At 49.6% G+C, this 137596-nt stretch overlaps 4 protein-coding genes and 1 non-coding gene across 11 annotated transcripts; 3 read left to right on the plus strand and 2 right to left on the minus strand.

Moving 5' to 3' along the window:
• Positions 1–4556: 4556 nt before the first annotated feature.
• On the plus strand, positions 4557–17142 carry U2AF1 (U2 small nuclear RNA auxiliary factor 1). 2 transcript variants are annotated; one of them, XM_061167498.1, is made up of 8 exons: positions 4557–4695; positions 8191–8278; positions 11501–11567; positions 14827–14876; positions 15025–15123; positions 15636–15769; positions 15850–15942; positions 16865–17142. In XM_061167498.1, the coding sequence occupies exons 1-8, from the start codon at positions 4652–4654 to the stop codon at positions 17001–17003; spliced, it is 714 nt and encodes a 237-aa protein (XP_061023481.1). In that variant the 5' UTR covers positions 4557–4651; the 3' UTR covers positions 17004–17142. The 2 variants fall into 2 exon arrangements, with proteins under 2 accessions (XP_061023481.1, XP_061023480.1); XM_061167497.1 differs by lacking the exon at positions 11501–11567 and adding an exon at positions 10616–10682 and having other exon boundaries at positions 4611–4695.
• A 20612-nt stretch (positions 17143–37754) lies between these two features.
• Positions 37755–40717, minus strand: LOC133074105 (proline-rich protein 2-like). Its single transcript, XM_061168048.1, has 5 exons — positions 40703–40717; positions 39335–39441; positions 39019–39140; positions 38388–38469; positions 37755–38187 (listed from the first exon to the last, which is right to left on the minus strand). Exons 1-5 carry the CDS (start codon positions 40715–40717, stop codon positions 37755–37757), a joined length of 759 nt encoding a protein of 252 aa, XP_061024031.1.
• Positions 38060–60877, plus strand: CBS (cystathionine beta-synthase). 4 transcript variants are annotated; one of them, XM_061167502.1, is made up of 17 exons: positions 39213–39359; positions 41561–41783; positions 45695–45801; positions 47758–47892; positions 48403–48482; positions 48578–48712; positions 49225–49294; positions 50648–50739; positions 51482–51607; positions 52213–52297; positions 52599–52704; positions 54485–54562; positions 54730–54864; positions 55688–55796; positions 58147–58231; positions 58587–58628; positions 60044–60877. In XM_061167502.1, exons 2-17 carry the CDS (start codon positions 41569–41571, stop codon positions 60199–60201), a joined length of 1758 nt encoding a protein of 585 aa, XP_061023485.1. In that variant the 5' UTR covers positions 39213–39359; positions 41561–41568; the 3' UTR covers positions 60202–60877. The 4 variants fall into 4 exon arrangements, with proteins under 4 accessions (XP_061023483.1, XP_061023482.1, XP_061023485.1 ...); XM_061167500.1 differs by lacking the exons at positions 39213–39359; positions 60044–60877 and adding an exon at positions 38060–38179 and having other exon boundaries at positions 58587–59984; XM_061167499.1 differs by lacking the exon at positions 60044–60877 and having other exon boundaries at positions 39210–39359; positions 58587–59985.
• Positions 50203–50416, plus strand: LOC133074339 (small nucleolar RNA U3). Its single transcript, XR_009697174.1, has one exon. It is a non-coding gene; the product is annotated as a small nucleolar RNA U3 (small nucleolar RNA).
• Positions 60878–75306: 14429 nt separating the features above from the next.
• On the minus strand, positions 75307–120099 carry PKNOX1 (PBX/knotted 1 homeobox 1). 3 transcript variants are annotated; one of them, XM_061167504.1, is made up of 12 exons: positions 119970–120099; positions 102219–102287; positions 101174–101280; positions 98641–98768; positions 96470–96641; positions 94598–94768; positions 89727–89823; positions 88645–88742; positions 84973–85101; positions 81241–81317; positions 78982–79154; positions 75307–78300 (listed from the first exon to the last, which is right to left on the minus strand). In XM_061167504.1, the coding sequence occupies exons 3-12, from the start codon at positions 101222–101224 to the stop codon at positions 78092–78094; spliced, it is 1305 nt and encodes a 434-aa protein (XP_061023487.1). In that variant the 5' UTR covers positions 101225–101280; positions 102219–102287; positions 119970–120099; the 3' UTR covers positions 75307–78091. The 3 variants fall into 3 exon arrangements, with proteins under 3 accessions (XP_061023487.1, XP_061023486.1, XP_061023488.1); XM_061167503.1 differs by having other exon boundaries at positions 89727–89826; XM_061167505.1 differs by lacking the exons at positions 101174–101280; positions 102219–102287; positions 119970–120099 and adding an exon at positions 100332–100438 and having other exon boundaries at positions 89727–89826.
• Positions 120100–137596: the final 17497 nt, after the last annotated feature.

The raw sequence follows: 137596 nt of genomic DNA on the forward strand, positions 1-137596 counted from the left end.
ACAGAGGATGAGATGGTTGGATGGCATCACCGACTCAATGGCCATGGGTTTGGGTGGACTCGGGGAGTTGGTGATGGACAGGGAGGCCTGGCATGCTGCTGTTCATGGGGTCGCAAAGAGTCGGACACAACTGAGCGACTGAACTGAACAATTAAGGTAATTATTGATATGTAGGATTCTATTACCATTTTAATTGGTTTGGGTTTATTTTCTGTAGGTCTTTTCCTTCTCTTGTGTTTCCTACCTAGAGAAGTTTCTTTAGCATTTGTTGTAAAGCTGGTTTGGTGGTGCTGAATTCTTTTAATTTTTGCTTGTCTGCAAAGCTTCTGATTTCTCCATCAAATGTGAAGGAGAATCTTCCTGGGTAGAGTGTTCTTAGTTGTATATTCCTCCCTTTCATCACTTTAAATATATCATGCCATTCCCTTCTGCCTTGTAGTTTCTGTTGAGAAATCAGCTGATAGCCTGATGGGTGTTCCCTTATATGTTGTTATTTCTCTCTTGTTGATTTTAATATTTTATCTTTGTCTTTAATTTTTATGTTTGATTACTATGTGTCTTGGTGTGTTCCTCCTTGGGTTTATCCTGCTTGGGACTCTCTGTGCTTCCTGGACTTGGTTGACTATTTTCTTTCCCATGTCAGAGAAGTTTTCAGCTATTATCTCTTCACATATTTTCTCAGGTCCTTTCTCTCTTTTCTCCTTCTTCTGGGACCCATACAATGTGAATGTTGGTGCATTTAATGTTGTCCCAGAGGTCTCTTATGCTGTCTTCATTTCTCTTCATTCTTTTTTATATATTCTGTTCTGCAGCAGTGATTTCCACCAGTCTGTCCTCCAGGTCATTCATCTGTTCTTCTGTCTCTATTATTCTGCTATTGATTCCTTCTAGTGTATTATTCATCTCCGTTCTTTAGTTCTTGCAGGTCTTTGGTAAACGTATCTTGCATCTTCTCCATTGTTTTCCCAAGATTCTGGATCATCCTCACTATCATTATTCTGAATTCTTTTTCTGGAAGGTTAACTATCTCCACTTCATTTAGTTGTTTTTCTGAGGTTTTATCTTGTTCCTTCTTCTGTGACATAACTTTCTGCTTTTACATCATAATAGATTTTCTGTAATAGGGTTTTTGTCTTAGCCACTGTGGGACTGTGCTTCTTGCTTCTTCTGCCTGCCCTCTGATGGATGAAGATAAGAGGCTTGTGCAAGCTTCCCAAGGACTGGCTGGGGGTAAAACTGGGTTTTGCTCTGGTGAGCAGGGCCTTGCTCAGTAAAACTTTAATCCAATTATCTGCTGATGGGTGGGGTTGCACTCCCTTCTTGCTGGGGTCTATGATAGAGTTAATGGTGACCTCCAAGAGGGTTTATACCAAGGGGGACCTTCCTGGCCTGCTGCTGCCAGTTTCCCTGTCCCTGTGGTGAGCCTCTGCCAACCCACACCGCCACAGGAGACCCTCCAACACTAGCAGGTAGTTCTGGTTCAGTTGCCTGTGGGGTCACTGCTCATTTTCTCTGGGTCTTCAGTTCAGTTCAGTCTCTCAGTCATGTCCGACTCTTTGAGATCCCATGGACTGCAGCACTTCAGGCTTCCCTGTCCTTCACCAACTCCCAGAGCTTGCTCAAACTCATGCCCATCGAGTTGGTGATGCCATTCAATCATCTCATCCTCTGTCCTCCCCTTCTCCTGCCTTCAATCTTTCTGTATCTTGGTGTGCACGAGATTTTGTTTGTGCCCTCCAAGACTGGAGTCTGTTTCCCCCAGTCCTGTGGAATTCCTATAATCAATTTCCACTAGACTTCAAGGCCAGATTCCCAGGGGATTCCCAGTCTCTCTGTCAGATCCCCAGGCTGGAAAGCCTGACATGGGGTTCAGAACCTTCACAATGAAAGGGGAACCCAAGTTCTTGTTCGTGGAGCCAAAGAATGGAATCCACGAACCTGCAAACACTCACAGTAGCAAGTGAATAGGATTTATTAAAGAGGAGGACAGTACAAAGCTCTCAGCATAGACACTGAGAGGGGGTAAAGGGCCTCTTAGAAGGTGGGGATTACAGTAGTTTTTTATTTTTACCAGTATTAATTTGTACATTTTGGGTTGGCTATGGCTCCTGTCCTTAAAATACATCATTTTTAACCAATCAGTTTAAAGGTCAAGATGCTTAACATCTTTATGGCTTCTCTTGATCCTCAGATTAAGTCTACACCCTTTTTCTTGTCCCCTGGACATTTTACAATGGACCAGATGTATGGACTTAAGATTATTGATCACCACCTTATTTTTCCCTCCAACATATAGAACAGAAGTTAATTACTGCTCTTCCCCGGATCTTACGGGCTTCCCTCATAGCTCAGTTGGTAAAGAATCTGCCTGCAATGCAGGTGACCCGGGTTTGATCCCTGGGTTGGGAAGATCCCCTGGAGAAAGGAATGGCAACCCACTCCAGTATTCTTGTCTGGAGAATTCCACGGAGAGAGAAACCTGGTAGGCTACAGTTCATGTGGTTGCAGAATCAGACAGGACTAAACAACTAACACTTTCACTCACTCAAGTTTACTTAAGAAACAATCAATACAAGAGACACACACTGTCTCCCTGAGAGTAGGAAATAAGTCTCCCCTGTAAAAGGGGCAACCCTGCACCTGGAGGCAGAAGGATTCTTATCACCAAAGATGGGAAATTTGGGGACATGAAGCTTATATAAGCAAACCTTTCTACTTCTTTAACTGGGCACCCCAAACTTAAGTCTATCAATTCCTTACAAAATCACGGCTTGTCTCAAAAAATAAAAGCTGCCTGCTTTGCCCACTTCTTGCTGTGCTTACTTGCTCAGTTGTGTCTGACTCTTTTGCGACCCCGTGAGCTGCAGCCTGCCAGGCTCCTCGGTCCATGGAATTCTTCAGGCAAGAATACCGGAGTAGGTTGCCATTCCTTTCTCCAGGGGATCTTCCCATCCCAGGGATCAAACTCCAGTCTCCTGCATTGCAAGCAGATTCTTTACCCTCTGAGCCACCAGGGAAGCCCTTGTGCACTTCTTAGGTCCCATTTCTATGGGGCCTCCATGTGCATGAATTAGTTAAGTTTCTTCTTTTCCTGGTAATCTACCTTGAGTCAGTTTTACTATTAGTCCAGCCACCAGAACCCAAGAGGGTTGAGGGGTTATTTCACCTCCCCTAAAGTACAAATAGCATCAGAGCCCCCGCTATGACACCCACCAACCAAAAAAGCAGTTATCAAACTGTGTTCAGAGGGAACCGAGTCCTCCTCACACCTGCTTTGAGGGCTATACAAGCACCTGATTATCATTGTTACCTTCACTCTCAAATGTGCTCCATACCACATTTTAACACAGTAGACACTGCCAAAGCATTTCTGCCAGGATAAAACTCATTTCTGTGCAGGCTTCTTCCCAGGATAAAACTTTTTGTGGCATTCTCTGGTTATGAACTTGAGACTGCAGACCTGGGTGGACAAATAAACCAGGTGTGCGTTTGCCCCAAATGCAAAACGATACCTGCAAAACTGTCAGTAGAGGCGAGACCGGCTCATCCCATGGGCCCATCAACAGGGGACTGGTTAGCCACACAGCGGAGCTCTGGGGAGCCATCAAAGTAGTCAGGACTGCGACCACAGTCCTATGGAGCCATCTGTGGGATGGACCGTTAGGTGAAAAAAGAGAACGAGGAGGAAACAGTGGGTTAAAAGGAGGTGCCTCAAAAAAAAAAAGAACAAAAAACAGGATGAAATAGGAGCACCGGAGGTGGGTAGCTCTGGGTGAAAGGACCCAGCGTCCACGCAGATCTCTAACTCTCCTCGGCCCCCAGCCGGGCCCCTCCCCGCAGCGGCCCCTGCATTTGGCTTCTCCGTGGTCTTCAGGGTTTCTATGCCTGGCATTGCTGGACGTCCCTAAACCGGTCCTAAGCCCGACACCCCTCACCCCCGCCACCCCACCCCCACCCCCCGCTCCGCTCCGTCTTGAGGGCCAGTGAGCCCGGCCCGAAGACGTGCGCTCTGCCTTCCCGGCATCGGAGCCTCTCCGAACCCCCCGGGCTTTCCCAGGGCCGGGTCCAGGCGGTGCACCTCCGGACCGGGGAGCCGGGGAGCTCCGACTCAGCTCCCCGAACAAGAGGAAGCTGAAGAACGCGTCTTCCCAGAGGAAGTGTTCGGTGGGGATCCCCCAGGGAAAGTGCGGGGAGGGGGGTCTCGCCCCGCTTACAGCCCGCGGAAACCCCCACGCGGGACAGGCGTGCTCAGGGTCCGGGCCCAGGGACTGCGTGGAAAAGCCCCTCGGCGGCTGCCTCCTCCAAAGCCGCACTTTGAGGGCTTGGCTTCTCTGGCCACTGCGGAAAGCCGGTGGAGGTCGCGGGGCCCCAGCCGAGGGCGCTAGGAGCGTTGGCGCGGGCCCGGAGAACGTAACGAGAGCCGGGAGGTGGCGCTGGCGGGCGGCGCGCCGGCTCCACTACCGCCAGGGGAGCGCCTCCCGCGCGCGCCAAGCCCCGCCCATGCGCAGACAGCGCCTCTCCTGATTGGGCAGCGCCGCCACGCTGGTGGGGCGGAACGAGCGTCGTCGCGTCCGGGTGACGTCTCCGGCGGGCGTCGGGCGGGGTCGTCGGCGTCGGCAGCGGTGTCGGCGGTGGCGGCGGCGGGTGGGAAATGGCGGAGTACTTGGCCTCCATCTTCGGCACCGAGAAAGACAAGTAAGTGAGATCCGGCCGCAGGGGTTCCGGGCTGGGGAGGCGGGTGGCGCGCGGAGGAGCTCGGCGGCGGGGCCCGGGCGGCAGCGGGAGGCCCGGCGGGGGGAGGGGCGGGGTGCCCTTCCGGCCTCGGGAGCTGCGCGCCGCCGCGTGCGCCCTGGCAGGCGGGCGATGGGCCGGGCGGGCGCCGGGCTTCCGCTCGGGCAGAGCGGCTTCTCCCGCCGGGGCTCCTTGGCTGCCCACCTACAGGCGACCCGTGCCCCCGGCTCTCGGAAGCCGACTCGAGTTGTGCTGAAGTTGTCAACGTCAACGATTCTCCCAAGTTTGATCTTTTAATGTCGAGTCGGGCAAGCTGTAGTATAGACTCGCCCGCGTTAAATCGTTAGATAATTGAAGTTCCTGTTAGGGTTTTAGGTGCTTAACAAACCTCTTGTGTGAGTTAAGCGATCATCGAATAGATCATAAGGACATTTGTTGTGAAACAGTATTTTGGAGATGACTTGTTAACTAACCGTGAAAGACAGTCTGCTTTTAAAATACTTTCAGGTGCAATTCCAATATAAGAATAAGATGGGTGAGTTTTTAGGTTGCATACCTTCCGTAATCAGTTGTTAGGTTGAGAGTAAAAAATATAATTTTGGCTTTGCCAGGTGTTAACTTGGGAGGATAATACTTGAAAACCTTAAGATTGAGCTGGATGTATTCTTCCAATAAATGGTTAGCATCTTGGTGTTCTTCAGGGCTGTACAGGGTCTATGTGAATATTTTTTTAACAATAAACTCATAAATTTGCAATAGCTAATGTTTTGATACAACTTTGTAAAAAACTTTAAATTGTTTCTGTTTTCCAGGATGCAGTGTATCTTGTAAAATGTCTTCTTTTACACATTGTAGAGTCTCCTGTGTTGTTTGGAAGAGGGGGTTATGTTTTTTCCTAGCAAAACTCACAAGACAGTCATCAGTCATATTCACCCCAGAAACACTTACTGGGTGCTCAAGGCCAGTGTCTGGGGACTCAGAAATGGGTAAAATTTGGATCTTGTTCTCAAGGAGCAAGGGGTGCTTGTCATGCAAAGGATAACTGAGTTAAAATGAATTGAAATGCATTAAGTGTTGTGGAAGAGAGGCATGCCCTGAGTGCTGTGGCCCCAGAGGCAGCAGCTTGGGAAACAGGATCTTGAACAGATCAGCCAGCTCTGCTGGACAAAGAGGCTTCTCAGGTTTGCTGAAGAGCATGCAGTGTCTATTTCACTCATGAGCTTATATCAGTGTGGGCCATGACTTATGTCTCGCAAAGTTTTTATTTCCCTCCTTCTTGTAAAAAGCTGTATAAGGTGATGTCCTCATTGTTATTCTGTGAGGACAGAGGTTTATTCCTGCCATAAATAACTCCATTTCATCTGTTAGAGTTGTATTATAAAAGTCACAGCTGTAATTTAGGAAACTTTATTATTTAATCTAGGCTTCTCATTTCAGGGAGATTTTATGGAGTTTTAATTTCTGGGAAACAGCTCAAAATTTTCAGCTGAAAAATGATTCCTGCTAACTTTTTTTTTTTTAATTTAATTTGAACTGAAAGTAAAATGTACATCTAGCAATTAAAAATATTTAGCCAATTACACATTTGAGGTTTTAGACATTTTCTAAATCTAAGAATGGATTAACCTTTCTAATATCTTCTCTCAAATAGTACGCCACGTCTTTATTTTAATATCTTTTCATTGTATTGCAGTAGTCCAATGAGCCTACTGGAAAAGTTTTGACTAACAGATTAAATTCAGTGATTAACTGTCCATTGTGAAATGAGAGTCATTTCTGATAGTACAGCAGCAAGGATTGTTTTAATTATATGGAATAGTTGGGTGTTAATGGTTGAGACAGGGGTTTTTGTCAATTCTGAGATAGTCTTAAACTATTTTCAAGTGACTTTCTCAAGATGTAACATGACGTACTCAAGTGTATTAGTAATCATTTTTCTCTCCTCATAAATTTAAGACTTTTCCATTTTTATTGCTTCCTGATAATAAATAAATGGCTAGTTGATTTCATGGGCCATCAAATTTCACTGAGGCCCTTTAATCTTAACTGAATGTGAAAGTTGCTCAGTCGTGCCCAACAGTGGGTAGCCCTTCCCTTCTCCAGGTGATCTTCCCAACCTAGGGATTGAACCCAGGTCTCCCGCGTTGGCAACTGTGAATGGTCCTTGCTAAAATAATTGAATGTACAGGGTAACTTTCCGACCTCTGCAAGTCTGAGTTTTAATGGGACACATCTAGTAAGGTTGCGTAACTCACCACAGATCTGCTCAGCGACCATGCATTGCTGTCATGGTGGCTGGATTGCTAGTTTTGATTTTATCCGCATCATCCAAGTATTGGAGCATATTGAGAGACAACCTCGTGTAGTTCTTACAGGCAGAGTGGGTGCCCCAGTAGCTTGTTCTCAGTGTATTGAAACTGGGGAGGATTGTTTACTTCAGACCTCTTTTTGGAAATCTTCTGTTGGTCTGGTGTCTTGGGTGGGGGAACCTGGACTCTGTATTTATTGAGATGATAGTGACTGCATGTGATGAGCACACAGTATACTCAATTCTGGCTCTTGGAACAGTGCCAGGGTTGGCATTTTCCTCAGTTTACAGAGACCCGGACAGGTGGGGGTGACTGGCCCAAACCCAAGCAGAGTCAAGGTCCTGACCCCTCACCAGACTGCTGGTGTCCTCAAGAGAGGAGTTCATCATGGAAGGAAAAGAAGCAGATAGGTTTTGAGTTAAATATAGTTTTAGACTAACTTACATTCAGTTTAAGAGAAAACAGTGGAGCAGAGAAGTATTGAATATAATTGAACCTTTGAACCACATGGAGGTTGGGGTGCCAGCCCTCTGCACAGTCAGTAATCCAATCCCAGTTTATTTAACCTCCAGTCAGCCCTTCGTGTCTGCTGTTCTGAATCCTGCAATTCATCCAACCACGGGTCCTGTAGTACTGCAGGATTTAATACCTGAAAAATCTGAATAGAAGTTGTTTAAGGATCAACCGTACTTGAAAGTGAAGGGGATTTGAATGAGGAGGAAATCAGGTTAGAATAGAGTGCCATGTTTGAAGAGGGGCAAATTGAAGCTAAGTAAACCAGAGTTTGCCAGGGTACGGCAGTGGTAAAGAATCTGCCTGCATGCAGGAGACGCAAGGTTTGTTCCCTGGGTCAGGAAGCTCTTCTGGAGGAGGGCATGGCAGCTCCCTCCAGGATTCTTGCCTGGAGAATTCCATGGACAAGAGTGTGGCGGGCTGCTGTCCATGGGATTGCAGAGAGGTGGACATAACTGATCAGATGGGCAGGCAGACCTGAAATATGAGAAAGTACCTATTACCAAGAAAAACAACGTGCCTAGGTCTTTGTGAAGTAAAAGAAAATTAGTGTGGTGGCATTTGTCGTGTTGATGACATATTTCCATCTATTTGATGTCTTTCCAGCAAAATAATCAGTTCTCGTTTTCCCTTACAGAGTCAACTGTTCATTTTATTTCAAAATTGGAGCATGTCGTCATGGAGACAGATGCTCTCGGTTGCACAATAAACCGACCTTTAGCCAGGTTTGTTTGTTTTTCCTTTTTTTTCTGTTTTCATGTAAATTGTCGAGACTTCATGTACTTTACAGAGGCAGTTAGTAATTTCCATTTGTTAATAATAAGCAGGATTTTTTTTTCCCTCTAGTTTTATTTTTCTATTTGTGTTCATAAATGTGTTTTGTTTAAATGAGAATGAGGCAGGTGAACCGCCCCAGCAGAAGGTCTGAGAGCACCATTCCCTGTTTTTGTCAGTAGAGAAACTTGTTGGCTGTGACTGGTTTTCACTGCCTTCCCACCTTCCCTGCCTCTAATAGACGTGGGTCGGGAGGGGCAGCCAGGCCAGCGCTGACCTTGCCTCTTCTCCAGGCTGACAGATGTAGAGGTGGGCAGGGCCCCCTTGGAGGAGACTGCCATGCTCTGCACAGGGGGGCTTTCCAGTACTACTGGGCATGTCCCCTTAAGACCCCAGCCAAGGACACAGCCAGTTGTATCATGTTATAAAAACATGAAAAATGAAAGTTAACCTTGAAAGGTGGGCGCTTCCCTTCAGGTTAATAGCCAGTCTGTAAAGTTAATTGGGAGAAGCCAGTTAATTGAAAGATTGGGCTTAGCTCTATTGGAAGTTTAGTCAAAAATTGTGATTTTTTGATCGTTTCTCTTCGGCCAATTGAAGAAAAGTCAGGGGTTTACACCCTTTGAGTGATCCGGTGAATTTAAGGGAGAAGGCACCTCCGAGAGGAACAGAAACCTTCTGCCCATGTTCACCTGAACATTTGGAATTTGAAAAAGATCTAGACTTCAGTCTTTCTAGACTTGAGGGCTCTTGAGCTCCTTCACATGGCCCGTGAAGTCCAAATGTGCAGCCTCTGCACCAGTGGATATAATGTTTACGAAAGCCAGCCTGGTGGTGTAAGAGAAAGACAGTGTTTTCTAATTTAATTGCTTTGAGCATGTCTCTTTTGAAATTCAGAATATTGGAGATTTGCTTTACATTTTCTTTTTTTCTTTAAGTGCTTCCATTTGTGAACTAAGTCTCCCCCACTAGGCCAGTGGCCATGATTCCATAAAGTTTGGTGGGAGTCAGCTGTATGTGTTAACTTGAACATCTTGGTTTGATTCATTTGGTTGGTTTCAGGTAATCCTGACCGCCTCTGGTTTTAATGGAACTGCATTACTCCCTTTAAGTGTCGTTTTATTAAACGGTCACTGCTGCGTGACCTGGGTGAGATCTAACAGGAATTTCCTGGGCTTCGTGTAGCTGTCCATCAGACTTGTCACGCTCAGGTGGTTTTAGTTAAAAACCTAGTGTGGTTGGCTTTGGGGAACAGCCAAGGCCTGAGATAGGCCATCAGTGACTTGAGGGAGAGGCCAGGCCAGAGGACGAGGCTGTGCTGTGTGGCTGGTGGTCATCCTCCCAAGTAGGTTTCCCAGAGCAGATGTTTGACTGGGGGGCTCTCTCATGACCACTCCCCTTGAACACTCAGCTACAAGTGGAACAGGCCAGTTTTATAAAACCAGTTACAAAACTGCTTTGGATACATGTTGAGACTGAATATTTATTTTCCTAAATTGTGCGGTTTATTGGTTCAGCTTGTAAATCTCTAACATAATGTCAGTGTGGGTTTCTTTTTAAGCTTCTTACAGTGATGTGGACATTAAGATTCATGTAATGTGCTAGCCTACTAACTTAAACATGGTTTGTTTTTTCAGACAACTTGATTTTAAGAAGAACGGTACAATGTAAGGTTTCAAGTCTGCCTGATCCAGTTTAAAGCACAAGGGCTAAAAGGATTTTTTTCCCTTAAAAGAAGGATCGGAAAAGAGCAAATGTTTTAAGCTATTGTATTATGTAAACAGAGATCCCACCAAGAAAATGTAAATGTGCTAGATGCCTCTGAGAGTTAGGAAACCCATTCGTGTGCCTGTTTCCTACGAGATCAAGAGAGCTTGATGGACTGCATATGCTTGAGTTACACATTTGGTTTTAAAAACAATTTCATATGGGGAATATGATTATAACATGAATTTTTTTACATCATAGTGTCTGCTAGCTTGAAGCATAAAAAATGTTAGTGTTCTATTGCATTAAAACACTTCAATAACATGGGCCTACTCAGAATAACAATTTCTTCTTGGTTGCTGGCTGACTTGACCTAAGTCACTTGACCGAAGTCACCGCTCAAACTCTGTTTTCATAATATGATGGTTTGGGTGTACTCTTCAGAAGACAAGTGTCTGACTTGCAGGAAGCAAACAAACAGCAGGCGTCGAGCCTTTTGCAAACAAGTTGTCTCTTTGCAATTGTCTGATATATGCACAGCAGCCAGTAGAATTCCCCTTTTTATTTTTTTTTCCCCGCAGACCATCTTGATTCAAAACATCTATCGTAATCCCCAAAACAGTGCACAGACGGCTGACGGCTCACACTGTAAGTCCCACAGTTGGAGAAGTTTTTTTAAGACAATGGTGTTAAAGAGCCCACTCTTAATTGAGACAAACCATGTTGGCTTCTGAGCTGCTGACATAGAGCTGTTGCAAACAGGACACGGTGCCGGAGGTCCTTGGCATTCACAGTAGGAACTTGATACTTGGCTGAGGTCAGCAGGCTGGCCGGGGAGGTCGCTGGCCAGGCCTCTCCCGCCCTGGATGTTTGTTAGCGAGAGGGGTCCGGCCCTGTAACAGCCGAACGTCACCAGCCAGTTATTGGTTTTAACAGTGGCTGAACCCCTGGCAATTATTAAGTTCTTTCTGTGAAATCAAAAACCTTAGGAATATGTAGGAATCAATAAGGTAAGTTGCCCAGTAAGTGTGGGTTTTATTTCACCATTACGATTTTTCCTCTAGGGAGTGGAGATTTCATGATATGTAATTATTGTATTTCTCTAGTCAGTTTATACAGGCACACTTCTTTCTCAGTTGTTCATTAAGTTTCCTGTTACAAGAATGGTTTTGGTGGTAGCCTACCGACTTGTCTGCATTCTTAACTGGATTGGAACTTTGAAGTGGTGAATTCTTCTAGTCTGTGACAGAAATACAATACTAGCATATCATGGGATCTCTGTTACACTGAAGTGTTAGGGTGCTCCAGGACAGCCATCAGCTGAGAGAAAACATCACTGCTTCAAAAGAAAATAACTTGCTCTTTTTTCAGCACTGAGTCTTGACTGAAGCGATCGCCACAGGAAACCGGTTAAGTGTTTACATTTAATTTTCCATAATATAAAGTTGTTGCGTTTTGTATTTCAGACCATTGCCCTCTTGAACATTTACCGTAACCCTCAAAACTCTTCCCAGTCTGCTGACGGTTTGCGCTGTAAGTTCATACAAGTTCCTTCCCTGGTTCCCTGGGCTTGCGCGTCAGAGCTCAGTGCCGGCTGCACCTGGTCTGCCGCTGTAGTGTCGAGGACCACCTTCCACGGAGGGGTCAGAGCTTGTGTCCCCCTGAGCCCGTGGGAGCCTCTGCTGGAGGTTTAATTGTGCCCACTTAGGAAGGAGCGAGTGCCTAGAGAGGGTGCCCTTCCCAAGAGCACGGAGCTGCTGCTCTCCTGGGACCTTGGCCGTCACCCGGGAGAATGTGTGTCCGCTTAAATGTGGGCTCACGTTTTACCCGCTTAAAGTGAAAGTCGCTCTAACTTTAAAAAGTTCTGAATTTTTTTTTCAGATATTATTTCTTACTAGAGTTTTTTTCCCTTAAACTCCATTTGAATGGAGATCATGCTTTTCACTGTGAGAGCGTTGTCCTGAGTGTGACCCCAGTAGGGCCTTCCTGGTTGCACTGACCTTCAACACCAGTCCTGTGTGGACTCTGATTTCATCAGATATTTTACGTAGGTGTCTCCTGCATTGGGGAAATAAAGGATACTTGGCAGAGAATAGCTCTGGAGTGGGCATTCAGTGGACATTACTCCTTTATGTACCGGGGAATGCTAAAGTCAAGTCATGGATGTGGTATTGATGGGTAGTTTTTAGGGAACAGTAGAAATAACTGTTGAACTCCAGAGTAAATGTAGTCATTTGAGGATAAACTGAAACAAACATCCTGGACTCGTGTTAAATTCTGAGGGTCCAGACCAAAGGGTAGGTGCTTCTCATTCACCAGTTTGTTTTAAAGCTGTTTTAAAAAAAAAATAGATCACAGAATAACACCACGAAGTACCTTTGGTGGCCACATGCCTGGATCAGATACACCCTTGGCCCAGAGCCCCTCAGTTTGTAGGGTGACCTGCGGTGGGTGAAACGGTCCTGGCAGCCGCCACCTCCCTGAGCTGGTCCAGACTGGGAGGCCTTCCGGTTCTGTGCTGTGGTGCGTGGCACCCACGTCCAGGGGGACCGGACTGGTGCGCTTTTCCTGCCAAGACGCTAAATGTTTTTCGATGCTAATACTGACCTGATAAGAGAATTTCTTTCCTTGAATCTGATGGTAGCAGGACTTGGTAGCCCTTGGTGTATTGTTTTTTTTAAAGAAACAAGATCAATGGGTGAAAGAAACTGTTGCCGTTTGGATGGTTAAGTCATTTTGTAACAGCTCTACCCTGGGGTAGAAGTGAATGAGAAGTAGGGGACTGAGTAACGACAGTGGATCGTTCTTTGCCCTGTTTGTTTTCTGGGGGGTTCGCATGCTTTATTGACAGAAGGATGTTGTATTAGTTCTCTGTGTGTGTATTTGTGATTCACAGGACTCTTGTTTTGCATATGCTACAAAATAAAAGTTTAGCTGTACTAAATGCTACAGTTCTGGAGTCCAGATTGTATCAATACAAATTAAATGCAATTCTGATTATACAGTTTAGCTACTAAGTTCATCACTACTGGCTCTTTTTAATATAACTTTGTATCTGCAGAAAAATAAACTTTCTATGCTTGGATTAAGCTTAAATATGAATCCCAGTTTAAGAATGTTTCTTTAAGAAAACTGGGTACTTGCAAGTTGTATTTAAAATATACTGAGTTGTGTTAATACTTTAGTTGAATAGCTTTTTTAATCACTCACCTACCTCTGCCTTTCAGGTCATTTTGATTGACTCAGAAAATTTTAACCAGAGTATAGGAGATAAAATATGCCCACTAGGAAGCATTTTAAAACATGAACTTTATATAAGTTATTAAAATACAGTATTCTGTTTCTGTGGTAACAGAATAGAAATACCAGTCCCATGAATACAGCCAATAGTTTAATGGCCACCAAAACGTGATTCTCGGTATTGCTAAGACTTTGACTGTGTGACTGATTTCTCTCTTCTCATTTTCCTAATATGGAGAAGGAAATTAATTTTAAACATTAAAATTTGCCCTTTGGAATGGGCTTCTCTTGACTGGCTTTTCTGTTGTTTAGACTTTGGTTTCTACTCAGGGAAGGAGATACACTCATTGTAACTTTTAAATCAAGACGAGCTGTCTGGAGTGGCGTCACCGCACTTGTTCACTGAGCTCTCTTCTGTAAAGTGAGCTGGGTTCCTGGAAGTTCAAAAACAACTAAGAAGCAGGGACACACACACCCACCCACCACCACCCCCAATGGCTAGAAAGGGAACTTAAATCATTGCCAGAATCAAAAGATTGAAGTTAGTTTTTACCTTTAGAGGGAAACAGTTTTCAGAGAGCTAGGGCATTGTGGACAGAGCCCATGGCCACAGCCTAGAGCCCTTGGTGGGGGCCCAGGGGAGGCCGCCAGTCCCAGAGGATTCCTTTGAAAGGTGGCTATTAACAACAGGCTGTCCGTGCCTTGAAGCTACTGCCAGTCTGGCTGTGTTGGGAATATCAGCTTACTGACACTCCAGCTTTCTGCTTCCTCAGATTTAGGTTCAGAGAGTGTCAGAGTTTGAATGGTAGAATGTAATGAGGATGGGATGTGAATTTGCTAAATCTGTCCACAGAATGGACAAGAGTTCACTTAGTACATGTGAATTATGAAGAATAAACTTGATGAAAACAGTTTGACATTTAAAATAATGCTTTCTTCAACAAAAACCTGTAAGTTTCCCTTTATGCAAAAGAGGGCACTCAGATTACTACGATTGAACTTTGTCATTGTCCTTCTCAGTCTTCACTTTCCATCATTTGAGTTTTAATCGCATCAGAAAGAATAACATTCCATGTAGCTGATAATTGGTAAAAGAAGCGAGTAGGGAGCGTAGATTTTAATCATCTCCCCTGCCTGATTGCCACCTTTCATTTTAACCTAAGAATGGGAAGGGGAAAAGTCAGTGATTACTTGGCCTCTATCTTAAATCTAAAAAGGAAGAGAATTTTCAATTTAAAAATTTCTTTTGAGAGTCAACCTTTTCCTCATGCTTTCTGAAAATTTTGGCCCTTTGATGCTGATGAAAACTTGTCATGATTTTAATATTTTAATAGCCAGAACTGAGGTGGTCATAAGGGGCTTTTAAAATCTCACCACACTTTAAAACTTTAACAAGTGGCTGTGTGATGCACTGTCTTCAGTCTCCAGTAGAGTGCAGCTCTGTTTTCTCTCTAGATGAGCTGATGTGTGTTACGTAGCAGTTTGAGTTTAAGCACAGAGCTCTGGCGGTCACAGTTCCCGGCTCTAACCAGCAAGCTCTCTTTGTTCACAGGCGCTGTGAGCGATGTCGAGATGCAAGAACATTATGATGAGTTCTTTGAGGTGAGCTAGTGACTGAACCCTGTAGACCTGTTCACCCACTGTATGGGGATTGGGACTTTACTCCATTAATAAGAATACATACTCATGAGTTCTGTTCTGTTCCTTTTTCATCTATATTGTGATCCTCTAACCCCTGTTCCCCCCTTAGGAGGTTTTCACAGAAATGGAGGAGAAGTATGGGGAGGTGGAGGAGATGAACGTCTGTGACAACCTCGGAGACCACCTTGTGGGGAACGTGTATGTCAAGGTAGGACTGAGGCGGCAGTTAGGGCCGAGGAGTGAGGAGTGCCTGCCTCACCTTAGCTCACAACCCTGAGAGAACAGCCCTGCTCAGACCAGGCTGGAGCCTTAACGCCCTGACCAGCCCTCGTTGGCCGTGGCTCCAGTCTGGCAGCTGGCATGTGGGTTCTGGGAGGATGGGTGTCTTAGACTGTTGGTTAGTGGTTGTGGGACTGTGGAGGAGAAACTGAATTATATGTTTGGTTTTTTTTTCCTTTTTTTTTTTTAAACTTTTCTTGCCTGCATAAATCATGACATTTGTCCTTTTAACCAGTTGAATTTGAAAACCAAGGTAGCATGCATGGCATGATCTTGGACGGTTGTAAAAGTAAGTCATCGTTAATAAAGGATGGTCCAGTTTTTAAATTGCTCTCTCGCATTATGCCACCCGTGTGAGCACGTGATACGTATTTGAATCAGTTACTGAAGATACTTGTTACTGAAGCGTGGGTGGTGAGCGGTTCTGCTTTGTCTCTTCAGTTTCGCCGTGAAGAAGACGCAGAAAAGGCTGTGATTGACTTGAACAACCGCTGGTTTAATGGCCAGCCGATCCACGCCGAGCTCTCCCCCGTGACCGACTTCAGAGAAGCCTGCTGCCGCCAGTACGAGATGGGGTAGGTGCGGGCCGGCCCAGGGGGAGTGGGCAGGAGAGGCGGGGTTGTGTACCCAGCGTGACCGTTCTCTTCTCCTGCAGGGAGTGCACGCGGGGTGGCTTCTGCAACTTCATGCACCTGAAGCCCATCTCCCGGGAGCTGCGACGGGAGCTGTATGGGCGCCGGCGTAAGAAGTGAGTACTTCTGGGCAGGCTCAGCCCTGGGCCTTCTCTTCAGAAGGCTCTGCTGGGAATGTAGTGTACACTGTGGGATGTAAAAGGCACTCTGAGGGACATTCCACACACATCTTCCTGCTTGTCAGGTAGAGGTCAGACCTTAGTAACAGGGACCCATCAGGCGGGTGACCATTTAAAAGTAGATTTGTTTGCACAAGATCTTATTCTGTCCGCTACATGTCCGAACTTCTTTTTCCGTTGGGGTTTCTTGGGTTTTCTTGGTTTGGGCAGGTCTGTAGCCGGGCGGGGGGGGGGGGGGGGGGGGGGGCGGGGCACTGTCCTGTGAACCAGAGACAGTCAGGCACAGTCTCATGGCCAGTCCCAGTGCTCAGCTGCAGGTGGGTGCTTTTCTCAGAAGCAGAGAGAAGGCCAGAGTGGCAGTGTAACAGTCAGTCTTCCCGCTCAGATTGTGTTCTGGCCCCAGAGGGGTTCTTATCCCTCTCCTGTTAAACATAGGTTTGCAAATTCACCATTGGTGGTCATTTTATTGTCAGCAGAAAAGTGTAGGAGAGAAAGAACCCAATTCTCCCTTCCCCACGGTGGGCTGGTGGGCCCGTTGCTGAGCCGAGAACATCTGAGAGGCTTGGCTCAGGTGGGATGGTATGCGTGCCCCTTCCATTCTGGGTATTGGCTCCCCTGGCCACTTGAGTTGGCTCCACAGGAGAAGGGGGAGAAGGTGTCGTTCCTCTTCGGTCCCCAGCTGCCCGTTTTTAGCCCAGGCACTTGAATGTCTGAAATCAGGGCACGTGGCACAGTGTCACCTGTGGCTCAGGCGGCAGCGTTTCTCCCTTTGTCAAGTGTCACCGGTGCGACGAGCCGCCGTACTAGGCTGCGTGCTGTGGTTTGGGTGCCACGGTTTGTTTCTTGTCCTCTGTTGCAGGCATAGGTCGCGGTCCCGCTCCCGGGAGCGTCGCTCTCGGTCCCGAGACCGCGGTCGCGGCGGCGGAGGTGGCGGTGGCGGAGGACGGGAGCGCGACAGGAGGCGGTCGAGAGACCGGGAACGGTCTGGGCGATTCTGAGCCATGCCATTTTTACCGTATGTCTGCTAGAAAGTGTTGTAGTTGATTGACCAAACCAGTTCATAATGGGAATTTTTTTTAAAAAACAACAAAAAAAAACAAAGATGGGTTTCTGAATAAAATTTGTAGTGATACAGTGTTCTTGTGTGACTTATTCCTTGTGCACAGTCCATTTTAAATCTTTGCCTTCACATCATGAGGTGACATACCTTGAGGTGACGGTATTCCACCAGTCACTCTTGATATAAATGACAGATTTTTAAACTTAGGGAATGAAATAAAACACCTCCCAGGAAAGTCTTGGGAGAAAAAGTCAGACTTGTTTCTCGTTACCTTCATGTTAACAAATGGTCTTCTCTTCTGAAGCTGTTAGTAGGCTGGGGTAGAAGCTGCCAGCAGTGCCGGCTCTTAGAACAGGGCCACTTCTCGGAGAAGATGCAGTCTGTGGCCCCTGCAGGGGTCGGCTCTCACATCGTGAGCTTTAGTGCTGCTCCCAGAGCCACCTTGTGTCCCTGAGACTTGGGGGCATGTAACACGGGGCGTGCCCAGGCCCTCGCATTCCCGTTTCACCCTGTCAGGAGCAAGACCACCAGGGTAACAGGAGCACAGCCCTGCCGTCCCATCCGCCTCTGCAGAGCCTTTGTGTCTGCTGTCCCCTTCCCAGACCTTGGTCATTGACGATGAGGGCAGTGTAACTCACTGTAGCCATGGACTTGTTCCAGGTTCCTGCCATGGCCACACCTCTGCTAGGGGCACAGAGTTTGTAAGAGAAAGTCTTAAGCCAAAGACCGACCAAAACATGGCTCTGGGTGGTCATCTCAGGGCAGCACACCGCGTCCCTGTGCTTGTCCATGGCAGTCCTCCAGGCACTCGCACGCATGCCGCTCGGTGACAGGAGTTCAGGGGTGTCCCGTCTGATCCCCTCAGATCCTATTCATGGGAGGTCTGCCAGGAAATACGCTACTTCAATCAGTTTGCTTCATCAATTTTTATTTGATTGTAAAACGATTTTAGTGGCAGATAGTTTTGTTCAAGTTTGCTGTCTTGAAATGACTATTTTTTTCATAATAGTAGAGGATTTTGGATAAATTAGTGGCACTTTGACTAGGTAGTCTAGGAAGTTTTAAGTCATCTTAATTTTTCTTACTTCTAAAAAAGTAAACACCAGTACTTCAGAGCTTCTTACTGAGTTTGGTCAGAGTTGTAGAAATACTGCCATTGCCACTCCACCTGAAAGAGGGAATGTGGTAGAGTTTAACTTGTGTTAACTTTGAGTCCCCTTTTGTTGTGAAAGGAAATAAATGTAAGCGAAAATTCCACCCACAGTGTCTTGAAAATGTCACTGAAGTGAGAACTTACTAAGTAAAAGAAAAAGAGGCCTGCTGCCCGCCCTCCACACCCTAGTGCAAGTCACATGAGGGGCAGTTTGGGCCTGAAGCTGCCCCCACATGTTGCTGCCGGTTTTGGCGTGTTCAGGACCCAGTCGAAAGAGACGCTCAGTAGAGAAGCCTGAAAGCAGGATGGGTCCCAGGTCCAAGGGGATTTTCATTTAAAGAAAACAGCCATTTGAAATAACTGATGTATTAATAGTGCATTAGATCTGATAGAGTACCTGAAGAATGGACGGAGGTTTGTGACATTGTATAGAAGGCAGTGATCAAGACCATCCCCAAGAAGAAAAAATGCAAAAAGGCACAATGGTTGTCTGAAGAGGCTTTACAAATAGGTGAGAAAAGAAGAGAAGCTAAAGGCAAAGGAGAAAAGGAAAGATACACCCATCTAAATGCAGAGTTCCAAAGAATAGCAAGGAGAGATAAGAAAGCCTTCCTCAGTGATCAATGCAAAGAAATAGAGGAAAACGGAATGACTGGAGATCTCTTCAAGAAAATTAGAGATACCAAGGAAACATTTCATGCAAAGATGGGCACAGTAAAAGACAGAAGTGGTATGGACCTAACAGAAGCAGAAGATACCAAGAAGAGGTGGCAAGAATACACAGAACTGTACAAAAAAGATCTTTATGACCCAGGTAACCACGATGGTATGATCACTCACCTAGAGCCAGACATCCTGGAATGCGAAGTCCAAAAAAAAAGCTAGTGGAGGAGATGGAATTCCAGTTGAGTTATTTCAATCCTAAAAGATGAAGGTGTTAAAATGCTGCACTCAGTATGCCAGCAAATTTGGAGAACTCAGCAGTGGCCACAGGACTGGAAAAGGTCAGTTTTCATTCCAATCCCAAAGAATGTTCAAACTACCGCACAGTTGCACTTATCTCAACGCTAGTAAAGTAATGCTCAAAATTCTCCAAGCTAGGCTTCAATAGTATGTGAACCATGAACTTCCAGATGTTCAAGCTGGATTTAGAAAAGGCAGAAGAACCAGAGATCAAATTGCCAACATCCGTTGGATCATAGAAAAAGCAAGAGAGTTCCAGAAAAACATCTGCTTTATTGACTCAGCCAAAGCCTTTGACTGTGGATCACAACAAATTGTGGAAAATTCTTCAAGAGATGGGAATACCAGATCACCTTACCTGCCTCCTGGGACATCTGTATGCAGGTCAAGAAGCAGCAGTTAGAACGGAGCATGGAACAACAGACTGGTTCCAGATTGGGAAAGGAGTACAAGGCTGTATATTGTCACTCTGCTTATTTAACTTCTATGCATAGTACATCATGTGAAATGCCGGGCTGGATGAAGCACAAGCTGGAATCAAGATTGCCAGGAGAAATAGCAATAACCTCAGATAGGCAGATGATACCACCCTTATGGCAGAAAGTGAAGAGGAACTGAAGAGCCTCTTGATGAAAGTGAAAGAGGAGAGTGAAAAAATTTGCTTAAAACTCAACATTCAGAAAACTAAGATCATGGCATCTGGTCCCATCACTTCATGGCAAATAGATCGGGAACCAATGGAAACAGTGAGAGACTTGGTTTTCTTGGGCTTGAAAATCACTGCAGATGGTGACTAGCCATGAAATTAAAAGACGCTCCTTGGAAGAAAAGCTATGCCAACCTAGACAGCATATTAAAAAGCAGAGACATTACTTTGCCAACAAAGGTCCATCTAGTCAAAGCAATGGTTTTTCCAGTAGTCATGTATGCATGTGAGGGTTGGACCATAAAGAAAGCTGAGCACTGAAGAATTGATGCTTTTGAACTGTGGTGTTGGAGCAGACTCTTGAGAGTCCCTTGGACTGCAAGGAGATGAAACTGATAAGGAAATCAGTCCTGAATATTCGTTGGAAGGACAGATGCTGAAGCTGAAGCTTGAATACTTTGGCCACCTAATGGGAAGAGCTGACTCATTGGAAAAGACCCTGATGCTGGGAAAGATTGAAGGCAGAAGGAGAAGGGGACGACAGAGGGTGAGATGGTTGGATGGCATCACTGACTCGATGGACATGAGTTTGAGCAAGCTCCGGGAGTTGGTGATGGACAGGGAAGCCTGGCGTGCTGCAGTCCATGGGGTCACAGGGTCAGACATGACTGAGCGACTGAACTGAACTGCTCTGTTGATTAGAGAAAACTCACTCCTTTTGAACGAGACGACACTGGAGAAAGGATTGCCGGTGGGGGTCCCTGCAGTGCCACTTCCTCCTTTCTTAGTTTAGGAGTTCTTACCGAAAGGGGGTGAAACAGCAAATGATTTCTTTTTTTAAAAACGTCTATGCAAAACGCTGAAAACTGGTATTAGAAATGTGCTTCTAAAGCCTTTGTGACGCAAAGTCAGCGGGGTCTTGGCAGTCAGTGTCACGTGGGACTCAGTGTGGCTGACTCTGGTGAGGTTAGCTTTGTGTCCAAAAGTTCCCAGACTTGGGGTTTTTCACAGACCATGTAGATTTCCCTAAAGAAAACAGGATTGTGATCAACATAGGATTATCAACTTCTGATTTTCTGCGTGGGACTTTTTAGATTGCTCTCATTAAAGTCCACCCATCATTTCATGAAAGAACATTTCAAGTTTTTATCATAAAGATTTTTAAACATACTCAAAAGTAGAGAAGTTGTGGCAAAGCCTGATATACTTAAACCTTGTGTACGTAATGTCCTCATCCCTGACTTTTCCATGTTACCTTCTCCGCAAAGCACAGCCCTCCAGCAAGCTTGGCTCCACCCCCAAAGGTGCCCTGCCTGCCTTGCCTTTCATCTCCTTGGGTCAGGGTGTGGCGGCTGCATCCATCAGGGTATCTCGCTGTGTTTGTGTGTACATGCATGCATGCGCACGCCTGCGTGTGTGCCAAGGTGAGCAAGACGGAATAAGTGCGTTGTTGGCACCTGGCATTTCAGGGTAGAAATAGGCTGTACCCTGGAGAAAAGTATGGTCAACCAGAAGAGGTGGTTCAGAAGACCAGGCACTCTGAGAACTGGTAGGTCCTGACAAGCAAGTTGGGAAGAGGCTAGGCTCTGCCCAGGTGCACGGGGATTTAGACTCTCTGAGGGCTTTGGACAGGGCAGCATGAACTAGCCCTGGGGGCTGGATTCCTGTCCCTGCCGAGCCAGACACAGGCAACGCAGAGCACGTTGGGAAGAGAAAGCATCTTGTTGGAGCAAGCTTCTTATCCCAGGTAATCCACATAACCTTTTAAGAAATAAGATGAAACTGCTCGGAAACGTAAGTAAATTGATAAGGTGCTCGCTCCCAGGACAAGTAGCAGCAGATACGGCCTTCCAGCCACAACGATAAAGGATGATGCAATGGCTGTGCTGACCCACAACAGACAGGCTGCTGGTTATTTCTCCAGCAAAGATGGGCTTATTCGGGTTCTGCAGAGAAGGCAGCCTTGAGGAGCACCTGCGAGTCCCCACATGGCCAACAATATGAAAAAGCCGGGCTCCAGCTGTATTTCTCCACCAGCTCCTGTCCCAATGCTTAGGGGTTTGTGTTGCTTCAAGCCAATAACAAGAGGGCTGCAGCTTCTCCAGGCTTCACGCTGACAGAGGAAGGACACCTTTCCCCAGGACCCCCAGCATTTCAAAGCTCATTGACCCAAACTGGTGCTGCTTATTTTTCTATCAGAAAATGAACAGCTTCCAAATTCTTCACATGAAATGAGTATGATACTGATAAAACCTCACAGATGGAACACACACAGAAAACTATAGGGGAGTCTCAGTTCTAAATAGAGATGTAAAAGTCCTAAATAAAATACTGGCAAACAATCTAGCAGCACATTAAACATGCTAAATTAAGTGGGATTTAGTCTAGGAATTAAGGATGAATGATAACAAATATTTAATTTGTTCTAAGTTTTCTTAGGAGACTCCCATTCACATTTGTGTTGTATCCCTTAGCCAGCTCAAGCATTGTAATTTTCATGAGCTGCATGATGACTACAGCACAATATTTTGGAAACAGTTACAAGGTTATGAGCCCCCGAGTAGGTCCTGCCCAGTCAAGAAGAAGCTGCATGGGCCAACGCCCAGCCCAGCCTCCTGGCCACAGAGTTCCTCCTCCCTCCTGGAGGAAATGGGCATCTCAACATATGGTCATGGTCTTGCTTTATTATCTTAAAAACTCTACATAGATATGAAGTAATTCAGACAGAGAAACACAAATATATGACATCACTTATATGTGGAGTCTGAAAAAATAGTACAAATGAATGTATTTACAAAACAAATAGAAAACAAACTTCCAGTTACCAAAATGGAAAAAGGTTGAGGGAGGGATAAATTGAGAGTTTGGAGTTTAGATATAAAATACTACACATAAAAGAAATAACCATATGGCAGAAACCAAAACAGTATTGTACAGCAATTCCAATTAAAATATATTAAAATTTTTTAAATGCTGCTAAGAACAAGCATGAAAAAAAGATAACCACCAAGGACCTACTCTACAGCACAGGGAACGATATTCAATACCAGTAATAACCTATAATGGAAAAGAATCTGGAAAAGTATATACATATACACACACATATAGGCGGAAGTAGTGACAGATTCCTCTTCTTGGGCTGTAAAACCACTGTGGACAGTGCTTGCAGCCATGAAATCAGAAGACGATTGCTTTTGGCAGGAAAGCTATGACAAACCTAGACAGTGTGTGAAAAGACACTGTCGTCAGACATTACTCTGACGGCAAATGTCCATATAGTCGAGGTTGTGGTCTTCCCATAGGACACTGAAAGATGAACTCCCCAGGTCAGTACCCAATATGCTACTGGAGAAGAGTGAAGAAATAACTCCAGAAAGAATGAGGAGATGGAGCCAAAGCAAAAAAAACACCCAGGTATAGATGTGACTGATGATGGAAGTAAAGTCCAGTGCTATAAAGAACAATATTCCATAGGAACCTGGTCCATGAATAAAGGTATATTGGAAGTGGTCAAATAGGAGATGGCAAGAGTGAACATCAACATTTTAGGAATCAGAGAACTAAACTGGGCTGGAATGGGCGAATTTAATTCAGAAGACCATTATATCTACTACTGTGGGCAAGAATCCCTTAGAAGAAAGGGAGTAGCCCTCAAAGTCAACAAAAGAGTCTGAAATTCAGTACTTGGTTGCAATCTTAACAACAGAATGATGTCTGTTCATTTCCAAGGCAAAGCATTCGATATCACAGAAATCTGAGTCTATGCCCCAACCACTAATGTCAAAGAACCTGAAGTTAAATGGTTCTATGAGGACCTGCAAGAACTTCTAGAATTAACACCCAAAAAAAGATGTCCTTTTCATCATAGGGTACTGGAATGCAAAAGCAGGAAGTTAAGAGATAGCTCGAGTAACAGGCAAATTTGGCCTTTGAAGACAAAATGAAGCAGGGCAAAGGCTAACAGAGTTTTGCCAAGAGAACACACTGGTCATAGCAAACACCCTCTTCCAACAACACAAGAGACGATTCTACACATGGACATCACCAGATGGTCAATACCAAAATCAGATTGATTATATTCTTTGCAGTCGATGATGAAGAAGCTCTATACAGTCAGCAAAAACAAGACCTGGAGCTGACTGTGGTTCAGATCATGAACACTTTATTGCAAAATTCAGACTTAAATTGAAGAAAGTAGGGAAAACCACTAGATGATTCAGGTATGACCTAAATGAAATCCCTTATGATTATACAGTGGAAGTGACAAATAGATTCAAGGGATTAGATCTGATAAACAGAGTGCCTGAAGATCTATAGATGGAGGTTCTTGACACTGTACAAAAGGCAGTGATCAAGAACATCCCCAAGAAAAAGAAATGCAAAAAGGCAAAATGGTTGTCTGAGGAGGCTTTACAACAGCTGAGAAAAGAAGAGAAGCTAAAGGCAAAGGAGAAAAGAAAAGGTATACCCACCTGAATGCAGAGTTCCAAAGAATAGCAAGGACAGGTAAGAAAGCCTTCCTCAGTGATCAATGCACAGATAGAAGAAAACAATAGAATGGAAAAGACTAGAAATCTCTTTAAGAAAATTAGAGATACCAAGAGAATATTTCATGCAAAGATGGGCACAATAAAGGACAGAAACGGTATGGACCTAACAGAAGCAGAAGATATTAAGAAAGGGTGGCAAGAATACACAGAACTATACAAAAAAGATCTTCATGACCCAGATAACCACGATGGTGTGATCACTCACCTAGAGCCAGACATCCTGGAATGCGAAGTCAAGGGGGCCTTAGGAAGCATCACTATGAACAAAACCAGTGGAGGTGACAGAATTTCAGCTGAGTTATTTCAAATACTAAAAGATGATGCTGTTAAAGTGCTGCACTCAATATGCCTGCAAATTTGGAAAACTCAGCAGTGGCCAAAGGACTAGAAAAAGTCAGTTTTCATTTCAATCCCAGGAAAGGCAATCCAAAGAATGTTTCAAACTACCACACAATTTCACTCATCCCACATGCTAGCAAAGTAATGCTCAAAATTCTCCAAGCAAGGCTTCAACAGTACATGAACTGAGAACTTCCAGATGTTCAAGCTGGATTTAGAAAAGGCAGAGGAACCAGAGATCAAATTGCCAGCATCCACTGGATCATAGAAAAAGCAAAAGAATTCCAGAAAAACATCTACTTCTGCTTCATTGACTATGCCAAAGTCCTTGACTGTGTGAATCACAACAAACTGTGGAAAATTCTTCAAGAGATGGAAATACCGGACTGCCTTACCTGCCTCCTGAGAAATCTGTGTGCAGGTCAAGAAGCAACAGTTAGAACCAGAAATGGAAAAACAGAGTGGTTCCAAAGTGAGAAAGGAGTACGTCAAGGCTGTATGTTATCACCTGCTTATTTAACTTCTATGCAGAGGACATCATGCGAAATGCTGGGCTGGATGAAGCACAAGCTGAAATCAAGACTGCCGGGAGAAATAGCAAAAACCTCATACAGGCAGATGATACCAACCTCATGGCAGAAAGCAAAGAGGAAATAAAGAGCCTCTTGATGAAAGTGAAAGAGGAGAGTGAAAAAGTTGGCTTAAAACTCAACATTCAAACAATGAAGATCATGGCATCTGGTCCCATCACTTCATGGAAATAGGGGAAACAATGGAAACAGTGAGAGACTTTTTCTTCTTGGGCTCAAAAATCACTGCAGATGGTGACTGCAGCCATGAAATTAAAAGACGCTTGCTCCTTGGAAGAAAAGCTATAACAAACCTAGACAGCATATTAAAAAGCAGAGAGATTACTTTGCCAACAAAGGTCCATCTAGCCAAAGCTATGGTTTTTCCAGTAGTCATGTATGCATGTAAGAGTTGGGACTATAAAGAAAGCTGAGCACTGAAGAATTGATGCTTTTGGACTGTGGTGTTGGAGAGTCTCTTGAGAGTCTCTTGAGAGTCCCTTGGCCTGCAAAGAGATCAAACCAGTCTATCCTAAAGGTCATCAGTCCTGAATACACATTGGAAGGACTGATGCTGAAGCTGAAACTCCAATTCTTTGGCCACCTGATGGAAAGAACTGACTCAATGGAAAAGACCCTGAGGCTGAGAAAGACTGAAGGCAGGAGGAGAAGGGGTCAACAGAGGATGAAATTGTTGGATGGCACCAGTGACTCAATGGACATGAGTTTGAGCCGTCTCCCGGATTGGTGATGGATAGGGAAGCCTGGCATGATGCAGTCCATGGGGTCACAAAGAGTCTCGGACACGACTGAGCAACTGAACTGAACTGAACTGAACCGATAGTCTTCCCAGTGGTCATGTACACTTGTGAGATCTGGATTATTAAGAAGGCAGAGCGCCAAAGAATTGATGCCTTTGAACTGGGGTGCTGGAGAAGACTCCTGAGAGTCCCTTGGACAGCAAGGAAATCAACCCTGAATACGCATTGGAAGGACTGATGCTGAAGCCACAGCTCCAGTATTCTGGTCACCTGATGCGAACTCATTGGTAAAGTCCCCAGTGCTGAGAAAGATTGATGGCAGAAGGAGAAGAGGGTGCCAGAGGATGAGATTGCTGGATGGCATTAGTGATGCAATGGACATGAACTTGGGCAAACTTCGGGAGACAGTGAGGGCCAAGGAGGCCTGGCGTGCTGCAGTCCATGGAGTGGCAAAGAACAACAATATATATATACACGTATCTATCTGTATAACTGAAATACTTTGTTGTATAACTAGGAACGTTCCTAGTGGTCCAGTGGTTAAGAATCCTCCTGCCAATGCAGGGAACATGGATTTGATCCCTGGTCCTGGAAGATCCCACACATGGCAGAGCAACTTAGCCTGTGTGCCACAACTACTGAGCCCAGACTCTTCGAGCTGAAGAGCCTCAGCAAGAGAAGCCACCGAAATGAGAAGCCCACATACTGCAACCAGAGAGTAGCCCTCGCTTGTCACACTCAGAGAAAGCCCACGCAGCAGCAGTGAAGCCCCAGTGCAGCCAAAAATAAACAACATTTTAAAATAATGATAAAAACAAAACTAAGAAACAATCTACATAGGCTTCACCGAACATTACAGTTTTGCCTGTTCTTAAATGCTATATAAATGGAATCATTCTGTATCCCCTTGTCTCGCTTTGGCTCCATTCGGTATGTTTTTGGACTCAGTGAACTTGGAATTTGCACCTTGAGGATTAAGTGAATAGCATTGAAACATGTATATTATCATATGTGAAACAGATCACCAGTCCAGGTTGGATGCATGAGACCGGGTGCTCAGGGCTGGCGCACTGGGATGACCCTGAGGGATGGGATGGGGAGGGAGGCGGGAGGGGGGTTCAGGATGGGGAACACATGTACCCCACGGCTGATTCACGTCAATGTTTGGCAAAAACCACCACAATATTGTACAGTAATTGTATACAACATTGTAATTAGCCTCCAATTAAACTAATTAATTAATTTAAAAAAGAAGAATGTGGTAAGAAAGGAAGCGAGTAGTTCACATGTGTTTCTGGCACAGCTGACCACCCAGAGGAACAGGAGGAGGAGGAGGAGAGGTCAGTGGGGGCAAGTTCCCCGAAGCAGGTATGAGCTTGGACATGCGTGGATCAGGACAGGCTGGCACCAGCCCATACTTGGAAACACGTGGCCCATTCCCCTCTCACCCCGTGTGTCCACTGAGAGCCAGCCGCCGTGACCCCCACCGCTGTCGTCTTCCCTCGGGACAGCTGGCGGGGCAGCCCTTGCCTGGGTGGAGCCCTGCCAGTCGCCAGGCAGAGGGAGGGGAAGCCCTTGCTGGTTCTTCAACTCTAATCAGGTCAGTGGATGAACTTCCACATTTCATGGGTCAAAGCAAGTCACATGGCTTCTCAGGACTCGGTCGGGGCAACAGAGGGAGGGCAAGGGGTCCTGGGATGCCGGGTCAGCGCCCTCCAGAGGGTATTCAAGGCCCAGCAGGTGGGAAGGAGGGACATCACACAGGGCCTTGTGAGCTTGGGTAGGTAGGACTGGAGCTCCTCTGAGTGGTGGGGAGGACAAAGCGTTCTGACTTATATTTTTAAAGTGACGTCTCACTGCAGGCTGGAGAAGAGACTAAAGAGTGGACGGTGGGGACCAAAAGGGACGCTGCTTCTGTGGTCCAGGCAAGTGGGGAGGGCAGGTGGGACTGTGGGACCAGGCATGGGGATGGGGGGAGGCTGGAAGACAGTCTCAGTCCCCTTTGTCTTCCAGCTCTTCCACTGGAACTGCAGTGGCAGGTCCCCGGCTTTACCCCGCATGTCCCCGAAGGATGGATGAGGCTGGTACCTTTCACACCACCAGCCATTTGCATATCTCTGTGAAGCACCTGCCCAAGTCTCTGCCCATCTTAAAATCCAGTAATTTATCTCTTTCCTGTGTATTTCTAGGAGATCGTTACCCAGTCTGAGTCCTTTGTTGACGTGCGTTGCAAACATCTATCCCAGTCTAGGGCTTCCTTTTCCCTCGCAATGGCATGTTTTGATGAACACACGTCTTCAAACGTAACTAGTCCTATTCAGCAGTATTTCTTCTAAGAACAATGCTTTCTGGGTTCAGTTTAGGACATCTGTGCTCCTGAGTCCCCACTGATACACTGGCTTTGCCATAAGCTTATTATCTTCCCTGCACATTTAGGGCTAGAATTCTTTTCTGATCACTTTGTGTGTAGGGTGTAAGGTTGGTTGTTTTTCTACATGGAGAGCCCATGGCTCCAGCATCTTTCAAAGTGAAAATAACCACAACCTTCCCCTGCCACACTGAAGGGGCCTCTGTAGATGAGGTGACCACAGACATAGACGGGTGTGTTTCCAGAGTCTCCTGTCCAGCCAGGGGAGGGAGACAGGAGAGCCAGTCCCCAGGGTTTGCCCCTCTTACACTGACCAGTGTCCTGCAGTCAGGAGATACAGACAAGTTACGGTCATCCTCCGAGAAGACACGCCTCTCTCCTTTCCTGAGAAAGAGGGGATTTGGGAGAAGAGGGGAGAGGCGGCAGGTGCTGCTGCTGAGCTGAAGGGTTGCCACTCCCCACCCCAGGATTCCCAGTGCTCTCTCCCAGCCCAATGCACAGAGGCCAGGGGAGTCCAGAGGGGGCTGGAGGGGGAATGTCCCTCAAGACTACCTGCCCTCACACACAGGCCATGTCCCCAGTACCCCCTCCCCAACCTTCCTGTTGGATGGCTGACTCTGTCCCAAGAAAGTCTGAACAGGTAAGAACTGTGTGGTAATCAACTCAAGGGCTGCCCTGAGGTCAAGGCTGAAACCTCACTCCCCGTCCATCGGTCTCCCCTGCGGCTCAGTCCTACCATCCAGGGAGGCTCCCCAGCAGCTGGGCAGGAGATCAAACGAGTTTCAGCAGTCTGAAACTGCTGGCACAGGGAAATGTAACGCTCCTCCCATGTCAAACCCCTAAGTCAGGGCACGTCCAAAGCTGAATTCTCCTTCTCCTTTAAAGTTCAAAGACATTGAAGCTCAAGGTCTCTTCCTCCCATGGCCTCTTACATACTGGAGGCTCCTCAACCAAACAGTCCCGAGGCCACCAGGTGGCTGCCCGCCCTGCTCCTGTCACTGGTCCCGGGAGCCGCAGGACAGGCCTGGAAACACAACCCTGCCAGTCGACGTGGCAAGCCCTGCCCAGGAATGTCAGAGCTGCGTCCGGCCCTGGTGGCAGGTTCCCGGAGGCTGGGTGACTCATGCAGATGTAGAGCCTGGCTCTCGGGGGGACCTTCCTACCTCAACACACCTTTGGACTTGGAGTGAGCTCACCCCCAAAACGGCACCCCCATCTCAAGGCAGACTTCAGTCCTTTGTTCAGAAGGTTCCTCCAGGTAAGCCTGGCTTTCTCAAAGCTGCTGCTTCCTCTGGGGAGCGTGTTCAAACCTTTCACAGCAGAGCCCTAAGCTCAGAAAGTCCCCACCTGTACTGGTGAGCAAACATTCCAGCACCTGCCTCAAACCCCAGGTCTTCTTTTTTTTAAAAGAAGTTGAATCAAATGAAATTGCTGTGTTTCTTAGGCTAAAAATGGTGGACTTCCCTGGTGGTCCAGTGGTTAAGAATCTACCTGCCAATGTAGGGGACACTACACAGGTTCGATCCCTGGGTAGGGAAAGATTTCAAAGGCTTCGGAGCAACTAAGCCCATGAGCCACAACTACTGAGCCTGTGCTCTAGAGTCCATGCTCTGAAACAAGAGAAGCCACCGCAATGAGAAGCTGGCAAGCCACAATGAAGAGTAACCCCGATCATTGCATTTAGAGAAAACCCAAGTACAGCAACGAAGACCAGCGCAGCCAAAAATAGATAAATTAATTATTGGTAAGCATTTATTTACATACTTATTTGGCTTCACTGGGGCACACCAGATCTCTACTTGCAGCGTATGAACTCTTAGTTACAGCATGTGGGATCCAGTTCCCTGACCATGGTTTAAACCCAGGGCCCCCTGCCGTGGGAGCACGGAGTCTTAGCCAGTGGACCACCAGGGAAATCCCAATAAATTAATTTTAAAAAGTGGTCAAACATCAGCTGCTTCATGGGGCCAACCTCACGTATCCCAACTGCCATTGCAAAACAGGCAAGGAAGTCAATGAAGAAAAGCAGAGATGCAGGCGTCTGACAGCCTGGGTGAAATTCTGGCTCTGCTCCCCATTAGTTGCAGACGTTGGGCAAGTCACTGGCCTCCCCTCCTAGGATAGTTATGAAGATTCCATTGGTTACTGTAGGCCAGGTTCCTAGAATAGTGCCAGGTATGTGCTTAAGCAGGGTTAAGCTGTTGTTATTAGTGGTAACGGTGTTAGTAATTGAAGGTGGGACATGGTGGTGTGGGGAAGGGTGAGCAGAGGAATGACCAGGAACCCTAATAGGCTTCCTTTACAAAGTGAGGACTTGACAGGTGCTGTAAGAAGTTACTGAGTACAGGCCTATGTGGGCAAAGAATCTAAAAGAGTGGACATATGTATATGTATAACTGATTCACTTTGCTGTACCCCTGAAATTAACACAACATTGTAGACCAACTGTAATCCAATAAAAAATTTTTTAAGTAAAAAATTTTTTAAAGAACTTACTAAGTATAAAACTTACACTCTGAAATTGACAAAACATCGTGGGGGAAAAGTAAAGTAGACTTAAATAAATAGACATCCCATGTTCATGGACCAGAAGACTTAATTTTTTTCCCCTGGCTGGGCCAAACATTCCCATGTATTCTTCCAAACTGACCAATCCGATACATCGCTCCTCCTTACCTAGGACAGAGGAAGCAGTGGAGACAGGCTGGGGAAACTCCTGCATGTGCACACGTGACAGGAGAGGGAGACATCTGCCCCCAAGCCCACATGCAGCGATTAATATCAGCAGTTAAACCCACACTCTGCCACTCCTTCTCCTCTTCTCCGTGGCAGCGTGTTTCAGAAGACTTGATGTGGACTCCCTAAATCCACAAGAATAAAAGAATTAGGAAGAAACTTAATCAAGGAAATGTAAGACTTGTACACTGAAAATTACCAAAAAATTGCAAAGAAACCAAAAAAAAAAAAAAAAAAAAAACGACTAAATAAGTGGAAAGGTATCCTTTGTTCACAGATCTAGAAGGTTTAACATTGTTAAGATGGCAGTACTCCCCCAAACCAATCCACAGGTACAATCAGTCCCTCTCATCATCCTAATAACCTCTTTACATGAATGGAAAAGCTGATCCTAAAATTCTATGGAATTGCAAGGAACGCTGGGCTTTCCTGGTGGCTCAGATGGTAAAGAATCCACCTGCAATGCCGGAGATCTGGGTTGGATCCCTGAGTTGGGAAGATCCCCTGGAGGAGGGCATGGCAACCCACTCTAGTATTCTTGCCTGGAGAATCCCCATGGACAGAGGAGCCTGGAGGACTACAGTCCATCGGGTCAAAAAGAGTTGGACATGACTGAGAGACTAAGCACACAAAAGAAACTCCAAATAGCCAAGACAATCTCGAAAAATAACAAAGTTGGAAGACCTGCACTTCCAGATTTCAAAATTTAGTACAAATTGCCTTCCCCGGGACAACTGGTTATACACATGCAGTAATAAAAGTGGTGTGGTTTTGGCATAAGGACAGATGTATGCTGTTGTTGTTCAGTCACTAAGCTGTGTGCAACTCTTTGCAACCACATGGACTGAAGCACACCAGGCCTCCCTGTTCCTCACGATATCCTCACCAGGATAGATGTACAGATCAATGAAATAGAATTCAGTTCAGTTCAGTCTCTCAGTCGTGTCTGACTCTTTGCAAGCCCATGGACTGCAGCACGTCAGGCTTTCCTGTCCATCATCAACTCCCAGAGCTTGCTCAAATTCATGTCCATCGAGTTGGTGATGCCATCCAACCATTTTGTCCTCTGTCGTCCCCTTCTCTCCCTGTCTTCCATCTTTCCCAGCATCAGGGTCTTTTCCAGTGAGTCAGTTCTTCAAAACAGAATTGCTTACTGGTCCATAAGTAAACCCTAACATCTATGGTCAATCGCTTTTGACAAGAGCGTCAAGACCAGTCAATGGGGATAAAATGGTCTCTAACAAATGGTGCTGGGACAACTGGTTGCTGCTGCTGCTGCTAAATCACTTCAGTCGTGTCTGACTCTATGTGACCCCATAGATGGCAGCCCACCAGGCTCCCCTGTCCCTGGGATTCTCCAGGCAAGAACATTGGAGTGGGTTGCCATTTCCTTCTCCAATGCATGAAAGTGAAAAGTGAAAGTGAAGTCGCTCAGTCGTGTCCAACTCTTAGTGACCCCATGGACTGCAGCCCACCAGGCTCCCCCGTCCATGGGATTTTCCAGGCAAGAGTACTGGAGTGGGGTGCCATTGCCTTCCCCGGGACAACTGGTTATACACATGCAAAAGAATGAAGCTGGATCCTCACCTCATACCATAAACAAAAATTAACCCAAAGTAGGACTTCCCTTCGTGAACCGCGAACTTCCAGATGTTAAAGCCGGTTTTAGAAAAGGCAGAGAAACCATAGATCAAATTGCCAACATCCACTGGATCATCGAAAAAGCAAGAGAGTTTCAGAAAAACATCTATTTCTGCTTTATTGACTATGCCAAAGCCTTTAACTGTGTGGATCACAATAAACTGTGGAAAATTCTGAAAGAGATGGGAATACCAGACCACCTGACCCACCTCTTGAGAAACCTATATGCAGGTCAGGAAGCAACAGTTAGAACTGGACATGGACCAACAGACTGGTTCCAAATAGGAAAAGGAGTACGTCAAGGCTGTATATTGTCACCCTGCTTATTTAACTTCTATGCAGAGTACATCATGAGAAACACTGGGCTGGAAGAAGCACAAGCTGGAATCAAGATTGCCAGGAGAAATATCAATAACCTCAGATATGCAGATGACACCACCCTTATGGCAGAAAGTGAAGGCGAACTAAAAAGCCTCTTGATGAAAGTGAAAGAGGAGAGTGAAAAATTTGGCTTAAAGCTCAACATTCAGAAAACTAAGATCATGGCATCTGGTCCCATCACTTCATGGCAAATAGATGGGGAAACAGTGGAAACAGTGAGAGACTTTATTTTTGGGGGCTCCAAAATCACTGCAGATGGTGACTGCAGCCGTGAAATTAAAAGACGCTTAATCCTTGGAAGGAAAGTTATGACCAACCTAGACAGCATATTAAAAAGCAGAGAGATTACTTTGCCAACAAAGGTCCATCTAGTCAAGGATATGGTTTTTCCAGTGGTCATATATGGATGTGAGAGCTGGACTGTGAAGAAAGCTGAGCGCCGATAAATTGATGTTTTTGAACTGTGGTGTTGGAGAAAACTCTTGAGAGTCCCTTGGACTGTAAGGAGATCCAACCAGTCCATCCTAAAGGAGATCAGTCCTGGGTGTTCATTGGAAGGACTGATGCTGAAGCTGAAACTCCAGTACTTTGGCCCCCTGATGCGAAGAGTTGACTCATTGGAAAAGACCCTGATGCTAGGAGGGATTGGGGGCAGGAGGAGAAGGGGACGACAGAGGATGAGATGGCTGGATGGCATCATTGACTCAATGGGCATGAGTTTGAGTCAACTCCGGGAGTTGGTGATGGACAGGGAGGCCTGGTGTGCTGTGATTCGTGGGGTCACAAAGTGTTGGACACGACTGAGCGACTGAACTGAACTGAACTGAACTGAGGACTTCCCTGGTGGCTCAGTGGTACAAATTCTGCCTGCCAATGCAGGAGACATGGGTTTGATCACTGATCAGTAAGATCCCACATGCCGCAGAGCAACCAAGTCCGTGGGTCATAATGGTTGACTGTGCTCTAGAGCCGGAGCTCCACAACAAGTGAAGCACCTCAGTGAGAATCCCGCACAGCGCCACTAGAGAGTAGCGCCTGCTTGTGGCAACTAGAGAAAAGTCTGCGCAGCAACGAAGAGCCAGCACATTTATAAATAAATTAACTAATAATTTGAAATTTAACTCAAAGTAGATAAAAATCTGAACATTATAATTAAACCCATAAAATTCATCAAAGACAACACAGTAGATCTTCATGACCTTGGATTTAGGCAGTGGTTTCTTAGATATGACAAACAAAAACGCAACGCACAAAAGAATAAAAAGTAGGTAAACTGGAGTTCATCAAAACTGAACACTTTTGTGCATCAAAAAACACTATCAATAAAATGAAAAGACTCCTCACAGAATGGGATAAAATATTTGCAAATTACATATCTGATAAAGGGTCCAGTATCTAGAATATAAAAAGAGCTATTAAACTCAACCACAAAATGTCAAGCAACCCAATTAAAAATGGGCAAACGATCTGAATAGACATTTTCCCAAAGAAGATATACAAATGACCAACAAGCACATGAAACATGCTTCATGTCATTTGTCATCAGGCAATTGCAAATCAAAACCACAACCAGATACCACTTCACACGCTCTAGGATGGCTGTGATCAAAACAAGGAATGATGACAGGTGTTGGTGAGTGCGTGAACAAATTGGAACCCTCCTACATTGCTGATGGGAGTGTAACGTGGTGCAGTTGTGTGGAAAACAGGCAGTTTCTCAAAGGTTAAATGTAGAATTACCATATGACCAAGCAACTCTATTTTTAGCTGTCTATCCAGGAGAAATGAAAACATATGTCCACACGAAAACGTGTCCATGAGTATTCATAGCAACATTAATCATACTAACCAAAAGGTGGAAACAATATAAATGTCCATCAACTGACAAAGGAGTAAACAAAATATGAGATAGCCATACAACAGCATTTTATTGGACAATAAAAAGAAAAGTACTGATACATATGACAACATGGATGTACCTTGAAAAAACGCTAAGTAAAGGAAGCCAGTCACAAGAGACCACATGCTATATGATTCCATTTATATGAAATGTCCAGAACAGGCAAATCTAGAGAGGCAGAAAGTAGATTAGAGTTTGCCAGGGGCTGGAGGGTATGGAAAGGGTCTGGAAAGTTTGGTGTAGGAGTGATAGCTAAGGGACTAGCGTTTCTATGGTGATGAGAACATTTTACATTGACTGTGGTGATGGCTGCACTTTTCTGTGAATATACTAAAAGTCATTGAATTGTACACTTTAAATAGGTGAGTTGTAGAGTATGTGAATTGTTTCAATAAAACTGTTGGGATTTCCTGGTTGTCCAGTGGTTAAGACTCCAGGCTCCCAATGCAGGGGCCCTGGGTTCAACCCTGGTCAGGGAATTAGATCCCACATGCAGCAACTAAGATCTGGCACAGCCAAATCAATAAATTTTAAAAATCAAACTGCTGCAAATATAAAAAGCTGTCGGCATAAGAAAGAGCTTTTTTTTTTTTTTTTTTTTTTTAGCTGTGCTGGGTCTTCATTGCTGCTTGTGGGCTTTCTCTAGTTGCAATGTGCAGGCTTCTCATTGTGGTGGGAAAGAGCATTTATTTTTATCATTAAAATAGATATGGCCTAAAGTTCATAAATCAAGAAATACAGGATGTTGTCTACATAATGGCAATGAATATCATTTGAAAATGTGTAAGACTAAGAGAGAGATATACATACAGAGAGAAGTGTAAAGCAAATGTAATACAAATTTAACATTTGGAAAATCTGGATGAAGGGCATCTGGAAATTCTTTGTACTATTTTGCCACTTTTCTAGAGTCTAAAATTATGTTGAGGACTTCCCTGATGGTCCAGTTGTTCGGACTCGGCACTTACCCTATTGAGGGCTCAGGTTCAATCTCTGGGTTGGGAACTAAGATCCTACAAGCTGTGCAGTGTCACCAAATAAAATAAAATGATATCCAAAAATTTTTTTTAATTTTAACGCTTGCATTTTAAAACAACACAGACTTACTGCCTCTCACAATCCTGGAGGACTCACTCCCTCTGAGGGCTCTGGCAGAAAGAGACAGGGGTCTCTTTCAGCTCCTGCCAGTTGCCCATGTTCTTGTCTTGTGCCCAGATGACTCCAGCCTGTGCCTCTGTCTTCACGTGGCTGTCTCCCCTCGGTGAGTCTGTGGCCACATTTCCCTCTTTTTTTTTTTTTTTTTTTCACATTTCCCTCTTATGAGGATATCAGTCATAGTGGATTTAGAACTCCCTTCTTTGTCCAGTATGACCTCATCTTGAGTTGATCACATCCTCAAAGACCCCATTTCCAGATACCTCACACTCTCTTAGTAAAAGTTTAACATCTGGGAATCTGTGAAAATCTGGGAATTCTCACACTATTCTTGCCACTTTTGTGGCGATCTGAAATTATGCCCAGAGAAAATAATTTGAGCATAATCAAAAACTCCCCACTGGAAACCCTCTCAAGTGCCCCAGGTCATCGAGGCTGAAGTCAGAACCCAGGTCTGGACCCAGCCACCCCTCTCACTCTCTGGGTGCTCCTGTTCCTTCTCTGGTGGCACTGGCCTTCTCTGGATCCCCTGCTTCCGGCCTTTGCCCTGACCGACTTGAGCCAGGGACATCCTTCCCCGGAACAAGGTGTGGTTCTTAAGCTCCCTGCTCAAGGGTCACCTGTCCAGAGAGCCTGCTGACCACCTGATCTGGGACTCCCATTCCTGTCTCTCTCCATTTCTCTCTCTCACTTTGTATGTCTCATTAGTGGACGTTTCTTACAAAATGATGTCTGTGGAGCCTGCTCCCCTAGAACAGCAACCGCGCAGGCGCAGAGGCCCCGTCTGCACTCCCTCTGTTTCCCGGCGCAGGCCCGGGTGCAGTGCGGGCACGTGGCCGGACAGTAAACAGTCGGGTACTGAGCGCAGTAACTCCGTCCTCTGCCCAAGCCTGGCGGCTCCGCCCCTGACTTAGTCACTACCGTGCAGGAGAAATTCAAGGGTCAGTGTTTCTCCGTTCAGCTCAGGAACCTTAAGAGAAAGGCAGGCTCTTTAAAAATCGAGAGCAACCAGTTTGGAACACTATTGTTAGCGGCGGCCTTCCCAACGGCCAGGGCCATCCTGGCGGTCAGCCACTGGCTCCCGGGGCTGGGCACAGCCTGCCAGCAGCCCGGTTCACAACGCTTTGTGGCTTATGCCATGTCCACGAGCGCTCAGGTTCCTCCCTGATGGGAGCGGTCACCGGGCTCGGCACACAGCGGGGCTCGGCCGGCGAAGCGCTGTATGTGCCGGACCCTTGGACCATGAGGGGCAGGACAAACCCGCGGTGATGGATCCGAAGCCCGGGTGCAGAGCGCCTACTGTCCGCCCGCTGGGCCCCCGGCTTTCGGCCCTTTGGGGTCCCGGGACCAGAAAGAACCTTGGGTGGTCGCGGACTGGGGCCCGCGTGATACGTGCTGAGGCTCATCCTCAGGTCCTTCCTCTCTCCAGACCGCAGGCCTGTAACTCAACAAAAAATATTAAATTCCCGCAGAGCAAGGAGTTACCCAAGTAAAACAGAATCGGGACACTGGGTACAGAGCCTTCGCTCAGGTTGGGGTCTCGGGGTAGAGAAGCGCGGGAAGGGAAGGGGTGGCGGGGCGGGCGGGGGTCCCGGGAGCGAGGGGAGAGGAGAAGACACGGGCCACCGGTCCCTCGTGGCGTCTAACCAGAGTTCGGGGTGGGGCAGTGGGGGTGAGGCCGTGGGGGAGGGAGGGGGGCGGTGCGCCGGGGGCGCGGCGACGGGGCGGGTACGAAGGAGGTGGGGGAGGGGCCTCGATCTGCAACTCGGGATTGGCCGGGTGCCGTCCCCCGCCCCCCTTCTCTCGGCCAATCGCCTTCCTCTCACTCTGGCCGCCTGGGGCCGGGTAGCCAGCCTGCGGTAGGGTCGCGTCTCTGAGTCGCAGCTTTCCCGGCCGCCGCTCGCCGCTCCCGGACGCGCCCAGCCCTCCTTTCTCTCCGGGTCTCGGTCCAGGTGAGCACCTGTAGGACCGAGACTCGCCTCACGCATAGGCGGAGGGATCTGGCTGGGTTCTCGGAAGAGGGTCCCCGCCGCCCAACCCCGGGCCAGTGTTGCATCATCTTCATCTGCTCGCCGCGGAGCCGGGGCTGCGCCTGGGGCGTCCCAGACCCACTCCTAGCGCGAGTCCAGACGCTCCTGAAGCAGGGGTTTCCGCGCCCACGTGGCGTAGGGCCTCCGCTCTAGCTCCCGAGGCTGAGCAGGGGACGGCGGGGGGCGCGAGCCGGGGAGCGTGGGGCCGAGACCTGGGGAGGGGACTTTCGGAAGGTGCCCTCTAATGGTGCGTGCCATCATTGATTTTTTGCTGCTTTTTGGATGAAAAATGGTCGTTTCGTAAATTGCTCTTTTCCATCTATTCTATGAACTGGGGGTGTGTGTGTGTAAAATATTGATGTGGTTGCGCGCGCCTCTAGAGCGCTGGCTGCCCGCGGGCGGGGGTAGGGTGGCGAGGGAGTGCAGGGCACGCAGGGCCCCGCCCCCGGCACAAACCAAGGGAATGGGGGAGGGTGCCATTCGACCCCATACTTTGAGCCCTAGGCGGGGTGGGTGGCTGAGTGACAGTAGGGAGGGGAAGTGAAGGAGGAGGAGGGGCGGGGGCGCAAAACGTAGCCTCCCAAGGGTTACTTGGGGGTGTTTATCCCACACGGTGTCCCCAAATGCCCCTCCGATAGGCCGGGTGACCCGCTGTCTCCAGGTCCACGGAGAGGCTCGATTTCCCGCCTGGAAAGTCTCACTAGGAAACAGGAGTTTACTACTTCCCGCGCCCTTGGTCCTGACTGGACCCCTGGACCGACTGGGGCGCGTGTGCACGGTGCGGGGGGGCGGGGTGCGGGTGCTGTCGGGGGTCGTGACCCCAGGAGGGTCTTGCGGTTTGAGGTGCCGCAGGAGCTCGCAGGGCGGCGCTAAGTGAGCCCGCCTGCCCCGGACGCACGTGCGTCGGCGCGCTGGGCGCTGTGCCTACGTGGAACTGGGCCCACCTGGAGCCAAGCCAGGCTGGGCGGGACCGAGTTCGCGGGTTCGGGACCGAGTCGCCCAGCGAGCGTCGCGCCGAGTGCCTGTGGGTTCTGTAGAGACTGTCGGCTCCGGTCTGAGTTCCCAGTAGCTCCTTACCTTTCCGGAGGTTGCTCGAGGCGAGGTAGGTCGCCACCTAGGAGGCGCGGGGCTGCCTGCGTCTGCGGGGGACTGGCCACAGCCTGGGGCTGCCGGCCTGTGGGCCTCTGACGGGGAGAGAGGTCTACGAGAGGGGCGCTTCTGCGTGATGGAAGAACCACCTCCCCCTGCCTGGCGGGCGCCCCGTGGAGCCAAGGCAGTGTCCCGCTCACCGCAGGGGTTTTTTGATAAGGAGCAAGAATGACGTAGGATATACTTGCAGGGTTTCATGAGGGGACCTAAACCCCTGAAAAAATACTTGCTGATCCCAGGGTTTGAAGGAACCACTGCTTCAGGCACGTTTCGCGCAGACGAGCTGGAAGACTGATTTCTGCCCCGGAAAGCCGGGGGAAATTTTGAAAGGGCCTCGGGTATTTGAAATGGATGTGATTGCAAAGGGTGGGGGTCTCCGCCTCCCTAGGCTTCGGCCTGGGCATCTGGGGCGACCTGTTTGCTGGGCGCTGGTCTGCACCTGACCCTGCCCTGGGAGACAGGGAACCAGCTGGGGCTGCCTCTACCCTTGCTGATGGCAGCGGCACCCACAGGTCCTGCTCCGGAGGAGAGAGCCAGCCGGTCTGTTACCCTCCTTGTATACTTCCAAGCATGGGGCCCAGTTCTGCCTGGACTACCCGACCTCTTCACAGCATAACTGCCTTCCTAAGCCTCCTGGGGAGCAGAGGCACAGGGCTGGGGGCTGGGGTCCCTCTAGCTTCTAGGAGGAGGGCGGGTGTGGGGCTTCACTCAGAAATCACCTGGAGCCACATCCCTATCTTGAGCTCCTCTCAGGGGCCTTCCAAACCCCCAAGGGCTCCAGGTACATTGGGGAAGGGGAACTTTAGATTTATAAAAAAGTTGGGAATGGAACAGAGTTCTCACAACCCAACACCCCCCTCCCCGCCGCCCTCACCACCTCACACACATAGGCACAGTTCCTTCTCTTATTATCATCTTAGGGGTTTTTTTGCAGTCAATGAACATTACTGTTAATTAAAGTCCATACTTACTCAGAGTTTCCCCTAGTACCCTTTTCTGTTCTGGGATTCCCTTCTGGAGATCTCATTCCATTTAGTCTTCACTGCTCCTTAACAGAGTTGGAGCCGTGATAAGTTTTCAGTCGTCAGCCTGAAGAGTGATGGCTGTCCATTCCCCTTTCTTTCCTTCCTTTTTTTTTTTTTTTTTTTTTTGGTCATCTGTTTTAAGGTTCCATGAGATTATAAAAATTTGATAAAATACATGTAATATGTTGTTTATTTTAACCGTTCACAACTGTACAATTTGGTAACAATACCTACATTCTCAGTATTGTGCAGCCATCACTATTATCTGTACCCCAAAGTTTTTCATGGTAACTCTGCCCATTAAACAGTGACTCCTTTCCCCAGCTCCTGGAAAGCTCTGTTCTCACTGTCTCTGATTCTGCCTGTTCTGAGCACCTCATACAGGTGGAGTCATGCAGTGTTTCTTCTTTATCTGATTTACTGGACTCAGCAGAATGTTTCCTTTTTTTAGGGTAAAAATATATTTACTATTATCTTCATCTTCCTCTAACTATTTCCGTCATTAAATGTAGTCTTTTTAACACAACATTGTTGAGATATCTTTGATGTATAAGAGTTGTGTGTATATTTAAGGTATACAACTTGATGTTTTGATTTACATATACATTGTAAAAAGACACCACAATCAACCTATAAGATAAATAACATTCGTTACCTCTACATAGCTGCTGTGTGTGTGTGTTCATATGTTGAGAGTTAAACCTTCATTCCATTCTTGTGACCAAATACAATTCCACTCTGTGGATAAGCCATCTTTTGTTTATCCGTTCATCCACTGAGGGACATTTGGTTTGTTTGCATGTTTTTGCTATTGGGAATAGTGCTGTTATGAATGTGGTGGACAAATATCTGTTTCCACGTTTTTGGGTAGGTGTGTAGGAATGGAATAGCTGGGGCACACAGTAGCTGTATGTTTAACCTTTTGGGAAAGTGCCTAGTTGTTTTCCACTGCAGCTGCTGCCTGCATAGCTAAGCCTCTTCTTGTCCAGCTTCTTGAGTGAGAGGAGCCCCACACCCAGAGGAGGCCGGGTGAGCAGGAGTCCCCAGATGAGAGCTGTAAAGCAACCTCTTCTGCAGGACTCTGGGAACAGGCTGAACTGACAGCTTCTCCTCCCCTTCCCTTTGGCAGGTCCCACCATGCCTTCTGAGACACCCCCCGCAGACACCCTCCGCAGGTCTACAGGGTGCCCCCACCTCTCAGGGGCACACTTGGGGAGAGGAAGCCTGGAGAAGGAGCCTCTGGAGGACAAGGAAGCCAAGGAGCTGCTGTGGATCCGTCCTGATGCCCCAAGCAGGTGTTCCTGGCAACTGGGCAGGCCAGTCACCGATTCCCCACATTGCCACGCTGCCTTGTGAGTCCTGCTAGTGATCATAAGATGGTCCATCTGTTACCCTGGGGGGGAGGGTCTGTTTCCTGGAAGCCAGATGGTCATGTGGACCTGGGGTATGACCCCCCGCCCCCACCCCGCTCCATCCTTTGCTGTCACTCTAGCTGGATGGTGAGTTGAGGTGGGAGGTATTTCATAGCTGAGTCCCCCAAGGCTCAGAGAGGCCAAGGCTTGTTTGCGCTGTAGCCCAGCACCTAGGTGGGGCTTGTAGGGTGATAAAGAATCCACTTGCAGTGCTAAGGATGTCTGTGGGCTTCCCTGATGGTTCAGTGGTTAAAAAAAAAAAAAAAAAAAACTGCCTGCCAATGCAGGAGACTTGAGTTCAACCCCTGGGTCAGGAAGATCCCTTGGAGGAGGAAATGGCAACCCACTCCAGTATTCTTGCCTGGGAAATTCCATGAGCAGAGGAGCCTGGCAGGCTGCAGTCCATGGGGTTGTAAAGAGACGGACACGGCTGAGTGGCTGAGTATGCCCACATGCTAGCACCTAGGTGGGTGCCCTGCCGCCCCCCCCCCACCCCCCGCCCCAGAGCAGATCCTCAATAAATTAAGGGATGAGCCCAAGTCACACACCCTGAGTGACAGGAGGGAGTGAGGTTTCTAATCCAGATCCATCTGACTGCACATTCCTATAATTAGGACCATGTCTGCCTTCTCTACTTAACTCCAGGTCATGAAATATTTTTCTATAGTGGGGTTTTTGTGGTTGGACTGAGACTGTTGGATGAATAAACCATGATTTTAAGTGCTCTCAGGCATTCACTGTCTGCAGTGATCTCTGTTTGAAGAACTGCAGTGGAAAATAAGAGTTCATTTAGTGCATGCGTCTTAATTAGGCACCTCCTATATCTGTGCCCTGTTCTAGGTGCAGGAGATCAATCAGTGGGAAAGACAAAAAGGCAAAAATCCCTGACCTATTGTGAAACTCAAATCAAGTCCACTACATCTTAGGATTATCTTTATTTCCCTGGTGTAACCTCCCAACAGTACAAGTGTCATAAGAAAGTACCTTTTAGGTGCTTGGTTCCTACTCCTTATACACTGCTATGCCAACGCCAATGATTATTGATTTTAGATTCAGAACTGGGGATGTGCAGGGGGTGTGCTCTGAAGTGGGATCAATGGACAGAAATGACATGTACAAACCCAGAAACTCCCAACATTAAACATGTCTCGATGCTGGGAGCTCAGGAGGCCAAGATGGCTACTGGCCATACATCACGAGCCCTCGCTGCCAAAGCAAACCAGGGCAGGAGGTGAGGGGCCCATGTGAGGCTGGGGTTGGGGAGGCCCGGATTCCCGATGGCTCCGTGAGCGTCTCTCCTGGGCCTGGACACCGTTGTAAACAGGCTGTAACCTGGCACCACACCTGTGCTCCACGCGGTGGCCTGGCCCTCCTCCAGCACCCTGGCAGGGTTGCTGTTCCCCCCAAACCGCTTGACACAGCTCAGGTTCACTGTTATGAGGAGCTAGGCTCGGGCCCGAGGCACTAGGGCTTACCTGCTGTGGGACTCTAGACCTGGGTCCCTGGAGGAGACAGCCTGGGGGTCCTGGTGGGGAGAGCACAAGGGTGATGTGACGGTGATGTGGCCACTGGGTGGCGTGGCTGGGTGACTCGGGGAGACTTCGGAGCTGGTACCTGGATGGGCAGGAGATGCTAGCCATGTGGGTATCTTGGGGAGGGGATTCCAGATGGTTCCCAGGTCGGGTGGACTTAGAAAGAGGAGCAGAGTGGGAGCACTGGGCCAGGGGAAAAGCTGCAGAGGGGAAGGGGAAAGCAGGCCCCTCCTTGGTGAGGGGTGTCAGGTTTGTTCCAGGTGCTGTGGGCTCTCCTCCAGGAAGAAGGGAAAGCAACTGAGATGAGGTGTTAAAAGCCTCCCCCCAGGCTCCTGCCCTGGTCACCTCAGGCCAACTTCTCCTGTGACTTTCTGGCCCCCAGGGCCTGGTGCTGAGTCGGGAACCCTGAGTTCTCCACTTGCCCATCAGCCCCTACTGGGGGCAGGGGTAGGGTTGTGGGGGGGTTACAGACAGGCCAGGCCTCCCGCTCCTTCTAGTCCATCAGCCTCTGCTGGGGGTGGATGACTCAGCCACCCCTCCTTCCCTCCCCAGGTGTTTACTTCTCCTGCCTTGGCTTTAACTAGCTAATTAGTCAACCCCAGGGTTGCACCTAGGACTTGGTCTCCCTCCAAGGCTGGGGTCAGGAGCCCTTTGTCCTGCCAAGGCTCTCTCCCCTCACCCGGATGCCCTCACCTCTGTTGGCTGAGCCTGCCTCCCGGGCAGCCCAGGGTGTCTGTTTTAGCTCCTTGCCACCTTGGAAGATGCAAGGGTTCCAGCCGGGCCATGTTGCCGCCTGTCTGGGCTGGGGGCGGGCGGCAGCATTCCTGGGGAGCTGGCTCACCACCTTGGGGGCGGGAGAGGAATCCACACGGATAACGGGTTCCCGCCGTGGGGGCCGGGGCACCTTCAGTTGTGGGAGCCATGGGGATGGTGCAGGAGAGATCCAGGGCGCAGGAAGCCTTTGTGTTTCTTGGAACTCGGCTCAGTTTTGCATATTCCGGGAAGAATATTTGATGGCACAAATATCCTTGGCACAGACGGGGCAAGAGTGTGGGACCTGAATCTCTCCTCCAGGGTGAAGATGGAGGGTGCATCACGGGGGCCACTTGGGAGATGCAGGTTCAAGGTGTGTACACAGCTGAGCAGCTGCTGGGCTGTTCCACACTCCCTGTCACCTGTCACCAGCTTCTCAGCTGGAAGAACTGCTGCGGGGGGTGGTTACTCAAATTGAAGGGGGACCATTGACCAATGAGAAGCGAATCCCACTCTGAGCCTGGAGGCCCACCCAGGAGTCATCTGACCCTGGCCCCAAGCACAGGGGTCACCGACCTTTGTTCTTTGGCCTGCGAAGTCGGGCTTCCCACCACCTGTGCCAGACGCCCGAGTGATGCCAGGGTGGGCTCTGCAGTCACTGATCCTGTCTGGTGGCCAGGCCCTCCGAGGGGTCCCTGCCCTCAGGTCCCCACCAGTTTTTCCATCAAAGAGAAGGAAAGGAGGTATTCCAGGAGGCAGGAGCTGTGAGAGGAGACGAATATCAAAAACCCTAAAAAGCCTGGGGCTTCCCTGGTGGTCCAGTGTCTGAGACCCCACACTCCCAGTACAGGCGCTCAGGTTCCATCCCTGGTTGGGGCACTAAGATCCCACATTCCATGTGGTGCAGCCAGAAATGAACAAACAGAACCCCGAAAAAGATAGACGAGGACATGCTGTTGTTTTGAAAAGTGAAAGTGTTGGTCGCTCGGTCATGTCTGACTCTCTGCGACCCCATGGACTGGAGCCTGCCAGGCTTCTCTGTCCAGAGAATTCTCCAGGCAAGGATACTGGAGTGGGTTGCCATTCCCTTCTCCAGGGGGTCTTCCTGACCCAGAGATTGAACCCAGGTCTCCGGCATGACAGGCAATTTCTTTACAATCTGAGCCGCTGTTGTTTTGAAGCCAGTGTTTATTAACTGTTTTATTTGGAAATAATTTAACACTCAAAAGAAGTTGCAGAAATAGCACAGAGAGATCGGGGGGACATTCACCCAGCTGCCCACTGATACTCTCTGTTACCACAGAGCGTTTTCAAACCCTGGAGACACCGGTGCAGCTGTTACTAAGTCACATTCACTTTCATGGGTTTTGAGGTGCACTTGCCCGTGTGTGTGTGTGTGTGTGTGTGTGTGTGTGTGTACACACCTTTTACCAAGCATGGATTTGTGTGATCGCCATCCTGATGCTTGTGAAAGCCAATTCGTTGATTTATTTAAAAGAATGTGCTGGGCTGCCAAAGCCGGTTTTGTTTTTTTCTGAGTAATCATGGACTCCTCCTCTGTTTAAGGGCAAAATCTCCAAATATCTTGCCGGATATCCTGAAGAAAATTGGGGATACCCCGATGGTGAGGATCAACAAGATCGGGAGGAACTTCGGCCTCAAGTGTGAGCTCTGTGAGTGCCGGCTTCCTCACCCTGTGCGAGGCTTGTGGGCCTGGGCCTGGGGGTGGGTGGGCCCCTCGGACCCTGGGCGGGTGTCCCTCCACATCAGGTAAGGTCAGAAGCACACATGACAGGGAGGGGTGCTGGGGGGTGACCGAGGCCGCTCCGGAGCCATCAGTGTCAGAGAGCCAAGACCTGAGTGTGGAGAGCAGCGTGTCCAGGCAGACGTCGGGGTGGTACCCGAGCGGGAAATGCGGGTGATGTAACCCGGCAGCTGCAGGAGGAGGAGGCCCGACCCCAGGAGCAGAGCGGGACCCTTCTGTCCTGGACCGTCCCAGGAAGGAGCAGACATGCCGTGGCTTGGACGGGCTGACGTGACAGTGAGGAGGGTCTCAGCCGTCAGCCCAGCAGGAAGTGGCTCTCTTGGAGCTTAGACAGACACTTGTCACTCATGAGACGCAGTGGGAATTTGGGGGCTGTGTTTGCCTGGGCCCTGTACACAAGGGGATCACCCTTGAGTCTCCTCAAAGTCCTGTGGGAAGGGGGCGTCTTTGCAGGAGGCTATCTCCAGGACCACGGGAGGGTGCCCAGAGCCCAGGTAGACGTCAGCCTTGACCCAGAGGAAGTGGCAGGTGCAGAGGTCCTGGTTCGGGAAAAGGGGACCAGGTCCAGTGCTGGAGCAGAGAGCTGGGGAGGGGAGAGTGTAGGGGTCTAGGGGCTTGGTGCTCCCTAGAGGGACCGAGGCCCTGTGGTCGATTCACCCCAGAGGCATCATCATTAGAGATGCCCCCACCCACCCCTGTACCCCCTCCCTGGCAGTGAAGAGTTTCCTCCAGAGCAGTGAACAGAACACACCACCAGGTTCGGGGGGGTCGCTGCTGGGGCTGTGCCACAGTGGAATCTGTGCTCTCACGTCAGATAATAGAAGCCATCACCTAGTACCCTGGAGGCATGGGCCTGCTGCCCCTCAGCTCGGCAGGAGCCCTTGAAACAGACTTTAGTGAGTCTATTTTACAGGTGGAAAAACTGAGGCTCAGCTTGGTTACATGGCTTGCCCATGGCCGATCAGCTGGAATCCCTGCCTTCCTGCCAGCCTTTCCATGGGCTTGTTAGAATTTTCTAACTAATTCAAGTGTGTGGCCACAAAGAGTCCAGGGTACAGGCCTCCTCAGCGGTCAGACACTTGAGAGCCCCCGATTCACTGTCCCAGCAGGGCCTCTCTGAGTCCCCGGGGAGAAAACCTGTCTCTGGTTGTGGGATTTCAGAAGCCAGCGCAGACCAGGGCGGAGCACGATCTATGGGCCTTCCAGGCCGGCCTAGGCCCTGCCAGTCACATTTGGAGCCACATTGCCCCTTTTACTGACACGGTGTAGTTTTCAGAGGTGGGAGGGAGTACCCCTTTGGAAAGACAAGCAGAGGCCTGGGCACAGCAAGGGTGGTCCTGTCTGCAGGATGCTGAGGATGGCGGAGAGCCCCGCTGGGCCAGGAGGCCCAGGGGACTCGGGTGCGGAAGGTCTGCCAGTTGTGGTCTGGGCGTGTGATGGGGGGCTGTTACTTCAGGATATGAGGTCATTTGGCAGGGCCACTGGGCCCGATTTAAGCCTGGGGCTCCAGTCACCACCCCCAGCATTCCTGAGCTCCAGTCACCCGCCCCTGCGCATGCCCAGCATGTCTCTTTGGGACGCTCTGCTGCGTCCATCCAGTGGGGCGCCCCCTTGGCGCCTCTGTCTCATTCACCTGGAGTCGCCACATCGTCCATGGTGGGTGGAATGGACAGCTAAGAGAAGCCACAGCGGGTGAGCACCTTCGTCCAGGTCAGGTGTGGGAGGCGCAGTGGAAGGTGACGATTTTCAGAACCCCTGAAGCCTGCTGCTTCATCCCGGGCGTATCGGGTGATTGGGAAGGGGATGGCAAGCATCAGTTAGGGCTCAGGGCCTCTTCCTCTCATGATGTGTCTCTGGCTCCCAGTGGCCAAGTGCGAGTTCTTCAACGCGGGTGGGAGCGTGAAGGACCGTATCAGCCTGCGGATGATTGAGGACGCCGAGCGTGAGGGGACCCTAAAGCCTGGGGACACGATCATTGAGCCAACGTCGGGGAACACAGGTGGGGTGCTGCCTCCTCCTGGCCCACGGTGGGGGTGGGAGTGGCAGTGCCCCCCTCTGGCTGCATTCAGGGTCACTCTCCCGGCGCAGCAGCCCCTGGGTCCTCAGTGAGCCCTACAATGTCTGCTGCCGTTGCTTTTTGAAATATTTACTTACTCATTTGGCTGTGCCGGGCCTTAATTGTGGCATGTGGATCTTACTTGCGGCATGTGGGATCTAGTTTCCTGACCAGGAATCAAACCCAGGCGCCCTTCATTGGGAGCTTGGAGTCTTAGCCACTGTTATTATCACCTCCCCGGCTCCCAGTAAGAGCTGGAGGAATTGGGGTTCATGACGTGCACCCCATCATTCGAGGGCAGAAGTGGGTGATGGAGGGCCTTTTTCCAGCGCCCTCTCCCCTGGGCCTTTGGGGCTGGCCCAGGGGAGAGGGTGCCTGGAGGGTGCCTGGAGGGTGCCTGGAGTGGGGCCTGGAGGGTGCCATGGCCCCTCTCACCCCATGTCCTGTCCCCAGGGATCGGGCTGGCCCTGGCCGCCGCCGTGAAGGGCTATCGCTGCATCATCGTGATGCCGGAGAAGATGAGCACAGAGAAGGTAGGGAGGTGGGCGGGGGTTGGGGCGGCTCCCGGGCCTCTGTCCCCGCGCTGCAGGCCTGGCGGGGAAGTGAAGGCTGCCACGTGCCTCTGCAGGTGGATGTCCTGCGGGCCCTGGGGGCTGAGATCGTGAGGACGCCCACCAATGCCAGATTCGACTCCCCCGAGTCGCATGTAGGGGTGGCCTGGAGGCTAAGGAATGAGATCCCCAATTCTCACATCCTGGACCAGGTGAGGTCGGGCCCGGGGGGTGAGCATGCTCCCAGAGGTATGGACCGAGTGGGGCCTTCCCTGGGGAATCTCTGGGGCTTGCGGGTGGTGTCACCTCTGCAGGAGGAGGGGCGGGGTGCAGAGTGACCGATGTGCTGGCATGCAGTGCCTGCCCTCTCCCGGCCCAGTGTGTGGCCGATGGGGTCGGCGAGCCTTTGACTCTGCTGCCCATGTGCCGGCTTCAAGGGCTCAGCTCAGCGTGCTGGGTTGGAATACCCCTTGCAAAGGACCCTGGGAGCTCTCTAAGACATGAAATGCATGCAGAGCTTTTAACTGGACACTCTTCTTTGTCATTCTTCCACTTTTGGGTTAGTTCAGAAATCTCATCTCCCGGAGAGCTGGTTTTGATGCTTGGTGTCTGTTGAGCCACAGGATCCTCTCTGGCTGGCACTGAGTCGTTTGCCTCGTACCCTGTGGCTGCTGCCAGTTCTGTGCATTGACCTCATCATGGCTCCTTTGCTCTTTCCTGGCAGTACCGCAACGCCAGCAACCCCCTCGCTCACTATGACATCACGGCCGAGGAGATCCTGCAGCAGTGTGACGGTGGGTACCTCTAACTCTGCTGTCCATCTTGAGTGGGAGTGTACACTTACCTGCTCCTTGGTAAACTCCTATTCATCCTTCAAAACCCAGTTCAAATATCCCTTCTCTGTGAAATGCCATCCGGAATATTTCCCAGGAGCAGTTTCCACCCTCCATTCTGCCCTCTTGGACTCTGCCCGTGCCTCGCCTACAACACCCAACTTATCATGCAGTCATATCTGTTTACCTAGTAGTCTTTCCTCCAGACCTGTAGGAGCTCCTGAGTGCAGGGAACAAGTGCTGGGCTCACAGTGGGGGCTTCACATTGCTGAACAGCACTGACCTCAAACACCAGTATGGGCACTGAATTCAGCATTTGGGTTTTCTCGTGTGCAGACCTGGGGTGGCGCCTTGTGGCTTAGCTTCTTGAAAGCTCTCTGCACACTTGGTGCCAAGCCCCATGGGGGCTGCAATGTTCTCTAAGGGCTGTTTCCTGAGAGTCCTGGGAGCGGCTGCCAGGGGCTTGGCACCTTTGGCTTCCTGTTTGGAGCCTGGTGTTGGCTTAAGGGCCCTCATGCTGTGCCCAGGAGCCAGGCAGCATGGTCCAGGCATTTGCTCACCCAGGTTTTACATGTGAGAATCCTCTCATTTGGCAAAAACAGTGAGTCTGCTTCAGCATGGATTCCCGTGCTGACTTGCCTGCTGGGTGCCTGAGCTGGCCACCAGGTGCCGAGAGAGCCCAGACAATGTCAGAGCTGAGCTGAGCGGTTAATTCTAGTTCCGTTGATAATTCAGTTCACTTACCCACGTCATCTGAGACCAGACAGCCCCCTGTGCCCCAGCTCCTGCAGGAAGGTCCCCTGCTCACAGATTCACAACTCCTGGGGGTTTTAGCGACTGGCTGCTGTTTAGATTAAATGGGACTTCCTAAGACTATACTTTCAGGGATCATTTCTATAGTTTGTTACTAGAGAAGTTTCTCTGATTGTGTAGAGCACCCAAAACCATGAGGAGGAGGTGCAGTGTTCTCTCCTGAGCGTGAAGCCAGTCTTTGGTGTTGCTTCTGCAGCTGCCATTGGCCATTGATGATCATTCTTCTCTTCCTTTGGGAGAGTAAGAGGTTGAGGACACCATCTGAGTGGTTTCGCAAAAAAAATAAATAAATAAATGGGACTTCCTGGGTCCCCGTTATGGTGAGTGCTTACAAGGTGGAGGATGTGATGAGCGGTTTCAACGTGAGAACAGGTCTGCCTTTGCCCTTTGGATGACCTGCCTTTGTCATGTTCGAGAGCGTTCTTGATTCCTATGAAGAGTTGGGGGGGCACGCCACTCCCTCCCGGGGATGTCCTCCCTGACACACTTCTCCACCCACAGGGAGGCTGGACATGCTGGTGGCGTCGGCGGGCACAGGTGGGACCATCACAGGCGTGGCCAGGAAGCTGAAGGAGAAGTGCCCTGGGTGTAAGGTGAGGGACTGCCAGGGGCATGGGCAACACCCCGCCCTGCCCTGCATGGAGATGGGGACCTGGACGTGGGCGTGTTTCCCACCTGTGGCCTGAACTGCAGCCAGAGGCTTAGCCATCAGTCTGCTTGGCCTTGAGCACCCAGAGCGGCCTTCTGCTTTTGAGCTGAAAGTTCTGGTTCCCGTCACTTCTGCCTAGATAGCCTTGACTTGTAGAGTGTGTGTATCTGTCCCTGCCAGCTGATAAACGACAGCAGTGCGTGACCCAGGTGCCCAGATGGACTGGGGTGGGAGAGTCCTGTTGGGGGGCCTCCCAGGATCGTCTCAGAGCCATAAGCACTCAGGCTCAGGTCCTGGGCTCTGAGATCAGGGAGGGGCACTTGGGCCTGGAGAGGGGCTCAGAAAGACCCCACTGGCGGTGCCCACGCATCCTCTCTTGCTGCCCGTTTCTGATGTCCAGGAGAGGTCATCCCAGCACTGCCCCTCACCCCAGGCTCCCACTGTCCATTGGCGTCTCTCCGGGGCTGTCCCAGGTGCCCTGCATGGGAGGAGTTTCCCGGAAATCCACTTCCCCCAGCATCCCACTGCCCCCACCCCGAGTGCCCCGAGCTGGACATTCAACGTGTGATCTCCCAGTGCCTGGGCCTGGGCTTCTGGGTTTTGAGTCTTGAGGCCTGGGAGCGGGGCTGCACCCCGATGCCAGCCGGGCGCATGAGACTGGAGCCCTAAGGACGCCCACTCCGCAGATCATTGGCGTGGATCCCGAGGGCTCCATCCTCGCAGAGCCCGAGGAGCTGAACCAGACGGAGCAGACAGCCTACGAGGTGGAAGGGATCGGCTACGACTTCATCCCCACGGTGCTGGACCGCACGGTAGGCAGGGCAGCAGTGACGGGGCCAGCCTCAGCCTTGGCCAGCTGGGCACAGGTGGCCGGCCCAGCGGGAGCAGAGAAGTGAGTTCCGAGCTGTGTAGAGGCGGTAGACGAGGTGCCATCCCAGGGGTCCTCGCGTGGTGACTCACGGTACTGTGATCAGTGAGCTCCTGCCGTGGACACAGAGGCCGTGGGTGGGGGTACGGCACATCCTGTCTATGCACAGACCTCCGTGCAGAGCGGCTGGGGCAGGTGAGCAGCCAAGGAGGGAGATGTGAGGAGCACAGAGAAGGCTCCTTTTAAGGACCCTCAAGGAAGCTTCAGGCAGAGAGACCTAGACTAGAGTGAGGCCATGGTGTAGGGCTGGCAGGCGGCTTAGACGCCGTGGGCACACTGTGCCAGACCCTTGGGCAGGGGCAGGGGGAACCATCTAGGTCTGCAGAGTGAGTGTTGGATCCCAGACAGATGCTGGGCTGCCTCCCTGAAGGTCACGGCCACCTGGACCACCGTCGTCTGCGAGACTGCAAACTGGGCCGTGGGCCCCATGCCCACCCCCACCCCCCACCCGACTGCCGAGTGCTGACCGCTGCCCTCGGCTTCCCGCAGGTGGTGGACAAGTGGTTCAAGAGCAACGACGAGGAGGCCTTCGCCTTCGCCCGCATGCTGATCGCTCAGGAGGGGCTTCTGTGTGGTGAGTGGACACCGCGCTCCGCCCTGCTGGCTTCCATCCAGCGTGTGAGAGATGCCCTTGCTCTGGCCGCCCGGCCACCTGCCCCCCAGGGCTCTGAGTTCTGTGGAAGGCTCTGGTGGTGCAGTGGGAGCAGATGGGAGACGGAGCAAGGTGTGGACGGACAGTGAAAAGTGGGGTTCCCCAGCACCCCACGCCCAGCTCCTCCACCAATGATCTCTCCAGAGCAAGTGTGGGCGTGCCCATGCTTGGGTGCACACGCAGCTCCCCGCAGCAGGTCTGACCCCTCCCGCCCTCTCGGCAGGTGGCAGCTCCGGCAGCGCCATGTCCGTGGCCGTGAAGGCCGCCCGGGAGCTGCAGGAAGGCCAGCGCTGTGTGGTGATCCTGCCGGACTCAGTGCGGAACTACATGTGAGGCGTCCGTTCCCCACCCCCCCCGGCCTCCAGTGCCTGAGCTGTCTCTGCTCCTGGCCGTTCCCCCCAGATCTGACAGCGGGGGCCAGGGAACCTGGGGTCTGCAGCCCCTCTCCGCGTCCCTGGAATTCACGCGTTCTCGGCTGGCTTGTCCCCAGCTTGGGTCTCCTAGATGCCTTTGGAAGTCTGTGCGCATTCATCGTGGCAGCACCGGGGGGCCTGGAGGGACTCCCCAGGGAAGGGACCCTGTGTGCCCCCTCACTCCTTCGAGCTCTCGAGGCCTCCCTTCAACCAAGGAGGATGAGGATGTGGCCGCCCTGAGAGCAGCTCCCCACCCCCACCCACCAGATCCATTGCTCACTCACCGTCTGGCCCTGAACTGGGGGAACCCAGGCTGGGGTCAGTGCCCCCAGAGGCCCCTTCCAGTGCGGTGGTTCTGAGTGTCTGCACCTGCCGTGTGTGCACCTGGAGCTCGCCGGCTCCTCTGGGCTCATGGCCCTACCTCGGGTCACTGGTCGAAAGCGCCAAGGTTGGAGTGTGGGCGGGAGGTCACAGGGGGCTAATGCCCTCCCCCATGGATGCATGTACCCTCTGGTGTCCTCCCTGACCCAAGAGTGATGGGTTACACACCTCGAGTGAGCTCAGCTTCCCCCAGGGGGCATCCGTAATTAGGACTCCAGCTGGGGGTGAGTCACCTCTGGGTGTCCACTGCCGAGTTGCCCTGAGCCTGGCTACCCACCCACACTACACAGTGCATGAGAATGGCCATCTCCCCATGTGCTTGGCTGGCCTGCTGTGTGGGCACACGTGTGCCTGTGTGTGTGAGAGAGAGATGGCTGGAGTGAGTGAGAGATCGTGTCCTTGGGCACAGACGTCTGGGCTGGGCCTGGGGGGCCATTCTGCACCCTACTTTTTTGGCCCTCATCTGCCTTTTGGGGCAGGTCCCTGACAGCCCCTGAAGCCTGGCCTGGTGTCCTCTGACCCCTGGTGGGACAGGCTCCCCCTGCCAGAAGCCCTGAGGGGCTGTGATGACACGAGATTTGGGACAGAACTGTTACTGACCGGGGTCTTAGACCCTTTGATCAGTAGAAATGGATCTGAGGCCAGACAGGAAGTTCAGGCAGGGCTTTACCGGGACTTGTGCTGCAGCAGCGGGAGCAAAAGCAAATATTAATAATGGGTCCCCTGACTTGCTCCCTGAGTGTGGGGGGTGGTGAGCTGGGTCCTTACATGGGGTGGGTCCAAGGGTCGGGCCAGAGGGTGGCCTGGGTGGTCTGTCCACCGCTGGGTGGTGGTGTGTGCAGGGGCATGAGCAAGGCCCTGCCTTTGCTCCTGACACCTCGGAAGTGGCAGTCGGGTTTGGGATCTTTTAATATCTTGTCCACAATTTGTCCCATCCGCACATGCACATGGTTACTTCTAGTCCCTTCTTGTTTCCTTGTATCTGTTGTTGGAAGATGTTTGTCCAGGTGCAGGCATTGCAGCGGACGGTCCCAGGTCCCAGGTCCCAGCCCATCACAGAACCTTTTGCTGTGCTCTGGGCTTATTCAGGTCTGGTTGGCCAGATACTCACACTGACCACTATTCCCTAGGAAGTCTTTCTGGCATCCAGCCCTCAGATCTCTTCATGGAGCCTCCAGCCAGCCCCTTGGGGTCTGTGCTGGACTGTGGGTTCTGGGGAGGATGGGGTCTGGGCTTTCTCTGAGCCCCTCTGCCCTCTTTGGGGATGGGGTGGTGTTGAGACCTCCGCCCAGCCCTGTGGCTTCTGATGCTATAGGTCCAAGTTCCTGAGCGACAAGTGGATGCTGCAGAAGGGCTTCGTGAAGGAGGAGGAGATCTCGGTGAAGAAACCATGGTGAGGACAGCTCTGGGCAGAGACCCCCCGGGTGGGGCTCAGGACTCGAGTGCCTGGTCCCCAGCGGCACATGTGTGGCCCCCTACCTGGCTGGACGCCCCCCGCGGGCTCCCTGTCCTCACCCGCCCCTCAGTTCATGGACTCCCTGGCCCGCCCTCTTCCCTCAGGTGGTGGCATCTCCAGGTTCAGGAGCTGAGCCTCTCAGCCCCGCTGACCGTGCTGCCCACTGTCACCTGTGAGCACACCATCGAGATCCTCCGGGAGAAGGGCTTCGACCAGGCGCCCGTGGTGGACGAGTCGGGGTCAGTCTCAGCCTCCGTCCAGCGCTCTGCCCTACCGGCCCTGTCTGTGTGCCGCTCTGCTCTGCGCCCTTCCTGCTGGGCAGGGCGGCCCAGCAGGCCCCACAGCTGGCCGACTGACCTTGGTCACTTTTCATACAGATGCTCCGAGCGTTGGACAGCTGGTCCCTGAGCCCTGGCCAGGGTGGGGGCCGCTCGTATTAACCCTTCCCACCTGCCTGTGCCCAGTGTGTGCACGGGAGCATGTCCCTGCCTGGAAGATAGTGGCAGACGTGCAGTGGTGACGGTCCTCCGTCTGACTCTCCCAGGACTGTCCCAATTCTAGCACCAAAAGGCCCACATCTCAGGACGCTGGCCAGTTGGTGACCCTTGACACTCGTCAGAATGGCGATGCCCAAAGGATTCACCCACTGGTTTGCTGTCTGCCCGCAGCAGACAGTATGCTCCAAGGGCAGGGCGTCGGGTCACCACTGTACCACACGGAGACCCTGGGAAGATAATGTTAGTGTGTGAGTCGCTCAGTTGTGGCCAGCTCTTTGTGACCCCATGGATTGCAGCCTGCCAGGCTTCTCTGTCCATGGGATTCTCCAGGCAAGAATCCTGGAGTGAGTTGTCATTTCCTTCTCCAGGGGATGTTCCCAACCCAAGGATCAAACCTGGGTCTCCCACATGGCAGGGCGGATTCTTTAGCATCCGAGCCACCAGGGCAGATAGTGGTTGATTCCAAGAGGAGTCTGGGTTTGGCCATGAGGGCGGCTGTGCTGAATTCTGCCATATTGTAGGGGAGGCGCCAGCGCTTACTGCTGCCCTGTGTCCACTTCCCCAGGGTGATCCTAGGAATGGTGACCCTGGGGAACATGCTGTCATCCCTGCTCGCAGGGAAGGTTCAGCCGTCGGACCAGGTCTGCAAAGTCATCTACAAGCAGTTCAAACAGGTACGCGCCCCGCGTGACCCAAGCAAGCAGTGCGGAGACCAGCTCTGTCCTGGAAGGTGGGGCGGGGAGTCCCTCTCTAGGGTGCCGGGTCCCTGACGCTCACCTCATCAGATCCATAAATCTGAGGATTTGCCCTGGCTTCACAAAGTGAGAAGCCCAGGTGGGGAGAGGCCAGCATCGGCGAGGTCTCACCCACGTCCACACCCAAAGGCTTCCTCGCCCCTCCCCTCCCGGCCCGCTGGTGTGCACCCTGTCCCACAGATGGTGCACGCTCCCCAGGTTCATGTGTGCACACAGCCCCGTGTGTGCCCTCCCTGGGCTCATGTGTGCCATCCCCGGGCTCGTGTGCACACAGCCCCGTGTGTGCCCTCCCCGGGCTCATGTGTGCCATCCCTGGGCTCGTGTGCACACAGCCCCGTGTGTACCATCCCCGGGCTCATGTGCACACAGCCCCGTGTGTGCCCTCCCCGGGCTCATGTGTGCCATCCCCGGGCTCATGTGCACACAGCCCGTGTGTGCCCTCCCCGGGCTCCTGTGTGCCATCCCCGGGCTCATGTGCACACAGCCCATGTGTGCCCTCCCCGGGCTCCTGTGTGCCATCCCCAGGCTCATGTGCACACAGCCCCGTGTGTACCATCCCTGAGTTCGTGTGTGCACACAGCCCTCCCATTTGTGCCCTTTCTGGGCTCATGTGCACACAGCTCCAATGTGTGTGCCCTTGTCTGGCTGCTTTTACGCAGTAGAGTGTTTCAAGGTCCCTCCGATGTGTGACCTGCACACCGTCCACCCTTCCATGCCTGAGTCCAGCTCCGTTGTCTCTGGCCTTTCCTGCTAATTCTTTGCTGTGTGCATGCCCCTCCCCTCCCTCAGGGAAGAGCTGAGCCTCTGAAGTCCCCTTAGTGTCCCCTAGTGTCCCAGGCTGGCCTGCAGCCACACCCTTCCTCCAGGGGGTAGCTGAGTCCCAGTCCCTTGGGCTCCAGGGCCACCCAGATCCTCGGGGGTCTCGGTGCCTTGCCACTGAGGTGCTGGGTGGGTGCAGGCAGACTCAGGAGGTCCTTCAGTGTGGCCCCACGCATCCCCGTCCCTGTCCAGATAGTGTCCCAAGAAGAATGCAGCACTGTGGAAACCCGGGCGGGTCCCGTCTCCTGGGCACACCTTCCCTGCCCAGGGCTGCCCCTTCTCACCGCCGCCACCTCAGGGGGCTGGCTGCCATCACTGAGCAACACAGAGAGGTCCCCGTGGAGCTCTGGCTCCCCTGATGACCTGGTTCTCCCAGAGGGGAGGAGGAATCCTGACCCCCGTGGTCTGACGCCGTCCCGCGTCTGACCTCATGGAGACAAGCATTGGGGAAGTTGCTCCTGCAGCCCAGCATGGCTGTGTTGTGTGCCCCCAGCATGCACGCAAACCCAGCGGGCGGGTGGGCCCGGCCCTCCTCACACAGGTGAAAGCTCTGCTGGCCCATTTCCTCCCACCCTGGAGCTTGCATCTTCTCCCAGGGAACCTGCCTCTGTTACTGGAGTCAAACTAGAAAGCATACCCAGTGGGGCTTCCCGGGGGCTCACTGCTTTGGAGGTCACTTTGGGGGTTGAAAATGGCCCCTGAGTGTGCTTCCTTCTTTCTCTTGGAGGCTCTCAGCATGTGTCTGTCGAGCAGATAGAGCAGAGGACCCCATGCTGCCTTCCCCTCCCTGTGCCCTGCAGCACTACGTCTTGTCCTGAGATGGGATTCGTGCCAATGGACGGTGGATGCTGCGTTGTTCATAACTGAAGCCCCTAGTTCACTGAGGGTCCAGTCGTTGGGTTCTGCAGTTCTGTTGTTCAGTTGCCCAGTCATGTCCGACTCTTTGCGACCCCATGGACTGCAGCACACCAGGCTTCCCTGTCCATCACCAACTCCCGAAGCTTGCTCAAACTCATGTCCATTGATGCCATCCAGCCATCTCATCCTCTGTCATCCCCTTCTCCTCCTGCCTTCAATCTTTCCCGGGAGTCTTTTCCAATGAGTCAGTTCTTCACATCATGTGGCCAAAGTATTAGAGCTTCAGTTTCAGCATCAGTCCTTCCAATGAATATTCAGGCTTGATTTTCTCTAGGATTGACTGGTTTGATCTGGATTGACGGGTTTGATCTCCTTGTTGTCCAAGGGACTCTCAACAGTATCCTCCAGCACTACAGTTCAAAAGCATCAATTCTTCCAGTTCATCCAAGTGTCTTTTTACAAGTGTCGAGTCGTGTTCAGTCTCTTGGGTCAGCAGGAGGCTCCAGAAGAAGCCCTGTGGGGACGCCAGCCTCTCTGCTGCTCCTTTCCTTGGGTTCCAGCTGGCGAGTGCTGACCATGGCTTCTCTTCCAGATCCACCTGACAGATCCACTGGGCAAGCTCTCGCACATCCTGGAGATGGACCACTTCGCCCTGGTGGTCCATGAGCAGATCCAGTGTAAGCTGGGTCCCCTGGGGGCTGGGGGAGGGGGGCAGGGGCAGGAGATCTGTGAGATGCTGGCTGCCGAGCCTCCGACACATGAGCTTTCCTGCCTTGGATGCAGATCCCAGAGGGACTCTGCTGTGGGCCAGGTCTGGGTGCTGGCTACCAATGAGCTAGTGGACTTTATAACCCAGGCCTCCTCGCTGCCTCTCCAGAGGCTGGTGCTGTCCTTCAGGTTCTAAGCTACAACAAGGTTGTAGAAATCCCAAGAATTGGGTGGGGGCCTTGGAGCCCACCCACTTTCCCGCTGAGGGTTGGTCCAAGAGCCTGGGCGCCAGCTCTAACCCCTCTCCCGTCCTTGGCTCCACAGCGCAGAACCTGGCCTTGTCGGGAGAGGTGGGGGGGCCGACAGGTATGTACGCCCTGCCTGCCCCTGGAGCTCGGAAGTGGAGCTGTGGCCAGTATTGCAGCCTCCGAGCGCAGGGGGAGGGCGTCCCCCGGACCCTGAGCCTGGCTGCGAGGGTCCTCCTCTGTGTTGACCGTATCCTCGTGTTTGAACACCCGCGCACCCTGACCGGGGATCCAGTGTCAGGGTCTGTGAGTAGTTTCCGTGGATGCAGCCCTTCCTGGAATCACGGCCATAGACGCGTTTGTGCTGTGTCAGCAGAGCTGAGTGGTCACAACAGACACCCAACAGCCCTTTGCAGAAAGTTTAAAGACCTGGTGTTGGACGGTGTCCCCAGGGGGCCTGGAGGCCACTCCGACTGCCCTCCACTGAGGGCTCAGTGCTCCTCCAAAGCTGCCCCTTTGCCTAAAGCCCCTGGTCTCTTCTGGGCCGCTGTGCTTTTTTCTGAGGTGCTCCAAGCTGGCACCTCCGTGCCTCCCCACCCCCATCCTGTCGACCTCTGCCCTCAAGGTTGTCAGGAACAGACCGAGGAGGGAGCTGGTGGAATGGGATGCACCCTGGTCATTTCCCACCCACTGCTCAGCTCTGCCCCACCCTCTGTGGGCTTCTCCACTGCTGTTGGTCAGCATTCTCCTGAGAAAGAGAGCCAGCAGGACATGTGCATATAGAGATTCCCTGTAAGGAATCGGCTTACAGGCTGGCATGCCCCAAGAAGACCTTCAGGGCGAGTGGGTAGGCCTGGGACCCCAAGATCCAATGTTCCCAAGCCCAAAGGCAGGACTCTTTCCTCCTACTCATGGAGGGTCAGCTCTTCTGTTCTATTTGGGCCTTCAACTGATTGGACGAGGCCCACCCACACTGGGCAGGGCAATCTGCTTTACTGGGTCCATCCAGTCAAGAGTTGTTCACATCCAAAGATACCCAGAATGACGTTCGACCCAATACAGGGGGGCACTCTGTTGCCCAGTTGGGTTGAAATGTTGAATTAACCATCTCAGCCACCCTTTCTACCCTTGGGCTGCAGGGCAGGGAGCCCGAGTTCATTCTAAGCCTGAGAGAAGGGCGTGGGTTTGAGCACAGAATTGTAAGCCAGAGATGTGAGCTGGTAGTGGTGGTGGGTGTGAGTGGGACTGGGATTTCAGGCCAAGACTCAGACCTTGGGCACCAGCTGCTCCCATTGACTCTGACCCTCAGGCTTGCCCCCATGGTGTGACTCAGAGGGGTCAGGCCCTGCTCTCTACAGCCTCACCTGCATGGATACTCTTGGGAGTAGAGGGCACTTGTGGTCAGACACACAGGTGCCCATGGACATGGGGCAGCCTCAGGGCTGGCCCACCTGCCCATGCCTGGGGATGGCTCAGTGGCCCCAGCTCTGCTCTGGGCAGAGGACCCTCTGAACCTTTGGCCTTGTCCCTCCTCAGACCGCTGCCACAGGGAATCCAGTAAGAGACAGATGGTGTTCGGGGTCGTCACTGCCATCGACTTGCTGAACTTCGTGGCTGCCCACGAGCGGAACCAGAGGACAAAGCCAGAAGGTGCTTTGAAACTCAGAGGCACGGGGGCTGAGGCCCAGCTCTGACTCCTCACTGCAAGCCTGCTTGGTTGTTCTCTTTTGCTTTTGTAAATACCGAACAAATGGGTGATTTTTAGCTGCCTGGTGCTGGGTGTCACTCTGTCCAGACCAGTAGCAAGACTGCTTACAGCTTAGCCTGGGGCCGGCAGAGATCTTGTAGTTTCCCCATCTTTAACACTTGTCCCCCTAAATGAATCTATTTATGGTTTATTCCATTAGATGTGTTTTTCTTTAACTTTCTTTTAAAATTTTTCAGCAAGCAAATCTATCAAAAGAGAACCCAGCCAGGCAGATAGACCCCTGAATGACCAGGGTAGGGAGACTGAAGGCGGAGGTGAGAAGGCCTCGCCAAGGAGTCCAGAGTGGGGTCCTGTTGCCCAGGAAGTGTGGGTCGGGGCAACAGTCCACTCGGAGCTGGGTCAGTTGAAGTGGCTGGAGTGCTTGGGGTTTTTTAATGGAGGTGATATTCCCTTAACCTAAAATGATTGCTTTTTAGATGTGTAATTCAGTAGTGTTAATTAGAGGTTGTCCAGCCACCAACTCTGTCAAATTCCAAAACCTTTCATCCGCCTCTCAAACTGTCACTCCCATCTCCCCACTTCGCCTGGCAGTTACCACTCTGCTTCCTGTCCCCATGGATTTACCTGTTCTGGATATTTCATATAAAGAGAATCGTACAGTCTGTGACCTCTCATGTCTGGCTTATTTTATCTTACATTGTGTTTTGGGGGTTCATTCACACTGTAGCATGAATCAGTACTTCATTTCTTTTTGTGCGTTGGTGGCTCAGTCGTGTCCGACTCTTTGCGACCCCAGGGACTGTAACCCGCCAGCCTCCTCTGTCCATGGGATTCTCCAGGCAAAAATACTGGAGTGGGTTGCCATTTCTTTCTCCAGAGGATCTTCCTGACCTGGGGATTGAACCCGGGTCTCCTGAGTTGCAGGCAGTTGCAGGCAGACTCTTTACCATCTGAGCCACCAGGGAAGATTTCTTTTTTATGGCTGAATGGTATTCCTTATATGGGTAGACCACAGTTGGTAGATATTTGAGTTGTTTCTGATCTCAGGCTATTGTGACTAGTAGAGCAATGAACGTTCATGGATAGGTTATTTGTTTGAACACCTCTTTTCAATTCTTTTGGTTATATGCCCAGGACTGGAATTGCTGGGCCATGTGATCATTCTGTTTCAATTCTTTTTGTGAGGGACCACCAGATTGTGTTCCACAGCCACACCATTTTACATCCCCACCAGCAGCTCAAAAAGGCTCCAGATGCACCATGTCTTTGCCAACACTTTTATTTTCTGACTTTTTATATGTATATTTGGCTGCACCGGGTCTCAGTAGCGGCATGCAGGATCTTTTCATTGTGGCATGCACAATCTCTAGCTTGCAGGCTCCAGTTCCCCAACCAGGGATCAAACCCATGCCCCCTGTATGGGGAGCATGGAATTCCAGCCACAGGACCACCAGGGAAGTCCCTGGCTTTTGGTTTTTACAGCCGTGGTAGTGGGTGTGATGTGTATGTCAGTCACTCAGTCATGTCCGACCCTTTGCAACCCTATGGACTGTAGACATAGTCTACAGAGGACTCTACAGGCTCCTCTGTCCGTGGGATTCTCCAGGCAAGGATACTGGAGTGGGTTGCCATTCCCTGCTTGTGGTAGCTCACCCTGGTTTTGATTTGCGTTTCCTTAATGACTAACAGATGTTGAGCATCTTTTCACGTGCTTTTTTGGTCATTTGTGTATCGTCTTTGGAGGAGTGTCTGTTCAAGTCCCTCGCCCACTTCGAAGTTGGGTTGTCTTCTGTTCGGTTGTAGAAGTTCTTCGCCTGTTCTGCATACCAGGCCCTTATCAGACCTGTGATTTGCAAACATTGTCTCCCATTCTGTGATGTATCTTTTCCCCTTTCTTGATAGGGACCTTTGGAGCACAACAGTATTTTGTTGTTCTGTTTGTTTTTGGTTTATTTGGCCTCCCCCTGCGGCATGAGGGATCTCAGTTCCCTGACCAGGGATTGAACCCATGACCCATGCATTGGAAGCCTGGAGTCTTAACCACTGGACCCCCAGGGAAGTCCCAGCAGTGTTTTGTTTGTGATGAAGTCCAATTTATCTTTTTTGCTTTGGTATTATATCTAAGAACCCGCTGCCAAATCCGAGGTCATATTTTCTTCTAAGAGTTTATCATTGTAGCTTTTACCTTTAGTTCATTGGTCCACCTTGAATTAATTGTTGTACCTCGAGGGAGTCCGGGGTCCAGCTTCCTTCTTTTGTGTGGCTCTTCTTTTGGTGAAGAAACACTCTTCCTCACGGAGGGCACGGCCTGGTGGGCAATGCCATTGTCCCTCGGGAGCTTTGTGGCGGGGGCTCACAGCTGCCCCCTGCCCCGCCCCGTCCCAGCTGCCTCCTTCCCTCCCGCCATCTCCGGGGGGCTGCCTCTCGGAGCATCGCGGTTTCTGGGAAAGGCTTCCTGTTGTGGACATAGCTTCGCTCCTCAGGGAGGATCCCGGGTACAGCGGGGTATGCCTTGTGGGAGCGGCTGGTCCCTTAGTCATCAACTACTTGTCTCCAAGACTAGAGGACCATGTGTTCTGCAGCCTGGGGTCTCCCAGAGCCACAAGAAGGTCACACCACCATCCCCCCCGAGGCTGTTCGGGCCCAGAGACAGGCCGGCAGGCAGAGGTTTTCCCAACCAGGCCCCGGGACCACCCAGAGCTGGCGGGAGATGATCTCCGACCTTGGGGGTGGCTCATGGATGATTTGACTGAGAACAGCAAAACATTTTTTAAAAGTGTTTTTCAACAGAACGGGTAGGACAAATAATGTGCCCCAGAGATGCAAGGTCCTGATCCTGGAACCCGAGAATGTTCCCAGGTGGAAGTGTTTGTCAGTCCCCAGGTGGAAGTGTTTGCAGATCCCCAGGTGGAAGCATTTTCAGATCCCAAGGTGGAAGCATTTGCAAATCCCCAGGTGGAAGTGTTTGCAGATGCAAACAGATTGAGGCTCGAGATGCACGGGGGATCCCAGGTCACCCAGGTCACCCAGACAGGCCTAAACGCCTTCACGTACCGAGAAACAAGGGCCCAGCTACAGGAGAAGCAAGGGGAGGTCTGAGACACGGACAGGAGGCGGACGCGGCCACATGCCAAGGAACACCGCCAGGGACCTGGGAAGCCAGGAGAGGCAGGAGGCCCCACCCCGTGTCTTTCCAGGGAGCACAGCCCTGTGACTCCCTGGCTGCGGGGGGATGACGGTCCGTTGCTTTCTGTCCCCATCAGTGATCCTTTGTTTCTGCAATCCCAAGACGAGCGCAGGTTCCTGTCAGTGGAATCATCAGGATATAGTTGGGTGTTTCACTTCTTTCACTCAACACAATATTCTGCTGACTTTTTAAAAATTTATTTATTTATTTGGCTGCATTAAGTCTTAGTTGCAGCATGTAGGATCTACGTTCCATCATGCAGATTATTCATTGCCACACTCAGACTCTCTAGTTGTGGCTTTTTTCTCAGCAGAAGAGCTTGTTAGCTTTCCCACCAGGGATCAAACCTGCATCCCCTTCATTGCAAGGCAGATTCTTAACCACCGGACCCCCAAGAAAGTCCCTTTTTTAACAAATCAGTTCAGTTCAGTTGCTCACTCGTGTCTGACTCTTTGCGACCCCACTGCAGCACACCAGGCTTCTCTGTCCTTCACCAACTCCTGGAGCTTGCTCAAACTCATGTCCATCGAGTCAGTGATGCCATCCATCTCATCCTCTGTCGTCCCCTTCTCCTCCTGCCTTCAATCTTTCCCAGCATCAGGGTCGTTTCCAAGAAGTCAGTTCTTCACATCAGGTGGCCAAAGTATTGGAGTTCCAGCTTCAGCATCAGTCTTACCAATGTATATTCAGGACTGATTTCCTTTAGGATGGACTGGTTGGATCTCCTTGCAGTCCAAGAGACTCTCAAGAGTCTTCTCCAACACCACAGTTCAAAAGCATCAATTCTTCGGCGCTCAGATTTCTTTAGGGTCCAACTCTCACATCCATACATGACTACTGGAAAAACCATAGACTTCACTAGACAGACCTTTGTTGTCAAAGTAATGTCTCTGCTTTTTAATATGCTGTCTAAGTTGGTCATAACTTTCTTTCCAAGGAGTAAGCATCTTTTAATTTCATGGTTGCAGTCACCATATGCAGTGATTTTGGAGCCCCCCAAAAATAAAGTCTCTCACTATTTCCATTGTTTCCCTATTTGCCATGAAGTGATGGGACCAGATGTCATGATCTTCTTTTTCTGAATGTTGAGTTTTTTAACAAATAATTAAAAAAAAATTTTTTTTTTTTTTGGCTGCCCCAGGTCTTAGTCACAGCATGTGGGATCTAGTTTCCTGACCAGGGATTGAATCTGGACCCCCTGCACTGGGAGCAGGGAGTCTTAGCCACTGGACCACCAGGAAGGTCCTCAATATTCTGCTGCTTTTAATAAAATACTTCAGACATACAAAAAGATGGAAAGAATAACCACCCCACTGAAGAAAGAAACCCTCACAGAGGGAGCCGGAGCCCTGCCTGTGCCCTCTCACGGCACATGCGTGTGTCCCTAGACAGCATTGCAGTGTCATACGTGTCGTGGTACAGCCGTCCTTCTCCGCTCAGCTCTGCACTTCCGAGATCGGCGGTGTTGACAGGTGCTGCCCCGGCTCATCCGCATCCCTGTCGTTTTCCATCCGGCGGCTTTGCGCACCCACACTGATGGGCTTTTGTCTCCAGTACTTCGTTGTGACCCTTGGTGCCGCCACTAACTTTTTAAAAAAAACAATTTTATTTATGTTTGGCTGTGCTGGGTCTTCATTGCCATTAGGGCTTTTCTTTAGTTGTGGAGAGCGAGGGCTCCTCTCTAGTTGTGGTGTGCAGGCCTCTCACTGTGCTGGCTTCTCTTGTTGCAGAGAATGGCCTCTAGGCCTCTGGGTGCAGCCTTCAGTAATTGCGGCTCTAGGGCACAGGCTCAGTAGTTGCAACACACGGGCTGAGCTGCCCCGTGGCATATGGGATCTTCCCGGATCAGGATCAAATTTGTGTCTCCTGCATTGGCAGGCGGATTCTTTACCACTTGAGCCTCCAGGGAAGCCCAGACATGAACATTTCTGAACACAGAGGCTGATCCTTACGGATCACCATTATGAACTGGCCACTGTTCTCAGCATTTCATCTATATTCCTTCAGTTTAGGTCTCATGACTTAACCTCTGTGCTTCTACCAGACAGAAAGAAACTCACCCCTCTGTTGTGTAAGCTGCTGATATTCTGGGTGTGGGCTGCTCACAGGAGTGCTTAGGCAGGAGGAGGGGGCAGCTCTGGAGGAAGGGGGCCAAGGCTGGGGTGTGGGCAGCAGATTCCTTCTGGAGGCTAGGGGGAGGGTCTGTCCCTGGCTCTCCTAGCTTCTGGAGGTCTGCTGGCAATTCTTGAGGTTGCTTGGGGTGTAGAAGCATTGCTTTGACCTCCAGCTCCATCTTCAAACAGTGTCCTCCCTCTGTATGTGTCTCTTTCCATGTCACCCCCTTTTATAAGGAGCCAGGTCATTACGTTAGGGCTAATCTAATGACCTCATCTTAATTAACTGCATCTAGAACAACCTTATTCCAGATAAGGTCACATTCTGAGGTGCTGGGTTAGGACTTCAGCGTGGATTTGGAGGGGACTCAGCCCCTGACAGCCCCCGACACAGCCTCCCAGTGTTGGGACAGCTCCACCCTGACACACATTGGGTCTGACAGAAAGCAGGGTCAGGACCCAGTTCAGGCCGGGTTGGAATGCTGACTGCAGGGTCCTTGGGCAGGTTGCCCTGATTTCCAGTCTATAAGAAGGAGATGAGATCAACACTACAGGTATGGAATCAAGTCAAACGGGATCAGGTGCCCCCACTGTCACGGTAAGTCTCAGCATGGTAATAGCACCACCCCTCTCCCTTGATCCTCTTCCCTGTCTCCCCCTTCTCCAGGCTCTGCCTCGTGTGACGTGGCTCTGTGCTCACATGCACTCGTTTCCCAGGACTTGCACACCCTTGAGACTTACATCAACCCATCAATGTGCGATGGGACTGGATCTAAACTCTTCTGGGAGCAGTTCCAAAAGCTAGTTATTTGAGAACAGATTTTTAATACTCAGTTGAGAGCCTGAACCTCCCTGTATCTATTCCTAAGACTGTTTCCCTCTTCCACCCATTATTGAGAAATGGGATCCCAGGAACCCAGAGGGTCTCCAACCAATCAGCATGGATTAAGTTCTTTAGAAAGCATGCTTTGACATAATTGCTAACAGCATAATTTGTGTGGAGCTGTCACCTCCAATCACTGTTCCTGTGAACAAAGGGAGTCCTCAGGGGTGAAGAGATGGCTGATGAAAGAGCTCTGTGGTTGACTGTTTGCTAGCACTGGGGAAACAGTGAAGTTTCTTTCTGCAGGACTTCTCAGAGCCTTCAATATGCTAATGAGCATCAAGACTCTCTGTGAAAGTGAAAAAGTTAGTCACTCATTTATGTCCAATTCTTTGGGATCCCATGGACAGAGGAGCCTGGCAGGCTACAGTCCATGGGATTCTCTAGACAAGAATACTGGAGTGGGTTGCATTCTCTTTTCCAGGGGATCTTCCTGACCTAGGGATCAAACCCAGATCTCCCACATTGTGGGTAGATTCTTCTCTCTGAGCCACAAGGAAGCTGGTTCAAGACTCTTGTGTATCAGCTATAATTCAGTTCTCCTGCAAGTGATAGAAACCCCAGATGACAATGGCTCCATTCAAGTTAGAGGAGTTTCTTTCTCTCTCACCGAATCACAGTGCAGAGGCCAGCAGTTCCATCATCAGCAGAAACCCAACATCTTTCTAACTTGCCACTCTTGCAATCGCAACACAGGCTTCTACCTCATGATCCCAGAGGGCTGCTAATGCACCAGCCATTATGTGTAGGTTCCAGTGAGCAGGGAGAAGGGGATAAAGAAGGGTGCCCTTTTCCCTTTGTCACACTTCCACTTGGAGCCTATTGGTTGATCCATCTGCCAACACAACAGTGCAACTTTGGGGGAATTTGAAAAAGGCAATCCCCCTACCAGACACAGGCCTGAGGACACACAGCTTGACAATGCCACAGTGCCTTTGTGCAAACTGGAAAAATGGTGAATTAGTCCATCACTATCCTTTCTCGAGGCAGACCTGGGACACAGCCCTGTGCTGGGGACCCACTAGGTTAAGCAGAGGGTATGTTCTCTAGGCCCACCATCTCTGCTCCAAACTCTCACACTGGGCACAGCTGGTAGTAGTCAGCACGGGAGGCTGCCCTGCCCCCTGACCTGAATGTGGGAACATGGCCAATTTCAGCTGCAGGGGAGGCTGGGAAGTGGAATCTTTATTCAGTGGCCACAGGCTCAGCTTAAAATAGGGGTGTTGTTCCAAAGAAGTCCTAAGGAAGAAAAAACTAGGGTGCTGGTTTGAGTCTCTGCCACACCTTCACCCCAGCAACCCTTTAAAATGAAACCCCAAATGACAGACAGCTGGCTTAGGACACTGGTGGCCCAGAGGGCAAGCTGGTGTAATACCTTGGGTCCAAACCCATGGTCATTCCACACAGCTGATGGGCATTCCCTGCTGGGGTGGTGGACATGGGTCACGCTTGGCGGTACCCAGCAGGAAGGGGTCTCCCTGGGCTGTGGTTGCCTCATCTCATGACTCACATCCTGGGGGGAATCCAAGTCCACCTCCCACCCTCTGGACCAGAGCAGCAGTCACTCTCCCACCAACCCAGGCAGCTAGGTGCAGGCCCCGACATGCTTGGAGAAGAGACTCGCCGCCCTGACCAGGACCAGGGCCTGGGCCACCAGGAGGGAGGGGGGATGTGGAGCTTCTCCACAGGGTCTGGCTGGCATGCAGAGGGCAGCGCTGCCCCACCCGCAGGTGGCAGCAGCATGACTGCCTCCCCATCCCTGGTGTGACCCACTGTGGGTGGGCGGCCAGTCCGAGCCGGCCTCCAGCTTCCTGTCAGTTGGATCCCCAGGTGGTCCCCCTTCTGAACAAGCCCCGGGCTGTGGGGGTCATGGCAGAAGCCCTGAGGTGGCGCATCCCTTCCACCACCACTGCCAGGGATGGCTGGGTTTCCATCCTGCCCGCGTTCTATGTCACAGCTGAGCGCAGGGTGGGTTCCAGGAGAACGCACACTTCCTGGAGCCGAGCCAGTCAGAGAAGGAAGCAGCTGTCCTCCGTGTCAGTCTGGGAGGGATTGGGAGGACTCCTGCCCCTATTAACATGGAAATACCGTCTTCAGCAGAAATACCTTCCCAAATATTCACTGGAAGGACTGATGCTGAAGCTGAAGCACCAATACTTGGGCCACCTGATGCAAAGAGCCAACTAATTGGAAAAGACCCTGATGGGAAAGATTGAAGGCAGGAAGAAAAGGGGACGACAGAGGATGAGATGGTTGGATGGCATCATAAATTCAGTGGACATGAGTTTGAGCAGACTCTGGGAGACAGTGATGGACAGGGAAGCCTGGCATCCTGCTATCCATAGGGCTGCAAGGAGTTGGACACAACTGAGCAACTGAACCACTGCAGTGCTTCATTCCTTAGAAAACTGGTGTGGCTCACATGCCTCCACATGGACGCAGAGGTGTGCAGACTAACATGATTTATCTACCAAATTAGTCAGTATCAAGAGAGAAGCAGCAGTGAGGGGTGCTGGGCATGCACGCCCCCTTCCCGGGGGCGGGCCTCTGCCAGCTCCAGAGCAGGGGAAATCAAACTCGGACAATCCCTGGAGAAGGTGGCCTGGCAGCAAGGGCCTTAAAATGCTCCCTCCTGCACCAGGTAGCACTGAGCTCCCAGCAGGGATCAGGTACTGGGGCTTCCTTGCTCGTGGGAGGAGTCATACAAGAAATAAAACACCTGGAGAGGGCTAGAGACCAACAGAGGACAGATAAAAAGTACAGTGTGCACACATGGAGGAGAATTTAGACTTGAAAAGGAACATCCCAGCACACGGATGAGCCTGCAGGACGTGATGCCAAGTGAAGTAAGCTGGTCACCGAAGGACAAACACCGGAAGGTCCCACTCACAGAGGCCCCTGAAGGAGTCAGCTTCCCAGAGATGGGAAGTGAGAATAGTGGGGGCCAGGGGCAGAGTCAGGGTGACGGGAAATGAAATAAATTGTGCACTCATGGTAAATGTTATGATATGTGTACTTAACCACAATTTCACACAGAAAGGAAAATCAAAGAAAGGGTTGAAGAGCCCCAGGGGGCAGAACGGCCGCATATCCCAACAGATGGGCGGGACTGCCCAGTAAGGGCCCAGCAGGCTGAAGGCACAGCCGGTGCAAAGGCCCTGGGGTGGGAAAAGCTCTCCAAGTCAGGGGAGGGGCCGGGGGAGCAGGTTCAGAGCTGAGTCAGAGGGTGGTCGGTCCCTCCGTGGAGGCGGCCTGGTGGGTTCCCGCCTGGCCCACTGTGTCCTGCAGGAGCATACTTGCCCTGCCCTGCGTAGCACACCCAGCCTCCATCACTGTGCTGCCCGGGTGGCTGGTGTGGAAGTCCCCTGCCCATCTGCGACCTCTGTCAGATCACCAGCATCTCAGGCAGCACTGGGCCTCCTGCAGCCTCAGTGAAGGCAGTGCGTGGCCAGGTACACTCTTGACAGGTGAGGGGTGAGTTACCAAGTCGGGAGAGAGAGGGGGCGGGAGGCAGAGCCACCTTGTGGCATGTCCCCCGTGGCCTAGTCAGGCTCAAGATGGCACCGCAGGGTCAAAGGTAAGCTTCACACCCTGGATGAGGCAGGTGTCTGCTGGAGGAGCGAGGTGCCTGGCAAGATGGGTCATGGGCACCCCAGCCCTTTTGGTGCCTTTCTGGGGCCCAGCACCAACATCGGGGAAGGCTAGTGACTGGATCCAGAGCCAGCATCAAGATTAACATGACTCGCTCTTCTCTTGGGTCCATGGTGCCCGATACGGTGGAGAGGAGGCCCCGTGAGGGCACGGCACGGCAGAGCACAGGGGCAAAGGCCACTCAGGTGGGTACCCCCCAGTGGCATCAGGCAATGCGGATGTCCATCTGCTCACACTTCCCATGTCCAGCAGCCAGCCCGACTCAGGGCACAGCTGCCAGCGTCTGCAGCAACCCCTGCTCATGTGTGTTGGGAAGCAGATGCGGTGCCTGGAACCACTGCGTGTCGCCTGGGCTTCCTTACAACATGGCGGCTGGGACCCAAGGGCGTATGTCCTGAGAGGTAGATTTCCAGGAGGACGAAAGCCATGTTTGTTCTGACCTCGGACCCTAGCGACACAACCGTTGCCTCCTATCCTGACGTCAAGATGGCACCAGACCTCACCGGGTTCCCAGAGAGGGCGACCTGCTTGGAAGACGAAGTTCCCCAAGAGCTTCAGGACCTGGAAATACCATTGTGTCCACTGGGAAACTCACCTGCTGAGACCCCACAGCTGCAAAGAGGAACAGCTCAGTGCAGAAAGCCAGGATCTAACGGCTTTAGGTCACGCAACAGTAAGGCGGAGATCATCAGACAGCCCCTTCAATGCTGAATAAAAACGATTTCTAGCATCGTTTTTCCCCTTCTCGATTCTCACATTTAATTCCTGGCCTCTGGTGCAAAGAGCTTGCTGTGCATGCTGCCCACCCCCCTCAATTTGGACAAGGCCCCACCTCATCTGAGACTTGGCTGGTCCTCAGGACCCACTCACTCCTAATGCCCTCCCACCTGGACATCCTTCCTGGGGTGTGCACCTTTGGAAAGGTACAATCCTTGAAAAATAGCATTTTCTACATTCCTCATTTACCTAAATGGGATGGTGAAATGGGTCTGGTTCTACTTCCTTTTTCTCCCCTCAAACTGACCCTTAAAATCTTGTTTTCAGTACATGTTTTGTGGCTCACTTCCATTTCGGATGTAGAAGCCACGAGAACACTACTCACAGCCTATCAACGAGGAAAAGTGGAGGATCTACAAGATCTTTAACTCTTCTTGAGCTCATAGAGCTGAGGCTGCGAGGCGACCAGGTGACTGAATTCTGAAGAGGGACAAGCCCCTCCAAGTCAGGTGGGGGTGGGGCACAGACTTGGGCAGCCTGGCCTTTGAGGACCATCCCCGCCCTCAACTCGGGGGTGAGCATCATCTCACAGGTGTGCAGGGCAGGGCAGGATGGGACTGGAGAGGCCCCCCAACCCCCAGGGTGAGCCGGCATGCAACCCCACCCACCACTCAAACCCTTCCTTCCTTTGAAGCAAAAACCTTAATCTAATGGGGGAGGAAACTGGCCCCCCACCCCAGGCAACCTGGGTGAAGACTGCTGCTTCTGGGCAGGAGTGGGTAACATTTCAGGCCCAGGCACAAGGGCCCCAGGCCCCCACCCCGATACACGGCAGGGTCTGCGGCAGAGGCATGAGAGACCAGACCGCTGGCCAGGCTGACCCTGGAGGCCCAGGACACAGGACTTGCTCACGAACAGAACATCTGCCTCCACCTGAGGTGGGGGGACGAGAGCAGAGACACCCCCCACCCCAGGGTGGGGATGGGTGCACAGGGCCGACTGAAAACTGGAGGCAGGGCAGGAACACGGAGGGAGACCTTCTGGCAGGAGGAATCTGAAGGCCATGAAAGCCACGCTGAAACTAAACCCCACACCCAGCTTGTCGGCTCAGCAGACGGACTCAGCCCCACACTGCGGGCCAACTGGAGGGTGCGTCCACTTCCGGGGCCCAGGACTCTTGGCTTTGGTCTGTTGTTCTATAGAAAGCATCCGGCATTTGGTCAGGAGTCATGAGAATCAGCAAAGAGAAAACCACCCATCCTCAGAACCAGACCTGAGAGTATCCGCCTGCCACCCATTGTCCATTCCTGCATCCATCAACTGCACGGCCGCTCCACTCGGCAGGGACCCCCGGGGGCTTCTTGATTCTCGCTGCCACGGATAGCACCCGCGTGCATCACTGTAGGTCCCACATGACCCTGTAGGAGCCTTCTGGTGGAGCCTGTAGGACCACAGAGCCCATCTTCATCTCCTTGGGGACCGCTTGGTTCCGTGACAACCGCCCCAGCAATACTCCAACCAGCAGCAGCCAACAGTAGGGCCCCCCGCTAACAGTAGGGCCGGATAAAGGGTCTCCATGTGTGTGCCTCCGATGAGGCCAAGGCCCAGACATCTTCATGTACTTGTTGGCCGCGTGGCTTTTCTTTTCAGGGGACTATTAAGATCCTCTGCCATTTTCTCCTGATTTCCAACAATTCTCCCTTAACCCTAAATGTGAACTCCTTGCCAGCTTTAGCATTAAAAAAGAGGGGGAGAAGGCTTCCTCCCAGATTGTCGCCTGTTCACAGTCCAGGCTCTCCTTCTCCTGATGTGGCTGCATCTCCCAGGGCCTCCACCGAAGACTCACATGTGTCTCGTAGGTCTTCTTCACCCTGAGTAACTATGATCAGCTCCCACGTTACCTTCTGCTGGCTTCACACACCAACCCCAGGACCCCTGCATCTGGCTTGGCCCTGGCCTCACTACACTACCGTGAGGCTGCTCTGATCAAAGCCGCCCTGGTTCCCATCCAGTGTCCTCCACGCTCAGCTCCTCCTCTAAACTCTCCCCTCTGGCTTCACTTCCTGCAACATTTCCTCCAGCTCTATGGCCATCCTCCTGCCAACAGAACTCTCTGGCTGGAAAACTCAGGTCTACACTCAGAGAGCATACACTACTGAGGGCTTCACCTCTTATTTCTGACATGGACTGATTGTGGTGTTAATACTGGAAGAAAACTGAGTTAACACGAAGCAAAGTATTTTTAAAATATACCCAATTTTTTTCTACCAACCATTTTCTAAAGATGTATAAGCAACTAAAGCCACTAATTTCATTAAAATGTTCCTTTTCAGAGATACTGGAATAAAAGAATTCCTGCTTTATCCCTGTATATTAAACCCATCACTGACTTTTACAGATTGCATTTTTTTATAAATGTATCTTTTCTCCTCCATTTATTTAATTTTTTGGCTTCACCTGGTGTGGCTTGTGCGATTTTAGTTCCCTGACCAGGGATGGAGTCTGGACCCTGGGCAGTGAAGGCACTGCCCCAGTGAAGGCACAAGGACCCCCAGGGATTCCCTCCAGGCCCCAGTTTTGGGTTGTTTCAACAGTGATATAAAAAGTGGGAACACTTGTATGAGACAATGCCTCAGTACCATTTGTATGTAAATTACTCACCAAATCATTTAGGTAAGAAACACTAACTAGTTATTTTTAGACCAATTAGAGATGAGACAGACCGGACCCTGCTTTGCAGAGGCCAGACCTGGGCCTGGGGGTCAGTGTGATGAGCAGAGTGGTCACTGGAAGCTGGCCGTAGGCTGAGACGCCTGCCCCCTAGGCCGGCATTCATTGTCATTAAGCGATAGCTCTACTGTTTGACGAATTTTAGTTTAAAAATGGTACCGAAGTAAGCCAGAAAGATAAACACCAATACAGTATACTAACGCATATATACGGAATTTAGAAAGATGGTAACGATAACCCTATATGCAAAACAGAAAAAGAGACACAGATGTATAGAACAGACTTTTGGACTCTGTGGGAGAAGGCGAGGGTGGGATGATCTGAGAGAACAGCATCGAAACATGTATATTATCATGTGTGAAACAGATCGCCAGTCTAGATTGGATGCATGAGACAAGTGCCTGGGGCTGGTGCACTGGGAAGACCCAGAGGGATGGGATGGGGAGGGAGGCGGGAGGTGGGATTGGGATGGGGAACACATGAAAATCCATGGCTGATTCATGTCAATGTATGGCAAAAACCACTACAATATTGTAAATTAGCCTCCAACTAATAAAAATAACGGGGAAAAAATGGTACGGAGATCTTAGGTCTTAGTGAAAATAAGAGGGTCTGTCTGTAAAATGGCAAAAATAATTTGTGCTAAGAATTTCTTCTTAGAGGGTATAGAGCATAGCACGTGGGCTAAACGTAATATACATTATTTAGGACATCTGCATGATAGATACAACAGAATGCAAAACACTGAACATCTGGCCCAAATACAGTTCTGTTCAGGATTTGCCAGGTCATTGCTTTTTAAAAACATTTATTTTTGGCCGTGCTGGGTCTTTGTCGCTGTGCGGGCTTTCTCTATGGACAGCTGTGGTGCGCAGGTTTCTCATCACAGCGCGTCCTGTTGCAGCATGGGCTCTGGGCACATGCGCTTAGCTGCTCCTCGCCATGAGCAATCTTCCTGAACCAGGGATCCATCCCAGGTCCCCTGCATTGGCAGGCGGATCCTTAACCACTGGGGCAATCCCCAGATTGTTATTTACTCGTTTCTCTTTTGAGAGAATATTATTAGTCAAGTATTATAATCTTATAAACCAACTTCTTCTTGTTATGAATGAAGCACTTGAAGCCTAGAGGGGTTGAAGGCTTGACCAAGGTCTCGCCAGGTGAAATTTCACGCTCACCCTCTCCCCTCTGACCTAAAGGAGTTGGAGACAGAATAGGGTGACTGTCTTCTGTCAAATCGACAAGAACCATGTCTTAAAACAACATACTTCACCACTGTCATTCCTCACTCCAGCCAGGTCCACAATTTTACATGCACTTAAAAAAAATACTTTAGTTTGCAGACTTAAGCCTCTATGCATAAACCTTAGCCTCTACATATAAACCTTAGCCTCTGTGTATAAACAGTTTGGCAGTTAAAACTCTCTGACAGTGGTTTAATGGACTCTTCAGTGCAACCAAGAATTTCTTGGCAGGAAATTTCACATTAGGAACTACAAAAGGTAAGACCTTACTGATGAATTGTTTTCTTCTCATTATTATCAGAATAATACTACAATAAAAAACAAACTGAAGCTTTCCATTTTTTTTTCCTGGAAGACCAGTGACTACCTCAAGAAACTCAGAAAACACTCGAAGATGCAAATGGGCCTGAGTGCTCCAGGGTGGTGCAATCCTAATTTATTAGAATCTCTGGGGGTCACGACAAACCCCAAGTGTCACCAGCAAACATGTCAACATCTGAATGTTGTCCTTAAAATGGAAAAGCATCTGTGGTGACATGAGTTTTAGAAAATAAAACGTCCATAAGCATGTTTCTGTTTTTAATTTTTTTGCTTTGATAAATCAGTTGCTTCACAAAAATCCCTTTCAAAGACAACAATCCAAGAAAACATTGTTACAGCATTCACATTTAAAGATTGTCAGTTCACAGACCAGACAGAACTAAATTAGGGGAGGGTGGCTGGGGTTTTTTCCTGTCCCTAACTAGGATTATGTGGAGAACCCTGGGACCCGGGCCACGGTGGCTCCAGCATCAGGGCCCTGTGGTCTTTGAGCGAGCTGGGGCCGTGGCCCACCTTAGGTTGCACGCTGGACAAACACTTACACTGCTTCATTTCTGGAATCAGAACATGAAAGCTGTGTTACTGCGGCAGCTGGAGTGTGGCTAGACGTGGCCCAGCCATCTGCTACCCGCTCAAGAGCTGAGCAGCAGGTAACACGACACTCTCAACCTGGGTTGCAAGACACAGTCAAAACCATCCTTCAGGGAAAGGAATTTAACAAGAGCAAATTCCTTTAAGATGAGAGCTCAGCAGGGTTGTGCTCTCTCAAATGCTCTAAAAACCCCAGGGGCTGGGAAATGGGTCTTTATTAGGTGCCAGCTAACTACCAATGCCCCAGACAGTGGCTTATGAACCAAAATAGCCTGCCTGTTGGGTTAAGATCCCATTAGTTACTCATGAGAAGAGCAGCATGGAGCCCAGGTGCATGCATGGAGCCCATTCTCGAATGATCTTTATCCTAGTCCTCTGAATATAGGGACCAGGATGCAGACTTCAGCTGCGGGGAGCAAGGACTGCGACCCCAGGCACTGACTGCCGGACCCCAACACGGCCCTGATGTGGCCCCATGTCCCCAGCTCCAGGGAACAGGATTTCTGCTTGGGGAAACTGACCTGGAGTGACCACAGGTCGTGGTCACCAACCTGAACCTGAGGTCAGAGGGACGGAGGGAGGTGAGGGAGGGAGGAGGTGGCTGGCCAGCTTCCACAGGGTCTCGTCTTAAATCCTAACTTTGTTGGACTTAAAACAATCTTTCAAACTGGTATAGTTTAAAAGATGTGACTTAAAATATATAAAATTGTTTAAAAGGAACACAATAGCTGCTTTAAAATGTTATTTTCTCCCCCAAAAGAGAGTCAAGTTTTTCTTTTAAATCTCCTGAAATATTTTAAAAGAAATTCCTCTGTATTTCTTGCTTCCTTCTAAGTTATCCAGGAAGTACTCTCCCATGACTACCTTTAATTATTAATAATTTGGGAAGAAAAAGTCAGTTCCAGAAAAAAATCTGCACTTGCTCAAAACACCCCTGGGTAGCCTTGGTCCACAACCAATCACTGTTGCTGCTTTTCAGGAACTGACGACCATTAGACTGTCCTTCAGGGCTTCAGGTGTCCCACTGATGGTGATGCAGAGACATCTTCTGTGAAACCAGGTCCTGTTTCCTCGCTGAGAAAAAGCCTCACTTGAAAGGAAACAGGCGGATGCAAATCCAAACCCAGGGAAACAAACCCAGTCTGCTCTGTGGTCCGTCTGGTCACCAGGAGCCAAAGTCCCACCGTTATCCAGACGTGATGTGATCAAGTCAGGGGAAGAACCACCGACCGAGTGATGACGAGCCGCCGCCCCACCTCCAGGCCCTGCTGGTTCCTGTCCGTCCTGCAGTGGACACGCACTAACCGTGTAACAAAGCCGAGGGTCTGCTCTTTGCCTGCCCTGAGCCAACAGGATGGACGCTTGATAGTAGTATATGACACACGTTCTATGTATAACATACGCTGACCAAAAGCTCCTAAGACAATGCCCAGCTAACATGGCACATCACCACTTAACCGTGGTCAAACTTAAATTAGATGGAAATAGTCAGCAAAAGCTTTAAACTGACCACTGGCTACCACTTCTTAACTTACCTAAGCCCTACTGAGTAAATACCTTGAGATGAACATTTAGATCAAGTGTAAATTACAATCTAAGCAATATATTGACTAAAATTTGAAGATACCAAAATTTCATTAAATAGATGTTTCTTTTATAGTAGAAAATGTGAATTACTACCCTGGGAGAGCAGAGAACCAGACTGCTAGCTAACTGGGGGCAGGTTCATCAAATTTGGCCAATTCAGAACATTCCAAATTGAGCTAGTCAATAAGCGTGTACTGTTTCTCCTCTAGAATTTACCCTTGACATAGTCATAATCCAATTCATAAGGAATTTATAAAAATAGCTTTTTATCCAATAATTCCAGCAAGGTAAAAATAGGAGTTTCTTTTCATATATAGCAAAGGACACAGGCTCACGGAACATGAGAACGGAACCACATTTGAGTCGCCAAACATTCACCACAGGTCACACGCGGTTTATTGTGCTGTCGTCCGCCTCGCACGGGCGGTCTCCAGGTGCAGAGGCTTCTTCCTAATCCCGGGGCTGACAAGTAAACCAGCCCCCTGAGACCTGCCTTAACCACAGAACGAAATTAAAACTGCATAATTGTTCAGAAAATGGCAGCACTAGTCCTTAATCTAATTAGGGGCTCATGGGGCAGAGGGGAGGTGTTTGTCATTCATCACATTTTTAGCGTTAAACCTTTAAAGAATCTCCTTAAAAACACACGCGCGCACACACACACACACGTGCACACACACGCACACACACACCTTGAAAGAAGAAGTCGCTGCACCGGCAAAGACGCCCTGGAAGCTTACTATGAAATACAAAAGTGCACTCTTCTATGCCTACATATAAAACATATTAGAAATAAAACTGTGTAAAATGTTTGCTGTGCAAACTATAAAAAGTGGGGCTGGGCGGCGGGCCTACTGCAGGGAGTCGCTGTTCAGGACCAGCCCACCCAGGTGGCCGGGCGCCAGCGCCGCCCCGCCGTCCCCCGTGCTGTCCACTGAGTCGTCCTCGCTCTGCTCAGCCATCATCACCTGCTGCACCGCCAGCGTGGCCCCGTCCGACGACAGGGACTGCAGGCTGTCCACGTTCATGCTCACGGGCGCGGTGATGGTCACGACGGCTCCTGCGGCACAAGGCGGCGTCACCAGGCCATCGGGGTTCAGAGACCCCCGACTGTGTTTCTGGGACCATCCACAGGGATTTAAGGACTGTCTCTAAGATCGTCCCAGACCCTGCAAAGCTCAGCTCTCTGTCTAGAGAGGGTCTGAGGGTCAGGATGGTAAAGGGGAAAGACGCCTGGGGTGGAACGCAAGCGTCACACCGAGGACAAGGGACCCAGGACACAGGGGAGAGGCCACAGAGGACAGGCAGGCGTGGGGAGACGGAGGCCAGAGGACGGCAGGCCCGTCTGCGAGGGAAAGTGAATGCCTGGAACACACGCTCCTTGTGCTCCAGCCCAACAGCGGGGGAGTGGGGACTGCCAGGTACCCGCGAGCGGGACATGGACGAGAGGCGCTGGGCCGTGAAGGCTCTGCGCCAGAAAACCACACAGCTGGATGAAGCCTGAAGGGACACAGAGGGTGAAATACCAGGCGGTGGGCACATGACACACACACACCCTGCACTGACGCAGGAGGGGCAGAAAGAGGCGGGGGTGACCTTGGGGGTCTGGCCGCACACCCCGCTCTCCCAGGCACCTGGACCAGCACTGTCCTCATGGTCAGATGCAGCAAGACTGTTGTGTGCCCTCGGCTTACCGCCTCACCCGCACCCGCAAGACGGGGTCGCCCAGCCCGGTGCCCACCTTCAGACACAGTCAGCTCACTGGCAGCTGGCTGTGCTGCTCCCGAGGCGATGGAGTCGGGCCAAAACCTCTGGACGGGTCTGTTCTGAGCAGTTTTTTTCTTTGTTTTTGGAGTTTCTGAGCAACTAGAATCCAACATCGGCTGTAGGATTCGTCTTCTCGCGTTGATGAACCTGCGTGAAGGAAATACTCATGTCAAAATGGCCTTTCCAAGGGCCCCGTGGCCTCAACGACAGGCCAGGTTTGCTTCACAAACCACATGAATGTGACCACGTATTCCCTGCTGTAAGAAGGGCTTAAGAATAACACCAAGCATCTCATCTAAACTTCCAGAGAACAGGGCTGTTTTTAGAGTAATTCACTTGAATAAAGACAGACTGTCCCACAATGTCTTTTCTCCACTCTGATTTATTCACGTCTGTGAATTGGGTATTCATGATGACACAGATGACGCTGTTCAAACTGGGGATGTGACATGCCCTTCTCTAAGGAAGCGGCAGGTTAGAGCAGCAGAACCAGGCACCCTGCAGCCTCCGATGTCCGCGGCCCGCAGGCGGTGCGTCTCTGAGAGCCCACCCGGTCAGGCCTTGAGTGTGGACAGATGTCCAGCTCTGAGGCTGCCTAACTGTGAAATACTAACATTCAAAAACATCTCCAATTGCCCGAGGACATATTCTAATGATAGACGTGAACAGGCTGACACCACAGAGCTTCATTCAGAGACCATCTCTGGTCCCTGCGGCTGAGTGTGAGCCGGACTGAAGGGTCACAACAGCCCCTCGGTGCACCACAGACCCCAGCATGACCTGGGAGGGAAGCCCGCTGCCATCTCTGTCTGTCCTTCTCTGTCAAAGCTGCTACGAGGTACAGGCATGAGCTAATGATGGGTGTGCCCAAATTCACTCCAAAATACAATTTTTGCAAATGTAAAAAGAAAGAAAGTCACAAAAGGTTAAAAATAGCCACAAGAAGACTTCAGAAATTTTAGAATTTATAAAAGACACGTATTAAATTGTTACTAATTTTAAAATGAAAAGCTGAGGTCAAACCTTCTAGAAAAGACAATTCTGTTAATAGCACAGAGGAGCAAGTTAGGAATGGCAGGGGCCCACAGGTGAAGAGGCTGACAAGCCACCATCAGCACATTCAGAGACATCGCTCTGTCCTCCGTCCCTCACCCATCCGTCAGTCACTGAACCAAAACACAGCTTCTAAACAGGATGCCGTGAAGACAATGGAGACTATGACAGAAAAAGATGCGACAAAACTCACAGCAACAAAACACTCAAAACTTTTCAACTTTTGTTAACACTCTGTTTAAAAGATCCAACAGGAAATAATCCAAACACCATGGCTTATAATTGCCACTTAAGTCAAAAACAATAGCTCAAAGGCAAGATAGTAGAAATACTTAATGCAGTGCCAAAGCATACCTCCGGCATGTATAACTGCACAAAATGGAAAATTTTTATTGTTTATATTGGAGTCAACCTGACCTTCAAATTTCAACAGTTAAAATGAAAATATAACAATGCTTACAAGTGGTAGACACTGTGTCTCCTTTTATGCATGCCAATGTTATTAAGCTGAAATAATTTCCTACGTCTGAATGATACGTAAAATAATAAGTAAAAAATGAGGCCAACGACGGAAAGCACGATGCAAGTGCACATTTAGACCCCAGCGCCACTTGGTGACATCACTGCCTCTAATTTAAGGGAAACACACGGTCAGGGTCCAAGTGTCCACAGTGGCACGTGACACCAGAGCCACAACAGGCTGCTTCCTCTCTGAAGTACACGTTTCCTTCTCAGGGCCCCTTGGGCCTGCTGTGGGGCAGGACCACTGTGGCCGGCCAGCTGGGGGGCTGCCTCCCCACATCACTGTTGAAAGGATACAGGGTCTCAAAAGGAGGGAGCGGGGTGGGGGCCACCAGTGATCAGGTGAACTCACCTCAGCTGTCCACGGCCCAGGGAAACTCGTCCACAAAACATCATGGTTTAAGGGGGGTTGGGGGGGAGGCCCTGGAGAAACGCATTTTTGATTGAGCGAGTAGATCATAGGGAAAAGTCCTTGGGCATCGGTCACAAAACTCAGGTGAAAGTGTGTGAGATTTATGCTTAAGTGTCCTGCCGCCAATTCCAGACTCTGGTAACAGAGGAATGCTCACGTAATTCACCCAAACTGTACTGTTCACTGATGTCAGGATTTCCAGGTGTGCTGTTGACAGCACAGTTTCAGAAAGTGGGTGCATCTTACCAGTTGTTAACTTGGAGTAGTGTCAAGTTTGTCTGAGCAGCAATCTGTTTTTTCTCATCTTCCGTCGGGTACGGATGCTGAAAATAAAAAGGAGTGTCACTGTGAACTTTAGTTTTTAAAAAGGAACTCAAGACCATCCTGGTAAAACAGAAGCACACAAATAATTGTTAGTAAAAACTGGTGTGAACAGTGCTTTTAGCTAAAACTTAACTTTAGTCTTATATTTTTTCCCAGAAATGCCTAAAACAGAATGAAGCCTTTCTCCCAGCTGCCCAAGAACACAGGTGTTGCAGCAGCTGGTGGAAGCCCAGGCAGAGGTGTCGTCCAGACGGGAGTCTGGCTCAAAGGCCACGGGGAAGGGAAGAGATGAAGGTAAGAGCATTGGAAGTGGAGGGACTCTGGGGGCTCTGCCCAGAGGTGCTCTCTAAGCACCCGATACAACTTATGGTTTTTCTATCAGCTTCACAGGTGTCATTTCAGAACCATAAACTGTATCCATTTAAAGCAGATAAATGGCTGTGTTTTGACCCACAGCACGACAGATAATGTGATCACCCATGCACATCCTACACAGGAATCCACTGCTTCTGCACACTCACAGACGAGGAGCCCGAGCAGGGCAGGGCACACCCTCCCCAACCTGGGCTGGTGGGACAGGAGGCAGCAGGAAGCGGCCTGGACAGGCTGCCCCAGGCCATCACGTCCAGGTGACACGTTCTGTCATGGGAACTATGAGCATGAACTGGACGGGGATGCACTGTGGTCACCTTACAGCGTCTGCTAGGCTAACGAGTGTTGTCGGCAGAGAACTCAGCTGGGGGCTGGGGAAGGTGTGTCTGCTATTTCTTCTTTCTTTCATGGATGACTGAGATATGTCACTTAGAAAAAACAGAATTAAACCAGACGTAAATGCAGACACATCTGGGAAATACTGCAGGTTCAGTCCCACACTACCTCATTAAACTGAATATTGCAACAAAGTGCGTCACAAATTGTTCTGCTTCCACAAAGGTATATAAGTTTTGTTTACACTATACTGTAGTCCAATAAGTGTGTAATAAGCATTTTTGTCCAAAAAAAGTACACACCTTAATTAAAAGAAACTTTATTGCTAAAAATAATTATCATCTGAGTTCTCAGCAAGTCATGATCTTTTCACAAAAGTCACATCAAAAATGACTGAGCACAGATCATCGTAACAAACACAGTAATGACAAAAGAGTTTGAAATAAATATTGCGAGAATGACCGAAACATGACCCAGAGACACAGAGTGAGCACATGCCGCAGGAGCAGCACCGGCAGATCTGACGCACGCTGAGCTGCCACCAACATCCAACTCGCAGAAATCGCAACATCTGACAAGTGTGATGTGCTTGTGTCAAAATTCACAGAAGCACCAAAGGAAGGCAGTTTCTATCTACAGGAATAACGTGTCCAGAGGTGACTATCCTCCGCATGGGGGACCAAAGAGACATCTCCTCTGAAGCCTACATGCACTCAAGTCCCTCATTTTGCACCGACCAGGACCCCAGAGAGTGGGCAGCACCCATAAAGGAGGAGGTGGGAGTGTGTTTCAGTTCTTAAGTGAGCATCCTGTGCTGGGAAAGTCACCGTGTGTCTTGGGGACAACGGAACAGCAGCAGATTCATCTCAGCAGTGCTCCAATGCCTCACACTGACAGTAACTCACTTTCATTCCACAGAGGCGCACACACGGAGCCAAATGAGAGCTTCTGGGAACAGAAATATTGTTCTTGTCCTCTAAAAAGCTCATAAAATAAAAAGGTGACAGGAAGCAAGTACACAAACCAGGAAAAAAACAAAAGTAACAACTTCTGCCTAGAGTGTGAGGAAAACCACAAAGGGAGGATAATATTTACAGGAAACAGGGCAAGAAGACATAGAAAATGTTTACACGGGAAAAAAATTGGCATTTTAAAATGAGCCTATGAGCAAGGTCTATTTTAGAAATGATTAATACATTAAAGGAAACAACAGGAAAAAACTTAATTCCATTATGTGTGTAATAGTCCAATCACTATATTATAGACGTATTCACTAGCTGTAATAATCACAGTACATTTAGAAACATGTACGATCTGCTTTCTCACCAGGTACCTAAGCTTCCTAGTGCTTTGGGCCCTCGTTCATTGTGTTAACTAGTGCACGACCTTCCATCAAATCCATGGGTCCTGATTCACACACCACCTCATTCCCCATTATTATAATGAACATCACTGTGACATTCTAGCCATGAAATCTCTATTTCCTTCTGACTCTCTCTAGGACCAACCTCCAGATGAGGCTGTACTGTGGCAGACAACAGTGTTCTCCTTCCACATGTGTGCGTGAGCTGCCCCCTCCCGCTGGGGCCCAGCATGCAGAGCCTGACTCCAGGCAGAGGTAAGAGGCTTAGCAGTGACCGGGGCCAAGCCCCAAGGGGACACGAGGCGACAATCGGGCACTGGCCTTGGGGCTCCCAGTCGAGGGAGGACAAAGAAGATGCCAAGGAACAACCTTGGCCTTAGCCCAGGCGGCGGGCACCTCTGGGGGGGAAAGGACTGTGGAGATCTGAGGGCACCACGGTGCACCGGGCAGAGGCAAGGAGGCAGGCACAGAGGATGTGGCTGCAGGGGGTGATGACGGTCGTGATGCCAAGGGGCAGGTCTGGGCCCACCGGCTCAGCTCAGGAGCAGCCCCGGGCAGGACTGTGGAAGGAAAACCTCGTGGATGGACATGCCTGATGGAGAGGGGCTTCCTGCCGGCCTTCCTGGCCTCCCGCCCCTCTGGATGCCAGAGGCAGCCTCCGAATCTGCCAACAAGCCCCCGCCCCTCTCCTCCACCTGGACAGGCTGTAACTCAATGGGTGAGCACTTTCCTACCTCTACCCCCTTCCACCGCCCCCTCCCCCTGAAGGTCAGCCTGTCCTTCCCAACCCAGCAGCTATACCACTGTCATCCCTGAAAACTACTCGGGGTCACCCCCTCTCCTGAGTCAGGGGCGTGAGGACTGGAGCTTGGGTGGCTCATGAACAAGTCTTCCCATGAAATCAACAGACCAAGCTCCACTTCACAGTCAATAGCCCATCTGCCGACCACTCTGCCCACAAGCTCAACTCCTCACCTCCCTTTCAAATCCAACATACATAAAGTGTTGAAAGTGTTAGTTGCTCAGTCATGTCTGACTCTTTGTGACCCCATGGACTGTAACTCTGCCCATGGAATTCTCCAAACAAGAATACTGGAATAGGTTGCCATTCTCTTCTCCAGGGGATCTTCCCAACCCAGCGATCGAACCTGGGTCTCCCACATTGCAGGTAGATTCTTTACAGTCTGAGCCACCAGGGAAGCCCATAACATATATAAAACATAACCATTTTGCAAGGTTTTGCCTGAAAGCACCATTTCTCTGCCCGCTTCTCTAATCAGCCTCACCTCCCCCCTGGTATGTTCCACAGGCAATTTCTCTGAAGCCCAGGCACTGTTAGTATCAGCTGAACTCATTCCCTCTCACTAGTGGTATCCCTGGTTGATTTCAGTTTCCTGAAGCCTTTCCTCCAATTCTGGGTAGCCCGCCCTCCCGTCTCGTGGTCTATGCACTATGGACAGTTAACAAAACACCGATTCTTAAAAACTGGCCTACCAGCCCATGTAAGTCAATGCTTCCTAGACAATAAGCAGAAAGAAAGCATCTCGAAGTCGTGCTAACGGGGCAGTCACGTCTGTTCTCACCCCGATGTGCTGAAAGAGCCAGGACCGCATCACGTTGGTGGCGTGCTTCGGCAGGACCCCCCTCTTGTTCTTAGATGAGCCGTCATCTTGATGCAAGATGCTGAGATCTTGGTTTAACTGTAACTGAAGCTTTTAAACAATTGAAAATAACGTTAGACAGCATAGAACGTGATGGCATATCCAACTGGCTTATGACTGCAGGTGGTGAGAACAGCCAAGGCTCTTCTGGGTAAACAACTTATTTATAGTACAGGCACAAACAGTTGGACTCCATATGGGTTAACTTTCTGAGGATTTGGTCCCCGCATTGTAACCATTTACACTCGTGTCTCAGCTATAGCGAGTGAGGCAGGTGGGATGGGCACTGAGAAGTCAGCCGAGTCACCCGTTCTGCAGACAGGTGAGCCCCTTCTTGTGCACACCTGTCCTCATCTCGCTGCCCCTAGCAACAGACGTGACAACAGCCCATTTCCTAGCCTAAAAGCAGCCAATGAGAAAGGACAGGGAAGCCAGAAGTGCCACTAACTAGAGGAGCCAGGCCAGGAGAACAGGAAGTGTGGGCAGAGGGGCTGGAGGGCCCGGCGACCTCAGCCCAGACGGCCCCACAGCCACTTGAGACACGGCCTCCCTTACCTGAGCAGAGTATGAGATGCCTGTTCATTCCATCTTGGAAGGAAAAGGATGCATGTCTAACACCCCTCAGACAGGGGTCCTGCCATATAAACACGGGGAGAGAGCCTGGGGCCCTGTGCCCGCCCTGGGCAGCACCTCACTCCCAGCTGCTGCAGAGACATGGGGCCGTGGTGTTCACCACCCAGACCAGGGACAAAACCACGGCCCATGTGGCAGCCTCCACACTTGCACAGCAGGTCCGTGCCACTGGGATCTGTGCTTTAACTTAGAACTTACGGATGCGGCAAACTTTATACATAAATGTGCAGTAGTTTCTGCAGGTCAGTTTCAGTATCACATAGTCACTAACATAGTTTATAGGATTTGGAGGTTCATTTTGGAGAGTAAAATATATTTTCACTATATTACCTGTACTTCCTCCGAATTTATATCATTTTGGATAAATGAATGCCAACATTTAAACAGAATTTATGACTTAAAGGAGACATCACAACCATTAACTGTATCTAAAATTTCTGAAAACTCAAGATTACTACCATGAGCATGACTATTTTCTGGGATGCATGTGTGTTTTTACTGAAGGACTGGGTAGTATGAAGCATTGCCTGTACACTCATGTGTGTGTGCACATGGAAAACAAACTCTTAAAACTAGTTCCACTGGGGCTGGAATGGAGCCTGAGGTGTGCCTGCCTCATTTACGGCCTTCTTCATGACATCTGACGTGGGGCTCCATTTCGGTGTTGCTTTTCTTGTTCAGGGTGAAAGCACGTGCGGCTTCATGAACAGGGCAAGTGACAGCTGGCTGTGTCTCGACTTCACGGACACCACCAAGAGGGTCTGGGGAGGCAACTAGGCTGAGGGCTTGCGAGGGGACCAGCACGCCCAGCCCGCTGCCCTCCAGCACTGCCTGAGCCTGCACGTGGCACGGGGATTTAGAAGCCTAGGAACCTGGGTGAAAACTTAAGGAGTGAGACCTCCACCACCCCCACCATTCTCAGCGCACGTCCAATCGGCCCCAGCCCTGCAGGGACTCGGGGCATCTCCCCAGAGAACAGAACAGAAGCTGCAGCCTGAGCACAGCTGGAGAGCAGGAGGAGGGGGGCCAAGGCTAGAAAGAGGCTGAGGAAGGTTTGCACAGAAGTGCGAGACCCCCACCCACTCCTGCCCCTTCCTCAAGCAAGAAATCTAAGTCTGCTCCAGCAAAACTACACAAGGAGGAGGGCAGAATTTGGAGGTCAGGCCACAGAAGAGCCAGCTGCCACGGCGCACAGCCTGAAAAGCAGCAGACAGCATTCACATTTATACTGTGAAGAAGTCAACTCTCCCCAGACACCTGAAAGCCTCTATCACAAACCACAAATACCAAAGCAATGAACAAGGTTTGATGCAGAGGAAATGGACAGGGGACCTTCACGGATGTGATTTCAAAAAAAAAAAAAAAATCACAGAGGGCTAAGAAGAGTCTTAGAAACTAAAACTACACTTAGTATTTTAAACTTAATAGATGGGTCGGAAGATAAAAGGAAACTTCTCAGAATGTAGATAAAAAGTGGACAGTGGGAACACAAAGACAACAAAACAGAAAAATCAGTAGACTCAGCTTAGCAGGTCGCATGTCCAGTTAGTAAGGGCTCCGGGAGGACAGGATGTGCATGGGGGTGGAGGTGTCACAGAGAGTTCAGGGAAATGTCCCAGACTCAAGGATGCAAGGTCCTTGGCAGTGCCTGGCACAGAGCAGCCCAAATAGTTCTGGTAGGACCATATACACAAATTTACAGGTTTTATTACTCCCAGAACACCCCACCAGGGCCCCCATCAAATCTATTTACTCTTCTGTGAAAAATCCCACGGGGCTTGTTTCTCTGCTCCCAGCCCTGCTGCCCTGGAAGTGACAGACAGCTGGGACTTGGCGGGGGTTGGGGCTGGCCAGGACCAGGGCAGAGGGGGCTCGCTCGTCAGCCATGCTGCATGTTAAGAAGGGGCTCCACTGACCTAGCCCACACTCTGCACGTCTGCTCTGTAAACTAGAGGAAAATTGAGTCATATTCTCCCTCAAATGACAGCATGAATGAACCTCTACAAAACAAATAAGCATGTGATTTACGAGTGCTCTTCCTCTTAATTCTTCGCTATGATGCTAGGAAATGCTCTGCAAGCCAGCTCTATGTTCAGAGCCGTTGTAAATGGAAAACTTCAGGGAAAGCAGGCTCGGGGCGGGGCGGTGTAGGAAGGGTGCTAGGGGGCCTAGCCCCACCCTCCCCGCTGCTGGGCCTGGGAAGCCACCTCGTGTTGCGGGCCTGTGGGCCCAGCAGGCCCCTTGCCCAGGCCGTCTCATACCTGCTTCTGAGTTAGGAAAATGTTGACATGCCTAGGGCTGGGCCTCAAAGTGGCCAACAAGGATGTAAAAGACATCCATGCAGGCCAAAGAGAACTAACGTAAACAAAGGTCTGAAATAAGTACTGATAACAGAAACACTGCTTCTGATGCAAACCCAGCGAAGTGGGGAAAAAAACAAACAAACAACTGCATGTGTGTCTAGAATAGAAAGGAGACTGGCCTCATTTCATCACAAAGGCAGAGAGGGCAGGAGGACTTCAAGGAGGGGCACACCATAGCATTTATAGCCCTGTCTCTACTGCAAGCACAACCCCACACCCTTAGCTAGAGGCCTGCCGTCTGCCGTGAACCTCCAGGGGTCTGGGAAGGATGCGTCTACGCAGCCTCCAATCTCCAGCAGTGGAGACAGCTGCACAGCCCCATGTAGTGGGGAGGGGTCCTGAGTGACCTTTTCCTCCTTCCTTAGGCTTCTCTGAACTTTGCAACAATAAGGCAGACAAAAGTGAAAGACAGGCAACACGGACATTCAGACTAACTGGGGAGTACCTGAGGAAGCAGGTCTGGGACAATGACCTTCACGCAGAGGGGAGAGCTTGAGCCCAGCTCCACCTGTACCCCACACTGTGAACACACGCCCCATCCTCCCCCTGCGCTGTGAACACACGCCCACCCCACCCCGCCCCGCCCACTTCCACACACCTGGGAGTTCTGGATCCGAATGGTGCCAGGCGACAATGCCTGTGTCACCACTTGGCCTTGGGGAGTGACAACTGTGACAGGCTGATAGACTGTACCCCCTGGAAAGGATAAGAAAAGTTAAATCACCCCAAGCCTCAACAGTGAACACCATGCCTCAGTGTACTTATGGAAGAATAAAGTCGTAGCTTATGGGCTTTGAAAATCATTTCAGATGGTCACCAGCACTTTGCTAGTTGACCTATCATTTCCAGGGTGGGCGGAAGGCAGCCAGGGCTCCTCATGAGACAGTGCTGGGGGGTGGCTGGGGTAGGTGGGGAGTCCGTGAGCCCCTTCCTTGGCTCGCCTCTATTTCCTGGCACATCTTAAAGGACTCAGGCAAAGGTATGAGATAACAGTTCTTTTTACTCTAGTTATTTCTTTCATCCAATGTGCTTTCACCTTCCTGGGGAGGTTTCCTTTTGTGCAATCATGTGGGGGTTTCAGCATCAATTTCACCCCCTCCTTCAGTGCCCTTGCCCTTTTCATGATGGTTCTGATGTGCAACATCTACTAAAAACCATCACAGGAAGGAGGACAGAGTCTACAGTTCCTTGGTACATCAAGAACAGGTAACCCCAACATTAAGACTGCATTTTCATCCCTGGTCATCAATTAATAATAAGACGTATGGAATTCCAGCTGAGATATTTCAAATCCTAAAGATGATGCCATGAAAGTGTTGCACTCAATATGCCAGCAAATTTGGAAAAACTCAACAACAACTTAAGATTTTACAGGTGCTGCTAGGAGGACAATTAAAAATTGTGCTATTTAAAAATTACAGGTGGTTTTTGCCATGTATTTTCAACTTCTATATAAAATCATTCCTTCCCATATTCTTTGAAAGGGAAACACAATTTGCATAATATATTTGTTACTGAGAATTAACAAGAACCAGACATTCAAAGAGATCTAGAGGCTGGTGGTCCTGTACTGGGAACTGGCATTAATTAGAAACGTTGGTTATGTGCTGCTTCATTCTAACATGAAGGACTTTTTTCTGCAAAAGCTCAAGGAAAGTGTCTCTCTCTCTATCATCGTACCTGCCACTGTTGCCATGGTGACATTCCCCTGCTGCAAAGCGGATGCTGGCACCACGATGCCTTGGGGGCTGAGAGTGCCTGTGATGGCACTCTGAATCTGCTGCAAGTCAGAAACACACAGCAGAGAGGTTATCAGAAAACAGAAAACCCACGGTTAACACTTCACAGCAAGTGGCATAAAGGCATCATTAATAAAGGAAAGATAAAAAAAAAAATAAAAAAATAAAGGAAAGATGCTCGAGCAAAGAGCATCATCAGATGACAAATCTTCACAAGGCATGTGCTACATCCGCATCTGGAAGCCAAGAGATGCAAAACTGACTGTTAAATATGATGATCAATACTGAGATAGAACTTTCAATTTAGCTTCCAAAGATTATCTTTCACCTCATCAGCATACGAAACACACCCTACAGCCCTGGAGATATAATTAGGAAGACAAAAATTACCTGATCTCATGACACACCTTTTCCATTCAACTCAGCTCAGAGTTTTGCAAGAGCCAAAGCCTCCTGGACAAGATGAACTATTCAGAAGATGATGCCACAAGCTGGGGCTGTGGCGGGGCGGGGGCGCACCCTGGGCAGCAGAGTCTGTACCTGCCCTTCCCACTGCGCAGAGCACATCAGAGCCCCCAGGGTTCAGGTGTGTGGGGTGCCGGGTCTGCGCCTGGCCAACTGCGAGAGCCATGCAAATGTCTGTAACACCACACTGGAGGATCTACTCATCTGAAGCCAGATCCAAATGGGCTAATTTATCCATTTTCTGTGATGGCTGCCCTGGGAGTTGACAAAGGACAAGCTCTCTGCACCTGGCTTCCAGCACTGGATTGGCACAGGGCAGGCACCCAGACATTTGAGGGGTTAAACAGCCTATGTGGATATCCTTCAGAGATAATTCCTCTGTGTGCCATCACGTCTATTTGAACATAAAAGCTCTGGTCAGTCTACATCAAGTTTGCTGCATAAATATAAAGCCACCTAAATCAGTCATCTGAGCTCCCACATCAGGACCACAGAAAAAGAGGAGCAAAGTTAGACCAAAGCAAGCAGAAGGAAGGAAAAAATAAAGATGAAAACAGGAATAATGAAATTGAGAATAGAAAAACAGACAAGGCAGAGATAAGAGCTGGTTCTTTGCAAAGATCAATACACTGACAAATCCCTAGTAAGACTGACAGAAAAAAAAAAAGAGAAAACAAATTACCAATAATGGGAATGAAACAGGGGAGATCATTACAGACCCTAAAGACATCAAAAGACGAAAAAAGAATACTACTGTAAACACTCAACACACATAAATTTGACATCTGCAAAGTGCAAAATGCAGCATGAAACAGCTAATCTGAATAGCCTTATAACTAATAAGGAAACTGAATTAGTAATTTTAAAACTTCCAAAAAAGAAATCTCCAGGCCTAGGTAGTATCACTGGAGAATTCTGTCGAGCATTTAAAAAAGAATTAACACCAGTTCTACATATCTCTTCCAGAAAACAGAAGAGGAGGGAATACTCTCCAATTCATTTCATGAAACTTATATTATCCTAATACCAAAGTTAGCCAAAGACTGTACCAAAGAAAAGATAACTAAAATTAAGATCATGGCTTCCTGTCCCATCACTTAATGGCAAATAGAAGGGGGAAAAATAGAAGCAGTGACATACTTTTCCTGGGCTCCAAAATCACTGCAGATGGTGACCGCAGCCACAAAATTAAAAGACACTTGCTTCTTGAAAGGAAAGCCATGACAAACCTAGACAGCAGATTAAAAAGCAGGGACATCACTTTGCCGACAAAGGTCTGTATAGTCAAAGCTATGTTTTCTTCTGTAGTCATATACGGATGTGAGTGTTGGACCATAAAGAAAGCTGAGTGCCAAAGAACTGATGCTTTCAAACCGTGGTGCTAGAGAAGATTCTTGAGAGTCCCTTGGACTGCAAGGAGATCAAACCAGTCAATCTTAAAGGAAATCAACCCTGAATATTCATTGGAAGGTCTGACACTGAAGCTGAAGCTCCAACACTTTGGCCACCTGATGCAAAGAGTCAACTAACTAGAAAAGACCCTGATGTTGGGAAATACTGAGGGTAGGAGGAGAAGGGGGCGACTGAGGTGGTTGGATGGCATCATCGATTCAACAGACATGAGTTTTAGCAAACCCCAAGAGATAGTGAAGGACAGGGAAGCCTGGGATACTGCAGTCCATGGGGTCGAAAAGAGTCAGACACGACTTAGCAACTGAACAACAACAATTACAAAATTTATAAGGAAAGGCAAAGGAACTAGAACACCAAAGATAATTCTGAGAAAGAATAAACTAGGAGAAATCAACCTACCCAGTTTTGAGACACATATAACTGGACATGGAACAACAGGTGGTTCCAAATAGAAAAAGGAGTACGTCAAGGCTGTATACTGTCACCCTGCTTATTTAACTTATATGCAGAGTCCATCATGAGAAACTCTGGGCTGGAGGAAGCACAAGCTGGAATCAAGATGGCTGGGAAAAATATCAATAACCTCAGATATGCAGATGACACCACCCTTATGGCAGAAAGTGAAGAAGAACTAAAGAGCCTCTTGATGAAAGTGAAAGAGGAGAGTGAAAAAGTTGGCTTAAAGCTCAACATTCAGAAAACTAAGATCATGGCATCCGGTCCCATCACTTCATGGCAAATAGATGGGGAAACAGTGGAAACAGTGGCTGACTTTATTTTTCTGGGCTCCAAAATCACTGCAGATGGTGATTGCAGCCATGAAATTAAAAGACGCTTACTCCTTGGGAGGAAAGTTATGACCAACCTAGACAGCATATTAAAAAGCAGAGACATTACTTTGTCAACAAAGGTCCATCTAGTCAAGGCTATGGTTTTTCCAGTGGTCATGTATGGATGTGAGAGTTGGACTATAAAGAAAGATGAGCACCAAAGAATTGATGCTTTTGAACTGTGGTGTTGGAGAAGACTTTTGAGAGTCCCTTGGATGCAAGGAGATCCAACCAGTCCATCCTAAAGGAGATCAGTCTTGGGTGTTCAGAAGGACTGATATTGAAGCTGAAACTCCAATATTTTGGCCACCTGATGCAAAGAGCTGACTCATTTGAAAAGACACTGATGCTGGGAGGGATTGGGGGCAAGAGGAGAAGGGGACGAGAGAGGATGAGATGGTTGGATGGCATCACCAACTCAATGGACATGGGTTTGGGTAGGCTCCAGGTGTTGGTGATGGACAGGGAGGCCTGGCATGCTGCGGTTCATGGGGTCGCAAAGAGTCGGACACGACTGAGTGACTGAACTGAACTGAACTGAATAGCAGCAGGAATCAAGACTAGACAGTCTAGATACACATAACATAGAACACAGAAATAGGCCCTACTAATATACCCGACTAATTTTTGACAACAGTGCACACATAATTCCATGGAGTAAGTATAGCCTTTTCAACAAACAGCGCTGGAGCGAATGGATAAACATCGGCAAAAAAACAAACCTCAAAATGGGTCACAGGTTTAAATGTAAAATATAAAAATTTTAGAAAAAAAAAGTAAGAGAAAAACATCTTTGGAATCTAGGGTTAGACAAAGAGTTTTTAGACTTGGCACTGAAAAGTGTGACTCATAAAAGGAGATTTGATAAATAGGACTTCATCAAAATTTAAAAGGTTTGCTCTGCAAAAGACCCTAGTAAGAGGATGCAAGATAAGCTATGGACTTGGAGAAAATATTGGCAAACAATATATCTAATGAGGGACTTGGATCTAGAATGTTCATAGGTCAACAATTTTTTAAAAATCCAGTTGGAAAATAGGCAAAAGACATGAGTAGACATTCTACCAAAGAGGATACACAGATGGAAATAAGCATATGAAAAAGATGGCTGCCATTTCCCTAATGGCTAATGCGAAAGACAACCACAATGAAATGTTACCACACACTTTCAATGGCTAAATACAACAGTGCTTCAACAAGGATGAAGTTGAGGACATTATGCTAAGTAAAATACACAAAAGGAAAAATGCGTCATGGTTACCCTCATACAAGGTGCCTAGATCAGTTGAGTTCCTAGAGACATAAAGCAGGATGGTGGGGCAGGGGCTGGGGGCGGGGAGGGCGAGGGGTCAGTTTCATGGGGACGGGGCCTCAGGCTGAGAAGGGAGGGCGAGGGGTCAGTTTCATGGACGGGGCTTCAGGCCGGGAAGGGAGGGCGAGGGCTCAGCTTCATGGGGACGGGGCTTCAGGCCGGGAAGGGAGGGCGAGGGTTCAGCTTCATGGGGACGGGGCTTCAGGCCGGGAAGGGAGGGCGAGGGCTCAGTTTCATGGACGGGGCTTCAGGCTGGGAAGATACGTGTTCTGGAGATGATGGTGAGCATGGCTGCACAAGTATGTGAGGCTGCTTAATACCCGAGCTGGGCACTCTAAAATGGTGAAGGTGGTAAGTTTTGTGTTATGTGTACTTTACCATAACATTTAATTTAAATAATTAAATTATTAAATTTATAAAAAATTAAATTGTTATTAATGATTAAATTATTAAATAAATAATTAAATTATTAATTTAATACATTCATTTGCAAAATGAGAAACAAAGAAATGACTGGTGCTCCGCCTTGGGCTCTGGGTAGGATGCAGACTCAGGCCCACTTGGTTCACAGCATGGAGCCCAGGCAGGTAGTTTCTCTGGCCCGAGGGGCCATGTGTGTTCCCAGCACAGGCCATGTTCGGAGACCTGGAGGCTCCTCAGAGCAGGACAGCCGAGTACAGCTCCCCCCGCTCTGCCCCTATCTTGACAGGGCCAGTGGCCTTGGATGTCCACATGCTTCACCCTTGCTGACACCGCGGTGACCCAGCAGGCATGCAGCCCCGATGTAAATACCTGGGATTGGACGGGGGAGTATGGGCTGCCAGGTTCCCCACTCAGGAGAGTCTCGCTGTTCATCTTCGTTTTTAGACAAGCAATATAGCGACTGCAGAAATCTTTGCACAGTTCATTAACCTTTTCTAGCTCAAGAAGATGAATACGCAGAACCTGGATTGCTTTTACCATCTAGAAGCAAGAAAATCGAAACTTTCAGACAAGAACCAGGGAGCATGAGGGTAAACAGCCATCATCACCACATAAGTCTCCTGTACAGACACAGCCGCCTGAGCTGCCAGGACCAGGAGGAGGAAAACATCAGAGTCTCAGAACCACCAAGCACTTCAGCTGCGCTGACCTGTGGCTTGGTGTCGGGCTCACTTGGTGAGCAAAGGGGGAGGCCCGCCTCCCAGATGGCAGGCATAGTCTGGGAGCTGCCGGGCTCAACCTCAGTCCCCTTGGGTGACTCACCCTGGCTCTGCTCCTGTTCCTTCATCTGTAAACGAGGATGAATCTGTACCTACATCCCAGGTGGTTCTTAATTTTGAAGAAGTTCAACTTACCAACTCTGCTTGCAATGGATTCTGCTTTAGTGTCAAGTCTAAGAACTCTCTGCCTGGCCCTAGATTAGCCCCAGATCCTAAAGATTTTCTCTTACAGCTTTCCTAAAAAGTTCTTCAGTTCTATACAAAGGCACTAAATTTGGGAGTAATTTGCCTCCCAGAAGTACATAACATGGATACTAGTGATGAACCAGTACCACAAACACCACTTCCTGTGAACCCACAGCCTAAAACTCAGCTCCACCCCCGTGACCTTGGTGGCAGCGGTTCATGCATCTCCGTGGAATGAGCCAGCCAGCCAGCTGATGCCGAGAATGACCACGCACCAGCCCCGCTGGCCCTGTGGGGGGCGTCGGGCAGGAGGGCCCCGGTCCCTGCCAGCCTGGCCCACGCTGGCAGTCCTGCTCCCTGCTCACTGATGGCAGCACACGGAGGGCCAGAGGCAGAGAGCGCACATGGCCTTCATCCCCAGAGGGCGGGCGCTGTTGGTTCCATTTCCAAGATGAGCACACAGACTCAAAGTCAGACACCTCGTCTGGAAAGTCTATCTAGCTGTAAGGGTGGATACACACCGAGAAGTTAAAAACAACACCTAAGACCAGGGCAGTTTATTCAGGGAAGTTTTCTGAAAACCATTCCCCGCTGATGAGGGGCCTCGGGCTGTGGTCTGAGAGCTGGCCGACTCCTGCGGGGATCTGGTGGAAGAATGCGTCCCAGACACAGGTTACCAGAGCTGCCAGTGCTGAAGGGAACGGCTCCCCTGGGACACTGCAGCGACGTCACCCCAAGGAACACTCCACTGCCTTCAGAAAACACAGAGAACCCAGCGCTTTGGAGCAATGCACCTGGGAGGAAGCGCCCTCATGAGCCGGGCTGGCTTCGGACAGAAAGGCCGAGGGAGGCCGTGAGGGCTGGTCCCAGGCCCCCTCCACCCCGGGTCTTCACACAGTCTGTCGCCCACCACCAGTGCTGGCCTCCAGAGCAATGCCAGGGTCCACGGTCAGGGAAGAGCTGAGAGCTGAAGCTGGGCTCAGACACACTGCCTGGGAAGCCAGGCAGGGGGCACGATGATCCTGGAGGACCTTCCCAAACACTCAGGAGGGACTGAACTCCTGGCCCACTCAGGTCACAGGCTCAAGCCATCTGGTTGGATTACTACAGGAAGGGGTCACTGGAGAATGCTGGAGACCTGGCTGATGTCAAGAATTGTAAAATCCCCCTCTTCAGCAAAACCAAAAACAATCCAAAGTTCTAATTAGAAATGTACAATTTATTGAACAGATTAAATTTAGAAGAAACGAAAATGAAAACCATGAATCTTACTTACTAAGTTGTCGGTTTCTGGATCCTCACAGAAGAAGGGCTTTCCCTCCTTCTCCTGCTTCCTCACGAAGTTCTCGATGTCCACGTCGAAGCTGGCCGAAGTCGTGCCTTCTGAGCCCTGTGTAGACTGTTCACACTTTTCAAACAACAACGCTAACAATGGAAATAGTGGATGCCTGGGGAGAAAAAAAACGTTAAAATATGTGTTCTACATTTTCATGAAAATGCTTTAGTATGTATATACACACTGTTTTATATAAGAGCTTTGCTGAGATATAATTCACATGCCACACAATTCACCCACTTACAGTTTATAATTCAGTGGATTTTAGTATGTTCACAGAGTTGTGCAACCACCACCATAGTCAATTTTATAATATGTTCAACCCACCAAGGAAACCCTGTAGCTGTTGGTAATCACTCTCCATTCTCCCCCAAACCGCAGCCCCAGGTCACCACTAATCTGCTGTCTTACAGACTTGCCAGTCCTAGACATTTTTTACAAATGGAGTCATATATTATGTGACCTTCAGTGTCTGACTTCTTTCACTTAGCACGATGTTCTCAAGGCTTGTCAGTGTTGGAACATGTATCAGTCAGTACTCCATTCCTTTTTCTGGCCACGTAATATTCCATTGTATGGTTAACACCAGTTGGATAACTCTGGAATTTACATTAGATCCATATTCCGTTTTGAGTAGACTTTTGTACAGGATGTGAGACTAGGGCAAGGACCTTCTCTCTATTCACTGATGTCCAGTTGTCCCAGCACCATTCTACCTCTTCTCCACTGAGAAAATCAAGTAGACAAACTCTTCCAACTTCATTCTTCTTTCTCAAAATTGTTTTAGCAGGTCTAGTTCTTTGGCTTCCATATAAAATTTACAATCAACTTGTCTATATGTATAAATACATCCTGCTAAGATTTTCATTGGAACTGCTGCAGAGCTAAAGATCAATTTTAGGACATCTTTACTATCTTGAATCTTCCAATCCATGAACATGGTATGCCCATTATTAAGGATTTCTTTGATTGCTTGCATGGGCGTTTCACAGTTTTCAGCATAAAGTTTCTGCATGTGTTTTGTCAGATTTACACCAAAAATTTTTTGGAGCTCTTGTAATGGTATTATCTTTTTAATTTCAGTTTTCAATTGTACACTATTTGTATAAAAATAGGATTGGTTTCTATGTGTTGCTGTTGCAACCTGTGACCTTATTAAACTCAACTGTTTCATTCTGGAAGTTCTTTGGTAAACTTAGGGACTTTTTATACATAGACAATCACGTCATTTGTGCATAAAGCCAATTTAATTTCTGCCTTTCTAACTGGCTATGTCTTTTCCTTGTCTTGCCTCACTGAACTGGCTAAACTTATGTCACAGAGATGAACAGGAGGAGTCAGGGTGGACACCTCTGCCTTGTCCCCAGACTTGGGGAAAACATTCCATCTTCCACCATTAAGTATGATGTGAGCTATAGGGTTTTTTGTAGTTTCCCTACATCAGGTTAAGAAAGTTCCCCTCTATGACCGCTGCACTGATGGTTTTTAGTTAAAACTGGCTGTTAACTTCTGTCAAATGCTTCTTGGTATCACTTGATAGGATCATGTCATGTGGCTCACTGGTTGATCTCTGAATGATGAACCAGTCTTGCTTCCTGGGATAAACTCCACCTGGTCACTAATATTCTTCTCTTTCCATGTTGCTTGATTTTGTTAATATTTTACTAATGATTTTTATGCCAAAGTTCATGAAGCATACTGACTGGTCTTCACTTTTCTTTTTCTGCATTGTCTTTGTCTGGCTTTGGTACCAGAGTTGATGCTCCATTCATAAGGTGAGTTCAGAAGCACCCCCTCTTCTTCTGTTTACTGGGAGAAATTGGGTAGACTTGCTGTTTTTCCTTCTTTGTGGTAGAAATCTCTAGTACAACCATCTGGGTTTAAAGACTGCTTTTTATAAGGTTGACTAAAATGTAGACTTATATTCCAAAACTTTTTTTTAAAAAAAGATACTAGAAACAACATGGTAACCTGAGAAAACTTTCACCCCAGCATTATCACATTCCACCCCACTACTCTGCCCAGCCCACAGCTCACTTCCGGTTTAACCAGGTTTCCTTCCTCATCACTCCTCTGAACGAACACCCACAGACTCCACATCTCACCACTACCTATAAATGGCCTGCTTGTCTGCATCCATTGGTGTCTGGGACCCCACGGAGGGCGGGCTCACTCCTTCCACATCTGGTTCAGAGCAGTTGGGGTCTTGCTCCGTTTTTAACTCTGTGACTACTTGCATCTGTGAGAGGAGGAAGAGTATTTTTGTTACTAAAAACAAAGTAAGTTGCTGCTAAGTATTCTATTCTCAAAGCAGTGGAATGGCAAACTGCCAGATGGTTATATAACTGGCAATAGTACGTAAGGAATACTACCAACAAAGCTCCTTTGAATGCATTAATAATATGTTTTTAAATGGCTAAAAAAAAATAAAAGGTCAGATTTCCAAACCATTTAAAAATTGAGAGGACTGATGTGTGACACTTATTATTTTCAAAACCTCTGAAGGGAACCGGTGTACTTGAGATCTGACCCGTCCGCCTCTCTTTGCTGTAACATCCTCACAGTGGGTAAGGCTGTGGTTGGAGAAGGATAAACAAACAGTCCATGCTCTCAGCTTGTCACAAAAACAACTCAAGCCCAAGACACTCCGTATGTGTGATGGGGTTGGAATTCTCCCTTACCTGTCCTTAAACTCAGGAATACACAAGGTATAAAACTTTAAGGAAAGTCACTGCATCTAGAAAGCAAAGACCAGCTGTGTTTAAAGAAACCGTTTTAAACATAAGAGGAAGTCTTAAAGCTATTATCATTGAAATTGCTTTGGCTGGCTGTGCTTTTCGGAACTTAGGGGAAGAATATTTAAATCTCTAAACATAAAAGAAATCCGTTTATAAATAAGACAAAACCACTCCATTAACTTCTCTTATCCCTGAGCAGATCAGTGCCCTGGCTTCTTCAGGGCTGGGGTGTCTGGGGTCTACCCGCCCCGCCCCCGGATGCTACCCCTTGCCCCTCAAGGAGGCAGACTCTTGGGGAAGCCTGGGCGGGGGGCCTGGGCCGCAGCCCTGCAGCCTGGCTCAGGCTTTGTTCTCGTCTCTCCGACAGAACAGAGCCAGCAGGTCACTCCATGATGCCTCTGGATGAAACAGCATACTTGGGAATAGTTTCTCTCTAAAAAATAAACCAAAACCGAAAGCAACTGACTGAAGCCCAATCAAACACAGTATCTCTGGAGAGAAGTCTGACAGTATTATTTTTAAAAAAGCTTAAGATTTATTTCAGGATTTTAAAACATGATTGTGAAAAAAAGAGAAATCTAACTGTTCGCCCTCAGAGGGCTGTCTAAGTAGACGTGGTCAGTCTATACTGTAGAAAATTAAATGCTTACTGGAAGGAACGCTCACAATGGTTTTCCACATCCTGGGAGGTGCGCAGATATTACAAGCACTGGCCCAGCCCTCCCTGGACTCACTGCCTCAGGGCGGGGGTCAGCTGCGGGGTCAGCGGAGGTGAGAGCATGTGAGGGTCCAGGGTCCCCAGGGCACAGAACCCGCAAGAAGCCGCCATAGGGACGCCATTAGATGTGCCTCTGAGAAACAAAATCACTTGGAAATAGCAGAGGACTTGGTGAAGGGAGCAACCTGAAACTGAATTCCCTATCTCTGAAAAGTAAAAACACTTAATTTGAAAAGTCAACAAAAACAAAATTGCTGTGATGAGAAACATCCCAGGAACGGCACAAAACTGTCCATCAAGGAGAGCCCTAACTTGGAAAGGGAGGGGCACAGCCTCCAAATCTCACCACGCGGGGAGGGACAGGTGGGGGAGATGCCCCAGGCTCAGGCGCTCCCGAAACCCTCTAGCAGGGAGCCAGGTATCGTGACTGCCGCCTGCAGGGATAGGAAAAGCACAGACAGAACCCCCCGTGACATCAGACGAGTCCCCTCCACCGCCCACATCTGGGGACAGAAACCGAGGAGATGGTCCGGCTCCACTCAGACCAGCAAGCGGGCAACACGGGAACCTGCGATCATCAGCACAACCAGCTCGTCCGTAAAACCGACAGTTACTAACACCAACGTTAAAAGGGTAAATTCCCAAGAAACTCTGAGTGAGGGGACTCAAAATTACTGCATCTTGGTGTCATTTAGGAAACAACTTGAACAATTCTACACCTAATCTTTCGGAGCACCAAGATATAATAAATGCATCGAGCGTTTAACATTGAACCTGCACCCGCAGGGAGACGCGTGTGAACACACAGGCATTGCTGGTGCTCCAGCGCCAGGTCGGAGGCCCGCATGGGGTGTGGGACAGAATCTGCACCCACGGGGAGACGTGTGTGAAAACGCAGACACTGCTGGTGCCCCAGCGACAGGTCGGAGGCCCGCGTGGGGTGTGGGACGGAACCTGCACCCACGGGGAGACGTGTGTGAACATGCAGGCACTGCTGGTGCCCCAGCGCCAGGTCGGAGGCCCGCGTGGGGTGTGGGATGGAACCTGCACCCACAGGGAGACGTGTGTGAACACACAGGCACTGCTGGTACTCCAGCAGGGAGACGCGTGTGAACACGCAGGCGCTGCTGGTGCTCCAGCGCCAGGTCGGAGGCCCGCGTGGGGTGTGGGACACAGGCAAGCGCTCACTTGTTGCCCATCTGGATAGCTGTCTATGCTCAGTGTCTGTGTCGCCATCATGGTGAATGAATTCCTTATAAAACATCAGATCGTCTTGAGTCAAACACAAATGGTGTCTGGGAAAACAAAAGCAGAGAAGCATTAGTCGCTAAGTCAGAGCATTGCTGTCCCCTTACTCCATAGAGCCCATATACCTTTTAAAATACGTATTTCCACATGGAAAGTAAAAACCACCCTTCACTACAGTCTAAGACAAATATTACGCAGCACTCCGCACCTGCCTGGTAATCATACATTAGCACCTGCCTGGCCGGATGTGTCAGCTTGTTTGCAGGCATTTGGGTCTCTTCCTCACTCACTGAGCAACACCTAGTAATGTCCACATGTGCAGGACACTGTCCTGGGCCCTGGGGCTTTCCCAGGACCACAAACAGGAGGGCCACCAGGCAGCACATGGGAGACTTGGGCAGGGTAACACGACAGAGGGTGAGCGTGCAGCTGGCGGGTCCCAGGGCCATGTGACAGGGCAGGTACATAGACGCTGAGCCTGCCAGGAGGCCAGTTGTAGGCAGGAAGGACACCGGAGGGCTTGGAGGGGCTGCGCCAGGCATCGGCTCACATCCACATGCAATGCAGAGGTGGACACTGTCATCCGCCTGCCAGTACACACTCGGTAAATGAGATGGGGGAAATAGGTGGGGACAGAGGATGACGGGGGCAGGGGCAGCTACCCGCCACCCACAGGCAGTGGGGGGGGGGGGTGCTGTGTGCAGGGGGTCAGCAGGGTGGGGGAGCTGTGGGGACACAGAGCAGGTCACACCTGCTCACGGTCCAGGTGAACACTGTGGTCTTCCTGGGGGGACAGGAAGTCCTGGGAAGGTGTGAGCAGGAGGGCACTGAGGCTTCAGCTCAGGACAGTCCCTCTGATGGTGTGCAGGGCAGGCTGAATGACTGTGGAGCCAATGAGGGCAGGGGCATATGGACAAGAGCCTCAGGAGCATGCAAAGGGTCTGGGCTGGGCGTGGAAAGGGTCAGGAGAGTTGATGGTTCTCACCTGAGCAACCGGCTGAGCAGAGCCGCATGTCCCGAGGTGGAGCCGACTGTGGGGAACAGGTTCTGTGACCTGGGGGGAGAGAGCAAGAGACGGGACATTGCAAGCTTGAGATGCTTCTCAACATCCACAAGGGAACCTGAACAAGCGAGGCTGGGCCACAGGGACAAGCCCAGTAGCCATCATGGTGTGGCCAGCACGTGCAGAGGTCCGACGTGTCCTCCAGGAGGGCCCAGGTCCTGCCCCAGGCTTGCACACGGGGCCTTACTTAGACACAGGGTCTTCACAGATGTCATCATGTTAGGGGTGTTCTGAAAAGAGGGGGGAGTGGAGAGGCTCTAAGGGGCAGCCAGGTGAACCCCTGTGAATTGGAAGCAGAGACTGGAGTGACACTGAGATAGGCCAAGGACTGCTGGAGCCAGCCGGTCCTGAGGGGACCGAGCCGGGAGGGGCCTGGGCCACTCACTGTCTGGTGTCCCCGACAGCAGCTTCTGGGCAGGTCTGCCACGTTCCCCACAGCAGACCCGGACGAAACACAGCAGAGGCCCTAGAGCGTTCCAGGCAGACGACCAAGGCCACAGCCACGGCGGTCTCGGCTGGAAGCCAATTCTCCAAGGTCTCTTTCGAGGACCCACCAGCAGGTGGAACACACTGCAGCCAAGCCCACTGCTGCACGATCCAAGTCGTGGGGCTCACACTTTCATTCTTTCAACTTTGGGGGCTTTCAGAATGCCCACAATGAATACTGGGGACAAGTAAAAATTTTATCAACAGAATATACAGATGTGTAGTCTTCTCACTACCAAATCTGGTTAAACCTTCAATATGGGACCTAACTGGGTACAACTGTTCTAAAGGAGAATTTTGAAATTTGTGTGAAAAGTTTTGAAAATACGTGCTCTGTCTACAATGGAAGGAAGTGGAAGAAGTGGGCGGGGTGGGGGGGTGGGGTGGGGAAGCAACTCCATGTGACTAACATTTCATTGAGTAAAGATGGGGGCAAGAGTGCCAAGGTGACCGACATTGCCCCAGGACATCCAGGAAGCCAGGAAGAAGCAGCCAGCAGATGGCGCTTGTCCGTGCGAAAGGGCGGTCCAGGCCCAGGCCAGCCCGCGGCACTGTTCACAGGTGATCAATCCCAGGCAGCAGATCCTCCACCTGGGCAGTAACACTGACTGGCAGCTGCGGGCGGGCAGCAGAATTCATGGGGTTCACCCCAGCAGAGCTGCTTGGACCCGGGAGGAAGTGTCTGCTCTGGACAAGGCCTCTGCCAAGCTGCTCAGCTATTACAGGCCCTCCCAGATCACAGATAGGCCCTCCCCTATTGCACAGAAAAGTAAGTTTCTGTTATGTTCAAACTCAAACAACAGTATCTTCACTTTTTTTGGAAGAGATTATACTCCATTTATAGTTACTTAAAAATACTGGCTATATTCCCTGTGCTGTGCGATATATCCTTGAATCTTAGTTTATTTTTAAAAAATATTTATCTATTGCTTATCTGGCTGTGCCAGGCCTCAGTTGCAGGATTCGGGGTCTTTAGTAGTGGCACACGAACTCTTAGTTGCAGCATGTGGGATCTTGTTCCCAGGCCAGGGATCAAACTTGGGCCCCCTGCATTGGGAGTGCAGAGTCTTAGCGAAGATAGGGACATGCCTATCTTGTCCATATTACACCTAGTAGATTGTGTCTCTTAATCCCCTACCTCTATTTGCCTTTCCCCTCTCCCTGCTGGTAACTACTAGTTTGATCTCTGTATCTGTGAATCTGCTTCTCTTTTGTTATATTCACTAGTTTATTTCTTAGATTCCACATATAAGGGAACCATGCAGTATTTGCCTCTTATTTCACTGAGCATAATATCCCCCATGTCCACCCATATTGTCTCAAAAGGCAAATTTTCATTTTTTATGGCTGAGAAATATTCCACTGTATACATGTACCACTTCTTCTACCTACTCATCTGCTGATGGACGCTTAGGCTGCTTCCACATCTTCGCTATTGTAAATAGTGCTGCTATGAACATCTGAATCAGTGTTTTCATTTTCTTCAGATACATGCCCATGAGTGGGATTGCTGGATCACACGGTAGCTCTATTTTCAGTTTCCTAAGGAACCGCCATACTGTTCTCCACTGTGGCTGCACCAACCCACACTCCTACCAACAGTGCACACAGGTCCCCTTTCCTCCGAGTGTCCTCACTACTTATCGTCATGTGAGGCTCCAACGTACAAGCTGGAGAACCACCAGCCCAACAGACACACAACACCCTGGTGTTTAAGGGCAATACGACATGGGCTTTATTTTATTCTACAAGTTTCATCCAGTTAAAAGAGAACACGTTAATGGAAACTGTCACTTTGATACCCTTTCAAGAGTCCAGCCAGAATAATATAAATGAAGAAAATGCAACTTTCCAAATTTCATGCACAGAAATCTTAAAACTAAAAGTAATTTAAAAAGTACAAAATGTAAAACAATACATCCTTTTTCAGCTGGAAATTATTAAATCTAAAAGACCAGTGTGCCACTTTGCTAGCAAAGATGAAGTGAAACCTGCCACTCTGAAGGAGTCCCAGGTCCAACAAATAGTGAAAGCAATTTGTCAGAAAGCAATTTGACCATATGTATTTGAAGGGCATGCTCAATCACTAATTCATGACCAATTCTTTGTGACCCCATGGACCGTAGGCCACCAGGCTCTTCTGTCCGTGAGATTTCCCAGTAAGAATACTGGATGGGTTGCCACTTCCTTCTCCAGAGGATCTTCCCGAACCAGCAACCAAACCCATGTCTCCTGTATTGGCATGCAGATTCTTTACCACTGAGCCACCAGAGAAGCCCCGACCATATGTATACATACTAAGTCGCTTTAGTCATGTCCGACTCTTTGCAACACTCTAGACTGCAGCCCGCTATGGTCACCTATTAAAAAAAGTTACAATCTTCTCAAAGTCAGCTAAGAAGACAGCATTAGTGTTGTGACCTTGAAGGCAGACAAAAATATGAAATGTGAGCCAAATCTAACAGGCATGTTAACATTTCTGAGCATTCTAGTCCAGGACAACTGACAAATTAGGGAAGCACCAGAGGTAGACAGACTGGCCAAGCCCCACCAGGTGGACAAGACCTTCCTGCTCAAAGCAGATGGGAAGGTCTGAGCTGGCTCAGTCCACAGGAACCGGAAGAAGAGGTGCAGCATGTGTGTCAAAGGAGGCCCCAGCTTGGCAGCACCCCAGCTCCCCACATCCCAGCCCACACGATACCCTCAGATGACAACATCGACATGCCTGAGATGACTTCCCTATTGCCTTAGTGGTGTCTCTAAGCCCTCAGGGAGATTTAGATTTTGATATTATTGTGTTTAGCTTCACAGAATAATCTTTGTATTTGGCACTTAAGTTGTTTACAGTATTTAAGAAAACTTGGCAAATTAATCTTAGACATCAGCTTTGATTCCAAGTTAAAAGGTGTAACTGAGTTACTGATTTTACGCATTTCTTTTTTAGTGAAAAGGTATGAGAAATTTACTAAGAGTGCAAACATTTCTTCCCTTATGCAAGTTTACTGACTGCCAGGGACTATTCTAGGTCCCGAGGGTACAGCAGTAAACAAAATCAAGTTCCTCATCCCATGGAAGCCACTTCCTGGTAGAAGGCTTGGGAAGTGTGATAACTTGAGACTTACCACATGTAAGATTTTGAGTGACTACATATACTTGAGAAAGTTTGATTTAATCAGATAGTTAAGATGCTTAAAATGAAAAAGGTCTCTATTAAAAACTAGGTTTTCAAGCTCCATAAAGAGATTAAAGTTGTATGTGGGTACATGGTACATGTAAAAATGGTACATGCAGTCTGATCATCTTGAATTGATCAAAGGCTGTCTTACGGGTGAAAGATCAAAACCGACTAAACTTATAAAGAGAATAATAAAAATTGTACATAAAAGCATAGAGAAAAAAACAGGCCTGTAGCCTTAATAAACATTGATTTTATTTTTTTATTTTTAAAAGTAATTTTATTTGTCTATTGGCTGTGATGCGTCTTCATTGCTGTGCAGGTTTTTCTCTAGTCGGAGCGAGCGGGGGCTACTCTCTAGTTGTGTGCAAGCTTCGTACTGCGGTGGCACCTCTTGTTGCGGAGCAGGGGCTCTTTGGCGCTTGGGCTTCAGTAGCTGCCATTCTAGAGCACAGGCCCAGCAGTTGCGGCACATGGCTTAGTTGCTCCGAGGCATGTGGGCATCTTCCCAGATCAGGGATTGAATCTGTGTCTCCTGCATTGGCAGGTGGATTCTTTACCACTGAGCCACCAGGGAAGTCCATAAATGTTGATTTTAAAATACCCTCAAATAAACTCTTCTATGCTCTAAACTTCATTTCAAAGGGCATTAAAAACTCATGGATATGTATCCCATTGTTCATTGCAGCACTATTTACAATAGCTAGAACATGGAAGCAACCTAAATATCCATTGACAGATGAATGGATAAAGAAGTTGTGGTACACATTTACTCAGCCATAAAAAGGAACACAAATGTCAGTTCTAATGAGGTGGATGAACCTAGAGCCTATTATACAGAGTGAAGTAAATCAGAAAGAGAAAGATAAATACCATATTCTAACACATGTATATGGAATCTAGAAAAATGGTACTGAAGAATTTATTTACAGGGCAGCAATGGAGAAACAGACATAGCAAATAGACTTATGGACATGGGGAGAGGGGAGGAGAGGGTGAGATGTATGGAAAGAGTAACATGGAAACTTACATTACCATATGTAAAATAGATAGCCAACGGGAATTTGCTCTATGGCTCAAGAAACTCAAACTGGGGCTCTGTATCTATCTAAAGGGGAGGGAGATGGGAGGAAGGTTAAAGAGCAAGGGATCATATGTACACCTGTGGCTCATTCATGTTGAGGTTTGACAGGAAACAACAAAATTCTGTAAAAGCAATTATCCTTCAACTTAAAAATAAATAAATGAAAATTAAAAACTCATGGCAAGAAAGCCAGGTGGAAATGATGTGTTTTATCCACATTAATAAAAAATGGAAACAGAACCTACACATCAGCCACAGGGCAATGGTAGAATCCACAGTGGTCCCGACCATCAATCACGGACATGAAGGTTAAGTCCACAGAAATAGGCTCATGGTGCTGTCAGGAGGAAAGACAGGGCAGAGTCTGCTGGGCACGTGGCTAGGCCTTCGTGCAGCCCACAAACATCTACAACAAGTCTCCTCTGAGCCACGCTCTGTTCTCAACGCTGGGGATGGGGCAGCAAAGCAGACACGGTCCCTGCTGTCAAGAGACAACTTCACAACTGTGTGAAAGAGGGTCCAGGACTAATTTGGGAAGAGACATCTGTGAGCACCATGAGCATGTGGTTCTCTCCCACATCCTTTATTAGCTGATGTTCTTCTCTGTGGAGGTTTTCTGTACTCCTGGGTAATTAATCCTGAAACATTTTACCGTTTTTCTTGCTACTGTCAAAAGTATCTCATTGTCACTATTCTTTCTGGTGGACTGCTGGGTAAGAAATGCCCCCAGTCTGCAGGCTAACCTCATACCTACCAACATTTCTAATCCATTTACGAAGAGTCTACTGGTTTTTCTCAGCACATGTAGATAAAATCCCAATCAATATTCCTGTTTTCTTCTTCTTTTGAGAAACTAAAAAAATGTCAAGCTATCCTGCAAGGCCACAGTAACAGCAAAGAAGTGATAATGGCACAAGAACAGGTAAATAGGCAGTGGAGCAGCAGGAATGAGACATCAGACCTGCCGGGGCTGGAAGGAAAAGTACCAAAGATGCAAAAAGCTTTGGAATCTTGATGTGTTTACAAAAATCTCTCTGATCTGAATCAATGCCTGCAAAGTGCTAGTGAACCTGGGGTGCCGGTGCGGCTCCCCACAGGCACTGTGGTGGTCAACCACGTGCTCCCACTCAGCCTCGGGCATGTGGATTCTAGGGGACCTGGGCTAGCCAAGCAGAAGCCCCACAAGGTCAGAGCTCTGTGTCAGCCTCCTGTTTACGCAACCCACACAACACGCACAGAGCACTGGTCCCCGGAGGGCCCGTCTTCACTGTACCGCCAGCGTCCCCACGGGCTTGGGGAGGGAGGGAGAGAGGGAAGACAAGGCAGGCAGTATCTTCCCAGGGTCTACCCGTGTCCAGACCTACACAAGCACCTTAGAACACAGCCCCACACTCTGACACGCCTCCCTCCCTAGAAGAGGGTCTTGGTCCCCTCCTCTTAAACCCGACCCTAGTGATTCCAAAGTGAGGCTGCGTGAGGCCAGGCCCGCGGCAGCTCTCACCATCCTCACTGGGTCACTCACTCCTAGAGCCCCAAGCGTCACCTCAACCCCGCCAAGTAAGAAGTCTGACTAACCAGAACCCCACCTCCCCCGCCATGAGGAAGCCCAGGCCACAGGGAATGTCCACGCAGAGGTGCAGTGGTCCACAGCCCACCTCACGCCCCTGCTGACAGCCTGCACCAACTTTCCGATTTGAGAAAATCCCTCCCCAAGACTCCAGCCCTCAGACACCAAGCCACTCCAGGGCCTCCTGGGCCTCCCAGCTGAGGGCCCCAACCTGTAGGGCAGAGACAGGTCACTCCCACCACACCCTTTCCAAATTCCCAGGACCAGTAGGGACCAGGACACTTGCCAGTCTCTGCAGCCCTGCCTGGCCTCCTCCTGTTCATGAGGCTAAGTGCCTCTGAGTCTGACTGCCAGGCCCGGCCTTTCCCTCTACGTGCTATTTCTGAGAACACAATAGACTTTGTTTTGTGAAAATCAGTAAACAGAAGCCTCAGTGAAACAGAGTCAGGAGGCCAGCAGTGGCACTCTCACGTCCTGACAGCAGGGACAGCCAGACAAGAAATGGACAGACTCTTCTCCCCACTTCCTAGAGTTCAGCCAGTGAGGCAGTGACCCAACCCAGCAATGAGAAGCCACTAGATGAACCCTGGATTCCTCCAGTGGACTCTGTTAACTCCAGCTCTCCCAACCTGCCCTTCCCCTTTTAAAAACAGTTCTCCTCTCCTGGCCAGCCAGGGACTTGCCCGGGATCTAGGTGGTTGCAGACCTGAAATTGCAATTCTTTGTTGATCCTGAATAAACTCAGTTTTGCTGGCAAGATAACTAGCAGTCTATCTGTGTTAGAGCAACTGTTTCTAAGATAACTATAGAACTCCCAAGGAAATCAAGAGAGTATTTGACAATCTGACAACTTTGATGCCTACAAATATTAATTTCATCAATTCAATCTATGACTTACTGTGTCATTCAAAATGGGAAACACTAACAGAAGGGATGAAGAAGGTACACAGCACGACCTTGAGTCATGCGGTGTTCAATGCTGCACAAACGTAACTCTGCACACACGAGTGAGTCTAAAGAAAGTGCCGACCTGGTGCTACGTGTCCAAGTGGCATCTCCCAACAGCAGTCAAGGTGTGCAGTCATACATCTCCAGAATATCCCACCACACATTCCTGAGGAGGAAAGGGACTCTTCCTCCCTGCTCATCAACACCTACAGGAAATACATACTGGAGCCAGAGTATGCTAACAGCACATGAAGGACTCTTGACACTACCTCTGAGCATCCAAGTTAAAACACTGGGCAACAAAGACCCTGGGGCTTCCCAGATGGCTCCTAGGTGGTAAAGAATTCGCTTGCCAATGCCAGAGATGTGGGTTTGATCCCCGAGTTGGGGGGATCCCCTGGAGGAGGAAATGGCAACCCACTCCAGTATTCTTGCTTGGGAAATCCCCTGGACAAAGGAGCCTGGCAGGCTACAGTCCATGGGGATCACGAAGAGTCAGACACGACTGAGCGACTAAACCACAACACGCCCCACCACCATCACAATGTCTGGTACACAGCAGGTGCATAATAACTTTGTTTAGTGAATGGTTGCGCCATTTAACACAGGAATTACGTGTTTCATGAACGTTTGCTGTAATTCACCCCAGTGCCTCTTTTAAAAGCTAAATCTTTTTTATTTTTTAATTTTACTTATGGCTGCACTGGCTCTTTGCTGCTATGTGTGCACTTGCTCTAGCTGCGGCGAGCAGGGGCTACTTTCCCGCTGTGGTGTGCAGGCTTCTTCTTGCAGTGGCGTCTCTGTTGGAGCACACGCCTAGGGTGCAGGCTTTGTAGCTATGGCGCACGGGCTGTTGTTTTGCCACATGTGGGACCTTCCCAGACCAGGGACGAACCTGAGTCCCCTGCATTGGCAGGCAGATTCTTAACCCCTGGACCACCAGAGAAGTCCAAAAAGATACATCTTGACTACCTTCTCCATCTCATCTAAAGTTGCTGGTCTGTGCAAGTTTTCTCCCTCCAGGGTCAGTTCTGGTCATTTATGCCTTCTTTATGTACCACTCACAGCTCTTCAAAATTTACTGCCATCAGATTGTATGTGCATTTCTTATTTGTAAAATTTTCATATCCATAGCCACATCCCTTTTAAAGACTATGTTCTCATTTCCTCTTAATCAGATTTGCAAAAAGGAAAAATAGATTTGCCTTAACTTTATTTTCCTGGTTTCTTGAGTTCAAAGTTGAATTCATTTATTTTTCTTGTTCTCTAATAAATGATTAAGTCTACGCACTTTCTTCCTCCTGACAGCTGTTTTTGCCTCATCCCATGTGTAGTGTTCGGTAGCCTTGTCTTTCATTTACAGGATGAACACTGATCTCCTCTTTAACCAGCATTATAAAGAAGGGAGTCCTAGCATTTTCAGGTGGATACTTTTAGCTCTCCTTTCACTCTTTAGGTTCTGTCTAGGTTGCACTGTGGTCTCAGAATCTGGTCTATAGAATTAACTTTTCGAAACTTGGGATTTTTCTTTGTGGCCTAGTATGTGGCCGGTTTTTATTCAATGTTCTGTGTAACTGAGAATCTATACTTTAGGTTTGTTGGGCACAAATTTCTGTACATCCATCAGTTCTAGCATTTAAATCCTTTCTATCAGCGGTTCTTCTACTGGGGGCGACTCTGGCCCCCAAGGGACGTTTGGCAACTTCCATTAACATTCTGCTTGTCCCAGTGGGTAGAGGCTGGGGACACGGCTCACCCTGCTACAGAGCGCAGGACAGCGCCCACAGAGAACCACGCGGCACTGAGTTAAGAAGCCCCTCCACACCTTCTCTTCTCTCTGTTCTAATCTGGTTTGTGGCTTGCTGAGGGCCCCTCTGCCAATTTCTCCCACTTGGATCAACCTTCTCATTTTTCTACATTTTGATACATTCTTGATACACTGATACATTTATTGATACATTAGCTTAGGATAGAAAGGACTGCTCTTCTCATGCTTTTGCCTTGAGTTCAGTTGACACTGGTATTGCTAAACTTTTCTTTCTGTAGGACTGACATAGTTTTCTATCCCTTGTTTCCCACCTTCTTGTTTTAGCTTTAGATAGGTCGCTTACATACCACATCAGCTAGATTTCATTTTTCTACTAAATCTGGAGTTTTTATCACTTGGGAGAGCTAACCCTTTTACATTATTTGGTGTCTCTGGGCTTGTTCATGCCATCTTACATTGTTTGCTTTTTAACACACCAAGCAAACCTCCTCATTCTCCTCTTTTTCCTGAATTCCTTTTTGTTGAGATGACGAAATTCTTCTTTGCTCCACTCTCCCCTCGGGTACCTGGGAGTCACATATTCTACCTTCAGTCTCCTACTAGTTCCCTCACACCACCTAAACACTAACACCTACGTCCCAATCTGCTTATAGAACAAGCCTCGCTCCATTGGCAAAACGGCAACCTGTGTTATCATTCCACACTTGAATCTGTGCTCCTTAGCAGCAGGGACTCAGCGCTGGCAGTGAGCACACAGCAGTCTGGGAAGGCAAATGTGTCTAGGACCATTTCAGGATATTTTTTTAAACCTTTAAAATGAATTTCAGGGCATTTAAAGGTTACACTTATAATCTGGGGTTTACCTGACTATAATGCTTCATTCTCATGAATGACATGTATGTAACCTGTCTAATACCATTTATACCCATGCACATGTATATTTGATATTCTATTTATTCAGCAACACTGAGCTAACAACCATGCCTCCTTCTAATGGGGGACCAAGTCAAACTTAGCAAAGCACCTTACAGTAACTAGTTTTGAACAGTGGGTTATTCTGATTTGTCTAGACAAGAATTCAGATTATTTTAATGACATTCTATCTAAAAGAAGAAAATATTTACATGTTTTGTCTGCACTATAATCATCACCTTCATATTATTTATGAGAAAATTACATTAGAAAAGCATTCCTTTAAGTTTTGATGGCAGAAATACTGGAGATATTTCATAATATGTATTTTGCTCCATGTATCAAATTCAACAGTTGAATTCTCCACTTGGAATTTACATAGAAAATCTTTTTAAAAAAAAGAACAGGAAAAATAACATACCTAAAGATGGAGAGATTTTTAAAGTTTAAAATAGTTACAGGTTATAGTCTTGGGATATACTATAAAGTGAAAGTGTTAGTCTCTCAGCTGTGTCTAACTCTTTGCGACCCCATGGACTGTAGCCTGGCAGGCTCCTCTGTACACAGGATTCTCCAAGCAAGAATACTGGAGTGGGTAGCCATTCCCTTCTCCAGGGGATCTTCCCAACCCAGGGATCGAACCTGGGTCTCCTGCACTGATTCATTACCAGATTCTTAACCATCAGAGCCACCAAGGAAGTCCCAGGATATACTGGACTAACATTAAAATTGAAACTGAGAAATAGGGACTTCCCAGGTGGTCCAGTGGTTAAAAATCTGCCTTGCAATGCAAGGGATGCAGGTCCAATCACTGGTCAGGGAACTAATATCCCACATGCCCTGGAGCAACTTAAGAAGCCCTGTTCCTCAACTAGGGAGTCCGCGCAACAAAGATCCCCCATGCTACAACTAAGACTCAATGCAGCCAAATAAATGAATAAGCTTTAAAAAGAAAAAAAAAAAAAAAAAAAAGATGAAGAAACTGAGAAATAAACATCTAAATAAACAAAAGGTAAAGTATGTCCTCAGGCAAGTTAACTAAACATTATCTGGGGACCTCCCTGGTGGTCCAGTGGTTAAGACTCCAAACATCCACTGCAGGGGCATGGGGTTTGATCTCTGGTCTGGGAACTATGATCCCACATGCCACACAGCATGGCCAAAAAATAAAAAAATAAACATTATCCAGTCAAGTCAAAAGGATCCATAAGAAAGCAAATCTCAGAAAAGTACTCAAAAAGAGTTGAGGATTACTCCCATCTCCTGGTTTCATTCCTTTCACATAAGAATTACCCAAAGAAAAAAACAAACAAACAAACAAAAAAAGAATCACCCAAAGAGATGATCAAGGGGAAAAAAAAGATTCTAGAAAGAAAGAGGCCGCGATGAGCCAAAGACCAGCAAGGGCCCTGGCCAGGCCCGAATGAGGCTCCGGGCCTTTCCCCCAGCCTGGGTTCCAGGCACGCAGGAGCCTGGCTGGCCTGCTTTCCAGCCAGGAGCTCTGGAGCTGGCGACATAGAGCCCTCTGGCATCTGGGGTCTCAGAACAGGGGCTTCTGGGCAAGGCAGGGGCACCCAGGAGAGAGAATACGACACTCTACACTGACTCCATCGGAGAGCAGGGATTCTTGGTGCTCAGATGACAAACAGAAAAATCAAAGAGCAAGAAGGCATTGGGAACTACCCACTAAAACAGGCTTCTAGATTTAGGCTTCCAGCATTTATTCCCATGGATCCCTTTAGATTCTAATCAAGAGTTAAGAGCTATTTACATAGGCTCTGTGTTGACACCCATCACACTATGTACTGGTCATCACAAGGTTGAGTCCAGTGAGAGAAAATACCCACCCTTTTCCCTTTTATTAGTCATATTTCCCCAACAGTTAACACTGTTTGATCCATTTAGATCCAGACCTACGGGTTTCAGGGGAGCACTGAGTCAGCCAGCACTTTTCTTGAAGAGGGCCCTCTGCTAACTGTGTGTGGCTTTGCGGGCCACACAGCCTCTATCATGTCTTTACTGTACAAAATGGGCCACAGTGGGACACAGCACACAGGCCTGTCGCTTACTAACCCCAGGCCTAGAGTTTAGCTGTCCCAAGAGACACATTATACTATAACCCCAGCTACAACGTGCTCTAACTCAGCCTCAGTGGTGCACTTTTCATTTAATCCACACACATGCTGAGGTGTCCGGCAGCTCCCTCCCTTCCCAGTTGCCAGGCCCACCAGCAGAGGCTCAGGTTTCCCAGCAGGGAGGGTCCTCAGTCACTCTCAGAAGCTGCTCTATGAGCAGGATCAATTCCATCCACACAGAAATGCAGGAAATTCTGGGGTAATTTCAGTTTTAGTGGCTCTGAGAGCTGGTAATGAAGCCAGAAGAGGATGGAGAGACAGTACAAACTACACCTTTAGACCGGGGGTGGGAGTGGGGGTGCGGAATTGATGATCCTTCTCTAAACTGAACCGGAGTATTAATAAAGCTGAGAGAGCTGTTAAGGACCCCCCAAAAATGGTCAAAATTCTATATTCAAAAAAGGAGACCTTTTCCAAGACCCTTGGAGGATAGCAGCTGTATGTCACTACAGCGCCATCGGTCTTCATTCCTGTATGGGAAGGGCTGTGGCTGTGGCTAGAGAAGCAGCCGCCTGCCCCCCTCCCACCCCGTCGGGCGCCCCCTCCTCCCTCGCCTTCCATCCGCCTTCACGTCCCTCCCCAGCGAGATGGTCAGTCAAGAACTCATTCTGAGCAGAATGTTTGTCAAGAGATCACTTTATTTTTCAAGCAAGGTTTTGAGAAGCACCACTTGAAGTTTAATATAATATTCAAATAAAATTACAGATGTTAAATCCTGTCAAAACAAAATCTAGCCCAAAAAAGTATTTCCCAGCCAACCACACATGTTCACGAGGGACACAGCAAAATTCCAACAACAAAGGTGTTTAATGGTTTCAGAATCCATTTCAGTAAATTCTGAGCTGAATGGCCTATCACAGCTGGTAGAATTTAAACTCACATCACAGCTTTGTTTTTAAAACCATGACCACCACGGTTTTAAAACCATGACTACCACTGTCATCATTAAAAACTGACATTCAAAACTTACATGATATACTTGCTATTAACGGTCAATGAGTATGTTTTAGGTTCAATAGGAACCCCAATCCTTCAAAGCAAGGGTATGTCATGGTACCATCTTTCTCCCGAGGGCACTGTCTGAGCTCAGGGACAGAGCACTGTGGACATGGGCCTGGTAGTCCTGTCCCTGTCCTGATCCGGCTGGCGCTCAGCGTGGCAGGCCAGAAGATGATCAAATAAACACAGGAAACAAGACCCACATGCTTGAAATGCTCTATCTACACCAGCAGGGACAGCCACACACACTCAAAACCAGAATCACAGAAGGGTACTAAGATTGTAAACGCTGAAAATGAGAAACATGTCAATTACGTAAATACATGAAAATACACATAACACTGACTAAAAATACAACTCAAAATAGCTGCACTGATGAATATGTAAAAACTTATGCCTATCCCATTAAACTCGGGTTCCACACAAGGTGGTTTGGAAAATGCTGTTCCAGGGCATTACTTCTCAACCAGGGGGAATTTTTGTCCCCCAGCAAATGCTTGGCACTATCTGAAGACATTTTTGGTTGTTACACCTGTTGGTGGGGGTCCCGCTGGCATCTGCTAAAATCCTACAATGCATAGGACAAGAAGTACCCAGCCCCAAAAGTCAACAGGGGCCCAGCTTTGAACCCCTGCCCCAGAGGATCACAGGGGTGTTTCATTTATGCAGCAATAAACTGCGAACTTGTTTTTAAAAAGATACTTTGCATAAACACATAAATGAATTTATAATAACACAAAATTAAATTTCTGATTTTTTAAAGCAAAAAAAAATTTTAAACCTTGATAAAATGTCTCAGCTATAGGATGGCATATACTGAGGGTTTGCCCAGCTCTCATGAAGGCATTCTTTCTGCAAATCCAACGAGACTGTTGAGGAAACTGCAATCACAATTCCTACCACCTACAGTCCCTTCCAAGTAACCCACCCTACTACAGGACCTGTGGAAAGGGGATGGCTGTGAGCTGGCAAAAGCCCACCCCTCCTTGGGGAGAGCTTGGGGACCAGGTGGGCACCTGGGAGACATGGTGGAGGGCGAGACAACTGTCACCCTGTCTCTGGGGTGGGCAGGGTGTGTGAGGAGAACAGGAGAGGATAAGGCAGGCAGAGTTGAGGAGCAGAGAACACACGGCAGAGAGTGTGTACGAGCAGCAGACGGTTGAGATCAACAAGGGAAGAGCAAGCCGGGAAGGTCAAGACCAGGGTGGCAGCCAGATCCCACCAGGCCCTAAGCTACAACTCCATCCACCCCCAGGCCCAGCACTAGGTCGTTGGACTCCACTAGGTTCCTTTCTCCTTTATTCCTGTGTGACCTGCCAGTAAAGTCAGCCTGCTGCCTGCCACCCTGGGGCCTGAGTATGGCAGCCGGGTGTCAGAGACACAAACACCAGAGGCCTTTCCCACCACGTGCCCTGCGGCCTCTCCCGACAAGGCTCTGTGAGGCCGGAGGCTGCACCAAATGACACACACCTGTGGGGTGGCGAGGTCACCCTGAGTAGCAGAGTCCCCAGACAGGAGTGCATGATGCATGATCCCACACTGGACAGGCCACCCTAAGGGGGAGGGCGGGCTGGGGGCTGCTGGCTGGACCTGTCCGGAGGAGTGCATCCTAACACTGAAGGGAAGGCTCAAGACAATGGGAACTGAAAACAGTCACCAGTGCACAGGCCCTCAGTCCTGAAACCTGACCCATCAGTGCTTTTCAAGATTCTAGAAGAGCTGGAGGACTTTCCCCCAAGGAAGCTGAGATGGAATGAAGCAGCTACTCTGTCCCCTCCACAGGTCCCCAGAAGTGACCTCAGAGCCATAGAGCTTCCACACCCAGAGTCTGAAACCACCTCGTCAGACAAAAAGTTGGCTGGGCCAGCATCTGGCCCACTGTCTGTAAACCTCCTGGAAACAGTGAGTAGACCAGTGAGGCCAACACACCAAGACGAGGACAGCTGCCAGCCGAGGGCACCCCGCAGCCGGGTAACCTGACCATTCGCTGGCCAGGTGGGCAATACAGCCACAGGGGCCTTATTTGACAGTCTCTACAGCCAAGTCTTTCCAACCAAATGCCTCTGCCTCCCAGTCCCTGAATGCTGATTCCAACAATTTCTCAACTGAACACTTTCAACACTATACTCCACTCTCCTAAACAACTTGTACAAGACAGAACTGTAACCCATCCCAGGTGTGAGTCATCACTACTGGTGTCAGACAGTTACTTCAATGACTCACCCTGCTATGACCCCAGACAGTTCAGCGCTGGGTTCCCTGAGCTGTGCTGTTTTTACTTCCTCATCACCCTTGCCCTCAGCACAAGCATTATGAGGAAGAAAAAGGAGGGCACATACATACTCCTAGTAACGGATTCGCTGAGGGAAATCGACTGCTAGTGCAGAGGCTCTTAACTTGGTCTCTGAACCTGAATGAGAAAAAAATCACATCTCTACGTCTGGCTGAAATTTAGCACTCATTCAATTCCACAGGTAGTCACAAAATCCTGGAATTTGCACAGCACCTGTGACTTCTTCACCAACGGAAACCACAGATATTTTCACAAAACATTAGTACTGTACAAAAATCTCAAACCGTCACTTACACTCATCAGTACTCAAAAAGAATGAGATCTGGTGTTCCATCTGTTACTATGTGAGCTATTAAAAACCAGGTCAGGAAATTCATCACGTTTACTTCAATATTTTTGATAACTGTATTTCAGTATAATAGGTTCTCTTCCTGATCCTTTTTTATTTTTTCTAAAACGTTTGTGCCAGGAGGAGGAGTCCAGAGGTCTGGGGAGGGAAGGAAGGGCCCCCTGGGGCGCATGATGTGCTTCACTCTAGAGGTTTCAAAGTGTTCTTCTAAACAGTCTCAACTAGTTTGCAACAAAAGTGAAAGTTACGCTAGAATGTTACTATTCGCCCACTACCTTTCACTGATCCTAAGTGGTACTTTCCTAAAGTTACAACACACTGACACAGACATGTAAATATCTGTGCCCTAGAGGACAGCATTCATACCCACTATCATTAGTGTCTGCACTTAGATCGTCAACACGGGATGTTCACCTTTCCAGTCCTGCTTCATTCCATATTTCACCAATTCTAATCCCCACCTGTAAATCTTCTGAAGTAGGAAGGGTCCTTCGGAAAGCCCTGTGTCCTACAACTCTATTCCACAACCGTGCTAAACGAAACGCACGCCTCTCTCCACGCTGGGCAAGCGAAGAAAAAAACCGATGAAAGGCAGATTGAAGTCAGTGGGCTACCTTCCAAATCCACGTACACCTAGATTTGAGAGCATCACCAGCAACCGTACTGGCAGAATTTTCACATTTCACTTCGATTTTTCCACACAGTATTCAGAAAACACTGCATAAAATATTATGCAAGTACATAAGCCCTTTCTTAACAAGTCAGGAGAAATCATACAAGTATATCCAACGAAAGCTGAGGGTTTCATTTAGCATAAAGCGGGAAGTATCCCTACCAGTAGTTTCTACTGAAAACTAAGTCTTAGGATCAAAACTGTTCATCACAACCTCCTTAAAAACGGCAAATCTACCCTAGATGGTGCAGGTCTGAGATCAAAGTTACCAAATGCACATTCGCGTCACTACAGGTATTCCCCTCCCCCTTCCTAGCACCCGCCTTCCGCCCTCACCCCGGGACTCCGACCCGGGCAGCACGCGCAAAGACAGATTCAGGAGTCATGCATCACAAAGGAGAGCCTAACGGGCCCAGCCTCTGAACCACTAACGACGCCGCGTCCCAGCAGCCTCTGCGCTGAAATAAAGCAGACTCCTCTTTCCCTGCCTCTCCCGAGGTGACTCACGACCTCTCCCTCAAGGAATGTGGGAGCCAGCGGGCGGCCAGGCCGGGCCCCACACCGCCGTCCTCTAGCTCTAGTCGGCCGTTTACCACCCGCGACGCCTGTGTCACTCGTTCCAGAGCACCCCGGGCTCCCTGACAACCCGGGACCTGCCGGCCGCCGCCCGGCCTCGGGGACCCCGGAAGCCCGAGGAGCGCGACGCCCCCGCCTCACGGCTGCCGAGCACCCCCGCCGCCGCCTCGCGAACGTCCGCCCCGCGCGCCCCCGCCCGGCCCCGCCCCCGCGCCCCGGACGCCGGCCCCGCCCCCCCGCGCGCCCGCGCCCCGCCCCGCCCCCGCGCGCCCCCTTAGCCCGGCCCCCGCCCCCGCCGCGCGCCCCCGCGCCCCCTGCCCCGCCCGCGCAGGGGCGCGCGCCGCGCTCCGAGAGGGACGGTTAGGAGCGCGCGCTTCGCCGCGGGCCCCGCGCGGCGGCGGCGGCGGAGCCTTCCAGAAATTTCCGCCTCCCTAAGCCCACACCGAAAAACAAGCGGGGCGCGCCCCCGCGCCGGCCCGGCCCTCAGTGCCCCTCCCCGCGGCCGCTGCTCCCCTCCCCCACCCGCGCCCCCTCCCCGCCCCCTGCCCCGGGCGGCAGGTCCGGCGCGGCCCTCCCGGGCGGCGGCGGCCCGCGGAGACCCGGCCGGCGGCGGCGGGGCGGCGGCCGCGGCGCCGGCGGGCCGGCGTGATTGATAGGGACGGGGCGGCGGAGCGGCGGCGGCGGCGGAGCGGTTGAGTGACAGCTTACCTGGGTGCCAATCTTCATCACACTGACAAGCGGCTGCAGCAATCGGGACCCGCAGTGCCGCGCCCGCGTCCAACCGTCACGCCGACGCTGGGCCACGCGACACAGCCTCGCTCAATGGGAGGAGGGCGACGCCGACGCGCGCCGCATCAATATTCACAGGGAGGGCGGGGCCTGCGGGCCCAGGGCCCCGCCCCGTCCCTGCGCCGCGGCGGCTGGAGGCGGGGCCTGGGTGCCGGGGGGCGGAGAGTGAGCCGGGGGCGGGCGGCGGCCGGCCCCGCCCCCGCCTAGCAGTCGGGACCCGCCCCCAGCCGCTGCGCCGCGGCGCGAAGAGCGGCCCGCCCCGCCGGCCGCGAGCCCCGCCTCACTAGTATGCAGTTGGGGGCGTGGCCTGATGTAGCCACGCCCCCGCCGCGCTTTCCTCAGAGACCCGGGGAGGTGTGTGGAGCGGGCTGGGGTAGGCGAAACCATCTGCGACGGTCAGGAGGGGAGGGCGGGCCGTACCATCCGCGGGAGGAGCCCTGAACGCGCGCCCCGGCGATGCAGGGCAGGCCAGCCCCGGGCTGTCCTCGGAGGCCGGGCCGTGAGGGCGTCTGGCGCCCAGGCCCCTACTCTGCGCGGCGCCCCCTTTGTATGCAGGTCCGAGGCAGTCCCCTGCTTTCTTCCCGGAGGTTGCGCACGTGCGCCTCGAGAGCGGCGGCAGTGCCCAGCCACCAACCTGACCCCCGGCGCCCTCAGCCGCGGTCTGGGCTCCAGCCACCGCTGCAGGCTTGCCTCTGGTGCCGCGCTCTGCCGTCAGGCACCTGTCCTCCGGTGGCCCACGCAGGCCCCGTCTGCCAGTGAAGTGGCACCCCTTAGGGCGACGCGGAAAGTATGGTGTATCTCAAGGTGGGCTTTCAAACACGGTGCTGCAGCGAGCCCGCGGGTCCCTCCGGTGGCCTTGCCCTCCAGGACGTTAAGGAAAAGGCCAGGCGTTTCCTACTGCAGAGGCACGGGGCCTGAACGGCTGTCTGTTTCTACAGAAACGTTCTTCCCCGGTGGGATCTCTGTCTGGAGAAGGGCTCGCGCGCTGCCCCGGGACCCAGGACTGGACCTCGTGGAGGGTGCCTGGTGGTTCAGTCGGGAGCCACTGGGAAGGACCTCGCTCCTAAGTCTTCAGGACTCCACCAGCACCATGAAGCTGCAGGCAGTCTCCGTGGTCCTGCAGAAATACTCCGTTTTCCAGAAAGAAGGCTGTGATAGCAGCGCCTGGGCTGGGGTGCAGTCAGCCACTGACCAGCGGAGAGTTGGAGGGAGGGGACCCCCACAATTCAGTGGTGCAGACCAGCTACCTGTGTTTGCGGGGCCCAGTGCAAAGTCAGAATGAACTGTCCCTTGTTCAAGAGTCACTAAGAATTTTAAGGCAGGGACAGGAGATTATTATACCCGGCTGGGGCCCCAGCTGATGGCACTGCTCACAGGCACCCTGAAGCAGCCCTGGCCTGGCTGGCCTCACCCTCTCCCCACCTGGGACTGAAGCTTTCACCTGGTTCCCATCAAGTGTGTGAGGCAGCAGAGGTCTCTGTCCAGGAGAACCTGGGGGTGTGCTGTCCCCTGATGGCCCGAAACAAGTCCCAAGGCAGTTGAGACCCAGGCCCTGTACCCCTGTCTGGCCTCTGCGCCTGGCCTCCTCTACCCAGGCCCCCACATAATCTGCCTGCCATTCCTTTCTTTCTCTTCATGTGCCGTCTCCAGAGGAGAAAGGGCTGGAAGCGCCGTCCGTGACACTGTGGCCCGGAGGCTCACACATCTGGGGGCTTTCTTTAGGAAAAGTAAATGAAAATAAGGTAGAAGTGGGGACCTTGCTTTCCTCTGCCTCCACCCATGGCTTCCCCCCAGTGGTGGCATGAGGGTGGTTTACGAACAATAAAGAAAGGTTTGTGCACAACAGGTGCTTCTGCCTACTTTCTTCCCAATTTCTTTGTTAAAGACTTGCTACTATTTCCTCAAGGACCACATTTAGGTGTATGAAGTAAAAAGCCACATATAATTGTTCATAGAACTACCTGGATGACAGCAGGTGCTGTGAAACCAGGAGGGGAGGAGGGAAGGTGGGAGCAGGCAGGCAGGTGAAGGAGCTTTGCAGGACCCATGGGGAAAGGTAAAAAGAACTCTGCTGAGGTGCCAGTGGGACAGACAGAGCCCCGCTCCATGGAGCTCTGTCTCAAGCTGGAGAAGGTGGGGGAGAATGTAGGGGAAAGGTGAGCCTTGAACCCTTCCTGGCAGAGCATGTGAGACAGTGCACAAAGCCTGTGGCAGCTAGGATGGGGTGCATGGTGCTGCACTGGCAAGGGAGATTGCAAGGTGAAAGCTGGAGGAGGTGTAGGGAGGCAGGATGGGGGCCATCTTTAGAGGATGGCTGGGACCTGGGGCTTTGGTAAGAAAAATGAGTGGGGAAAAAAAAACCTACAGATAAGGGTGAGTCTCTTGGCTTGTCAAGGCAACAAGCATGGCGGAGAATAAGCCACTTCAGTTTGCACAGGTGAGCAGGAAGTCACCAGCAATGAGTCAGACCACATTACTGCTATGCTCGACCCCTCCAAGAGTCCCCCATTTAATTTAGAGGAAAAGCGAAGTCCTTGCAGTGCCTGTGAGGTCTCTACCGTCCCTCTCCCCTCCACAAGTCTGACCTCAGCTCCTGTCACCCTTCCCTTCACCTGCTCTTTTCCAGCCAGCCTCTTAGCTGCTCCTAGCTCACTCTAAGTGTAATTCAGCCTCAGGGCCTTTGCACTACTAATTTCCTGTGCTTAAAGCAGTCTTCTCAAAGGTATCTCCGTGGTTCTCTCTCACACCATGAAGTCTTTCTCAACTTCATTTTCTCAAAAGAGGTTTAAAATTGCAAACTCCCAACCCATTCCCTACCCTGTTTCCTCCTCCTATGGTACTTCTGTAGATACACGTAGCTTGCAATGTAGCTGTTTAACCACGTAACTTATTTACATGTAATATATGATACAACTATATAACCATGTAGCTTACTTACATATAAGGTAAGATGTATCTGTATAACCATGTAACTTATTTACATGTAAGGTATGATGTAACTGTATAACCATGTAGCTTATTTACATGTAATGTACAATGCAACCACATAACCATGTAACTTATTTACTGTGTCTATCCTCCAATCCCATAGCTGCCCCTGTACACACACATAAATAATAGAATCTAAGCTCCTGAAGACAAAGAATTTTACTCTGTTTTGTTCACTGATGTATACCAAGCACCCGTGCTAGTACCTGGCAAGTAAATATTCGTTGAATGAATGAACCAGAGCTTCTAATACATGGTGTATTGGCTATCTATCGCTTTGTAACAAATTATCCCAAACAGTGTCTGAAAACAACATACATTATCTCACAGTCTCTGTGGGTCAGGAATCTGGGCATGACTTGACTGGGTCCTCTGCCTCAGGGTGGGTCATGAGTGGCCTCCAGGGCTGTGGTCTCACTTCATGGCTTGACTGGGGAAGGATCCATTTCCAACCTCACATATTTGTGGGCAGATGGACTGAGGGCCTCAGGTCCTTGCTGGTTCCTGGCTGGAGGCCTGTTCAGTTTCTTTGCCACATGGAGCGCTCCAGAGAGGAGATGGAGAGGAGGAGAGGAGCCAGCAGCTTCCTTCATGAAAGCCAGCAAGGAACAGAGTCAGCATGGAAGACAGGAGTGGCAGTGTTGTATAAAGTAATCCCAGAAGCATCTTCCAATCACCTTTGTCTATTCTGTTGGTTAGAAGCAAGTCTCAGGTCCTGCCCAAATACAAGGGGAGGGGGAACCAGGAAGAAACAAACAGCAGGGAGAGAGAATCTCCCAGGACCATCTTAGAGCCTGCCCACATGGCATTTCTTTTTCTGTGTAAAAGAGACACTGTGGTGTAGTCAGGAGAGCCCTGGGCTTTTGGTCTACAGTGCTGGGTATGGACAAGCGGCTTTGCCACTTGTCATGTGAATGTGGATGAGGCCACTTCACCTCCCTGAGATCCAGTTCCCTGCTTTCCATGGGGACTGTCGTGCATCTCTCAGGGTATTCTGCAGAGGAGGCAGTAAGCTGTGTAAGAAGGCCCCCAGCATACATGCGGATGCCCATGGTTTTTCAGGCTTGAGCCCCCATTTTCTCCAGAGGACAGTTCAACAATGAAGTCCCTGAAAGATGAGGGTAGGAGACACTGCCCTCACCTGTGACATGGCCTCCTTGAGGACCCCAGCCCAATGCAGCAGGGAAATGGCAGCTATGGCAGTGTTAAAGCATGATGTTGGCCTAAGACAGAATCATGACTCTCAGGCAGACATGCAATCAACAGGTGGCAAAGAGCTTCCTGAGCTCATTGATTGATTGAGGAAACAGTGAGATGTCACAGCCTGTTCAAAGGGAAATGCGAAGAACAAACACCTAACTAGGCTGGAATATTGGTGTGAATCACAGTTTGTGCAAAACTGGCTTTGAGTGGAAGGATTTGAGAACCATGGGGTGAGGGTTGTCCCTTCATCACATAGTCCACAACGGAGGGACATCTGCATCGCCACTCATTCCTGACAGCTTAGACTGTAGAATAGCTCAAAGACAATGAAAAACTGGAATCAAAAAACCCAGAAGGTTGCGCTCTAAAGAGAGCGGAGTTTCCCACTGGAGATGCCCAGCAAACGTTTCGCTTGTTCCAAGTCTCCTTATACTTGTAATACACTAGTGTGTTACTTTGCTGGGGCCGCTGTAACAAAGTGCCACAGACTGCATGTGAGTGCGTGTGCTTAAATAATTTCATGTATGTTTGTATTTATTGGCTGTGCTGGGTCTGTGTTGCTGCTTGGGCTTTTCTCTAGATGGGGTGAGCAGGGACTACTCTCTAATTGTGGAGGGCGGGCTCCGTGCTGAGCACGGGTGCATGGGCTTCAGTAGTTGCAACACACAGGCTTAGTTGCCCTGCAGCATATGGAATCTTCCCGGACCAGATCGAACCAGGGTCTCCTGCGTTGGCAGATGGTTTCTTTACCACTCAGCCACCAAGGAAGCTCCAGACTGCTTGGTTAAACAACAGAGTTATTCTCTCAAGTCTGGAGGCCAGGAGTCCAAGATCAAGGTGTGGACAGAGCTGGTTCCTTCTGAGGCTGGAAGGGAAAATATGTCCCAGGCTCTCCCTGAGTTTTTGGTGGTTTACTGGCCACCTTCGGTATTCCTTGGCTTGTAGAAATGTCACCCAGATTCCTGCCTTTGTGGTGTTTTCACTGTGTACCTCTATGGGCCCAGTCTTCCCCTTTTTGTAATGATCCAGCTTACTTGGATAACTCTCTGTCAATAACTTAAAATCTGATCATCAGGAAAATGACTATTGAGGAAGCATTCTGGGGGTGGGGGAGCGGCGGGAACACTGTGGTGAACCTTGTCTCCCAGGCTTGCATGCTGGCCAGGCATGCTCCACTGAGATGAAGCCGAGACTATGAAACAGGAGTCAAAATATTTTTGGTTGTTGTTCAGTTGCTAAGTCATTGCCGATTCTGTGTGACCCCATATGCTGCAGCACACCAGGCTTCCCTGTCCTTCACTATCTCGCAGAGTTTGCTCAGATTTGTGTACATTGAGTCAGTGATGCTACCTAACCATTTCATCCTCTGACACCCCCTTCTCCTTTTGCCTTCAATCTTTCCCAGCATCGGGGTCTTTTCCAATGTGTCAGCTCTTTGTGTCAGGTGGCCAAAGTATTGGAGCTTCAGCATCAGTCCTTCCAATGAATATTCAGGGTTGATTTCCTTCAGGATTGACTGGTTTGATCTCCTTGCTGTCTAAGAGACTCTCGAGTCTTCTCCAGTACCACGATTCAAAAGTATCAGTTCAGTGCTCAGCTTTCTTTATGGGTCAGCTCTCACATCTGTACATGACTACTGGAGAAAACATAGCTTTGACTATACTAACTTTTATCAGCAAAGCAATATCTCTGCTTTTTAATATGCTGTCTAGGTTTGTCATAGCTTTCCTTCCATGGAGCAAGTGTCTTTTAATTTCATGGCTGCAGTCACTGTCTACAGTGATTTTGGAGCCTAAGAAAATAAAATCTGTCATATATATATATATATATATATATATATATTTATACACACACATACACAGATATATCAGCTGCTACTACAAAAAGCCAACTTCCTCCCAGTTTTATCCTGACCTTTTATTAACCAAGTTTTTAAACTAAGTCTTCTTTATATAAATAAGTTCCCTGATACAAACTCATGTTTTTAGGCTGTGAAACGGATTTTCTTCTTATCATTTTCAGGCACCCAGAGTCTTAACTGTAATACTGGATCTTCACCTAGATTTTTGCTACATAAACTGTAGAGGTCAGTTTTAAAAATAAAACAACACGAAGCACCGCCTGAGGACAGCAGTAGCGGTTCCCGGCGTTTCCCTGTGTGCACAGCCTTTGACAACTTTGCCAGTGAAAGAGCTTTGCCCCGGCCATGCCCCAGAACAGCTGTGCCCATGGCACAGAGCTTTGCCTGCGGCTCCTATTTCACAGCCATCATCTCTCCCTGGTCTCGTCGCGGTCACACCATGACGACTGCCCACCCCTCAGGCCGACCACAAGTTCGGGAAGTTGGCTGCTCCCTATGAAAGCTGGGTGGTGACCTTTACAGCAGGACCCCATCAGATCTCCTCGGGCCGCTCTTCTGCCAGTGACACAGTGACCTGGCCGCTTGTTGGCAACTGGCGGCTTTCCAAACCCAGCTGCCCCCTCAGCTTCCTCTGCGATCGGGCCAGTTTCTAAATTAGGTTCCCAGTCAAGAGGCATGGTCTGTGATGTCGTGCATGTGAAAATCTGTTTCTCCTTGAAGTACAGAAGTAATACCAACAAAAGCTTTTGCAGGGCTGAGCTCACTTTCTTCTAGTCTTGGCCACCGGTGTCAGGGGTCCAGGGAGGTGGATGGACAAAACCCACCTCTGCCCAAAGCACCCAGCCAGGCTGTGCACCCACTTCCTGGTCTGAGAAATGGAACCAATAAGCACAATTCAGCTTCTCTTTGTTTTTGCTGTGAAGAGTGATCCAATTGAAACATTACTCGAGGGCCCCTGGCTTATTTCAGCGAGCTCCGTATCTTCAGCATTCCTCCGTGTTGTAGCTCGTGACCGCAGTTCCTTCTTTCTTAAGGTGGACTAATAGTTCATGGTCAGAATAGAGCACATCTTGTTTATCCATTCACCTGTCAATGGACACTTGGACTGTGTCCACCCTGGGGCTACTTACTGTGAATAGTGCTGGTGTGGACACGGTGTACAGATACTTGTTTCAGAAGTGGAATTGCCGGATCATATAGTAATTTTATTTTTAATTGCTTGAGATATCGCTGTGCCATTTTCTACACTGGCCACGTAATTTGACATTTCCATCAGCAAGGCCAAAGGACTGCAATTTCTCCACATCTTTGCCAAAAGTTATTAATTTCTTGTTTTTGATAGTGGCCGTTAGAAGTGGTAGCAATGATTTTTAAGATTCCTTTCCTTTCAAATTTCCTTTGCTGTCTTTCCCTCCCCTCCTACCTTCTGAAATACTTAAGAGGTTATAGATATCATAAAAAGAAATTCCTAAAATGAGGAATTGGGAAGTTTAAAGTTAAGTTTCCCAGAGGGGTTGGAATGAATCACTTTATACCACCCTGAACTCTCCCAGACAGAGCCTTCCCTGTCACACTTTACAGCTGGATTTGGGGTTCATGAAAACATACAGTATTATAAATTAAAACTAAGAGACTGCTTTAAACTCATTTTATTAATTTATTTAAACTTACAATAAGAAACTGATTCCCTGATAAACTGATAAACTGATTCAGTGATAAATAGCATTCTATGAAAAATCATTATTTTAAAAAAATGATTAGTAAGAACAGTGGCATGCTTCATATTTCTGCAAATCTTTTTAACGTCTAGCTTAATAGAAGACAGCTGGATTCTCATGTCTGCTTCTGTGTTCAGTCTGTTGTAATGTGTGGTTTCAGTTGATGTCTGTAAAGAAAATCTGGCCTTGTGGAGATGTGTAGCAGGATAATGGAGGAGCATTCACAAAGATTCTCCACCTGACATGAGGACATTGCCTTCAGGTTCATTGCCACGTGGACTCCAGCACCACAGCAATGAACCTTTCCTAGTGTTAGACCAAATCCCACTGGTCTCTCTGGCTGGTTGGATGGCTCTGTTTCTCAGACATGATTCTATAACATGGCCATGTAGTCACTGGGAAAATATTAATTCCCTGAGTTATGCACTGATTCCAAATGCTGGCCCATTCCAGTGTGTCTGCGCTCAGTCACTCAGCCATGTCTGACTCTTTGCAGCCCCAGGGACTGTAGCCTGCCAGGCTTCTCTGTCCATGGAATTTTCTAGGCAAGAATATTGGAGTGGGTTGCCATTTCCACCTGCAGGGGATCTTCCCTACCCAGGGATCAAACCTGCGCCTCTTGCGGCTCCTGCATTAGCAGGCAGATTCTTTACCACTGAGCCACCTGGGAAGCCCGACCCTTTTCACTAGACAATATAAAAATCAGAGTTGTAGGGAATGTAAATTGATGTAGACACTGTGGATAACAGAAAAGAGATTCCTCAAAAAATAAAAATAGAACTACCATATGATCCAGCTATTCCATTTCTGGTAGTTATCCAAAGACTATAAAAACACTAATTCAAAAGATATATGCATTCAGCGTTCACAGCAGCATTATTTACAATAGCCAAGACATGCAAACAACCTAGGTGTCCATCAGCAGATGAATGGATAAAGAAGGTGATTTATGTAAGGGACCTTCTTAGTGACACTGTCCTTCCTTTATGGTGAGAGTGTAGCAATGAGCTGCCCAGGGACAAGCAAGCAGGGGTCACTGCAGGTCTTCACTGGGGGCCCAGAAAAATGCAAGGGATGTCTTAGTATTATCAGAGAAGTACTTTTTTTATATCATTTATTTTTCAATTGAAGTGTAGTTTATTTACAATGCTATGTTAGTTACAAGTGTACAGCAAAGTGATTCAGTTACAAATATATATATGTACTTTTTTTTTTCAGATTTTTTTTCCATTATAGGTTACTTATAATTCCCTGTGCTATACAATAGGTCCTTGTTGTTTACCTCTTTTATGTATAGTAGTGTGTATTTGTTAATCCGAGATTCCTAATTTTTAAAAGGAGTGTTGACCATGCTGATCCCTGAACGGGTCTGGAGGCCCTCTCTTTGAGAAAAGCTGATTAGGCATGCATGTCCCACGGGAGAATGCTGTCCTTGGAATGGTTTCTAATTAGTTACCTGCCATACCTCTCCAAAGTTGTCTTCTCCTTTCCATCTTTCCCCTGCTTATTGTCCTGTAGCTGGGAGTCTGCACGGTGCGAGGTCCCAAGCAGGTGTTTAGTGATCCATGTGACCCTTCCTCTTTTTATTTGGAGCAGAACTCTCATTTCACACAGTCCCCCCGGCCCTCTCACCCCACAGGAACTGAGCAAATATCATCTGTGACGATCATTACAAATCACTCAGTTCTGTAATCCCCTAAGAGACCCTTTGCGAGGAGGTCGCCAAGCAGTGGACATGTGACCACAGCAGCAGGACGGAGCAGCCAGCACGTGCGCCCAGGTGTCCAGGAATTTAACAGGATTCAAGTCCTACAAAGCACATTCTCACACCGCAATGGAACTTACCACGAATCGGTAACAGACATGACAGGAACCTTCCCACCCCCCACCCCCACCCCCATCCCCATCCCCAGTATTTGGACTCTGTATCACACACCCTTGGGGCAGAGTATACAGAACGCAAGGTTTGCCCTTCTAACTATCTGCAGGCATCTAGGTCACGGTCATGAGCACAGGTAGCCCCGCCATCCCCTTCCATCCACAATGCTCCATCATCTTGCAGAGCTAAGGCTCTGGGCCATGGAAGGGTAGCTCCCGGCCCCTGGGGTGGGGGGTGGGGGCGAGGGGGTCACAGTTCTGCCTTCTGTCTCTGCCTCATTGGAGGGGAATTGGGCAATGTTTGTCTTTCGGTGTTTGGTTTATGGCACGGGGCACGGTGTCCTTGGGGGTTCACCCATGTGGTGGTGTAGGGCAGAATTTCCTTCCCTTATAAGGCTGAATGATAATCGTGTAGTATTCTAAAAGAGAGAAAGAGAGAGAGGATTTCTTGACTAGGTCAATGAACAGTCAAAACATGATAATCAGCCAGAGGGTGGAGTCAGGCAGCAGTGGAGGGGAGCAGACCGCGCAGCAGGAAGGAGAAGGCTCAGGGTTCTGGGCGGACAGGGGACTGGGCCGGAGCCAGCGCCCAGGTCCTGTTTTAAGAGAGGTGCCCACTCTGACAGGCTGGAGGAGACATGAGGCCAGAGCTGTGAGGTGACCTGGGGTGTGCAGCTGTCACTGGGCATGGTCTCAGGCACCTTGGGTCTGGACGGGATTCCTGGGGCTTTGGGATGGTTAGTTTCATGTATCTGCGGAGCTGGGCTGGGGTGCCCAGTTGTGTGGTCAAACATCAGTCTGGGTGCTAACATCAGTCCAGATGCTGACTTTGGAGTTAGACTTTGACTACAGCAGGTCACCCGCTGCAATGCAGGTGAGCCTCACCCAACCAGTTGAAGGACTTAAGAGGAAAGATTGACTTTCCCTGGGGAAGAAGGAGTTTTCCTAGCAGACTGCTTACCTGAACTTCCAGCCTGCTAACCTGCTTGCACACTTTAGGCTTGCCAGCACCTACACGGCATGAGCCGGTTCCTTAAAAACAGTCTACGTGTGTGTAGTGGTCACGTCAGTCCCTCATTCATGTCTGACTCTTTGTGATCCCCCTGAACTGTAGTCTGCCAGGCTCCTCTGTTCATGGGTTTCTCCAGACAAGAATACTGGAGTGGGTTGTCATTCCCTTCTCCAGCAGATCTTCCTGACCCAGGGTTCAAAACTCAGTCTCCTGCATTGCAGATGGATTCTTTACCATCTGAGCCACCAGGAAAGCCCCATGTGTATGTACATATGTCTATGTATCTTTCATCCTTTTATACAGGACATGTACATGAACTTGGGCAAACTTCAGGAGATGGTGAGGGACAGAGAGTCCATGGGGTTGCAAAAAGTCAGACACGACTGGATGATTGAACAAGAAAAGCAACAGCTATCTGTCTCTCTGTCTGTCGATCCATCTATCTCTCCATCCTGCTGGTTCTGATTCTCTGGAGACCTCTAAGACAGGACCCCTCTCTGTCTCTATGTAGGTCCTTATACACTGAGGCCACCAGGAGAGCAGTGGACTTCATTTTTTTTACTGCACCATTCCGTCCTTTCCTACTGTGGCCAGCAAGGTCTCTGTGGGAGGACCCTGGAAGGCTCGTGTCTGGGTTCTTCCTAGAGGGATGATACAGCTGGGGGCTCAGCCTCACAAGACATGTTTTTGAATCCCGCTTCCCCTCTGCCCACAGCCATCAGGGTCCTTGGGAAGGGCGTCCTGCCTGGAAGGGCTCACCTGCCTGGCTGAGGAAGAGTGAGTGAGGAGAGGGGTCAGAGAGGATGCACAGACAGGTGGGTGGTGGTCTGGCTGCCAGACTCTCTCAACCCTGCCTAGCGGCCGGCCGTGCTGACATTTGCAGGGCCTGGGGTCCCTGTGGCTTGCCGGGTGAGGCTGATGATGGGGGTCTGGGGGAGAGGGAGGAGGAGCTGGCACGCTGTCCTCCTGCCCTTGAGATGGCTCAAAATTAGCACAAAAAGGAGCATTGAAACAAAACATTTTTTTCTTTTCTTCTTGCCCCCTCGTTTTTGGCTCTTTTCCAAATCTTGCTGAAATGAATGTTTACCCTCTCTTGGGAAATCAGGGAACAGAGCTGCTGTTTCTACAACATATTTTCAATGAGAAAGAAAGAGAGAACCAAATCTAGGTGGGTGGTGGGCTGGCCGACAGCTGGCAGTCCTGCGGGCTGCACCAGCCTCTCTCTGCCCATCAGGCTGGGTGGCCTCTCGTGTGTTTGCATCTGCACATATTACATGATCCAAAAGCAGTTTTAGATAATGCAGATCAATATACTTCTCTTAGGTGCAAATATTAGGGCCAGTAGAAAGATTAAAGAATAGACTTATTACAGGAAAACAGTACTCATGCAATTAGAGACCTGGAAGAAAACTCTGGGTCCCTTTATATGGGGGGGAAACTGTCTGGACAAGTTGAAGGCTCTTGGCAGCCCCACGGGGCTGTGAAGACAGGCTGGGCCCTCATCCTGCTGGGGCTCTTCAGGCTTAACTGCCTCTTCAGGGCACCTTCCGTGACTGCCTTCAATTTGAACAAAGAACACAGATGCTTTCCTGGTCAGGATTCAGACGTCTTGTTTAACAATGAGATGGAACCCTGTATAATTAACTAAGCGTTTGCCAATTACATATAAAAGTTTTCAAAACCTTTTAAAAAGCATTTCTCACTTATTCAGATTCCCTTGTAAGCTTATTTATCTCACACCTTATTATCTCACATCCGAAGTGTTTGCTAACAAAGATGTTTCCACTCTTGGCTTGTTCTAACCCTCAGCCATCCTGAATTCCTGAAGACACGTTTGCTCTCTGTTTTTAAAAATCAGGGAGGCCTTGAGCTACAGAGTAATTTGGGGTACATTTTTGGTTTGTTTTTAGCAAGATGCACATGGCCTTTCTCCACGATTATCGTTCCTTGAAACAGCTATGGGTCCCTGTTTCTGAGGCTGGGAAGAGTTACTGCTTCCCCTTTCTCCATCAGTCACTTCATCGGCTCAGGTGGAGGAACACACACCCTCACCTGGAAGGGATGTTCTTTTTTTTAATGATTATTTTTTTTAACTTACTTCTTTTTGGCTGCGCTGGGCCTTCTTTGCTGCCCGAGGGCTTTCTCTAATTGCAGTGAGCAGGGGCTCCTCTTCCAAATGAGGGCTTCTTGGTGCTATGGCTTCTCCTGTTGTGAAGCATGGGCTCTAAGCTCACAGGCTCAGTAGTTGAGGTGTGGCATCTTAGTTGCTCTGCAGCATGTGGGATCTTAGTTCCCTGACCAGGGATGGAACCTGTACTCCCTGCATCAGAAGGCAGTTTCTGAACCACTGGACCACCAGGGAAGTCCCTGGGAGGGATGCTCTTGATAAAACCCTGAATCATTCTTTTCCTTTCAGAAGTTTTTTTTTTTTTTTTTTTTTGCACTAGTCTTTTACCGATGCACTCTGTCCTATCACAGAAAACTCAGGGGTTTGTAAGAAGCCCACAACATAGTCTCAAGCAGGGGCAGGTTTGCCGGTCTGCAACAATACAGCATGAACTCTGAGGCTTCCCGGTGGCTCACACAGTAAAGAATCCACTTGCAATGCAGGGGACCTGGGTTTGATCCCTGGATCGGGAAGATCCCCTGGAGAAGAGTATAGCAACCCACTCCAGTATTCTTGCCTGTAGAATTCCATGGACAGAGGAGCCTGGCAGGCTACAGTCCACAGGGTCCCAAAGAGTTGGACACGACTGAGCAACTCTCACTTTTTTTCAAGTCACCAAGTACATTTCTTGCAACATAGCCCCGGTGTTGTGATGGGCACCTATTTCCTGGATGAATCAGCCCCTCCCTTGGCTCAAGAATTCCCCACACTCAGGGCACCCCTTCGTGTCAATGTGAGTTAGGTTGGTGGGGATTAACCAGCTTCTGCATTTCCTTTTTTTTTGGGGGGGGGTGATGACATAATTGCTTTTCAATGTTGAGTTAGCTTCTGCTGTACAACAGAAGTGAATCAGCTATGCATATATACACATCCCCTCCCTCTTGAGCCTCCCTCCCACCCCCCACCCACCCCTCTAGGTCATCACAGAGCACGGAGCTGAGTGCCCTGTCCTCTACGCAGCTTCTCACCAGGTATCTACTTTACACACAGTGGTGTCTACATGTCAACGCTACTTCCCCAATTCACCGCCCCCCCCTTCTCCCTCAGTTCTCTATGTATGCATCTTTATTCCCTGCATCTTGTTTTTATTCACCGTGCTCATCTGCCTTTGGAAACCAGTGATTTATAAAAAAGTATTTATTATCGATCATTGACAAGATGGGAAATGTTATGCATGTGGAACTCCAGAAATAAATCATCAGTGACTGGGCAACCCATTTTTTATCTATTGCAAATATATTTCCTACATCAACAGTTTGCCCAGATGGCCTTCCAGGTTGTCATATGAAGATGAGATCTTCCCGTGGAGCAAATGATGCTTTGAAAGTTTTATCTTCCTCTTTCATGGCCCTGCTTCCCCTGGGTTCTAGTCTACTTTCTGTCTCCTTGTCAACAATCCCTCAAGGTGTGATGCAATCATCTGAGGGCCATGGAGTCAAACTCGGTCTTGTGTTGTTTATGAGCCATCCTTCTCCACGGGACGAAATGTGCTCTAAGGACAGGTCACATGTGGTACACAGGGGCAGGTGTTACTGTTATCTTTTCAACCTTTTTATTTTGGAAATTTTTGTTTGCACAAAAGTAGAAGGAAGGGGCTTCCCTGTGGTCCAGTGGCTAAGACTCCACGCTCCCAATGTGCAGGGGGCCCGGGTTCTATCCCTTGTCAGAGGACTAGATCCCACACACCACAGCTAAGACCTGGAGCAGCCAAATAAATAAATAAAAATAAAATATTTTTTTAAAAGTAGAGGGGAGAGTATCAAGAACTTGTGTCCAAAAAAAAAAAGAACGTGTCACCTATCATTCGGCTATAAGATTATCAACATTTTGCCAATTTTTTATGACTTTTTTTCCTCAGCTTTTTATTATTAGAGTAATATAGTTGATTTACAATGTTGTGTTAGGTTCTGACATGCAACAGAATGATAATATACTTATCTGAATTCTTTTTTTGGATTCTTTTCCACTACAGACACTAAATATAGTTCCCTATGCCATACAGCAGGTCCTTGTTTATTTTATATATAGTAGTGTGAATATGTGTATTAGTCACTCAGTCGTGTCTGACTCTTTGTGATCCCATGGACTGTAGCCCACCAGGCTCCTCTGTCCATGGGGTTCTCCAGGTAAGAATACTGGAGTGGGTTCCCGTTCCCTCCTTCAGGTGAATATATTAACCCCAAACTCCTAGTTTATCCCTTCCCCACCCTTTCCCCTTTGGTAACCGTACATTTGTCTTTTATGTCTGTGAATCTCTTTCTGTTTTGCATTACATTCATTTGTATCTTTTTTAGGTTCCACATAGAAGTGATATCATATGATATATTTGTCTTTCTCTAACATACTACACTTAGTATGATAATCTCTGGGTCCATCCATATTGCTGCAAATGACAATATTTCATTTTTTTTTGGTAGTTGAGTAATATTCCATTATATATTTGTACCACACCTTCTTTATCCATTCCTCTGTCAACGTTGTGCCAATCTTGTATTTCCCATCCTTTTCTCTCCTCACACAGTGAGTGAAAGTTGCTCAGTCATGTCCAGCTATTTATGACCCCATGGACAGTAGCCTACCAAGCTTCTCTGTCCATGGAATTCTCCAGGCAAGAATACTGGAGTGGGTTGCCATGCCCTCCTCCAGGGGATCTTCCTAACTCAGGGATTGAACCTGGATCTCTGGCATTGAAGGCAGACTCTTTACCATCTCCTCACATAATTTAAAACAAATCCCAGACATTGTACTGTTTTCAACACAGTAGAATGCACGTGTTAAAAATTCCACTTTATGGGAAAATGGGAGGCCCTGAAAAGTGAAGACTCTCACCCAAGATGAAACACCGAGTCTATGGGGGAAGGTTGGTACCAGAAGCCACTTTCCCTCCATCCTAACAGTCCTCCTGCCAACCTAAGTTACCTTCTGCACACGGGCTGACTTAGTCGTGTGCCGAGCACATCACCCGCCACACAATGCCGGAGGTATTCAAACAGACTCATCACAGTTATGTCAGCCCACAAATATTTAAATTAAGAGCTCACTCCCTGAAAGTAAAAAATCAAAACTGCTCTAAAGAATAACTAGGAAGCTAAATGCCCAAAGTTACACTTACTCAGAAGAATGTTATGTAAAATCCAAACATATGGAGTCATAAAGAGTAAATATGTGAACTTTTGTTCAACTGCAACCCTGAAAATACTTGTTTCTGTTGTTTCACTGGCAGCACCAACTTTCCTGTGAGGAGAGTGACAGCAAACACCACCTCCTGCCAAGACATCCAGAGTTTCTGGGGTTTTCTATTGAGTTTTGGGTGCTGGGGCCTCAAGGGAACATTGCCAGACATCTGTGCCCCATGCTGGCCTCCCCACAGAGGGCTGTGGCTTCCTTGGCAGCTCCCAGAGGCTTGTGGGCTGACTTGGGATTTTGTCCCTTGAGGTGCCCCCCTGGCAGATGTTGTATAACAGGATGTTTGGCCATCTTCCTTCCTGGGAGGGGGCCTTCACCCCTGTGACCACACCCAAGTTTGCTAATGAGGCGACTGTGTCCTCTGAGAGCTTCAGGATGGAGGCACAGCTTGCCAGAAAGACCTCCCATGGGTTTAGAGAGCGAGGACTTTGAGCCATGTGACCTCCAGAGAGGGGAGGGGGGCTGAGATTGGATTCAGTCACGTGACCAGTTGTTCAATTGTGTGTTTATAACAAATCCCTGATAAGAACTCCAGACACGGGAAACTCAGATGAGCGTCCAAGTTGGCGACTCACATGGCTGGGGGGAGGGGCCCCTACGCGTGCCCTCCCAGACCCCACTCTGTGGTCGTCAGGACAGCAGTTTTGGAGGGGGTGGTGGGAACCTCAGAATATATAGCCAGTTGGTCAGAAGCACGAGGGGCCTGGAACCCCCAAAGTGCAGCTGGTGTCCAGAGTGAGGGCAGTCTTCTAGGGGTCTGCACTGACCCCAGGGTTGGTGTCAGAGTCCCATGGCCCACTCACCCAGGGCCCAGGAACCGCGTCCAGGGCAGTCGTGTGACCACCCCCAAGTCTCCACACAGCACTTCAAGGGCCTGGGGGCCACCCCCTGAGGGGAGGCAGGACCTCCAGCCCAACCTCTAGCCAGAGGCGGGTGAGGGCTGGGCCAGCCGCCCTAATATCTCTCCTGTCACTTCTTCACATCTTTGAATACAGAACAGTCATATTAGATTTATTTTTTATTTGTTTGTGGTCACATACGGGATATTAGTTCCCTGACCAGGGATCGAACCCAAACTTCCTGCAATGGAAGCACAGAGTCTTAACCACTGGACCACCAGGGCAGTCCCTGTATTAGATTTTATCAAATAGCACACGTCATTAGGAGCTCAAATATAGACGCAAACATGAAAATGTAGTTGTTGATAAATGAAAACCTCTCATGTCCCCAGGGGCCCTCCCTGTCCTCTGGAAGATGTGCTCTTCTCAGGGAGCTCCCACATTTACGGGGGAGGAGGAAGCCAGACTGGCTCTCACAGTGAAGTCAGGGATGCTACCCACCCCCCACCCCAGCCAGGAGTCCACCCCCGCCCCCTCCTGCTCTGCGCCCTAAGGGGCCACCGCTCCAGCTGCCCCCGAGCTCCTCCTCTGGTGTCCAGGTGGGCTGATCAATGCAGGTACCATCTGAAGTCAGAGAGCAGCTGGAAAGTGAGGGGTCAAGCCCGGGTCCCCCGCCCGCCACAGCCTGCTCCCG

This window comes from Dama dama, chromosome 19, assembly GCF_033118175.1.
Source record: "Dama dama isolate Ldn47 chromosome 19, ASM3311817v1, whole genome shotgun sequence".
In the NCBI taxonomy this organism is placed as follows: domain Eukaryota; kingdom Metazoa; phylum Chordata; class Mammalia; order Artiodactyla; family Cervidae; genus Dama; species Dama dama.

Excerpts from the sequence above, each read along its gene's own strand:
- U2AF1 (XM_061167498.1), top strand. The coding sequence starts at position 4,652 with ATGGCGGAGTACTTGGCCTCCATCTTCGGCACCGAGAAAGACAA. Across the intron at positions 11,568-14,826 it reads GTCTGCTGACGGTTTGCGCT|GCGCTGTGAGCGATGTCGAG; the intron begins GTAAGTTCATAC and ends CTTTGTTCACAG. Across the intron at positions 15,943-16,864 it reads TATGGGCGCCGGCGTAAGAA|GCATAGGTCGCGGTCCCGCT; the intron begins GTGAGTACTTCT and ends CCTCTGTTGCAG.
- LOC133074105 (XM_061168048.1), bottom strand. Across the intron at positions 39,141-39,334 it reads CTCGAGCAACCTCCGGAAAG|GCGGGCTCACTTAGCGCCGC; the intron begins GTAAGGAGCTAC and ends CGTCCGGGGCAG. Across the intron at positions 38,470-39,018 it reads CACCGTGCACACGCGCCCCA|GTCTCGGCCCCACGCTCCCC; the intron begins GTCGGTCCAGGG and ends TCCCCTCCCCAG.
- CBS (XM_061167500.1), top strand. The coding sequence starts at position 41,569 with ATGCCTTCTGAGACACCCCCCGCAGACACCCTCCGCAGGTCTACAGGG. Across the intron at positions 51,608-52,212 it reads CCACGGTGCTGGACCGCACG|GTGGTGGACAAGTGGTTCAA; the intron begins GTAGGCAGGGCA and ends GGCTTCCCGCAG. Across the intron at positions 52,298-52,598 it reads TCAGGAGGGGCTTCTGTGTG|GTGGCAGCTCCGGCAGCGCC; the intron begins GTGAGTGGACAC and ends CCCTCTCGGCAG.
- PKNOX1 (XM_061167503.1), bottom strand. The coding sequence starts at position 101,224 with ATGATGGCGACACAGACACTGAGCATAGACAGCTATCCAGATGGGCAA. Across the intron at positions 89,827-94,597 it reads ACTCCCCCGTCCAATCCCAG|CAGATTCAGAGTGCCATCAC; the intron begins GTATTTACATCG and ends TCTGACTTGCAG. Across the intron at positions 79,155-81,240 it reads CTACTCCAAGTTAACAACTG|GTTCATCAACGCGAGAAGAC; the intron begins GTAAGATGCACC and ends TCCTTCACGCAG.